The sequence below is a fragment of the Hyperolius riggenbachi genome, chromosome 4 (assembly GCF_040937935.1).
Source record: "Hyperolius riggenbachi isolate aHypRig1 chromosome 4, aHypRig1.pri, whole genome shotgun sequence".
NCBI classification, from domain to species: domain Eukaryota; kingdom Metazoa; phylum Chordata; class Amphibia; order Anura; family Hyperoliidae; genus Hyperolius; species Hyperolius riggenbachi.
Window position 1 is genome coordinate 154,913,627 of NC_090649.1, and position 144,179 is coordinate 155,057,805.

Consider the following 144,179-nt stretch of genomic DNA (forward strand, 5'->3'; position numbering starts at 1 on the left):
GTTACTGAGCATGTGCAAGCAGTCTAACGCGGCTCTGCCGCTTAGAAAGTACTGCATGCAGTATGTTGTCTGGTGGCGCAGCGTTACTATGTAACGCAACGTGGGCACTGTGGACAGCCCATTGATTTTTCATTGCTGTGCGGTGGGGTGCGTTACAGGCTGCTCTAACGTGCGCCTGTAACGTCCCACTGTGAAACCAGCCTAAAGGTCAGGTTTTGGTGCCTAAACTGCCATTCATTTTGCCGCCTTTTTAAGAATTCAACAAACTGCGCCTGGGGCAAGATACCCACTCGCCCACTACCCCCCCCCCCCCCCCCCTAGATCCGTCCCTGCATAGATTTTGAGCACAGTTGATTAATTAGTTACTTTAAATCAAATGTAATTTTTTTACACATGCAAAACCTGTAAAATGTGTTCTGGTAAAATAGAGTAGAAAGTTTTGTAGCCAACAATGTAGATTTTTGTGATCATTTTACAGTGGATTGTATTACAACCTACACACAATAAATGTGTATGGTTAGAATATCAGCAAACTACTACAGTACTAGTTTTTTTTCCATCAAATAACATTTAACAGGCCTGGGATTCTTATAAAAATTAGTTCTCTTATTCCTGGGATTGTCACTAAATAATGGGCAGAATCAGTTCTCATTTTTCTTCCATATGCTTCATCACCTTTCTGGGAAACCTAAAAAATTGCCACAGAGCTAGTGACGAGGAGTTTCGGGCCAGACAATTCCCCACCCCTCGCTCTTCAGCTTGACAGCCTATTACACGTGGATTTTGTAATGACTGGACAGTTCAGCCTCCCGCGGCGGAAGGATACCTAACACAGTAGCAATAGCATAGATTTCTCCGCCTTCTCATTGTAACAAGTGATGCGGCTGCTAAGAGCGACGTGTATCAAGCATTGGCTCCTCCCTCTGCTGAAACGTCATCTGTCCCTTTCCGGTCAAGATGGCGCCTCCCATACCACTGCTGGCAGGTCTGTCTCGCTTGTGTTAGCAAGTTATTCCATGCGTCTGTTGAAGCTGTGCGGCTGTTATATATGACGTTAGAGCCGGGGAAGATGTCTCATAGTGTGAGAGATGCACACGTGGAGCAGTACAATGTTCTCTGTTACAGTTGCAGCATGTTGGGAAATGACAGGCAGCAGCCAGAGCACATGGTCAGCTGCTAGACCACTGCAATAATAAATGCATGGTATGCGGATGCCTTTCATAAGTTCAGAACAATGTAATATAAGAGACTCCCCACAGAGTTCCTGATTAACCAACCCTTCCCTAAAGTTTGACATCAAATGCAGATGAATATAAAGCCAAGTTCCAGTATTTGTTTTTTGAATTGATCAATGAGAAGCGATTGGGAGTTGATGCAACATGCTAAGGTGGGATTTGATTGATACATTCTTAAAGAGGAACTGTAACGACAAAACGGCCCCTGGGGGGTACTCACCTCGGGTGGGGGAAGCCTCAGGATCCTAATGAGGCTTCCCACGCCTTCCTGCGTCCCTCGGGGGTCTCGCTGTAGCCCTCCGTACAGCTGTGACGCAATATTTACCTTCCTGGCTCCTGCGCAGGCGCTCTGATGCCTCTCGGCGCCGAAGTAGGCGGAAATACCCGATCGCCGTTGGGTCTGCTCTACTGCGCAGGCGCAAGTTTCCGGCGCCTGCGCAGTAGAGCGGACCCGACGGAGATCGGGTATTTCCGTCTATTGCCGTGCCGAAAGTCACCACAGCGCCCCCCTGGAGCCAGCAAAGGTAAATATTGAACTGACAGTCGGCACAGTCGCCGGCTGTTCGGAGGGCTGCGGCGAGACCCCCGTGGGACAGAGGACGGCGTGGGAAGCCTCATTAGGATCCGGAGGCTTCCCCCACCCGAGGTGAGTACCCCCCAGGGGAGGTTTTTGTTGTTACAGAGTCTCTTTAAGCTCTCCGCTGCCATCCCGGGCTGCCCGCAGGGTGCAGAGGATGACCTTGAGGTCGTCCTTACTGCGCCTGTGTGAAGTGCCGCTGTCAATCATGGCCACGTTGCGCGGGGAGCCCGGGGCGGGGAGCGGACATCATGGGACAGTCAGCTGCAAGGGGCTGGAGAAAGCCCCAGGTGAGTAAAGCTTTTTTTTTTTTTTTTTTTTTTTTTTTTCTTCTGGGGCTTCTTGCAGCCGTCCTGTGCTCTCACAGTCACTTACGGAGCCTCCGGTTCCCCGCCGTCGGCAAGTTTTGTTTTCGCTGACGGAGTCGGCAGGCTTTTTGCGCAGGCCTGGTCACGCATATCCTTCTTTATGTACCCGTTCTCAATAGCATGCTGCACAGGCACAGGCTATTGCGGATGGGAACGCAAAGAAAATACGTGTGGCTAGGTCTGTCGGGCCTGTCAGCGAAAACGAAACTAGCTGGCGGCGGGCACCGGGGGCTCCGTGAGTGACTGCGAGGAAACGGTATCAGAGCAGTGCTTTTCAGCGCTGCTAGATTTGGGCGCAGCCAGCGCTGCCATAGGCTGTAATGGGAATCAGTCTATAGCGGCGCTCAGTGAGTAACGTCGACTCCATCAGAAGACGGAGCTGAAGTTGCTTAAAAAACACAATAATTCGGCCTCCAGCAATTGCTGGAAGCCGAATTATTTCATTCCCCCACTATCCATGGCGGCCTGGAGGGGGAATAGCAATTAATGCGGGCCGGACTTGTGCAGAAGCAGGATCAGCCATATCTACCAAGACTACCGGCGCCGATTTCAAATGTACACCACGGGATGGCTGCAGGGGGTTGGTAGAAGCCCCGGGAAAGTAAAACTGATTTTTTTTTTTATTCCCGGCTTAAGTGTCCCTTTAAAGGGGAACTGAAGAGAGAGGTATATGGAGGCTGTCATGTTTATTTCCTTTTAGACAATGCCAGTTGCCTGGCAGCCCTGCTGATCCTCTGCCTCTAATACTATTAGCCATAGCCCTGAACAAGCATGCAGCAGATCAGGTGTTTCAGTGGTTCGGACTTATAAGTCTGATCTGACAAGACTAGCTGCATGCTTGTTTCTGGTTTTAATCAGATACTACTGCAGAGAAATAGACCAGCAGGGCTGCCAGGCAACTGGTATTGATTAAAAGGAAATAAGCATGACAGCCTCCATATACCTCTCTCTTCAGTTCCCCTTTAAAGATGCCACTTCCTTTCTCTATTAAAAAAAAAAAAGTTTGCTTTCTTAAAGAGAACCCGAGGTGTGTTTAAAGAATGTTATCTGCACACAGAGGCTGGATCTGCCTATACAGCCCAGCTTCTGTTGCTATCCCAAACCCCACTAAGGTCCCCCTGCACTCTGCAATCCCTCATAAATCACAGTTGTGCTGTGAGGCTGTGTTTACATCTGTAGTGTCACTCAGCTGCTCCCCCGCCTCCTGCATAGCTCCGGTCCCTGCCCCCGTCCCTTCCCTCCAATCAGCAGGGAGGGAAGGGATGCAGGCGGGGACCGGAGTTCTGCAGGAGGCGGGGAGAGCAGCAGACTGACACTATAGAGATAAACACAGCCAGCTCTGACAAGCTGTTTGTCAGCAGCTTGGCTGTGATTTATGAGGGATTGCAGAGTGCAGGGGGACCTTAGGGGGGTTTGGGATAGCAACAGAGGCTGGGCTGTATAGGCAGATCCAACCTCTGTATGCAGATAATATTCTTCAAACCCACCTCGGGTTCTCTTTAAAACAGAAATAATTTGCAATAATTCAGGTTGGAGTGAGCTTGAGATGTCTCCCAGTGCATCACTGCTGAATATATGCAAATTAACCATTGTTGCCCTTAGAAGCTAAACACACCTCCAGAACCGCTGGAATACAATGATGTGTCAGCTTGTTAAAGAGAGTCTGAAGCAAGATTAAAAATTGCTTTTAAGCTTATCTTCAACAGGGGCATGTTTGCCCCTGCTAAAACGCTGCTATCGCGGCAAAACGAGGGGTCTTTACCCCCCAAATACCCCCGGCTACCTCCGGGGAGTGCTTCCTGTATAGGCAGAGCTAAGCCCTGTAGCTGTGCCTCTCAGCGCTGATCGCCGCCTCTCCCCGCCCCTCTCAGTCTTGCTTCACTGAGAGGGGCAGGGAGAGGCGGAGATCCGCCGCTGATAGACTGGGCATGGAGGCAGAGCTGTGACTCATAGCTCTGCCTCCAGGAGCAGCAAAATCGGTTGTGGATTTTGCAGGGGGATTTGGGGGTGAAGACCCCTTGTTCAGCCGCGTAATAGCGGAGTTTTAACTTGGGCAAACAAGCCCATGTGGAATATAAACTTAAAAGTGATTTTTAATCTCCCTTCAGAGTCTCTTTAATTTGTACAGAGCCATAATAATCCAACATGCATACAGACTGTTTCGGATTGTTTGATCCTCCTCAGTGCATGGCATGGATTAATTTGGCTGTATGGAGTAGGGCTTGTAACACCGAGAGGTTCAGACTAACCAGCAAGCTCATGGTCTCTATAAGGGGTGGATTATACGGACGCTGAAAGGGGTTCTGTGGGGGAAACCTGAGGATAAAAACCGCCACTTACCTGGGGCTTCTATCTGCCCCATGTAGCAGTAATGTCCCACGTCGTCTTCCTCCGATCCGCCGTTCCCTGACGCTGGCACGGGGCGTTATTCGTCTGACATAGCCGAATAATGCTCGCTGCCGTTCGTGCCCTCGGAAGCTTACAGCACAGGCGCAGGTTGGAGTTTTCTTGTACTGCGCCTGCGCAGTAAGCTTCCGATGACGCGGGAGCAGGCCATGGCCACGTAGCCGCAGTTAGACGGCGTGCTGCACTAGACTGGGCTGGTGGTGGGGAACGGCGGATCGGAGGAGGACGGCGTGGGACATTACTGGGATGACAGGGGGCTGATAGACGCCCCAGGTAGGTGGTGGTTTTTATCCTCAGACCCACCCTACAGAGATTCTTTAAGGGCAGTAAATGTGATGAAAGCAATGCTTATAGACATCAACCTCCATTTTCATACTAACTGTTTGCATAAACGTTGCAGTAGATCTAGCTTTCTCATCCTGGATGCTACCTGCAGTGATCAGGATTGACGGTTCTGTGTATCCCTGGGGAGATGGAAACACACTGGCAGGAAGTGCTGCTGAAGGTAGCCTAAGGGTCCTTTTCCACTGCAAAATGCAAACGCATGCTTTTTTGACCAATTTTGATGTGCGTTTTTTACAGGGCTGTGGAGTCGGAGCAATTTTGGGCACCCGGAGTCAAAGTTGGAGTTGGAGTCGTGGTTTCATAAACTGAGGAGTCGGAGTCGGGGGATTTTTGTACAAAATCCACACCCCTGTTAAATATTAGACTAAGGAGTCGGAGTCGGGGCCATTTTGGTTACCAAGGAGTCGGAGTTGGAGTCGTGGTTTCATAAACTGAGGAGTCGGAGTTGGAAGATTTTTGTACCGACTCCACAGCCCTGGTTTTTTATGCGTTTGCATTTTTCTGATTGTCAAGTGTTGTCTTGATTTTTGAAAATAGATACTAGTGGTTAAATCAATCCAAAACGCAAAACGCATTTCTAGGCGTTTTTCATGCGTTCCTATACTTTACATTGAAACACATAATCGCACAGACATGCGCGTGCGTTTTTTTTAAAAATCGGAACGCTGCAGTGGAAAAGGCCACCCAAGATTCTTATTTTAAACAGGCTGCAGTTAAGAATCAGAAAACGTACGCGTTTTGCGGTTTTGGCAAAAACACAGCTAGTGGAAAAGGTTCCAGTAGCAGAAATGCATTTGGCATCAGCTAACCCAACTGCTGGTGCACACAGGTGCCCGTATAAGCTGAGCATAAAGATGTGTGGTCTTATAATGGGATGATGAATACTGACAATCCTCATATACTTGAAATGGAATTGGGCTATAAATATTTGCATTTCTTCAAAAGAAATCCATTTGCGTCCTGTTCTGCTGGACGGGTCTTGATAGAGCCATCTCATGTGCTGATGAGGACCTTAACCTCCCTGGCGGTCTATTAGGAATCGCCAGGGGGCAGCGCAACACTATTTTTTAAATATTTTTTTTTTTTTTTAATATATATCATGTAGCGAGCCTAGGGCATCCCCCCGCCTGCTTCGATCGCCTCCGGCGATCTTTGATCAGGAAATCCCGTTCAAAGAACGGGATTTCCTGAAGGGCTTCCCCCGTCGCCATGGCGGGATGACGTCACCGACGTCATGGACGTTGTGACGTCTAAGGGAGAACAGCGGCGATCGAGCGTGGAGCGGTGGCGATCGGAATGCACACGCAGCTAGCAAAGTGCTAGCTGCGCGTTGCAAAAAAAAAAAAGTAAGTAAATCGGCCCAGCAGGGCTTGAGAAATCCTCCTGCAGGGCTCGGGCTTACCGCCAGGGAGGTTAAAGTCCAAATACATGTTGGATTCTGGGCTATAAATATTTGCATTTATTCTTCCAGCATGTCGCTAGCAGGCTGTTTACCTCCGAGCGTCTGCTACCGCTGCTCCCCTGCCTCTATAGCGCCGCTCCCCGCCCGCGCCCCTTCCCTCCCCGCTGTTTGGAGGGAAGGGACGAAGGCGGGGAGTGGCGCTATAGAGGAGGCGGGGGGAGTGGCGGTGACACACTCAGAGGTAAACAACTTGCTAGCGACACGCTGCATGTCGCTAGCATGGCTGTTTTATTTATGGGGACAGCAGAGCGTAAGGGGTGCCTGGGGGGGGGGGGGGGGCACAGTGTAGTAACAGAGGCTGGTCATTGTATGCAGAACCAGCCTCTGTGTCCTAATGACATTCTTAAAACCCACCTCGGGTTCTCTTTAAAGTGAACCTGAACTCTTACACAGCACACAATGAAAAGTCTCTATTCCACATAAAGTTGTTGAAGAAATTCACTTCACTGTGATTGGATTGGTAGTTCTTATCAGCAACTGAGAAAAGACTGTAGGCCAATACAGCTCTCCATATAGTAAACACTAAGGCTTAACCCTTTTAGGGCCTGCAAAAGTGAAACCAAGTAAAACTTCAGATTTTTTTTTTTTTAGAACTTCCATAAATTGTAATTAATTGTTTTTTCCATAAAAGTTATCATGCTGTGGCTAATCTTTTAGAACAGAGAGGAAGTTCTGAGTTTAGTTCCAATGTAAGAATAAATGCAAATATTTATAGCCCAGAATCCAACATGTATTTGGACTTTAAGGTCCTCATCAGCACATGAGATGGCTGTCAATATGAATGCATGGACAGTGCCGGTACCGTTGTTTACTGTCGTTTGCGCAAACGCCGCACTGGATATCAATTTATTTGTGGAAGCTACATGTAGCTTCCAGAATTGCCTAAGATCCACGCTTTCATGTCACCCTGTATGGGTCAAAAGCTATGAACAACGGGAAGCAATACCGAAGGTTGCCAAATGCGTTTCTGCTCGCTAGCGGGACACCATTGTTAAACTGGTTCTATGATTTTAACACTTTAATAACCCTATTTACACATTGTGGATCATTAGCTAGGAACACCGTCACAAACAGGGGTGGATAACTTCCTTGATCAGAAACACTCAAGAACAAGCACATAAAAACTTTGAGCAAAAAACTTGTAATGTTAAGGGTGAGATAAAGGGCCTTTCCACACTGAAAGTTGTGGTGTGCTGCAATCACAAGTATTTCTAGTTAACAGGCGCACGTTTAGTTGTGATTACAATTCCTGGCATAAAAAAAGCTGGGGGAAGCTTTTCTTATGGGATTGCAAAGAAAATCACACAGCACCGCATTTGCTATGCAGTTTGCATGCGCTCCCATTCATTTAACCCAATCACAAACACAGGAAAAGTTGTGATTGGGGTAAACTTGACTATATATCTTACCTAAAGTTTAGATAGTTTACACAGCAAATCTAGCTGCAAACAGCTTCAACAGTTTGATTATTTATTCCTGTGATACAATGAGAGCGGCCATGTTCTGTTTGTCACATTACACTCGGCAAGCTGATAGCATCTCCAGCCCTCAGCCTGTGAAAACTTCACTCCCCTCTCCTCCTCCCTTCTGCCTCTGAAATCTCTGGCTTGTAACCTCCATCTCCTCCTGCCCAGACTGAGCTCCCATAAGCCCTTGATACATGAGTCTGAGCGTGCCAAGGCTCTCTGGTGTAGCTGTGGGCGAGGCTTGTTTCGTTTATAGGGAGTTGGAGTATTAAAATAAAACAAAAAAAGTATTTGGCTTGAGGAATGCCCTATAAACTATAGGAAAGGAACACAATTATGCAATGAGTAAAAGTTTATCTGGGATCCACTTTAAAGGGACACTTAAAGCGGATCCGAGATAAAAAAAAAAAACTATAACAAGTAACTTGTCTATATTATCTTATCTAAAGTGTAGATAGTTTACACAGCAAATCTAATTGCAAACAGTTTTAATAGAATATGATTATTTCTTCCTGTGATACAATGACAGCAGCCATGTTGTTTGTAAACATTTCACAGAGGCAGGCTTATCTGTATCTTGTGCAAAAAAAACTAATCCCCCCTCCTCCTCTCCGCCTCTGAAATCTCTGGCTAGCAATACCTCCCCCTCCTCCTGCCCAGACTGAGCTCCCATGGGCCCTTGCTACTGTCTGAAAGTGGCCTTGGCTCTCTGAAAACCTGTAGGCGTCGCTTAGTTTATAGGGAATTGGAGTATTAAAACAAAAACAAAAAATTATTTGGCTTGAGGAATGCCCTATAAACAATAGGAAAGGAACACAATTATGCAATGTGTAAAAGTTCATCTCGGATCCACTTTAAGGCTGGTTTCACAGTGGGACGTTACAGGCGCACGTTAGAGCAGCCTGTAACGCACCCCACCGCACAGCAATGAAAAATCAATGGGCTGTTCACAGTGCCCACGTTGCGTTACTTAGTAACGCTGCGCCATAAGACAACGTACTGCATGCTGTACCTTATAAGCGGCAGAGCCGCGTTAGACTGCTTGCACATGCTCAGTAATGTTGGGGAGGAGCGGAGAGCGGCCAGGCACATGGCTAATTAATATTCACTGCACTCAGTGACGTGCAGTGTTTACTTCCTGGAGCGGCCGCTCTGTGCGGCGATTGGCCGGGCGGGACCACGTGATGCCGCATGCGCCCAAGAGTACGCATCACGGCATCACAGACGCCAGAGTGAGCTGCACAACGCGGCCCACTCTGACGTCCACATCAGAGAGCACCAGGCGTTGCGTTAGGGGCACGTTATGCGACCATAACTTTCCCTAAAACGCAACGTCCTACTGTTAAACCAGCCTAAGGGTAGAAAAAAAAAAGTATGCTGCTATTGCGGCCAGGAACGCGAAAAATCACTCGCATTCCCACGCCTGTAGGCGCCTGTCGCCGAAAACGGAAGTAGCTGCCGGCGGGGCCAGGAGGATCCGAGCGAGACTGCGTGGGCACCGGACAGCTGCAGGGGGGCTGGTGGAAGCCCCAGGTGGGTAAAACTATTTTTTTTCTACCTTTAAGTGACCCTTTAAAGAGGAATCACACTACTCTGTAGAGGGCAGAGCGATTATGTTAAGGCGGATCCGAGATGAAAAATTAACTAACAAGTAACTTGGCTATATATCTTATCTTAAGTTCAGATATTTTACACAGCAAATCTAGCTGCAGACAGCTTCAAAAGTTTGATTATTTATTCCTGTGATACAATGAGGGCAGCCATGTTCTGTTTGTCACATTGTCACAGGCTGAGGGATGGAGATGCTATCAGCTTGCCTGTGTGTAAATTCAGTCCCCTCTCCTCCTCCCCTCTGCCTCTGAAATCAATGGCTAGTAACCTCCTCCTGCCCAGACTGGGCTCCCATAAGCCCTTGCTACAGTGCTAAGGCACTGTGAAAAAGCTGTGGGCGAGGCTTGTTTAGTTTATAGGGAATTAGAGTATTAAAACAAAAAAAAAGTATTTGGCTTGAGGAATGCTCTATAAACTATATGAAAGGAGCACAATTATGCAATGAGTAAAAGTTTATCTCGGATCCACTTTAATCATGGTGCCCTCGCCATCAGCGGAACACATCCGCTGTGAAAATGTAATTGAAGTGCATGCAGTGTGACGGGACCTAACAATTGGGAACATAGAAAAAAAATATTTGAATCTTAATTTTACTCAGCCTAGCAGAACAAAAACTAAAGAAAAATGTGAATGCCTTTCCAGTGTTCAAGCTGTAATTCTGGGAATAAACGATGCTTTTCTGCTGCAGATAGATGGTTAGATAGATCATTTCCGACATGTCCGATCTCACGTTCGATCGTTTTGCCGCTCAATTTCTGATAGAAGTGAATGGAGAAAGATAAGAGAATCGAGCGGCAGAAACGCTTCGTGTATTCCCAGCATAAGACAAAAAACCCCAAGACTTGTGTCTACATCTCAAAGGACTTTCTGCAAATGCAAAATGATGTGAGCAATACAGTACAGTTGTACAACTGGTCATATCCGTTAATGAGCTTGTGAAGCAAATATACCAGACTAGCTTGAATTACAAGTACTCCCGTCTCTGTATGGAATATGGACTCTAAACATCTAGATAGAAACAGATCTTTTTAGCAATCGTGTGTAATTCATGAAGTGGTACATTTCCATAGCAGTTTTACAGGAGGGTTAGCCCTTTGTACTTGGTTGCAAGTACAGCTTGAGTACATTTTTATATAATAAGCCCTGAGGTTAATCGCTTCCAGGGCTAGCAGTTAACTGTATTTGGCAAAGACTATTCTACAGTCACTAAATGATTATTTACCATATACTATTGTCACCAACAGAACACAGTGAGTTGCATACATAGTTGTTCATGTACTGTATTAAGGAAGCACATCTTTTCTTTACTTTTTTATTTGTTAAACTTTTATTACTGTATAGTAGTAGCTTGTGGTTTTAGGAGATTGATGCACATCATAGGTCATGACAGTTGGGAGCTGAAGCAGAAAACCCCACATTTTAGCCAACAGATTGATATTTATATAAGCATGCCCCAGGTGCAGGAGAACTCTACTTGGCATGACTTTGAGTGGATGATCAGACATGCTGCAAGACGTCGTGATCGATCAGCTGTGCGGCGACGGGGAGTGATATCGAGGTGAGCAACGAAAACCCCTGCGCTGTTTCTCCAGTGTATAAATGTACATGTATGTGTGCATTTATACATTACCTGTCCTGTGTCATGGTGCCCTTCTGTCTTCCAAATCAGCCACTCTTCCATTAACCCTATACATGTCGCCGGCGCATAGCATGTGGTGCGTGTGTGACGTCACTATGCAGCGTGACACAGGAAAGGTAATGTGTCAATGCACACATACATTTACATTTATACACTAGGGCAGGGGTCAGGAACCTTTTTGGCTGAGAGAGCCATAAACGCCACATATTTTAAAAAGTATTTCCGTGAGAGCCATACAATATGTTTCACACTAGCACAGTGCGCATGCGCAGCAGAGCGCTCACGTCCCTGTTGCCATGGTGATGTGCATACAGTGATCCTCTGGGCAGCGGAAGTGTCGGACACGTCTTTAGCTTCTCTTGGGTTTCAGTAACATCAGCAATTTTCCTGAGAGCCAGACAGGAGAAATACCGACTAACAGCATGTACAATTAGCTAGCTCACTTGAGGGTTGATTCACTTTGAAGGACGAGATCCCGCACTTTGGCCCAATTGGGCCAATGAAAGTGCGAGGATTTCGTCCTACAAAGTCATTGGAGCTGACAGGGTCCAGGGTGGGACAATTGGAGCAGCTGTTAGTTTTGGGGGGAGCACAAGTAAGTTAGTAATGCATGCTATAGCAATAGCGTGCCGACTTAGATCATTTTACTTGCGCTGCCACTAAGCTGTGCTGCTTGAGCACTGTAGCTTAGTGAATCAACCCCTACTGATTTGTGAGCCAGATGTAGCCATCAAAAGAGCCACATCTGGCTCCCGAGCCATAGGTTCCTTACCCCTGCACTAGGGGAACAGCAGCGAGATATTTCAGCATGAAATTGATCTTGCTGTGCGTTAGTCTGCGTTGAAACATTTTCTAACGTACGACTTTAACGTCGCACTGTGAAAGAGGCCTGAAAATCAGATTGGGCCCATTGGAAATTATCCGCCCCATCTATCTGTCAGAAGATTCCATTGTGTGCACCTAGCATTACATTGGGAGTTAATGTGATTAGCCCATTTTCCAAATGGCCACCCACTACTATTGTATGGCATGTACTGATAATTTTATAGCAGTGCGATTTGAAAGACGCTCTCCTCGGCTATAAAAAAAATAAACAAGCAAACAGTTTTGCATAACTGTGCATTGAGCATGTCTGCAGCACACACACACTTGGAATACTCCTATTGGGCAGGTTAGGCTTTCACATTCTCTTGTGATGATGAGCCACGGGGACCTGATGAACTGGTACTGCAGCTTTGCATATTGCACAGCTGTCTGCTATGAGGCCACTTTACGTAATTTCTGAATTTTCCTAACTTTGAGTAACACAAGATGAAATATACTCACTACCCTGCAAATGTAATCATGAGGGGGTGTGAGATGCTGTTAAAGAATAACATGGTTTACATTAGCTTGGAGCTTCTAGTTGGATTAAAGACATATTAACAAGCATTTTTGTTTTCAGGAGGTGTGAAATACATCTGTGTGCCACGCATTGACACTTCAGCTTGAGAGTATGTTGCCTTTTTTATTTTATCCTGGGACAAAGAACTCCACTTTTTTGTACAACTATTGTCCCTTCTTGCCTCTCCATAGAACTGCACACTCTACTCATCTGTAGCCAAGCAGCATGTCTATACAGCTCTCATTCTCCAAACTGTCACCATAATGATCAGTGGAAATTGAGTGTTTGTACAAGGCTTTAGGCTCCACCATGACATGGATTTTTATTAATTTGAAGAATAACTCAGTCCTTCTTGGGTATCAAAAATAGAAAATAAACTTTACTAAGGTTGGCATATGTGTGGCAGGACAGCTTAAAAACAATTAAAAATAGCCATATAGAGCGCAACAAAACAATCACTCACCATGCATGCATTACCACTCATTCACCCCTTCTGGTACCGGTACCAATGTCCCTATCTTCAGAGAGGGGGAGAGGATTGCAGCAGCAGTAAGCGTAATTGTTAGTCTTCAGCTTACAAGCACATAACAAAACTTCATGCCGGCATTATATGGTCTCACCACACGTGTGTGCTTCCGTCCAGTCGTCCAGTAATCCGGGCTGTTCCGAGCAGGTCTCCCACAGGTATCAGGACCATCAGCAATCAGCCGGCAAGCCTCCTTAGTTGGTGGTCGGCAAGTCAGCTCAACCTGTTCCGCATACGCCTTAGCAGGGAGTGGACGCCAACCTCCATACGTATCGTTATTGCTGCAGCTGCGTGTGTGCGCTCACAGGCTACGGGATTTGCACCTGCCCATCAACGCATTGCACCCGCCCCTTTGCGAGCTTCGTCAGGATGTGCGTGGCTGGTGATTGGCTGAACTGCCAGCTTTATTCCCATTGGGCCTGCAGGGCGTGGAGTTCCCTTGTATCTGCTTCCTTCCTGCCTGGACCATTCCCATAGCAACCAATGTCAACAGAGCATGTATATTCAGCACATTTAGTTTATTTCTCTTATACCCTCACAGCGGAGGCATCACTGCCCGAGTCATCATTTAGATCTCCATTTATGTGTCTGCGCACATCCCCATGCCAGTCCTACTAGCATCTGGGATGCACATCTCTAGTTCATTCGGATGCACTACCTCAAGGTGAGTTTTTTGTTTAGATATGAGTTTATTACTCATTGTGGTAAGAACGGAGCAAAGTCCAATTCCCTATTCATGCCATCAGGGTTCAAGGCTCCTAATAAGTAGATCCACCTACTCTCTAGTTGTTTCAATCTCCTCAAACGATCTCCCCCTCTCCTATCCACTAGTACTTGAGCGATTCCTATTGCAGTAAGGCCACTTGGATCACCCTTATGTTCAAGGCAGAAGTGCTCTGCTACTGCACTCTTATATTCGCCGTTTTTCTGTAGTCCACTGCATATATTAGAAACATGTTTTATCACTCGAGTTTTCAATTTTCTAGTGGTTAGACCTACATAGAGTTTGTGGCAGGGGCACTCCAATCTATAGATTACATATTCAGTGTTGCAGTTTATAAAGCTTTTTATTCTCCATTCTCTTCTTTTCTGAGAGTCGTGGAAAACCTTTGTAGGTATCATTCTTACACACGCCACACAATTACCACACCGATACATTCCGACCACTTTTCTCTTATTTAACCATGTTGTTTTTTTCTTTTGGAGTAGCATCTGAGTGGACCAGAGCATCTCTCAAGCTTGGTGCCCTTTTGGCAACTAGCATAGGTCTATCTCCCACTATCTGGTTTAATTTTGGGTCAGTTTGTAACACCGGCCAATGTTTTGGACAATATCTTGCGACTCTTTTCCCAGTTGGAATTATATGGGGTTATAAATCGGGGGAGTTTGTTTTCTCTCGCTTGTTTCTGCAACCTCCCTTTTCCCCCACCTCTCAACAGTTCCTCCCTCGGCGCTCTCTAGCTCACCTAAATCCCGAGCACAACACCTCATGTTGATAGCCCCTCTCTCGGAACCGATCATACATTGCCAAAGATTCAGTTTCAAAATCCTGTTCATTAGAACAGTTCCTGCGTAACCTCAGGAACTGGCTATATGGTATTCCGCTTTTAAGATGTCGGGGATGATGGCTGGCTACGTGGAGGACAGTATTGCCTGCAGTTGGCTTCCGGAAGGTTGTGGTTTTCACACCACCTCCCTCCCTCCAGATGTGCAGGTCCAGACCTGCTCGCCACATAAGTGAGCGAAATGTTCCACCATGACATGGAGTCTTGTACAGTCAACGTAAAACATCAGGTTAGAATATTTATGTAAGGCTGATCTTTCACATGTGTAGCTATAAACAAGTGTCAAGTATGATGTTTTTAGTTTTGGATAATGTGGAGAAGAGATACATTCCAGCAGGTGTTTACTGTTGGTGGTGTACCTTGGGGAAATTCCCTCACACTTCCTGTAACAGTCACAGCTCATGCCACGACAGGAAGTGGTTATGTTTGCCACCAGGATATGAGGTGGGTTTGACTGTTGAATCCACCGCTGGTTGCTAGGACCCTCCTCTTCTTTGTGGCCGCGCTCCAGTCTGTGAATGAGTGCTGCTGCACTGTGCAGGCTCACTGTCAACCTGCTCAGTATCACGGAGAAAAGCTGTGGACAAGAGGCTTTGTGCTACTGCGGTGTCTGTGAGAATCTGTTGGACATTCCCTTGTGTGATCGGTTCAGAGGGTCGTAGTGCTGGAACAGCGAGGCCAATGGGGATGAGTGAAACCTCTGGGTTATCCAGCAGCTTCCCTCTACTGAGATAAGTATGGCCTTCAACTTTAGCCATATGATTTTCCTACAGGTACATGTTATTGTATGTTTATGCATAACTTTGTATTATAACTTTTGGTCATTGTATTCCCTTATCATGTAATATCTTTCAATATTTGTATGTAACGTGTAAGATCTTTCATTTGTTTCCTTTTAACAGTCAGAGGATCTGATGGGATCCATTTCATCCAGGGACCTCCAAAGTGTACCAACTTTGATGAATTTCAAAGGTATGTTCATTATCTCATTTTCCAGCAGAAAGATCTTTCTCTTGCTGAAGGCACTTTCCATATTTTTACTAACACAGACTTAAAGAGAACCCGAGGTGTGTTTAAAGAATGTTATCTGCATACAGAGGCTGGATCTGCCTATACAGCCCAGTCTCTGTTGCTATCCCAAACCCCACTAAGGTCCCCCTGCACTCTGCAATCCCTCATAAATCACAGCCATGCTGTGAGGCTGTGTTTACATCTGTAGTGTCAGTCTCAGCTGCTCCGCCGCCTCCTGCATAGCTCCGGTCCCTGCCCCCGTCCCTTCCCTCCAATCAGCAGGGAGAGAAGGGATGCAGGCGGGGACTGGAGTTCTGCAGGAGGCGGGGAGAGCAGCAGACTGACACTATAGAGATAAACACAGCCAGCTCTGACAAGCTGTTTGTCAGCAGCGTGGCTGTGATTTATGAGGGATTGCAGAGTGCAGGGGGACCTTAGGGGGGTTTGGGATAGCAACAGAGGCTGGGCTGTATAGGCAGATCCAGCCTCTGTATGCAGATAATATTCTTCAAACCCACCTCGGGTTCTCTTTAAAAAGTCAACCTGTGCGCAGTTAAACATATCAAACTGGCAAATTAGTTCCAATTTGGCACAGCTCGGTGGTATTTTGTGTCTCTGAGTGGACAGGCATAGTAACAAGAGTATTTACATGTAATGTTTTATAGAGAGAGGCTGAAATTGCAGTATGTAAAGAAGATAGGCACTGCCCCCCCCCCCCCCTGTTTGGTATCATGTGATTCACAATCTCCCCAACCCACAAGCACTTCTGTGTCAGATGTCTCTCCCCACTGTCTTTCTCTGGCTATCCTTATGTTTTCTAATACACACTAATAATTTGTTCTCCCCCTTCTTTCACTGTGACTTACACGGTGCACACTGTCACAGCGTGCAGCAGACTGAGTGGAGCATGGATGAACTGTAAACCTAAAAATGTCCACAGACTGCTTAGCCATTATACCCCTCTCCCAACCCCTAATGCTGGATACACACCATGCATTTCCGCGTTCAATGCGTCCGTCGATACGCGTCGATTCGATTATTTCTGACATGTCCGATTCAAGCTTCGATGGATCGTTAGGTCGATTTGCCATTATTATTATTATTATTATTATTATTTAGTATTTATATAGCGCCGACATATTACGCAGCGCTGTACAGTGTATATATATATATATATATATCTTGTCACTAACTGTCCCTCAAAGGAGCTCACAATCTAATCCCTACCATTGCCATATGTCTATTATTATGTAGTGTAAGTACTGTAGTCTAGGGCCAATTTTTTAGGGGGAGCCAATTAACTTATCCGTTAGGGCTGCACGGTTTTTCGGTTTAAAACCGAAACCGCGGTTCGTGGCAAGACGATCTGCTGATCGTCAGTACCATCGTTTTTTTCGGTCTGCTGTTTAATACTTTGCTTCTGGCCCCGCTGTGCGCGGATTGGCCAGAAGCAGTGAATATGTATGAGAGTTAATGAGCGGGGGGGCGGATCCACTCCAGCGAGCGGCCGGGCACATACAGCATTACCAATCACTGGCTAGCATGGAATGACGGCAGCGGTAGGCGGAGCTGTATGCTCTGTACAGCTCCGCCTACCACTGCCGTCATTCCATCGCTAGCCAGTGATAGGTAATGCTGTATGATGTGCCTGGCCGCTCGCTCTAGTGGATCCGCCCCCCGCTCATTAACGCTCATACATATTCACTGCTTCTGGCCCCGCTGTGCGCGGATTGGCCAGAAGCAGTGAATATGTATGAGTGTTAATGAGCGGGGGGCGAATCCACTAGAGCGAGCGGCCAGGCACATCATACAGCATTACCTATCACTGGCTAGCGATGGAATGACGGCAGTGGTAGGCGGAGCTGTACAGAGCATACAGCTCCGCCTACCGCTGCCGTCATTTAATCGCTAGCCAGTGATTGGTAATGCTGCATGTGCCCGGCCGCTTGCTGGAGTGGATCCGCCCCCCCTTCCCCGCTCATTAACTCTCATACATATTCACTGCTTCTGGCCAATCCGCGCACAGCGGGGCCAGAAGCAAAAATTACGGACAGGACCGGGCAGTGCGGACCAACCTCTCCTTCCCCCCCCCCCCCAGCATTTAAAAAAAAATCGGGGAAAAATCGAAATTGCAATTTCTGAGAGAAAAATCGCAATTTCGATTTTTCCCTAAAATCGTGCAGCCCTATTATCCGTATGTTTTTGGAATGTGGGAGGAAACCGGAGTGCCCGGAGGAAACCCACGCAGACACGGAGAGAACATACAAACTCTTTGCAGATAGTGCCCTGGCTGGGATTCGAACCAGGGACCCAGCGCTGCAAGGCGAGAGAGCTAACCACTACGCCACCGTGCTGCCATACTTTACATGGCAATCGACCTAAAAATCATCGAAATTCGTTCGGAAATGCTCGGAAATAAACGAATTGGCGCGTATCGACGGACGCATTTGACACGGAAACTCATGGTGTGTATCCAGCATAAGACTCACCTCATTTCATGTCCCCAATTTCTCCATGCTTTGGCAATGCCTGTATGTATCTTGGTCATGCCAATAAAGCTATTTTTGATTTGATTTAAGTGAATTGTTTGACAGACCTGATGATTGTTCTGTAATTGTTTAGACGGGTATTTAGTATTTTTTAAATTTGTGTACCATCTGTATATACTGTATAATGGATGTGTGTACTGCACTTTTTTTTATATAAAACCTTCAAGTAAAGGTAAGGGATGTGTTGTACTCAACATAGCATCATGGTGGTTTACATTGTAGTGATGTGTGTTGATCAAAGCAGGTCATAGATAATGCATTCATGCCTTTTCTGATTTTCTGCTTCCTTTAGGGACAACAGCAAAAATTGCAAGGTGTCAACTTTTAGCAAAGATGGGAAGCTGTTCGGATGGTGTAATGGAGAAGCGTAAGTCTTTTATTTCAATAGTGCGTCTTTTAAAAAAAAAAAGTTACCATATATCTTTATCTATGCTTGTGCTCTACAGCTTGTGGAATCTATTGCATTTTTATTTGTGAAGATGTAAATTTAACTTAAACTCTGACTCTGGAAGTCTGTCCCTTAAAATGTTTTGTCCTGTTTCAAAGGCTTCAATTAACAAAGGTCTGAATGTAAAAAAACAAACAAACATAAAACCGCATTTGGTGATTTCATATGAAGTACTTTTATGTCTCGGGTGGAGCGGCTGTAATAGTTAATGCCTTTGAAACAGGCGACCTGGGTTCAAATTTCTGCTCTTCCTATTCAGTTAGCCAGCACCTATTCAGTAAGTAGTCTTTGGACTAGATTTCCTAACTGCTACTGCCTACTGAGTCCGACAGGAGAAAAGCACAATATAAATGTTTTTTGCCTTGTTAATAAGGTAAAATATCCCAATATATTGATTAATTTTACCTAGATTAGTGGGGTATTTACTGTATGCTGCAGTGTAGTACACAGTAACCAACCAGTAATATCGGGAAGTAAGCAGCCGCTTGAGAATTGGCACGGTTACATTTTGGATCTGTGTCTCAGAGCTGGCTGACAGCTGTTACCGTTCCTCTAGAGCTTGCCATAAATCTAAACTAGCATCTAAAAATACAAACAAGGAATCTGAAGGAGCATCCCAGCACACCAAGCTGGGAAGCCATAGGATGAGCATGATAGCCAAGAAAGCCATAGGATGAGCATGATAGCCAGGGAAGCAGTGGATTCCACAACAAATCAGGTTTAGTTGAAAGGGCTTCTTGTAGTCTTTTAGGCCTAGTGCACACCAGAGCGCTTCTGCTGCGGTTTGCGATCCGCTTGCGGGTGCGGATCCGCTAGGGTAATGTATTTCTAAGGGCTGGTGCACACCAGAGCGGGAGGCGTTTTGCAGAAACGCATACTCCCGGGCTGCTGCAGATTTTGGATTGCGGATGTGTTTCTGCCTCAATGTTAAGTATAGGAAAAACGCAAACCGCTCTGAAAAACAGCACTTCAGAACGGTTTGCCAGGCGTTTTTGTTACAGTAGCTGTTCAGTAACAGCTTTACTGTAACAATACATGAAATCTACTACACCAAAAACGCTTCACAAAACCGCAAAATGCTAGCTGAAACGCTACAGAAAAAGAAGAAAAAGCGTTTCAATCTGCTAGCATTTTGCGGATCTGCTAGCGGTTTTTAGTGTGCACCAGGCCATAAAGCAGAATTTAGAGGGCTCAGTTTTAACCACCCTGGCGTTCTATTAAGATCGCCAGGAAGGCTGCGGGAGGGTTTTTTTTTTTATAAAAAAAAAACTATTTCATGCAGCCAACTTTCAGTTGGCTGCATGAAAGCCCACTAGAGGGCGCTCCGGAGGCGATCTTCTGATCGCCTCCGGAGGCCAGAAATAACACGGAAGGCCGCAATGAGCGGCCTTCCGTGTTTCGCTTACCTCGTCGCCATGGCGACGAGCGGAGTGACGTCATGGACGTCAGCCGACGTCCTGACGTCAGCCGCCTCCGATCCAGCCCTTAGCGCTGTCCGGAACTTTTTGTTCCGGCTACGCTGGGCTCAGGCGGCTGGGGGGACCCTCTTTCGCCGCTGCATGCGGCGGATCGCCGCACTGCAGCGGCGATCAGGCAGCACACGCGGCTGGCAAAGTGCCGGCTGCGTGTGCTGCTTTTTATTTGAGCCAAATCGGCCCAGCAGGGCCTGAGCGGCAGGCTCCGGCGGTACCGTCCAGACCGCTCAGCTGGTTACTAAGTAGATTGAAGATAAATAGTATTTAGAGAAAAAAAGATTGATTTCAGCTGAGTCTGCTTCTTGTTCATAAAAACCTGTGCGTGTTCTCAGAACTGTAGTGGACAGATGCAAATAAAATCGCAAAAAAATTGGCAACACTCCTAATCAGGCTGCAACTGAAATTAAACCAACAGAGGTGTACAGCGCCCCCTAGGGACATGAATACAGACCTTGAATACAAATCAGATGCAAACTATGCATTAATAATAATAATATTTGTAAAGCGCTTTTCTGCCATAGGACTCAAAGCGCATAGTTGTGTCTCAGCTTAATACAGGGTTGCAGGCTGAGTTGTGTTACAGAGGAGATAGTCAGATGTTCATGAATGCCAGACTTAAGAGGTAGGTTTTCAGTTTAGACTTAAATGCTTCCAGGGATGGAGTTGTCCTGATTGGGTGTGGCAGGGAGTTCCAAAGTGTAGGGGCAGCATGACAAAAGGCTCTGTCTCCAAAGGTTTTGAGGTGGACTCTGGGGGTGACCAAGGTGTTACATCCTTTTGATCTAAGATTGTGGGGGGGGGGGGGGGGTGATGCAGTTGCAACAAGTCCTTCAGGTATCCAGGGCCCAGATTGTGCAAGGATTTGAATGTCAGTAAGCCAATCTTAAACAGAATTCTCCATTTTATCGGTAGCCAGTGGAGTGAGCACAGGGTTGGCGTTATGTGGCAATGGCGGGGTTGGCTCGTTCACAGCCTTGCGGCGGCATTCTGTACTAATTGCAGGCTGCGTAAGTCTTTGTTATGCAGGCCTGTGTAGAGGACGTTGTAGTAGTCTAACCTTGATGTGACGAAGGCATGAACTAGGGTTGGAACATCCTCTAAAGGAATTAGGTGTTTCATCCTTGCAATATTCCTTAGGTGAAAGAAGGAATGTTTCACAACAGCTGAGATTTGATTCCTGAAGCCTAATTTCCCATCAATCAGTACTCCCAGGCTGCACACACAGTCTGAGTTGTTCAGGTCTGAGCTCCTTATCCTTAGCGGTGTTGGTTGAGACTGGGGCTGCTTTGCTGTTGAGCCCTGGCCCTCGATAACAAGAACCTCAGTTTTGTCAGCATTAAGTTTTAGCCAATTATTCATCCACTCCTGAAGCTCAGCTAAGCATGCGTTTATTTGTGGAGTAGGGTCTGTGACGCCAGGTTTGAATGACAAATATAGCTGGGTGTCATCAGCATAGCAATGATATGTCAGGCCATGTTTTTGTATGATTTCTCCAAGTGGCAACATGTATATGGTGAAAAATAAAGGGGACTCTGAAGCGAGTCTATATCCACGTTTTTAACGTCTATTTATGTTGAGCACTATAAAACGCTGCATCCCCGCGGCAAAACAAGGGGTTTATACCCCCCAAATCCCCTGTGCAAAATCCATTACTTTGTTGGTTGTGGATTTTGCTGCCCATGGAGGCAGAGCTTTGAGCTGCAGCTCTACTTCCATTCTTGTCAATCTGCCCGGAGATCTCTGCCTCTCCCCGCCCCTCTCAGTGAAGAAAGATTGAGAGGGGCGGGGAGAGGCGTCAATCAGCGGGGATTGACACGCGAAGTGGCAGAGCTACAGCCCTAAGTTCTGCCTCAAGCAGAAAGCGCTCCTCAGACTTAGCAGAGTGGATTTGGGGGTATAAACCCTTCGTTTTGTCGTGGGGATGCGGCGGTTTAGAACTAGCTATAGTGCTTAACATAAATAGAAGTTAAAAACGTGGATTTAGACTCACTTCAGAGTCTCTTAAAACCCTGAACTAGATAAATTGAATGCCCCCAGTATATGTAGGCAGGGGTATATGTCCCCAGTATATGTAGCCAGGGGTATATGTCCCCAGTATATGTAGGCAGGTGTATATATTCCCAGTATATGTAGCCAGGGGTATATGTCCTCAGTATATGTAGCCAGGGGTATATGTCCCCAGTATATGTAGCCAGGGGTATATGTCCCCAGTATATGTAGCCAGGGGTATATGTCCCCAGTATATGTAGCCAGAGGTATATATCCCCGGTATATGCCCCAGTATATGCAGCCAGGGGTATATGTCCCCAGTATATGTAGCCAGAGGTATATGTCCACAGTATATGTAGGCAGGGGTATATGTCCCCAGTATATGTAGCCAGGGGTATATGTCCCCAGTATATGTAGCCAGAGGTATATATCCCCGGTATATGTCCCAGTATATGCAGCCAGAGGTATATGTCCACAGTATATGTAGGCTGGGGTATATGTCCCCAGTATATGTAGGCAGGGGTATATGTCCCCAGTATATGTAGACAGGGGTATATGTCCCCAGTATATGTAGGCAGGGGTATATGTCCCCAGTATATGTAGCCAGGGGTATATGTCCCCAGTATATGTAGGCAGGTGTATATATTCCCAGTATATGTAGCCAGGAGTATATGTCCCCAGTATATGTAGCCAGGGGTATATGTCCCCAGTATATGTAGCCAGGGGTATATGTCCCCAATATATGTAGCCAGGGGTATATGTCCCCAGTATATGTATCCAGGGGTATATGTCCCCAGTATATGTAGCCAGGGGTATATGTAGCCAGGGGTATATGTAGCCAGGGGTATATGTAGCCAGGGGTATATGTAGCCAGGGGTATATGTAGCCAGGGGTATATGTAGCCAGGGGTATATGTAGCCAGGGGTATATGTAGCCAGGGGTATATGTCCCCAGTATATGTAGCCAGGGGTATATGTCCCTAGTATATGTAGCCAGGGGTATATGTCCCCAGTATATGTAGCCAGGGGTATATGTCCCCAGTATATGTAGCCAGGGGTATATGTCCCCAGTATATGTAGCCAGGGGTATATGTCCCCAGTATATGTAGCCAGGGGTATATGTCCCCAGTATATGTAGCCAGGGGTATATGTCCCCAGTATATGTAGCCAGGGGTATATGTCCCCAGTATATGCAGCCAGGGGAATATGTCCCCAGTATATGTAGCCAGGGGTATATGTCCCCAGTATATGTAGCCAGGGGTATATGTCTCCAGTATATGCAGCCAGGGGTATATGTCCCCAGTATATGCAGCCAGGGGAATATGTCCCCAGTATATGTAGCCAGGGGAATATGTCCCCAGTATATGTAGCCAGGGGTATATGTCCCCAGTATATGTAGCCAGGGGTATATGTCCCCAGTATATGTAGCCAGGGGTATATGTCCCCAGTATATGTAGCCAGGGGTATATGTCCCCAGTATATGTAGCCAGGGGTATATGTCCCCAGTATATGTAGCCAGGGGTATATGTCCCCAGTATATGTAGCCAGGGGTATATGTCCCCAGTATATGTAGCCAGGGGTATATGTCCCCAGTATATGTAGCCAGGGGTATATGTCCCCAGTATATGTAGCCAGGGGTATATGTCCCCAGTATACTGTATGTAGCCAGGGGTATATGTCCCAGTATATGTAGCCAGGTGTATATGTCCCCAGTATATGTAGCCAGGGGTATATGTTCCCAGTATATGTAGCCAGGGGTATATGTCCCCAGTATATGTAGGCAGGTGTATATGTCCCCAGTATATGTAGCCAGGGGTATATGTCCCCAGTATATGTAGCCAGGGGTATATGTCCCCAGTATATGTAGCCAGGGGTATATGTCCCCAGTATATGTAGCCAGGGGTATATGTCCCAGTATACTGTATGTAGCCAGGGGTATATGTCCCAGTATATGTAGCCAGGTGTATATGTCCCCAGTATATGTAGCCAGGGGTATATGTAGCCAGGGGTGTAGTAGTCCCCAGAATAGGTAGCCAGGTGTCCCCCCAGCAGGAGCGCAGAGAAAAGGGAAAGCGGTGGGCACAGCGGCAAAGGGGGGACATCTCCCTCACCTTGGGGCTCCCCCTCTCTCTCACTCCCCCTGCAGGTATGAGCGGTGGACGGGCGACAGGACACTTACCCTATTCGCGGCGGAGTAGAGCGATCTGTGCTCCGCCACTCTGGTCCAGTGTAGACCAGAGTAGCGAAGCACGGATCTTTCTGTGCGCCGCAAATAGGGTAAGTGTCCTGTCGCCTGCTCACGGCTCATATTTGCAGGGGGAGTGAGAGAGAGAGGGGGAGCCCCAATGTGAGGGAAGGGGGGGAGATGGCCCCCCTTCCCCGCTGTGCCCACTGCTCTCCCTCTTCTCTGCGCTCCCGCCTCCTACTATATATATATATATATATATATATGTAATCTACCCCGCCCACCCCTAGCTACGCCCCTGGCTGCAGGGCAGGCATGTTGTGCATACTGACCAGCTAGGTTTTAAAGGTCATAAAGGTTCTCGTCGGCTTTTACTCCAGTTATGTCGCTAGTAGTGTGTTTGTGCAACTATTGCTTTGTTATATATATCCAGGGCTGTGCAGTCCGAGACGGGCACAAACGGTGCAGGGAAATTTGGCGCACCATGCACCGCTATAAGTCGTAATGTGAATTACGGCTATAGTGGTGCTCAAACAGTTATTTGAGCCGCCGTCAAAAGACGGAATCCAACTTACTATGAAAAGAGGGTAATACAGCTGCCAGCAGTAGCTGGAAGCTGAATTATATATTTCCCGAGTCCAAAGCAGCCTAGAGGGGGAAAAGTAATTCATGCTGCTGGGACTTTTGCAGGAGCAGGGTGAGCAGTTTTTCAGCTCTGCCCTGCGCCCGAATTTCCTGGTGCCTGTACAAAATCACCCGACTCCAACCCCGCCTCCTCAGTTTATGAAACCTCCGACCCCAGGTACCCAAAAATTACTCCAACCCTCGACTCCACAGCCCTGGTTATAACAATACTACATAGATGACTCCATCTTTGGTCATGTTTGTGAATATTCTGTGAAATCTGTGCTGTGCTTGGGATTGTTGTCAGATATGTGTTTGTTGTTTATGTGTACTGATCCATCTACTCTCCATGGTGCTGACTCTGCAGGACCAGCTCTTGGAAGGCTACAGCAGGACTAAATCCAAATAAAGAAAGCAGCCCAGATTATAGCAGGGTCTTTGTAATTACATGTTTAAGGTATTCCCATATCAAATCACAGTGTAATAGGTTTTGTTAGCAGAAATTGGTGTTTTCAGTTTCTCCTTCTCTTGAGGCACAGTGTAAACACGAGCACCATGGAACACAGTGGCCTTATTTGACTAACTAGCAGCAAGCACCCACATCTCAGGGATTCGGAGAGAGGTCATTCAACACCGATCTGTCACTTCAGTAGGCCAGTGTTCAGACACTATGGGGCCAGATTTACTTAGGCATCTTGAGTTCTCTACAACAATATTGTAAATGATGCAGAAAACCTGGCTTGCAGCAATTAAACATTTTGGGTGTGTTTACAGTTTCAGGCAATTACAGTAGCAACTTTTTGTTTTGGTTAATAAATAAATCCAGTTAGTCAGATTTCACTGTGGACTCCAGCATGAGTCTGCAATGACACATGGCAAATTACTTAGTTTTCATCAATCCTCACTGTGTTTTGATATGACCCATGATGGGGCTGCAGTGTTTTATCGCCGTATAGCAGACAGTTTTAAATATCCTTCCACTTACAGTATTCCCAGCAGACCTCCTCAGGAATCACTGGAGATGTCACAGGACTATTATGCTTACAGTATCAGTGGTGCGTACACACATGCGACTATAGTCGTTTGAAACGATCGTTCCCCGATCGTTTCAAACGACGATCGTTTAAAAAAAAGCAACCAACGATCATTAAGTTTAACGACAGACGAGCTAGGTCGTTAAAAACGAACGATCTAGCTTGGCGGATTTTTTCCAACGACGATCGTTTGCAAAAGTAGTACATCGTTGGAAACGGTCGTTCGTACTAGGCTTGACATGCGCATTTCACTATTTCTCCATGGAACTTTTCATTTTTATGCGCAAGCGCAATAGTTGCTTTACGTTATGTAACGTTCGTTCTAACGATCAGATCGTTACACACATTTAAAAACTAACTTTACTTAGGTCGTTCTTTCATCAATTAAAAGTTCGTTCGTCGTTCACAATGAATGATCGTTGTCGCATGTGTGTACGTAGCATAATGGGGCATATGCATTTCTGTTGCATTTTTTGTGGTTAAAAAACTGAAGTGAGCAGAAAATGGAGGCTGACCTATTTATTTTCTTTTAAACAATACCAATTGCCTGGCAGCCCTGCTGTAGTGTCTGAATCATACCAGAAGCAAGCATGCAGCCAATCTCGTCAGATCTGACAATAATGTCAGTAACACCTGATCTGCATATTCAGGGCTCAGGGTCTATGGATAAAAGTATTACGCTGGGTACACACTATGAGATTTTCTGGCCGATTTACTGTCAGATCGATTATTTCCAACATGTCCAATTTGCTTTCCAATCAATTTCCTATTAAAGTGAACGGAAATTGATCGAAAAATGCTCGGAAATTGATCGGAAAGCAACTCTGATATGTTGGAAATATCCCTCTCATTCAGTTGTGCTTTAAAGTGCAGCACAAACAAATTCAATGTATAAGTGTGAATGATACCATCAAAGTCTATGTACAATATTATGGTATTAAAAAAAAAAAAAAAAAACATACAAACTTGTATAGTATGAAAGAACCCTAAAGGGGCCCATACACTGGTCGATTTAATCGATTCTGTCGATCGATTTGCGGCCGATTTTGATGGATTTGATCTACCTGACAGGATGGAGAATCTAGGTCGATCTGCTGGCTGCAGATCGATGGCCCATAGAGTTGCATTGGAACTAATGCTCCAGTGATGCATTTAGATCGATTTCCAATATATTTCATTCTGAAATCTATTGGAAATCTGTTCCTAGTGTTTGGCACACATCAGACTCCTGTCAGATTCGACTTGACAGGCATCTGACAAAAATCTATCTGATGGTTGAATCTTCTGCAAATCTATAAGTGTATGGCCACCTCTGCAAATCTATAAGTGTATGACCATAAGTGTAAAGGGGCCTATACACTCATCGATTTCAGCCATCAAACGATCAATCAATTCTATAGAATCAATCGATAAGAAATCGATTCTAATTCAAATTTTCCATTCGATCGATTTGTGGCTGATTTCGATGGATTTGATCTATCTGACAGGATGGAAAATCTAGGTCGATCTGCTGCTGGCTGCAGATCGATAGCCCATAGAGTTGCATTGGATCTAATGGTCCAGTAATGCATTTAGATCGATTTCCAATAGATTTCATTATGAAATGTATTGGAAATCTGTTCCTAGTGTGTGGCACACATCAGATAGATTTCTGTCTGGTGCGGCTTGACAGGCATCTGCCAGAAATCTATCTAATGGTCGAAACTGCTGCAAATCTATAAGTGTATGGCCACCTTTAGTTCTTATAGGAAACATTTCTTTCAGGATATTATTGACTCGTATACTGTACTTTAATCAACTACAAGGTCTCTTTAACCACTTGCCGACCGCGCACTCAAAACGTGCGTCGGCAAAGTGGCAGCTGCAGGACCAGCGATGCAGTTCTGCGTCGCCGGCTGCAGGCTAATTAATCAGGAAGCAGCCGCTCGCGCGAGTGGCTGCTTCCTGTCAATTCACGGCGGGGGGCTCCCTAACAGTAGCAGCGTTGTACCAGATCAGCGATCCCCGGCCAATCAGCGGCCGGGGATCGCTGTCACATGACAGGCAGGAGCCTGTTAGACGTAGCAAAGAAATGAACAGCGCTACTTAAAAACAGATGAGTGCATCTCTGAGCTGAGGCCCTTCAGAGGCGGCCTGGTAATGCGCTGATCCCACTTTTTTTAGGAGCCTGTTAGAGGCTGCACAGGACAGATCCGTTCCTGTGCAGCCTCTGATCTCTGGGGAAGGGAGGTAGGAGAGGGAGGGGGGGAATGTCGCCGCGGAGGGGGGCTTTGAGGTGCCCCCCCCCCCCCCCTGCAAACCTCAGGCAGGCAGGAGCGATCAGACCCCCCCTGCACATAATCCCCATAGGGGGGAAAAAAGGGGGGCGATCTGGTCGCTCTGCCTGCTACCTGATCTGTGCTGGGGGCTGCAGAGCCCACCCAGCACAGATCACAGAATACAGCGCTGGTCCTTAAGGGGGGGTAAAGCGTGGGTCCTCAAGTGGTTAAAGCTGTCCATCGCCCTCTTCTGTCTGCAAGCTAGCAGTGTATTCTGTGTAGGGAATATGCAAACATGCTCGACAGATTTGTCTGTGTGGCTCTCAAAGGGGTGATTTGGGTTACAGTTATGTACTCTTAGAAAACAAATGTTTTGTGATTTACACACCCATGAGCTGCTGTATTTTCCTTACTGTACCCCACTTTCAGCTTTGAGGACCACCTGATAAGAGATTAGTTAGAAATACAGCATCATCATGCTACAATGTTTTTTTAAGTAGACCGGATCTTTTTAAAGAGGAGCTTTAGCAAAAAGTGGAAAAATAAATAAATACATACATTGCAAAGTGAGAAGGTAAAAAATAGAAGAGAGATCAAGAAATGATTCATATTTGCCATGTAATTTGTTCATGTTTGTTTGATCCACAATGAGCCTGCTAGTCATCTTTACTACTGGCAAGCAAGAAAAAAATAGCACCTACTGCCATTATTTATAACCACACCCACTAACATTGCAATTTTTTTTATAGACATACGTATGCATATAGCAGGGGTAGGGAACTTATGGCTCGGGAGCCAGATGTGGCTCTTTTGATGGCTACATCTGTCTCACATACAAATCAGTAGGGGTTGATTCACTAAGCTACACTGCTCAAGCAGCGCGGCTTAGTTTGGCAATGCAAATAACATTTTCAGAGTAGGCACACTACTGCTGTAGCATGCACTACTAACTTACTCGCGCTACCCAAAAACTAACGGCTGCTCCATTTGTCCCACTCTGGACCCTGTCAGGTCCAGTGACTTTGTAGGACGAGATCCCCGCACTTTGATTGGCCCAATAGTCACCGGACAGGCAGCCTATTGGGCCGAAGCGCAGGGATCACGTCCTAAAAAGTGAATCAGCCACCAAGTCAGCTAGCTAATTGTACATGCTGTTAGGGCTGGAACCCACAGGAGCGCTTTTGGCAGCGTTTTGGCAGCACTGCGATACGCTAGCAGTTTGCCAAAACGCTGGGCTAATGTTAATGGATGGGGCAACTTCCACAGGAGCGTTTGCGTTTCTCAGAAACGCAAACGCAGGACATGCAGCATTTTGGGAGCGTTAGCGCTTCAATGCAAAGTATTGAAACGCTAGCAGAAACGCTCAGCAAAACCTAAACTGAGCGGTTCTGCTAGCGTTTTGCGGTTCAGCACACTGTAACAAAATTAAAAATTATTCACAGGACCAATCAGGATAAAAACGCGAAACGCAAAACGCTACACAACCGCTGAGGAAAAAAATACACTGTTGCAAAACGCGACCGAAAACTCGCATGAATCAGCTTGCAAACCGCTCAGGCAAAACGCTAGCGGTTGCGTTTAGCGTTTGCGGTTTGCAGTGGGTTCCAGGCCTTAGACTGTATTTCTCCTGTCTGGCTCTTAGGGAAATTGCTGATGTTGCTGAAACCCAAGAGAAGCTGAAGACGTGTCTGACACTTCCGATGCCTGGCGGATCAACTGTATACACATCACCATGGCAACAGGGACATGAGCCCTCTGCTACGCATGCGCACTGTCCCAGTTTGAAACATATTGTATGGCTCTCACAGAATTACATTTTAAAATATGTGGCGCTTATGTCTCTCTCAGCCAAAAAGGTTCCTGACCCGTGGCATAGAGGGAGATACTGGTTGCTTGGCAGTTGAAAACAGCTGTATATGCATCAAAGTTTACAGACAGGAAGCTGTCATGACCTAGGTCCTGACATCACACAGTGGTAGGGGTTTCACCCCAATATCAGCCATACAGACCCCCTGATGATCTATTCGTGAAAAGGTAAACATTTCTCATGGGAAAGGGGGTATCAGCTACTGATTGGAATGAAGTTCAGTCCTTGGTACAGTTCCTCTTTAAGTTGTCAGAATATCATGATAGACATAAGTAGCAACCAAACAGCGCAGTGACAGGCTGTAACAGAGCAAACGGTTAAGAGCTGGGGCTGATTAATATGGAACAAATAAGCAGAACTGAGCAGTTTCTGTGCCAAGTGAATTTTAAATGCAGTTGTTTTATGCCCTCGCGTAATGGAGCTATGTTTGTCAGGAAAATATGTGTTGTATCATATTGTAATGGCAATGCACTGGTCCGAGACAAATGAAATTCAGGAAAGTGTTAGAGTTGCCTGTGCAGTTTAATTATTAATCTGAAATCTCAGTAACTTCACATGACCTTCTTGTGCTTTCAGAGTAAATATAGTGAACAGCGCTGACAGCAAACTGCTGCACACCTTTGATCTCCCTAAACTTTTTGGCCTTGAATTCTCTCCAAAGAACACCATTCTAGCAACATGGCAGACCTACACAAGTAAGTAAATATATCAATGTGACCACTGCCCACTAATGACTAATTCAGTAAATGTAATTAAAGGAAAACTGCCCTGAGAGGGATATGGAGGCTGCCATATGTACTTCCTTTTAAACAAAACGCAATGCCTTGCTGTCCTGCTGATCCTCTGCATCTAATACTTTTTTAGTCATAGACCATGAACAAGCATGCAGATCAGATGTTTGACTGCATTTGCTACATACTTGTTTCAGGTGTGTGATTTATTTACTAATGATGCATGAAAGATTATCATGGCTGCCAGGCAACTGACATTGTTTAACCATTTCAGCCCGCGGGTATTTTTTACCTTATGGACGAGAGGAATTTTCCCATTTCAGCGCTCCTCCCTTTCATTCCCCAATAACTTTATCGCTACTTATCACAAAGAAATGATCTATACCATGTTTTTTTCGCCACCAATAAGGCTTTCTTTGGATGGTACATTATGTTAAGAATTATTTTATTGTAAATGCATTTTAACGGGAATAATCAAGAAAAGAAATTGAAAAAAAATCATGATTTCTTCGGCCATTAGTTTTCAAATGCCACATGCTACCGTAATTAAAATCCACACATTTTATTTGCCCATTTGTCCCACTTATTGCAACGTTAAAATTATATTCCTACTATAATGTATGGTGACAATATTTTATTTGGAGATAAAGGTACATTTTTTTCAGTTTTACATCCATCGCTAATTTTTAGCCCATACATTTATAATAATATTCCCTCTTGACCTACATAATATTTTTTTTTTATTATTCCCTAAAGTCAGTAGGTGTAATTTTACTATTTAGCCACAAGATATCCCCGCTCAGCAAATCCTATTAGCATATAAGTACGCTACATAGGAAACAATGTGTAGCTACATTGTAACTAGGGAAGTGACGCAGGGTTCAATAGGAGACTGCGATCACGGTGGCCTGCGGGGAGATTAATGATTGGCGACTTTGTTCCCATTCATAAATCTAACGATCGGCAGAGGAAATCGACGGCGGAAGGAAGCACGGCGGCTCTATTTAAAAATAAACACTGTTTTTGAACAAAAACAGTGTTTATTCTCGGCGGACATCTAAGGATTGGCTCAGGGGACTTTTGTCCCCTGCAGCCAATACCCCCCTGCTACTAGCAACATCGCGATCACGGGCATTTGCCCACACGATCGCCCGTCAAGCACCCCAAACTGCAGGAACGTGACTAGCGCGTCCCTGCAGCTGTAGCAGCTGCCGCTGTGGACATGAGGCTCACGTCTGCGCGACACAAATGGTTAATAAGTATATGTTTTCTAACGACAGTCTAGCGTGTGTACCTAGCTTCACATTTTACATGTCATCAGAAGACAGATCTGAAATCGGTAAACAGACTGAATTGAAAGTAAAACCTTGTACACACACTAGATGGTTCTCAACCAATATTGCCAGTCAGGACACATCTGCTGAGAATCTTGTGTGTGTACAGCTGCTACTAATCTCACTTAATGCATCAGTATGAAATCTAGACTGGTAGATCTCCTCTGCCAGTTCTATGCTGCTCCATTATGAGCAACACCATCAGCCCTCCTCCATAGCAGTGTGTGTAGCTAGCCTGCAAGCTACTGACCGGTACAGATCTCAGCCCCAAACTATTGCCTGAGTCCCCATTGCTGCAGGCGACAGTCCTTGTATGTATGTATGTACGTATGGTATGGTTTGCAAAAGTATTCGGCCCCTTGAAGTTTTCCACATTTTGTCATATTACTGCCACAAACATGAATCCATTTTATTGGAATTCCACTTGAAAGACCAATACAAAGTGGTGTACATGTGAGAAGTGGAACGAAAATCATACATGATTCCAAACAAAAAAAACTGCAAAGTGGGGTGTGCGTAATTATTCAGCCCCCTGAGTCAATACTTTGTAGAACCACCTTTTGCTGCAATTAGAGCTGCCAGTCTTTTAGGGTATGTCTCTACCAGCTTTGCACATCTAGAGACTGAAAACCTTGCCCATTCTTCTTTGCAAAACAGCTCCAGCTCAGTCTAAGATTAGATGGACAGCGTTTGTGAACAGCAGTTTTCAGATCTTGCCACAGATTCTCGATTGGATTTAGATCTGGACATTGACTGGGCCATTCTAACACATGGATATGTTTTGTTTTAAACCATTCCATTGTTGCCCTGGCTTTATGTTTAGGGTCGTTGTCCTGCTGGAAGGTGAACCTCCACCCAGTCTCAAGTCTTTTGCAGACTCCAAGAGGTTTTCTTCCAAGATTGCCCTGTATTTAGCTCCATCCATCTTCCCATCAACTCTGACCAGCTTCCCTGTCCCTGCTGAAGAGAAGCACCCCCAGAGCATGATGCTGCCACCACCATATTTGACAGTGGGGATGGTGTGTTCAGATTGATGTGCAGTGTTAGTTTTCTGCCACACATAGCGTTTTGCATTTGGCCAAAAAGTTCCATTTTGGTCTCATTTGACCAGAGCACCTTCTCTCACATGTTTGCTGTGTCCCCCACATGGCTTGTGGCAAACTGCAAATGGGACTTCTTATGCTTTTCTGTTCACAATGGCTTTCTTCTTGCCACTCTTCCATAAAGGCCAACTTTGTGCAGCGCATGACTAATAGTTGTCCTATGGACAGATTCCCCCACCTGAGCTGTAGATCTCTGCAGCTCGTCCAGAGTCACCATGGGCCTCTTGACTGCATTTCTGATCAGCGCTCTCCTTGTTCGGCCTGTGAGTTTAGGTGGACGGCCTTGTCTTGGTAGGTTTACAGTTGTGCCATACTCCTTCCACTTCTGAATGATCGCTTGCACAGTGCTCTGTGGGATGTTAAAGGCTTTGGAAATCTTTTTGTAGCCTAAGTCTGCTTTAAATTTCTTAATAACTTTATCCCTGACCTGTCTTGTGTGTTCTTTGGACTTCATGGTGTTATTGCACCCAATACTCTCTTAGACAACCTCTGAGGCTGTCACAGAGCAGCTGTATTTGTACTGACATTAGATTACACACAGGTGCACTCTATTTAGTCATTAGCACTCATCAGGCAATGTCTTTGGGCAACTGACTGCACTCAGACCAAAGGGGGCTGAATAATTACGCACACCCCACTTTGCAGTTATTGATTTGTACAAAATGTTTGGAATCATGTATGATTTTCGTTCCACTTCTCACGTGTACACCACTTTGTGTTGGTCTTTCACGTGGAATTCCAATAAAATTGATTTATGTTTAAGGCAGTAATATGACAAAATGTGGAAAACTTCAATACTGTGGAATACTTTTGCAAACCACTGTATGTATATATGAGCCTTGTATAAATGATACACTAAACTCTGCAGAGGTGCCCAGTTTGTTCCGTCTCCCTGATGGGTCGCTGAATGAGGTTCCCCTCCTTACCCTGCCCACTGGGAGCTGCTCTGTCGTGCACCGTACCATTATCCCTGTTCAGCCTCTATAGCAACAGAACACATTGCTCAGCTTGTAGCACAGTGACATGTCTGTACAGCACTAAACCCCAAACTGTCGCTCAGATTCCATTAAATGCAATCAATTCCAGGGCAGCAGGAGAATTTAGGCAGATTAAAGCAAAATTATTAAATGTACATAAAACCAATGAAACGTGACTGCTTCTGCATGACCACCTTTAATTTGCCACAGGAAAATAAAGTGAATAAGAAGGCTGTTTTTGCTGAAGTGTTTATATACTGCATGCTTTCTAAAATACACCTTTTTTTGTTTGTTTGTTTTTTGTGTTCATGGCAGCTGGGAAGGATGGGACAGCAGGTATTCCCAATCTCCAACTGTACGACTTGAAAAATGGAAAGTGTGTGAAATCATTCATCCAGAAAAAGCAACAGAACTGGTAAGTATTTGGTTTAGAAGCACCAATTCTCCATTACTGTTTATAGCCATTCAAGTGCTACACGAAATGCATGAATTATAGAAGGAGTTATGTAGGTAGCATGCACATTGCCAGTAAGCTCATATAATGGCAAGTCTTACTAACCACTATGCCACAGGCAGCACGGTGGCGTTGTGGTTAGCACTCTTGCCTTACAACGCTGGGTCCCCAATTCGAATCCCAATGTTATTCAGTTAGGCTAGTGCACACTTCAATGTGTTTTCCCCATGCAGATGAAAACAGACAGCATTGAAGCACTGCAGGCATTTTCTCTATCAATTACAATATCTTCTGTAATAAAACGGGCATGTTTTCACACATACAGACACACATGGTGTGCAGAAAACGCATACAGAAAACTGACAGACGAGTTTGCTCCCAGCCTCAGCTTCTTATTACTCACTCTGTCCATATCTGATGGAGCAGAACTGGCTCTGCAGACTCCTCCAGCATCACTACAGTACACAGCACTTGGGGAGGGGGTGGAGAGGCTGGGGTCTGGATGTTGTACACAAGTACGGTCTACAAATGTCTACAAAACTTTGTATGGTTCCTTATCAGTGGCTGAGCAGATGCAGTCATTAGAACAATTGTGCAGAGAGCAGAAAGCTTTTTCTCTCCATGCCCAGACTGCTCAAGCATCACTACAGTAGGGGTAGAAAGGCTGGGAGTAGAGCAGCACTGTACACAAGACCCTGCTTAACAGTGAATAGGGACTGTCTAGAAATTTTTGTTTGCAAAACTTTGTGTGATTCCATATCAGTGGCTGAGCAGCTGCAGTCATTAGAACAGTTGTGCTGAGTACAGAAAGTTTTTTTTTTTTCCTCTCCATGCCCTTAGTTGTCAGTCTCTCAGGACAGAGAAAAGAAACTTCTCCCCCTACGGCTTCTGGGCCCCCCTGCTGCTGCATCCTTTGTGGGGTCTATTGTTACGCCCCTAAGGAAAGGCTTCTCAGAATATTTAAAGGCACATGCTGTGCTATTGCTTTTCTAGCACAAGCAGACTGTGTTGCTTGGTCTGAGCACTTACCCTTTCTCCCCCTGTGCAGATTCTGGAAAACACTGTAGAGCAGGAGGCAGTGAATTCCATTTCTCACAGCTATGCTAGGCTATTGCTGATGCAGGAGATGTGCAGGATTTTCTGTAGTGCAGATGCATATATATACCGCCTTTACAGTGTTCGGCCTGCACCTGCTATTGTCCGATTCTGTCCAGTATAACTGATTAGCTATTATGGTCTTTTCCAGGTCTCCTTGCTGGTCCGACGATGAGAAGATATGTGCCAGGAGTGTAAACAATGAAGTGCATTTTTTTGAGGACAACAATTTTGGTACATAAATGATAGAATGTAAAAACCTATTTACCTGTGGCTTAATATCTGTTGAGCATTCTAAGTTTATATTGCACTATGAGTAGTAATTTAAATTGCATGAGAACTGAAAGGCATCTGATGTCTATACTTCTGGTCAGCTGCAAATAATAGTACATCTGCATAACTTGTAGTGGCCTAGAGTTCTCTGTGAGAATATACTCCAATAGCTGGAGGCTTTTGGTTAGGATGGTGGTTTAAACCATAAACCTGGGGCTGTTCTAGTGCTTGTTGTGGCAAGTATGATGCCCTGACACAATATCAGAGCTCAGAAATTAGATGTTCATCACATGGAGAGCCTCAATATAGTGATGAGGAAAAAAAAACTCCCAGCAAGCAGATCTTGTCAGACTCAGGAAAGGAATTCAATGTGGTCAATCGAAGCCTCCAGCAGTTAATCAACTGCAAAGTACATGATCCTCAGCTGTTCACTTTCATAGCATCAATTTCTTAAAGTGTTTGTGGACATTTGTTCTTTGTAAGGCCTCTTGCACACTACATGTAATTTCGATTCAGATTTTTGTTTTTTAATCGATTTTAACATGCGATTTACGATTTTTAATCAATACTACGTGCTGCGTTTTTTTTCCTGCATTTTTCTTTTTGTTAGCATCCAGGAAAAATCTGATTTGCAGTGTGCAGGGGGCCCGAGACTTGTTTTTGCTCTTCACTACACATTACTTATATGTATTGTGTTATTTATAATGTTACAGAACCTGGAGCTCTTCTGACATGATAGGCCGAAAGGGGCAAAAGGGGATGGTGTTTACAAAGCTGCTAGGCACATTCCACCCTGCTCATGCTAAAGCTGCATGCATGCTTAATGTGAAATTACATAGCATAGCATTGCCCAACTAATGTTCCATAATAGTTTCTCATCTGCCTTCATCCAAAAGTAATGTCATCTGTGTAAAATACACAATTCCCCCATATCACAGTACTGCTTATAAACCATTTCAAACACTTTAAACTGATCTTTTCCCTTAGTAGTTATAATAGTGTGGCAAGTCTTTGGAGAAGAAGGAAACTTAAGCTGAGTACACACGTACGATAACGATCGTTCAAAAACGAACGATAACGACAATCGGAACGATAATCGTGCGTTCAAAAAGTGTGAACGATCGTTTTTGTGAACGATAACGATCGTTATCGTTCAATCGGACCGATCCAACCCGGCGGATTTTTTCGAAAGATAATCGTTCAATCGTTGCAGTGTGTACAAAGATCGTCCGATAACGCATGTTCTTATTGCCTGTCATAACGTCACTTCCGTTTGCGCACGCATTTTTTAATCGTTCGTCGTTCAGTACTTTATACTTATATCGTTCACGTGTGTACACAATCGTTCATTACGAACGATCTTTTCAGTCTAATTTGAATATCGTGTAAACGTCACGAATCGTTCGTAACGAACGATCTTTATCGGACGTGTATACGAACCTTTAGACATTAATTCCAGTTCAAACATTTGTTGTCCAAAATCATGGTTTGTGATCTTTTCAAGTGGCAGTTTCCTATACGTTTGTTCATCTCATACAGCAGTTAAGCATCATCATTTCAGAATACTAGCTAAACAATTTCTAGTAATACAGTATAATCTCGTTATAGTAAACTTGCATATAGTAAAACTTTGCGTATAGTAAACTAAATGTCCTAGTCAAGCACAATTATAAGTATATGGGAGTAACACCTGGTATAGTAAACCCGGATATAATAGAACTTCTGTTATAGTAAACCTGTTTTGTGGCCCTTTGATATTCTGTGTCTAGCTGTAGTGGGCAGGCGCATGCTTAAAGAGACCAATGAGCCGTAGTCGATGGGTGGGCTGGCAGACACTTGTAGCTTCCTTGATATTTGCACACTTCTCTGGGCCTATGTGGATTACCTCAAAAGCAAGTCGGTGACACCCATGCTTCCTGTATAAGCTGCTGCCTGATTACTGAGGGAATTGCCTGTCATCGTTGACCTGCTTGTGCATGGCTGTGATGCTACAGTATCAGCCATGCTGCACAGAAATGTGGACAGACAAGCACACTATAAGTACTTTACCTGTATTAACTGGTGAGACCTATGCTTACTGTCATGATGTTGCATCATTATTACATGCAAATCCCTGCATATGGAGCACTGTGCATTTTGATCTAGCTTAGGCACTGTCTATGCTCGCTTGCTGAAGCATTGAAAAGGAAAAAATGACTCCCAATTATTGACTGAATTAAAGGGATACTGTAGGGGGGTCGGGGGAAAATGAGTTGAACTTACCCAGGGCTTCTAATGGTCCCCCGCAGACATCCTGTGCCCACGCAGCCACTGACCGATACTCCGGCCCCGCCTCCGGCTCACTTCTGGAATTTCAAAGTCTGAAAACCACTGCGCCTGCGTTGCAGTGTCCTTGCTACCGCTGATGTCACCAGGAGCGTACTGCGCAGGCCCAGTATGGTCTGTGCCTGCACCGTGCGCTCCTGGTGACATCAGGGCAAGCGAGGACACGGCAACGCAGTCGCAGTGGTTTTCAGACTTTAAAGTCTGAAATTCCAGAAGTGAACTGGAGGCGGGGCCAGAGCATCGGTGAGTGGCTGCGTGGGCACAGGATGTCTGCGGGGGACCGATAGAAGCCCCGGGTAAGTTCAACTCATTTTCCCCCGACCCCCCTCCACCCCCCCACTACAGTATCCCTTTAAAAGACAACTTTAGCAAGAGGGCTATGGAGGCTTCCATATTTATTTCATTTTAAGCAATATCAGTTGCCTGGCATCCTGCTGATCCTCTGCCTCTAAAACTTTTAGCCATAGACCCTGAACAAGCATGAAGCAGATCAGGTGTTTCTGACATTGTCAGATCTGACAAGATTAGCTGCATGCTTGTTTCTGGTGCTATTGAGACACTACAGCATTCAAATAGACCAGCAGGACTGCCTGGCAACTGGTATTGTTTAAACGGAAATAAATATGGCGGCCTCTATATACCTCGTTACAGTTTTCCTTTAAGATACAATATTATGGTATACTTTATGTGCTGGAGTATGACTATTTCTGATATTATAAACTTCTGATATAGTAAACTACTTTGTCCCGTCCCTTGATGTTTACTATAAAGGGATTGTACTGTGACAGGCTGTTTGATTTTAGTTTGGTCGCATGGAGAGCAGTGCTTGCTATTTCTATGGCCACGGATAATTTTTTTTTTTTTTTTTTTTTTTAACCAATACTCACTGTATACTGTAAAGGGTAGTAGGATTCATAATCTTATCCTGAGGATGGGGCCACAGAAACCTGGAATAGAAAGTGGTGGAGGAATGATTGCCAGAGTGGAAGAGCGGATGGAGTAGGGCTGGATTATACTAAATCAGCTGCTGTCAGCTATAATGCAGACTTGGAGAGCAAAGGAATCGGCACTAGTAGCTGACGGCAAACGGAGTGGGGGTTGGTGGATAGATCAATGTGCCTCCAGACAAGGCCAAGTACATCAGGTCAAATGAAAGGGAAGGTAGAATCCGGGCACCATGAGCTGCAGTTACCACACTTTATTACATCCCCAAACACAGACAGATACAGGTGTATAGGGCTGGTCTGACAGCCGTTTCACAAGCAGGCTTGCTTGCTTCCTCAGAGACGGTCTCTGAGGAAGCAAGCAAGCCTGCTTGTGAAACGGCTGTCAGACCAGCCCTATACACCTGTATCTGTCTGTGTTTGGGGATGTAATAAAGTGTGGTAACTGCAGCTCATGGTGCCCGGATTCTACCTTCCTTTTCATTTGGTCAGCTATAATGCAATGGACAACCGGTGATGAGGAATTTTCCATGTTTCCCCATGGGTCAGTTTACATCTATGTGTTGTAACATACAGTATGTAAACTGACCCATAGGGAAAACATGGCAGTTTCCTCCTCCTTCTTCTTATTATTATTATTATTAATAATAATAATAATTTAGAAAGCGCTAAAGTATTCCATGGTGCTGTTCAAAGTAGGAAAACAAACAAGGGATACATAATGATACATACAATGATATACATCAAATATGGACATTAGTACAAAATACAGAACTGGTGATTACAATAGCAGATGTAACATGATAAATAAAATGTATAGCAGTAAGGGGCAAAACTAGAGGCGAGGTTGAAGGGTGCATAAGCTAAGATAGAACATATGCTTGTCGGAAAAGGTGAGTTTTGAGGGAGCGTTTAAAGATTTCAAAGGTGGGAGAGTGGCGGATGTGCTGTGGAAGGGCATTCCAGAGTAGGGGTGAGGCACATGAGAAGTCTTGTACACGTGAATGTGAGGAAGCAATTGTAGAAGAGGATAAAAGAAGCTCATGTGCAGATCTGAGATTGCGGTTGGGTTGGTATCTGGAAACTAGTGAGGAGATGTACAGGGGAAAGAGATTGTAGAGGACTTTGTAGGTTAGGGTTAAGACTTTGAACTGGATCCTCTGGTTAATTGGTAGCCAGTGAAGAACTTGACAGAGAGGAACCACAGAGGAAGACAGAGAAGAGAGATGAATGAGACGAGCAGCAGAGTTCAGATGAGCAGTTCTTATCAGTTCTCCATTGCATTATAGCTGACAGCTACTGGTTCAGTATAAATCCAGCCTAAGAGGTGTATTATTCTCATTACTAGCTTTTAGGAGGATACTTTGCTGGTATTTTACCAGACTCTGATGAGTGGGACAGACTGCAGTGCTGCATGGGCTCAGTTTTGCCATTCAATTCTCTGCTCTTCTGGATTAATTAAGCTACCCAGTAATTTCCTTTTTGACAATTGATCAAGGTCTGGTGTGAAAGGTACTTTAGTAGTCTGGGAAAGGTGTTAATCGGGGTATGCACTGTATTCTTAGGTGGATGCAACTTTAAAAGAACCTTCTTATGACTATCCATGTTATGCCAATATAGTATACAGTAATTAGTATTTTACAATTATATGAAAGTGTTAACAGTGATTGTTTTACCTTGCCAGATACAATTGCCAACAAACTGCACTTACAAAAAGTGAGCGATTTTGAATTGTCACCTGGAGAACACCCTTGCAAGGTACAGTTTTGCCTGTTATACAACTAATTGGTGATAATTCCTATTGATGAATACTGACTACCAGGTATTGGTTTTAGTTTTGGATAAAATGTTACAGGTAGGATATCTGTCAGCTTGTTATGACTGGATAGTGTACTAGATAATCTGAGCGCGCCCAGACTGGTGCTGCTGCTCTCTAAGGCTGCTCCAGACATTACATCTCATTTCTGCTACTTTAAACCTCTTAATGGAAAGACTGGACCGAAATTTTAGTGGATTCTAATGTAGCACTTCTCCAGCAACACCTATAACCTTTCAGAACACCTGGATTACTTGGGATGGCAAAGATTTAAGCTGGATTGGATCTTCCTTGGTATCACACACGGCTGAACACTGCACACCTTCCTTGGAATTGACCTGAGACCTTAAAGACTTTCTGCCTCTTTGTGCCTGACCTCTCCCATCCTGTGAGTAACTTTAATCGATTATCTACAGCATCTATGCTCAATAGACTATATTTTTCTACATATATTATATATTATATCTTCAAATTCCTAAACAAAGGACTGTGTTTTCAAATCCATGCTGTCCATCCATACATCTCTGTGTAAGGACAATTCAGTCTATACAGGCCCTTTGAGCTCTGCAGGACACCAGCCACAGCTGAGAAAGTTCACACCTTGACTCTAAATAGGGCCTTTCTCAGCAGGAGCCCTGAGCTGTCTCTTGTACAGAGGAATCCTATTCATTCAAACGACCCAAAATACAGAGGAATCCTATTCATCACCTCTCTGGCAACAACTACAGCTCATCAGAAATTATGGATCACTTTGGATGGCTGATATTTAAACTGGATTAAAATTGGACTTGGACTGAAAATGCCTAGCCTGCTAGAAGCTGACCTCAAACTTTGAAATTCTTCAACTTTCTTCAACCCTCAGCTCCTGATCCTTCTTACAGCTTGCAAAAGACCCCTTCCCTTTGATCTCAGCAGGATGTCTATCAGCTGTCCAAATGTCACCATTAAAATACTCAGCTGTGATGCTTATCTTTATTGCAACCTCTGTTCCCAAGAAACTCTTTAGATTCTGCTTTGATTACCCCTCTAAAATACTTTGGGATTCTCAAGAAAACAAGGCGGGGTAAGAGGGGAAGACGTGCAGGCACCCATAACTCAAAGCCAAAGCAATCCTCACATATCTATAAATCAGCTGTATCAGTAAAGGACCCAGATAACAGAGACAGCTGCCACACTCCTGATTACAACCCCCAGCCAGGAGCTAGGAACACAGGCCTCAAAGTTAAGGCAAACAACATTAAAGCAGTACTCTGCAATGCCAGGTCCATAAACAACAAAACAGCAGTTATTCATGATCTAATAGAGGCTTCAAATCTAGCTTTAATTACAGATACATGGTAGGATCAGAACTCAGGACCCACTCTTGCGGCTGCGGTACCAGACAATTACTCAGTATTACACTGTGAACGGGAAAACCGCAAGGGAGGAGGATTAGCTTTGTGCTTCAAATCCAGTTTGAATATTAAACCCCTTGCTGTAGACCCCACCCACTCTTTTGAATGTCTGGCAGCCGAACTTTCAGCTGAGAAAAAAATAAACATACTGCTTGTCTACCGACCCCCTAATGGTGGCTCAGCTTTTCTCAAGGAAATAGCAGAACTTGTATCTTGCATAACACAAACACCCTAGGTGGATAATTCTGGGAGACTTTAACGCATGGGTCGAGACACACTCTTCCCAATTTGGAACTGAGCTACTTCTCTCCATGAATGAACTGGGCTTCTCTCAAGCCATCAACCTCCCTACCCACAAAAAAGGACACACTTTGGACCTCATTTTCCATTCAGAACTCCTAATATCCAATGTGGAAATTGATCCAGTAGTTTGGTCAGACCACCACACTGTCCACTTCTCCTTTACAGCACCGGCTACAAAACACCAAGTGAAAGAACTTATAAAATATCGTTCCTTGAAAGGTTTGACACCCCAACACCTGCAGAACAGCCTCAATCTAGGAGGACTGACAGATCACAACTTAGGCCTTGAATCCATTGTCCTTAAATATAACCACGATGTCTCAGCCGCTTTTGACGCCATAGCTCCATTAAAGCTAAAACGTTCCGCACCATTACATCACGCTCGCTGGTTTGACAACTCTATAAAGGAACTAAAGAAACAGGGACGCAGACTGGAACGAAGGTGGCGCAAACACCTGTCCCCTGATGACAAACTTTCCCTAACTGCTCACCTGAAAAATATCAAACGGCAATTAGCAAAAAGAAGTCCTTATTCCTGTCTCACGAAATTGCAAATGCAGCCAACAGACCTGCCCAACTATTCCGCACGTTGGCAGTCTCGGCAATCCATCTTGCAGGAAATCCAGCATCAGACCTTCACAGGAACTGTGCGCAAAATTTGCCCACTTCTTCTCAGACAAAGTCTCCTCCATACGATCTGCCATTCAATTCACAGCCCCAGAAACCCATGCAGAGCCATGAAACAGGTGCAAAAATAGCCTACCACCATGGTCTGATTTTAAAGTAATCACTGAAAAAGACATCTTGGACATCCTCTCAAACCTTCGCCAGACTACCTGCGATCTGGACCCTGGCCCCACTAAGTTCATGTTGAAATGCCCTGATCTATTTACACCGGCATTCCACAAAATAGTCAACGGTTCCTTACAAGAAGGGTGGTTTTTAATAAACTCATGCTTAGCTGAGCTTCAGGAGTGGATGAATATTAATTGGCTAAAACTTAATGCTGACAAAACTGAGGTTCTTGTTATCGAGGGCCAGGGCTCAACAGCAAAGCAGCCCCAGTCTCAACCAACACCGCTAAGGATAGGGAACTCAGACCTGAAAAACTCAGACTGTGTGCGCAGCCTGGGAGTACTGATTGATAGGAAATTAAGCTTCAGGAATCAAATCTCAGCTGTGGTGAAACATTCCTTCTTTCATCTAAGGAATATTGCAAAGTTTAAACACCTAATTCCTTCAGAGGATCTTCCAACCTTAGTCCATGCCTTCGTCACATCAAGGTTAGACTACTGCAACGCCCTCTACACAGGCCTGCATAAGACAGACTTACGCCGCCTGCAATTAGTACAGAATGCCGCCGCAAGGCTGTTAACGAACCAACCCCGCCATTGCCACATTACACCAACCCTGAGCTCACTCCACTGGCTACCGATAAAATGGAGAATTCTGTTTAAGATTGGCTTACTGACATTCAAATCCTTGCACAATCTGGGCCCTGGATACCTGAAGGACTCATTGCAACTGCATCACACCCCCCACAATCTTAGATCAAAAGGACGCAACACCGTGGTCACCCCCAGAGTCCACCTCAAAACCTTTGGAGACAGAGCCTTTTGTCATGCTGCCCCTACACTTTGGAACTCCCTGCCACACCCAATCAGGACAGCTCCATCCCTGGAAGCATTTAAGTCTAAACTGAAAACCTACCTCTCTTCAGTCTGGCATTCATGAACATCTGACTATCTCCTCTGTAACACAACCCAGCCTGCAACCCTGTATTAAGCTGAGACACAACTATGCGCTTTGAGTCCTTTGGGAGAAAAGCGCTTTACAAATGTTATTGTATTGTATTATTGTATATAGATAAGGGCTCTGCCTCTGACACAGGAGACCTGAGCTCAAATCTCGGCACTTCCTGTTCAGTAAGCCAGCACCTATTCAGTAGGAGACCTTGGGCAAGACTCCCTAACACTGCTATGCCTAGAGAGTGCGTGCTAGTGCTTGCAGTTATGGCACTTTGAGTCCGCCAGGAGAAAAGCGCAGTATAAATGTTCTGTGTCTTGTTTTTGCTCTCTGTCTTTACTGGAGACATTTCTCCTTAGTCCCATCTCAGTGACCATCTTTTACTTAAAGAGGATCTGTATGGAAAAAAACGCCCCTGGGGGGTACTCACCTCGGGAGGGGAAGCCTCTGGATCCTATCGAGGCTTACCCTGTCCTCCTCGGCCCCACGGCGGCAGCGATCGAGCTCCCCGAAAGGCGGGGATGTAAATATTCACCTTCCCGCTTCCAGCGCAGGCGCAGTAGCGGCACTCGGCTCGGAAATAGGTAGAAATAGCCGATCCCAGTCAGGTCTGCTCTACTGCGCAGGCGCATTTCTCCTGTGCCTGCGCAGTAGAGCGGACCCGACTGAGATCGGCTATTTCCGAGCGGAGAGCCGCAACAGCTGGAACAGGGAAAGGTTAATATTGCACAGCCTGACAAATTGTCAGTTGTGCATTCAGTGGGCTGCAGCGAGACCAATGTAGGCCACAGGAGGTTGGGGGAAGCCTCAATAGGATACAGAGGCTTCCCCCTACCGAGGTGAGTACCCCCCAGGGGAACTTTTTTTCAATACAGAGTCTCTTTAACAAGTTGTACAGCGTTCGGCATAGACCACAGTGAGAACCTGACCAAGATTCTTTTTTTTTTTTTTTTTTTTGTCTTCTGATAACCAATTGTAAGTATAACCAACAATAATAAAAACATGTCAGATGTTGAATAGCCTGTTCTACCACTTCACATATTACCACCAGCCTGGATTGTTGATACAAGTTAGGCTGGGTCTATGGAGTCCTGCTTCTGAACTTACCATCTGTGTGCCTGAGCAGAACCAGTAATCATCACATCAAGTTTTTTTTTTTTTTTTGCTTCTGCTGTCACATTTCTGTGATGCTATACCTACTGCAGCCTCACTTTTCTGTTCTTGGCTTACAGAAGGGAATTCTTGTATGGTGCTTCCATTCTGAGAATCTTTTTTGTTATCACAGTAGTAAAATGAGTCATGTGAGTTATTGTAGCCTTTCTGTCAGCTCAAACATGTCTGGCCACTCTCATCCATCCTCTCTCAACATGTTCACTTGTTACTTGTCCACACCTGGACTAATCAAGTGACTTGGAAACTCCCATATTGTTAGGAACTCGGACCCTGATTCATCAAACAGCGGTAAGATTGAAATGCTCAGGCACCACCGTTACTGGGATAAGGAACCACATACCTTGTGTTACTATAGCAATGCACGGCATACTTCGTGTTACCATAGCAGTGTGCGTGTAACACACGTAGCACGTACTAGGTTAACAGGCAGTGTCCCCTTCTCCGCTGTTAGGACTGGTAAAAATGCCATGTGCTGCCTGCACATGGCAATCTTACTAATGTTTAGTTAATCAGGGCCCTTGTGATATGTATTTTACGTGCGCCTGTTTTGCTTCTTTAGACAGAAGTAAGCTGAAGTGAAGCTTGTCATTCATCCCTGCAAAATATAGAGCAGCACAAAAGGATTGCCTTTTTTTCAGCAGTAATGTAATTTCACTTAGGCCGGGTTTCCACTGCTGCGAATCCAGGCCGATTCCCTGCCCACGAATTCGGATGGATTTCAGCAGCCTATAGAAGTCTATGAGAGCCATCCGAATTCGTGGCCGAGGAAAAATCTGAGGCCCTGCAGCATAATTTTGTGCGTAGCTGTCCGAATCCCATAGCCGTGCATAGCACGGCTAGAGGGATTCGGCTGCGAGAAGCAACAGCTGTGCCGGCATCGCGTCTCGCAAGACGCATGCCGCCGCACATATGGAAACCTAGCCTTAATGTTCTTCTATAGCACTTTTTATGTAGCTGTTTATATGCTTTAAAGCTTCATGCAAGAAGTCAAGGCTTGTATTTTTCACCTGTCTAGGTTGCAGTATATGTTCCTGGAAGCAAAGGGGCACCATCTTATGTGAGGCTTTACCAGTATCCTAACTTCACTGGCCCTAACTCTGCACTCGCAAACAAGAGTTTCTTCAAATCAGACCGAGTGACCATGCTGTGGAATTCAAAAGGTGATCTCCATAGTTACAATTTTACACCTTATATGCCATGCCTGGAGAAGAAAAGCTTGTTTAATGAATGTTTGTTTAATTTTTAAATCGAATATTTTTTACTTCTTAATTATGTGTTAATAAATAATTTTACTTTTTAAATGACACCCAAGGTGAAAAATAGACAGATGAGATAAACAACTGTATTGTAAGTTCTAGTTCCTCTCTACCGGTGATCTTCATAGAGAAGGCGGTTTGGTGCATAATTTCTTTAGGTCCAGACCTTTGGACCAGAACAACTTCAGCAACAAATTCCAATGCATGGACTTCCAGGAGGAATGCCAGAGTCAATCGTAGTGCAGCGCTTGACGAGTCTTTGCACAGCCTAGCAAAACTAAAGTACAGAGAGATAAGCAGTGGCGTAACTAAGGAGTTTTTGGCCCCAATGCGAGTTCTACATGGGGCCCCAAGAACTCTTGCTATAGAGCCTCAAAACTTACCAAGGACTTCTGCAGTGTCAGGTGCAATAAGTGTAAGAAAAAAGTTGGTTAAGGATTACCACTCTTCAGTGTACATATAGAGGTGTTCATTACCAGCATAGCACCAATGCAAAGCTAATAAGATGGATGAAGGAGGGCCCCTAGTAGGCCCCAGTGCTGTCACAGCCTCTACATCCCCTTTTGCTCTGCCACTGGATGTAAGGTACTAGAGGAGGAAAACCTAGGGGATTGTACTAGACAGGAGCAGGGGAATTGTTTTGTGGCTCTACAGTACGGGTGTAGATTAGTCCTAGTTACCCTCCTGGGAATGTAATTGTTACTAAAGGTAAATCTGGGACTATGCCATTACACGCTCAGTTTTCACAGATATACAATGAAACGGAGATCATTGTCCCAATCTTTACTCATTGGTTTGTAAGCATTCGGGGCTGAAGAGAAAAGCAGAACTGTAAGTTATGCAAAAAACACTGAACTTTGTACCACCCCCAGAGGACTGATTGTGTAAAGGAATCTTTGCTTTGGTTAAGGGCTGGTTACAGAGGTACTGGAGCATACTGGGTCTGCAGGATAAGTCAGTGACTTTACTTGCTCCTTGAGTTAGGAGTATCTCTTCTTGACTGGTGATTTGTAGGTCTAGTATTTGTTGGCCGAGCTTTCCTAATGCATTGTTGCCTCCCATGGCCTCCATTTTGGCTGTGGGATGCTGTTACTATACAATAAGTGATTAGCGACGTGTGTGGAGTCTCAAGAAGCCCCGGGTCTTCGGTAGAGCATCCTGCAAAGGACAAAGAGGTAATGGGCACCAGACCGTTTTCTACCAAAGGTTCCCATGTCACCATAATCATCCCATTGCCAGCTGCTGGGGCTTCAGATTAGGCATAGACGTGGTATCCTTTAGTATCCCTTGTAGTACATGGGGGGTTAGTACTTAGATGCTGTTTGTTCAACATAACATTTGAAATTTTGGACTCTCTCTTTCTCTCTCTCTCTCTCTCTCTCTCTCTCTGTGAGGTGGGTCAACAGGGGCCTCAGCTTGAAAAGTCTGTCGTGGGCAGGGTCGATTATTGGAATACTTTGGGTGTTGTCATTAAAATGTATGAATTTTTTTTTTAAAGATTTTTATTTAATTTTCAAAACAGACAAATAAACATGTATAGCCAATACAGGTGTATGACAATACCAATGTACAAAATATCACATGGGAGCTAAGAACATAACAGCTGTCACATTATAGATAAAGGATTATGAATTACCACCAGCTCATGCACTATAGAGGACCTGACTGTAGTAAAACATGAAGACTTTGCATATTTGGGCCGCAAGCCAGCGCGGCTAATGAAAGTACAGCCAAGCTGTTTGATTTAACTTATATATGTAATAGGTAAACAGATAGGCGCAGGTAGGGGTGCGCCCCTTCCAGATATATTCCACGAACGTCAGCCCTGGGCCCAGTGGGAACATACACCAGGAGCTGCCGCGCTATATTAGAAACACATGGGAGGGGTAGCATATCCCACACCTAATGCCTTTACTCAAAATAACTAAAGTTGCTAGTATTGTATAGGGTGATCCAAATAATCCCTTGGTTTACATAGGTAGCCTGTGGCCTATGTATCTTGAGTAAGAAGAAAGTAAAGATAAAGGGAGGAAAGGAAGGTAGATATTAGAAACATTAGAAGAGAAGATATAGAAGAAGAGTAAGATGTGTCAGGGGACCACCCCAAGTGCGAGCCCTCATCCCCAGAACGCCAAGGGGATAGGGAGTCAAGGCAACAAGATTGTGTTGCAAGGCCAGAGGTGGGCTCCCAGCCCGCTCCATCCCGTTCCCAAGCTGCTCCACCCAGCCTCCAAGTATGTCAAGGCTAATTCCGGTCGTTCATAAGGGACCGGTAACGATCAGACTCCTTGAATTCAAACCAGCCAAACCAAGTTTTCCAGAGTTGTTCATGTTTTCCATGAAGGGTGGCGGTAAGGTCTTCCATATAGCTTATCTGATCTATTTCTTTCAACCACTCCAACACTGTGGGTGGGTCAGAAGATTTCCATTTTCTGGCTATCAAAGCTCTAGCTGCGTTGATTAAGTGTCTTGTAAGGGTTTTTTTATATTTACGGATAGACCAGGTGTTATGGTGCAACAAAAAGAAAGCTGGTGAGTCAGGTGGATGAAAGTCTGTCATTGCATGCATCAAGTCCCTTATGCCAGACCAGTACCCTGTGATCCTACTGCAGGACCAGAATATGTGGAGCATAGTCCCTGTTTCTTGTTCACATCTCCAACAGAGAGGTGAAGTCCCTGGGAACATGAGGTGTAATCTAGACGGAGTGAGGTACCACCTTGTGAAAATTTTATACCCAGACTCTTGAGATTTAGAGGAGATGGAAGATTTGTGAGAGAAAGTTAGGATTTTTCCCCATTGTTTGTCAGAGTAAACCATGCCCAGGTCCTGCTCCCATTTCTCCCTGAGAGGCGAAGTGGGTGCTTCAGGATTATTTAAAAGTGAATACATAAATGTTACCATGCCTCGCATTTGGCCTTCCCCTTGACAAGTTTGCTCAAAGACCGTCAAAGGTCTAGAGTATTTAGCTTTGGGGCCCTGAGATAGAATGTAGTGTCTGAATTGGAGCCAGGACCAGTGATCCAGATTTGGGGAGCTAAGGTCTTGTTTAAGCTGTTGTAAGGAGGTCCATTCTCCCTCTGTAAAAAAGTTCTGCGCTCGTAGATTGGGGCGAGTGCGCCAGAGGGGGTAACTAGCGGAAGGGAGGCCAGGGGGGAAGGTCTTGTTTAATGCGTTCGTGGGAGGGGATAAAGTTGGCTGAGAACAGATCTCCTGGGTTTGGGGTAATCTGAACGCCTAGGTATTTCAATGCTTTGGTGGGCCATTTAAAAGGGAAATTGGACTGCAGTGTCGACTTCAGATCTTTGGGTATTAAGACCCCCAGAGCTTCACTTTTATTGTAATTAATGGACATGTTAGATAGTAATCCGTATCGTTTGAACTCCGCTAATAGATTTGGTAGGGAGATATGTGGGTTAGTGAGATAAAATAGGAGGTCATCTGCGTAAGCAGCTACTTTATGTGTTGAGGATGGGAAAGAGACACCTTTAATATCAGGATTATTGCGGATCATGCAGAGGAATGGCTCCAATGAAAGGGCGAAAATCATAGGGGATAGCGGGCAACCCTGTCTAGTTCCGTTATAGATAGTGAACGTCTCTGACAGCACCCCATTTGCTTTCACTCTAGCATATGGGCAAGAGTAGAGGGCAAGAGTAGAGGGCCAGCATTTTAGTCCCGAGACCCAGATGACCCAGCGTAGATTCAATTAAGTCCCAATCCACCCTATCAAACGCTTTCTCAGCGTCCGTGGATAGTAGCAGTGTTGGGGTGGATCGGGACCTTACCCAGTGAAGGATATCTATGGTACGGATGGTGTTATCCCTCGCCTCCCTCCCCGGTAAATATCCCACCTGATCGGGGTGGACTATTCCGTTTAAAAGCGGGGCGAGGCGGTTGGCTAACATTTTCGCATAATGCTTGAGGTCCACATTTAGCAGCGATATTGGTCTATAGCTTTGACATTGGGAGGGGTCTTTGCCTGGCTTTGGTATGACGGAGATGTGTGATTCCAACATCTGGGCTGGAAACCAACCCTGATCTGCAGGGAGTTCAGTGATAGCATTAAATGCTTTTAGCATGAATGGCATCAGGAGGGGTTGAAATTTTTTATAATATTCAGGTGTGTAGCCGTCTGGGCCGGGGGCCTTGCCTGATGGTATCTGAGACATTGCAATATGTAGTTCATCTTCAGTAAAAGGCTCCTCTAGTTCTTTAGACTGGGTTTCAGATAAAGATGGCATACCCGACTGACGTATGTAGTCCATCATTTTGTCTTTAATTACTGCAGGGGAGGGTTTATCTATGTGTGGGGAGAGATTGTATAGATTAGAGTAATATTCTCGGAAAGCTCCAGAGATTTCTTCATATTTGTGTAAAATTTTAGATTGTTTTTAATTCCCGCTATATAATTGGAAGTCTGTTGGGCCTTGAGGGATCTAGCTAGAATTGAGCTACATTTGTTTCCAAATTCGTAAAAGGTACGACGGCATCTTTCTGCCGCGTATTTAGCTTTATGAAACAATAGACGTTTGAGGGAGTCCCTATGTTTAGTGAGGTCAGATAAGATCTCAGGGGCGCATGACTGTTTATGTTGTATCTCTAGCTTTTTTATAGCGGCAAGGGTGTCTTGTATTTCTTTCTCCCTCTGCCGTTTTCTCCTGGCTCCCTCCCTAATTAACAGGCCACGAGCAAAGCATTTGTGGGTTTCCCATAGTATGAGTGGGGACACGTCGTCTCTATCATTAATCTGAAAAAATTCCTCCATATCTCTTTTAAATTTTTGGTAGAACGTTTTATCTTGGAGCAGAGAGCTATTAAGACGCCACGAGGCATTGCCCCTTCCACATTCCCCCAGAGCCAGGTCCACCGACACCGGGGCATGATCTGATAAAGATATGTTACCAATTGTGGAGGAGGTCGCGATGGAGAGCAGATTATGGGAAATAAAAATATAGTCGATTCTAGAGTAGGAGGAATGTGGAAAAGAGAAAAATGTATAGTCTTTCTGGGAGGGGTTGTGTAGTCTCCAAACATCTAACAGTTGCATATCGTGAAGAAGGGACTTGCACTTGCGGAGGAGCTTTCGAGAGGTCGGGGGTTTTTGAGAGGAGGAATCCAATATGGGGTCTAAAGCTATGTTGAGATCCCCGCCAATAATAATACTACCCTCAGCAAACGTGTTAAGTTTAGATAGAAAGGCTTGGAAAAATGTGACCTGCTGTGTATTAGGGGCGTAAAAAGAGCCAACTGTGATTTTCTGATTATAGACCAGGCCTTTAATTATATTGAAGCGTCCCAGTGGGTCACTATATTCTGCCTGTAGGGAGAAGGGGGTATCTCTGGATACCAGTATGGCTGTTCCTTTTGTTTTGGATTCCTGGGGGGAGCTATAATAAGCCTGTTTATAATACTTATTAAATAACTTGGGAGGCTTGGGGCCTTTGAAATGAGTTTCTTGCAAAAGGATAAAATTGGCTCTATCTTTGTGGCACATATTTAGAATAGAGGCCCTCTTTTCTGGTACATTTAGTCCCCTGGCGTTAAGGGTAAGCAATCTAAGTGACTGCTGGAATGCGAGCCAGCGTAGGATGGACCCCCCGACACACCGTAGAGAAAAGAGCAGGAAAGAGAGACAAATAAGGAATGAGAGATAGACAGGAATACAGAAAGATTAGACATAGAGTCAGACGTGTAAGGAACCACGTCAAAATCAGAGGTAATGTACAGACAGTACAAGATTTACCTGTGCGCCACATGGTGGCGTCAAGAACAGAGTGCATAAACACTTCAAGTGGGAAACTCTGGGTTTCCACTGAAAATGGCGCTAGCCGCGGGGTAATGAAACCCACACCTAAGAGGGGCGAGTATTTCAGAGCCCCCGGAGCACCCGCATGCATGTTAACATAAGCAATAGTAGCGAATAAAACTGTAACAGTCAAAAAGAACCTGATCGAGTTCACTTGGTAACAAGAAGAGTGATGTTTAGCTACTCAACGGCAATGACGTGCAGAGCCGCCTCCCCAGCCACCACCCCCCCCCCCCCCCCCCCCCAGGATCAAACCAAACCGGGGCAGCCCACATTTCTCCACCCAAGCATCCAATATCATTTTTCTTTAGTTCAGGTTTTCATTATTAGTTAGGGTATTTGTAGCGTTGATATTCAGTACTGGCATAATAACCCATTAACCCGATCAAGTCCCGTCCCCCTCGCCCTCCCCCCGGGGCTAGGTGCCGTGTGCCACGCCCCCCAAGCCAGCGGCCCCCCCAGGGCGCAAAAATTTACACCCAGAGGGAACCTGGGTATAAATAAGTTATGATTGTTAGAGCAGGTGAGGGGAGAGGCCCCCGGTGAGGCCCCCAGCGACACAGAGCCACCGCACCAAGTCCCATCCAGGTGGATCATGCCCTAGGATATATCCACTTTCTTAGTGAGAGTAGAAGAGGTCAGGAGATTATTGGAGACTGTGGCGGGCGTCCCCGCAGACCCCACCCAGTGCCCCATCCATGCCCCCCGCCCGCACCCCCCACACCCCCCCCTCCATGCATAGTATTACAACAAACTCCGCGGGGTGGACGGCCGAGCCCCCCCCCCGGCCCCACCGCACGCGAGAGCAAATACCAACGCGTCCAGTGGAAAGAGCGGAGGGAGGACCCCAGCCCCCCCCCCAACCCCAACAAAAACACACGGCCCCCCAGCATCACATATCCAGCACAGCCCATGTCTGAAGTCATATCAGTTGGGGAACACAAGGGCCTGCCGTGTGTAGCACACATGAGTTAAAATACATCACAATCGACTTTGGGTGTTATCACGGTCATCCTGTGGGCGAGGCGGGGAAATTGAAACGAACAGGCTTCTGGCAATAAGCGGGAGCGGGATACTGGGCATATACGGGAGCGGGGCCCTGTCCAAGGGTGTCTACGGAGTGGGCATTTTGACTCGGCGGGGTAGCTGCTGTTCAAGTACAATGGCAAAGATCCAGAGAGTCAGTTCAGAGTTGCCTGATTTGAAGTGTCCCTGCCATTGGCGGGCCGATATAGACCTGGCGCAGCGAACAGCCAGTGTAGAGGGGATATGGGAATAGCGGGGCACATCTGAGTAGGCCGAGATGGCCACGTTCAATGGAGGGACACCCACGTGGGATCTGCCTCAGGCTAAGGGGGTAGAGCGGGGAATGGCCGGGCAGACGGTCCGCATAGGAAGCGGCCCGAAAAATGTATGAATTTTGACAGTAATAATTCATACAGCTGCCAACCCATTTTAGCTGGATAGAGGGGTGCAATATGAAAGATGTCTTTTGACCAGTACATCTATAATTGTGGCTTTTGACTTATGCCCATTCTCAGTGTTAGGCCAAGATGAGTTTTAATTTCGGGCGTGTTGGTGGGCTTCCATTTTGTCACTATGTAGTTTGTGGGGTTTTGCGCCAAAAATTGCTGCAAATACAAATTTGTCTGCTTAAATAAGTGTAGCAACAATTCCTCTGTTATGAACATCTGGAAACATTTAACAGGTGCTAGATTGTCAGTAGGCACCTGACACGCCATTAGCAGCTGTGAAAGGTCGGATGGTGGGCGCAACAAGATTAGGGGGTGACCAGGTGCCATTTAGAATATGATTAGGTACCTCCTGCCTGTGAGGTACTCATTGCCGCACAACCTGTCTGTGCCTGGCTCCCCTCTGACCACTGCTGCTAGCTGCAGCGGTGTTGCCTGCCAAGCCCCCTACTATGGTCTCTGGCTGTCCCTTATCAGCGGACTCAGGATCCCTCCTCAAGCAGCGAAATGGAGGCCCTGCAGACTCTGAACTTTCAGATTCTTATTCGGACTCGGTGGCAGGGAGCCATTCGCTACCTGAATCATCCCCACTGCTGCTCCGCTGGAGGATGGTAGCTGCCTCCTCCGCAGAATACAGCCTCTCTGCCATACTACACAAAGGAGATAGACGGATAGATAGATTTTAGTTTTTTTAGAGAATGGTGAAAAGAATAGAAGAATATAGATAGAAATAGAGAAATAAGTATAGGTAGGGAGGGGCAAAAGTACCAAAAAGTAGTGGAAGTGGGGAGCAGAAAGACCCCAAGGACTAATTGACTAGGGAGAGGAAGGATCAGGGGTTGAAAAGATTTAGTTTTGGGGGCAAAGTTTTTAATTTTAAAAAATTCTGTAAAAGACCTTCCACTTCAGTGTTCTCCGCAGGCTCATTTAGCCGGTTGCTCCACCCGGCTAATTTTGATGAGCACCCGGCTGTCATCAGCTCGCCTCCTCCTATGCTGTAAGCAGAGTTGCGCTCAGAAGCACCTGCCCTGCATTCTCTCATATTACCAATGACTGGCACTAGTGCTGCTTCTTACTTAACTCCCACTGTCACTGTGATATTTATCTGCCACATCGATCACCCAGCCGCAGCCTATGCAAATCGATGGGTTACACAATCACATCGGACAATTGTGGGCCCTCCACCCGGCACACACCATGAGGCCTCCACATGCAAATTATATAGTGCACTTATTCCTGGGGACAGCTAGCTGAACAGTTCAATCTTCTTTCACCATACTTTAGCTTTCAAAGTCCTTAAAGCAATAGATGTAATATCAATGCACATTTGGATGGCCTCTTCCGGGGGGACAGATGCAATACAGTCCAATGTACTCCTACACATGTCGTCTAAGGCAGATCATTCAATCTATTTCGCTTGCCCGGACTCTGGCATTACTCATGGTGCCTCTTATTCACTACAGCAGCTCATCTCCCGCTCTTCCGCCCGTTAGGGCTGCACTAATAAACTTGCATTCAAAATGTGTTTTACTCACAACCTTCACGCAGTACTGCGCTTTTCCGAGGGAGCTCAGCTCAGGGCTCCTGTGGTTCTGGATGCCCGATGCCACCTCCGCATCACCTCTCCGCGTCTCCTGCACTGGCTGCTTGTAAATTTCCTGTAGAGGTTCCTGGCGTGGCCCGGCGTCCCGGGATCTCGTGAGCGCTCACATGTGTCAGTCAGGCCCCGCCTGCTGACGCGTTTCGCCCCGCCCACGGGGCTTTCTCAAAGCGAAATGGGGATCCCCATTTCGCTTTGAGAAAGCCCCGTGGGCGGGGCGAAACGCGTCAGCAGGCGGGGCCTGACTGACACATGTGAGCGCTCACGAGATCCCGGGACGCCGGGCCACGCCAGGAACCTCTACAGGAAATTTACAAGCAGCCAGTGCAGGAGACGCGGAGAGGTGATGCGGAGGTGGCATCGGGCATCCAGAACCACAGGAGCCCTGAGCTGAGCTCCCTCGGAAAAGCGCAGTACTGCGTGAAGGTTGTGAGTAAAACACATTTTGAATGCAAGTTTATTAGTGCAGCCCTAACGGGCGGAAGAGCGGGAGATGAGCTGCTGTAGTGAATAAGAGGCACCATGAGTAATGCCAGAGTCCGGGCAAGCGAAATAGATTGAATGATCTGCCTTAGACGACATGTGTAGGAGTACATTGGACTGTATTGCATCTGTCCCCCCGGAAGAGGCCATCCAAATGTGCATTGATATTACATCTATTGCTTTAAGGACTTTGAAAGCTAAAGTATGGTGAAAGAAGATTGAACTGTTCAGCTAGCTGTCCCCAGGAATAAGTGCACTATATAATTTGCATGTGGAGGCCTCATGGTGTGTGCCGGGTGGAGGGCCCACAATTGTCCGATGTGATTGTGTAACCCATCGATTTGCATAGGCTGCGGCTGGGTGATCGATGTGGCAGATAAATATCACAGTGACAGTGGGAGTTAAGTAAGAAGCAGCACTAGTGCCAGTCATTGGTTTTAGGATGTTTTAATGTTTGTGAGCCACTGTTGTTGTAATGATTTTGCAGGTAACTAAATTAAAGTACATTTAAGCACGCGATGAATCCTGGGTTTGACAAAATATGCAATATTCAGTTAGGGTACCCTGGAGTCTCCTCAATTGAGTAGTGCTATACTTCAAGTTGTGGCCGCCTAGATTAGGTGGTGTGATAGATTCTCTCATATTACCCCACCTGGCTACTTTTTCATGCCACCCGGCTGGAAAAAAATTCTGTGGAGAACACTGCACTTTCCTGAGTCAGTCTATCTCCCAGCTCCTGTCACCACAGAACACTGACAGCAACCTGTGGGGGTAGATGAGCTGGGAGAAAGAAAGAAGCATTTAGTTACAAACGTTTTTAAAGGACAACTGAAGTGAGAGGCAAATGGAAGCTGCCATATTTATTTACTTTTAAGTCATAGCAGTTGCTTAAAAGGAACTAAAATTAATGTCTAGCAGGGTTACCTTAGTAAGAATTTTTAATCTCTTGCGTTTAAAAATGACACTCTCTGTAAATACTGTTTGTAGGATTAAGCTGAACAAAACCAGTGACAGGGAAGTCACAAAGCGTAACTTGTATGCAAGAAATGACTTCAGTTGCAGGCTAATAGGTCAGCAATATAGATAAAGGTTATTCAGCACTGCAGTTCCAGTGGCATATTTTAGAACATTTATTTATAATTAATAGTTAATTTGAACATATTCAGAAATATGATTTTAACATTATTACTGTACCTGATTCTGCGTGCTTTTTCTTATTTGACTTAAGTCTTGCTTTGAAAGGTCAGTCCCCCCAGTTCAGATTTTTGCAGTTTGCATTGAGCTCCCGCAAACACGCACAGGAGCAGAGATGGTAGTTCGCGGTAGCATGGGTTCTCCTGCAGCGAACTTCCATCTCACAATTCCCAGCATGACTGTTAACCTAAAGTCCTCAGGCCACTGGCATTAACAAACCTTGTGTCCTGATGTGAATGCAAGCTCACAAGCATAGTCACCACAGCAAACTCCATCCCTATTGGCCAGCTGTCAAGTCAGAGGTCATGCTGGTTATTTTGGGATGGTAGTTTGGAGACATGAACTAATGTCGCAGCAGACTACCATCTCTACATAGGACAGGGTTTTCCAACCCATGTGCCATGAAACATTCATGTGTCGCGGCAGCCTCCGGTATGTGTTGCCGATTTGCTCTGTCTCCCTCGCACGCTGCAATGCTTTGCCTCTGCTCTGTGTAAAGTTAGAGCAGGGCTACAAGAAAATGGCCAGAAATGCGGACATCGGCGGTCATTTTGTTGTAGCCCTCCTCTAATTATACAGTAAACACTGAAGCGGAGGGAGACAGAGTGGGACCTGAAGAGAGACGTCAGCTCTGGATCCCACAGAGCTGGTGAGTGATCCGAGGCTGCCTGCATATTCTCCTAGGTGCACTTACACCTGACTTTTTATACTGGATGCACCTACACCTGACTTTCTGTGCTGGGGGTCCTACACCTGACTTTCTATACTGGGCACGCCTACACCTGATTTCTTATGCTGGGGGCTCCTACACCTGACTTTCTATATTGAATGCACCTACACCTGACTTTTTATACTCTGCACACCTACACCTGACTTTTTATACTGGGCACACCTACACCTGACTTTTTATACTGGGCACACCTACACCTTATTTCTTATGCTGGGGGCTCCTACACCTGACTTTCTATACTGGGGGCACCTGTGCTTAGCTACTTATACCGAGGGCTTCTACATACCTATACTGAGGGCTTCTACATACCTATACTGAGGGCAGGACACCTACATACTATACTGAGAGCAATACATACCTATACTGAGAGCAATACATACCTATACTGAGAGCATCTACATACTATACTGAGGGCACCTACACATAGCTTCCTATACTGGGGGCACCTATGCCTGGCTACATATACTGAGGGTACCTACACCTGACTACCTTTACTGGGGGCACCTATACTAGGCTGGCTAACTACCTATACTGAGTCTGAGAGTGTTTATTGTATTTACTTCCATTTCGTGGTTATTATTTATTTTCTATTGTATATATGTGATGTGTCACAGAGATCTGAGCATTTGGCGTGAAATGTCATGACTTAGAAAGGTTGGAAACCACTGACATAGGTGCTAAAGAGACCAAGTTATAAACAAATAAAAAACATTTTAGAATTTAAATGTAATTGTTTATGCATCAGCTTCTTATTTACAAATGTCTTGCTAGTTCCACACTAGGTTCGTGACAGATTAGATCCGTTTGAAAGGGATCTAGTTTGTTTTTTGTATTTTCCCCTCCGTTTTTATGTTTTTTTAATGTTTGGAGCATGTTTCCAGTCTGTGGAAATGTATGCCCGGGGGGGATCACCTGGGCCCCTGTCCACGCTACCCCTCCAGCTACATGCACAAAAGTAATTAAAATGTATTTGAGCGGGAAGCTTACCTTCTTTACGCTCGCCACGTCACTACCTGCAATGCCGCCCTCTATACCTCGGAGGGCAGCATTGCAGGTAGTGACGTGGCGAGCGGAGGAAGTAAAGAAGGTAAGCTCGCCGTATACATACATTTTAATTACTTTTGCGCATGTTGCTGGAGGGGCAGCGGGGACAGGGGACCTAGGTGAGGGGGGGGGGCATCCTCCCTTCCCGCCGACCGCTGTCACCCCTGCCCTGGCTGCTTTCCTCTCCAGCATGGCGGCCCCCTCTCATTCCCCATACCCCCCCCCCCCCCCCCTCCAGGCTGGGACACAGAAAACAGATCTGTTTCTGTGTCCAAAACTGCCTGTGTAGAGGGGGATCCGTTTTCCTATTGCCTGCCATTACCCCTCAGTGTATCCATATCCATATGCGTTGCGAGAAAATGCAGCAGATCTGGACCTTCCGCTCAGGTTTTAAAAACGGGTCCCCGCAAACGCAGACGGATCCTTTTTTTGTTTAGGTAAAGACGGCTGCTGTTTGTAACATTGCTATCCGTGGCTCCAGTTTTGATCAGGTTTTAAAAACAGAGCCACGGATACGTTCCCGGACCTAGTGTGAACCTGCTCTTATTAATGCCGGTAAGCATTTTGCTGTGTACTGCAGTTTTATTTCCCTATTTTGCAGATGGCTTTGAATTAGGGTGTAACAGTTTGACAATATGAGAAATAAATGGGGCTGTAAAAGAGAGCTATGCTTCATCATGTCTGCCAGGTGATTTCAGGCTCTATTACTTCCCCTTGTCTCACCTTAAAACATTGTGTTATGTTCTGTTTCCTAACAGCCACTGCAGTACTAGTGACTGCCAGCACTGATGTGGACAAGACAGGAGCCTCCTACTATGGGGAGCAGACACTGCATTACATTGCAGTAAATGGGGAAAGTGCTGTTGTACAATTACGTAAGTATAAAGCTAGAACTAACCTTGTGTTCTAGTATGCAGCTAGAATATCTAACAACAGATTGTTGTGACCTCAAAAAGATGCTTGATGTAGTACAGAAAATAATTCCAGTTGCTTTAGTAGTCATCATTCAAATAATAATTTCCTTTAATACAATTAACACCTACTCTGAAAGTGTACCTGAGATGGGGTATATAAAAAATGTATACATACCTTGGGCTTCCTCCAGCCCCCTCAGGCCAGATCGCTCCCATGCCGCCATCCTCAGTTGCCTGCAGCCTTTGCAACTGGCCCTGGTAAGTCGTTCAGTCGGGGCCAGTCGGGATGTGCGCACTCCCCAGTCTCGCTCCCGTGGCTGGGAGCATTCTGAGCATGCACCGTACTATTGCGCAGGTGCAGAATGCTCCCAGCTATGGGAGCGTGCACAGTCAGCCTGCGTCTGCGCAGTACACCCCAGGCTTTCCCGGGGCAATTTGCAGAGGCTGCAGGCAGTGGGGGATGGCGGCGTGGGATTGATTTTTCCAGAGGGGGGTGGAGGAAGCCCCAGGTATGTATAGGTTACGGCCAGAACCCAAAGTGTGGCCACTTCACGTTCTGGCCGGCCACTTCGGGTTCTGGCAGGTCAATGTGCGAACTGGCTGCTGCGCTGCGGCCAATGTTAGAAATGGAATGTTTCCCTGTGAAGATTAATGTGTTTTCTGGCCTTCTCTGGCCAAATGTAGCAAAAGTTAGTTAACTTAATGAAATGAAGCCGGCGGCTTCCGTTCTCTCTCCTCCCCCTGTCTCCTCTCCTCCCCAATACTAGTAGCCGGATGGGGATGGGGGGGGGGGGGGGGCGTGTCCCCCAGAGTCGTTCGTCGCGGCAGGCAATCCTGCCGTTCCTGCAGAGCGGGTGCTGGCAGAAGCGATGTCTGCAGCCTCCCCACTCTGCTTCCCTGCAGCCACGAACGATGTGTCTAGCTCCCCCCCCCCCCCCCCCCCTGCAGCGCCCATAGGGGAGAGAGAGAGAGGCAGGGGGAGGAGAGATAGCTGAAGCCGGCGGCTTCATCCGTTACATTGCCGCCGGCTTAATTTCATTAAATTAACTAACTTTTGCTACATTTGGACAGAGACGGACAGAAAACACATTAATCTTCACAGGGAAACATTCCATTTCTAACATTGGCCGCAGCGGCCAGTTCGCACATTGACCGTCCAGAACCCGAAGTGGCCGGCCAGAACGCCGGGTTCTGGCCGTAACATATACAGGGAGTGCAGAATTATTAGGCAAATTAGTATTTTGACCACATCATCCTCTTTATGCATGTTGTCTTACTCCAAGCTGTATAGGCTCGAAAGCCTACTACCAATTAAGCATGTTAGGTGATGTGCATCTCTGTAATGAGAAAGGGTGTGGTCTAATGATATCAACACCCTATATCAGGTGTGCATAATTATTAGGCAACTTCCTTTCCTTTGGCAAAATGGGTCAAAAGAAGGACTTGACAGGCTGAGAAAAGTCAAAAATAGTGAGATATCTTGCAGAGGGATGCAGCACTCTTAAAATTGCAAAGCTTCTGAAGCGTGATCATCGAACAATCAAGTGTTTCATTCAAAATAGTCAACAGGGTCGCAAGAAGCATGTGGAAAAACCAAGGCGCAAAATAACTGCCCATGAACTGAGAAAAGTCAAGCGTGCAGCTGCCAAGATGCCACTTGCCACCAGTTTGGACATATTTCAGAGCTGCAACATCACTGGAGTGCCCAAAAGAACAAGGTGTGCAATACTCAGAGACATGGCCAAAGTAAGAAAGGCTGAAAGACAACCACCACTGAACAAGACACACAAGCTGAAACGTCAAGAGTGGGCCAAGAAATATCTCAAGACTGATTTTTCTAAGGTTTTATGGACTGATGAAATGAGAGTGAGTCTTGATGGGCCAGATGGATGGGCCCGTGGCTGGATTGGTAAAGGGCAGAGAGCTCCAGTCCGACTCAGACGCCAGCAAGGTGGAGGTGGAGTACTGGTTTGGGCTGGTATCATCAAAGATGAGCTTGTGGGGCCTTTTCGGGAGCTCAACTCCCAGTCCTACTGGCAGTTTCTGGAAGACACCTTCTTCAAGCAGTGGTACAGGAAGAAGTCTGCATTCTTCAAGAAAAACATGATTTTCATGCAGGACAATGCTCCATCACACGCGTCCAAGTACTTCACAGCGTGGATGGCAAGGAAGGGTATAAAATAAGAAAAACTAATGACATGGCCTCCTTGTTCACCAGATCTGAACCCCATTGAGAACCTGTGGTCCATCATAAAATGTGAGATTTACAAATAGGGAAAACAGTACACCTCTCTGAACAGTGTCTGGGAGGCTGTGGTTGCTGCTGCACGCAATGTTGATGGTGAACAGATCAAAACACTGACAGAATCCATGGATGGCAGGCGTTTGAGTGTCCTTGCAAAGAAAGGTGGCTATATTGGTCACTGATTTGTTTTTGTTTTGTTTTTGAATGTCAGAAATGTATATTTGTGAATGTTGAGATGTTATATTGGTTTCACTGGTAAAAATAAATAATTGAAATGGGTATGTATTTGTTTTTTGTTAAGTTGCCTAATAATTATGCACAGTAAAGGTCCGTACACACGCCGGACTGGAGGCAACAGACTGATACGGCTGTTTCTGAGCAATCCGCCCGGCGGATCGCTCAGAAACAGCCGTATCAGTCCGCCGACAGACTGTACACACGCCGGACTGTCGCTGGAAAACCCACCCAGCGGGAGGTGACGACAGACCCATCGTTGCCTCCAGTCCGGCGTGTGTACGGACCTTTATAGTCACCTGCACACACAGATATCCCCCTAAAATAGCTAAAACTAAAAACTACTTTCAAAAATATTCAGCTTTGATAGTAATGAGTTTTTTGGGTTCATTGAGAACATGGTTGTTGTTCAATAATAAAATTATTCCTCAAAAATACAACTTGCCTAATAATTCTGCACTCCCTGTATATTTTTGATATACCCAGTCTCAGGTTTTCTTTAAGTACTCCTATGCTAGCTACTGTTTGTCAAGATGCTTTGAAATATCTTTTATAAGAGCTGCCAATGATAACTTCATTACTAGACTTGCACTGGTGGAAGGTTAGGTGTACTGCAAACAATCACTGACCCTCATTAACGTTATAAATAAATTAATGAAATAAAGATAGACCTACTCCAAACGAGGACTTTCCTAAAATCCCAGTCTTATTTTGTGTTTAAAAAGCTAAAAATGTAAATTAAATGTTTTCATTGTCTCAGTTAACCACTTGTCTACTTGGTGTCTCTGGCCCCTTAAAGGGGAACTGAAGAGAGAGGTATATGGAGGCTATCATGTTTATTTCCTTTTAGACAATACCAGTTGCCTGGCAGCCCTGCTGATCCTCTGCCTCTAATACTATTAGCCATAGACCCTGAACAAGCATGCAGCAGATCAGGTGTTTCAGTGGTTCAGACTTATAAGTCTGATCTGACAAGACTAGCTGCATGCTTGTTTCTGGTTTTAATCAGATACTACTGCAGAGAAATAGATCAGCAGGGCTGCCAGGCAACTGGTATTGATTAAAAGGAAATAAACATGACAGCCTCCATATACCTCTCTCTTCAGTTCCCCTTTAAGGACCAGAGACTTTTTTTCTTTAAATATGCTGTGATCACTGTGATTGGCTCACAGTGATCATGGCATCAGGAGCCAATGATAGTGCTGAATTCGCTGTAGTGAAGTTGCGTGTCCGAGGCTGCCGCAATGGAGATGTAGTCCAGTAATGTGGTTATATCTCCCACCCGAGATTATGTTGCTGCCCCCTACGGGCTCACTAGGGAGATTAGCAGGTGATTCCCCGCTAATTGCCGAAGCGCTAGCACTTTTTAAAGCGATAGTACAATAGTAATCTAATGGCAGTGATCTCACTACCGCGATTGCCGTCGATCGCTGGCGTTTCGTGATTAATGGCAATCGCAAAACGTGTTACCTGCAGCATTTTGCCACGATTCTTGAGCGATCTCAGTACAGTGCTTAAACAAGTCGGGAATCGCAGGAGTGTACAGTACACGTGGCACGTGCATGTTGCGGCGACTGTCCCCCGTGTGTATGAGTGCGCCCCGAACTGTCGCCGGAGAAAGCTGTCGCCGTGCGATTGGAAAATTCAATCGCATGGCGACTGCTGTCTCCACAACTGTCGTACATACACACGCGGTATGCGTGGCGGACTAGCGACAGCTACCCACAGCCAGAAGGGAGCTTCCGGCTGTGGGACGCAACTATCAACGACAGCTTCCGCGGCATCTTTGTCCCTCTGTGCAGCATGTGTACAGCTGCCGCACAGAGGGACCTGGCGACGAACTGTTGTTTTTTTTTGTTTTGTTTTTTGTCTCTTGTCTGCAGTTGTAAGCAGACATTTGTGCCTCATGTGTATGAGGCTTAAGAGTGGTAGTTTAACCACCCTGGCGTTCTGATTAAATCGCCAGGGTGGCTGCGGGAGGGTTTTTTTTAAATAAAAAAAAAACTATTTCATGCAGCCAACTGAAAGTTGGCTGCATGAAAGCCCACTAGAGGGCGCTCCGGAGGCGATCTTCCGATCGCCTCCGGCGCCCAGAATAAACAAGGAAGGCCGCAATGAGCGGCCTTCCTTGTTTTGCTTATATCGTCGCCATAGCGACGAGCGGAGTGACGTCATCGACGTCAGCCGACGTCCTGACGTCAGCCGCCTCCGATCCAGCCCTTAGCGCTGGCCGGAACTTTTTGTTCCGGCTACGCTGGGCTCAGGCGGCTGGGGGGACCCTCTTTCGCCGCTGCTCGCGGCGAATCGCCGCAGAGCGGCGGCGATCAGGCAGCACACGCGGCTGGCAAAGTGCCGGCTGCGTGTGCTGCTTTTTATTTCATTCAAATCGGCCCAGCAGGGCCTGAGCGGCAGCCGCTGGCGGTGTTGGACGAGCTGAGCTCGTCCAGACCGCTCAGCTGGTTAAAGGAGAACTGTAGTGAGAGGTATATGGAGGCTGCCATATTTGTTTCCATTTAAAAATACCAGTTGCCTGGCTATCCTGCTGATCCTCTGCCTCTAATACTTTCAGCCATAGGCCCTGAACAAGCATGCAGCAGATCAGGTGTTTCTGACAGATATGACAAGATTAGCTGCATGCTTGTTTCTGGTGTGATTCAGATTCTTCCTTAGCCAAATAGACCAGCAGGGCTGCCAGGCAACTGGTATTGCTTAAAAGGAAAGAAATATGGCTGCCTCCATATACCTCTCACTACAGTTCTCCTTTAATGGGCTTTTACTGTTGCCACAGACAAGAGTCGTGTAAAAGTCTTTGCTAAAACATTCAAGTTGGGTGATTGTGTTTACTTGTACTTGGTTTCTTTGCCCAAAAAGAAAAAAAAAACTTTTCAATTTTATCTACTGATATTTATTATTTATTTTTTTTTTTCCCCAGCAAAAAATGGTCCTATTTACGACGTTGTGTGGAACAAAAATGCAACAGAATTCTGCGTTGTTTATGGATTTATGCCAGCCAAAGCCACTGTTTACAACCTAAAATGTGACCCCATATTTGATTTTGGGACTGGCCCTCGGAACGCGGCTTTCTACAGCCCCCAAGGACACATATTGGTGTTAGCTGGCTTTGGTAATCTGAGGGGACAAATGGAAGTGTGGGACGTCAAAAATTACAAACTTGTTTCTAAACCATCAGCTGCAGATGCCACCTATTTTGCGTGGTGCCCAAATGGTGAGCATATAGTTACTGCCACGTGTTCTCCCAGGTTGCGAGTTGGAAATGGTTATAAGATCTGGCACTACACTGGCACTATATTACATAAATATGATGTGCCTGACAACACAGAACTATGGCAGGTATCCTGGCAGCCATTTACAGATGGAGTCTTTCCAACAAAACCCATAGTTTTCCAGCCTGTACCAGGAGAGAAGCCAGCGGAGGAGAGCACACCAGCCCAAGCTTACAGACCACCAGCACTGAGGAACAAGCCTGTCACTTCTTATAAGCTGGTAAGGAGCCATGTACTGTGCAGCTTTCTTGTCTCCCCCCCAACCCCCCCCCCCCCCCACACACACACACACACACACACACACACACACTTATGCTATCTGTAGATAAGCTACATACACGAGCTACATTTTATTGCCTAAACTTGGAGCAATAATTTGTGATCATATTGCATCACAATTAAGGTAAGATAATGTCAGAGACATGCGGCCACCTGTCTTCCTAGTAGTCTGTTCCAAGTCCTGCATGCTGCTATTTTTCTGCATTTTTCTTCTTGTGTTGCTAGCATCCAGTGGAAATCGGAATTGTGATTTGCAGTGTAAAAGAAGCCTCATGAGGGCTTTTAATTCTGTTTAACCACTTGAGGACCCACGGTCTTAAACCCCCCTAGTGACCAGGCTATTTTTTACAATTAAGGTCACTGCAGCTTTAAGGGCTAGCTGCAGGGCCGTACAACTCAGCACACAAGTGAATTCCCCCCCCCCCCCTTTTCTGCCCACCAACAGAGATTTCTGTTGGTGGGCTCTGATCGCTCCCACAATGTTTATTTTTATTTTTTTTTATAAATATTTATTTCTTTATTTTTATAATAAATTTCCCTATTTTTTTTATCTCCCTCCCCTCGCCAGCCAGTAAGCACAATCGGCTGTCATAGGCTTCAGCCTATGACAGCGGATCGCCTTCCTGCCGCCCAGGAGGACAGCCGTGTCACACCGCTGTCCCCAGTGCAGCGCTGCTGTAGATTGCAGCGCTGTACAGAGTAAATAGACGTGGTTTAGCCGTCTTAACAGTCTGCTAGCGGCGATCTCCACTGGGAGACTGATGACTGAGCGGAGCCCCATCATTCGAGCGGTGAAACCCACGCGAGCTCCTGCAAAACCCGCCCCCAGGACTTCACGCCAATTGGCGTTACGCGGACGTCAAGATGTTAGTCAATGGGAACCTTCTTTTAAAAAAAAAAAAAGCCTTCCCTCTCCTCTCCCGGTGCCCGCTTCAGCGCTGGCTCCCCGTAGCAGTATTTGACTAAATTAGTCAAATACTGCTCTCTCCGCCGCTGAAGGGAGGCTTTGGAACTCTTAGGGGAGCCCGAGTGCTCCTGAAGACAGGCCGCTCCCTACTGCGCGTGAGCAAGAGAGGGTGCTCGTGGGTGTGCACTATGGTGCTGCCTTTCTTTGGGAGGACTCTGCTCCTGAAGACTTCCAAAGTCCCCTGCAAGGGGGGGGGGAGGGGCTGGGGTGGTATTTAAACGGAAAAAGCTGCCACTGCAACGAGGGAACCAGGGGAGGAGAGGGAAGGCTTATTAGGACCCAGAGGTAAGTATCTGGTTTCTTTCTTTTTTTTTTTTTAAACAGGCGCCCATTAGCGTTATATCATTCAGTCCCCAAGAGGAACAAGAAGCCAGCATAAGATTCAGGGTGCTAAAATAGCAGTTTTTGACTGAAATAGTGTTAATATTTCGGAGTATGTTTGCACAGGTTCTCTCTTATTCAGGTATAGTATGTTGAAGAGGAATAAAGTTTCAACAGGACTTTTTATTTATTTATATAATCTTGATAATTTGGGCCGTTGTTTAGGAAAAGATACAGTGGGTTGCAAAAGTATTCGGCCCCCTTGAAGTTTTCCACATTTTGTCATACTACTGCCACGAACATGAATCAATTTTATTGGCATTCCACATGAAAGACCAACACAAAGTGGTGTACACATGAGAAGTGGAACGAAAATCATACATGATTCCAAACATTTTTTACAAATAAATACCTGTGGTATGTGCATAATTATTCGGTCCCGTTTGATCTGAGTGCAGTCAGATGCCTATAGACATTGCCTGATAAATGCTAATGACTAAATAGAGTGCACCTGTGTGTAATCTAATGTAAGTACAAATACAGCTGCTCTGTGAGGGCCTCAGAGGTTGTCTAAGAGAATATTGGGAGCAACAACACCGTGAAGTCCAAAGAACACACAAGACAGGTCAGGGATCAAGTTATTGAGAAATTTAAAGCAGGCTTAGGCTACAAAAAGATTTCCAAAGCCTTGAACATCCCACGGAGCACTGTTCAAGCGATCATTCAGAAATGGAAGGAGTATGGCACAACTGTAAACCTACCAAGACAAGGCCATCCACCTAAACTCACAGGCCGAACAAGGAGAGCGCTGATCAGAAATGCAGTCAAGAGGCCCATGGTGACTCTGGACGAGCTGCAGAGATCTACAGCTTAGGTGGGGGAATCTGTCCATAGGACAACTATTAGTCATGCACTGCACAAAGTTGGCCTTTATGGAAGAGTGGCAAGAAGAAAGGCATTGTTAACAGAAAGCATAAGAAATCCCGTTTGCAGTTTGCCACAAGCCATGTGGGGGACACAGCAACCATGTGGAAGAAGGTGCTCTGGTCAGATGAGACCAAAATGGAACTTTTTGGCCAAAATGCAAAACGCTATGTGTGGCGGAAAACTAACACTGCACATCACTCTGAACACACCATCCCCACTGTCAAATATGGTGGTGGCAGTATTATGCACTGGGGGTGCTTCTCTTCAGCAGGGACAGGGAAGCTGGTCAGAGTTGATGGGAAGATGGATGGAGCCAAATACAGGGCAGACTTGGAAGAAAACCTCTTGGAGTCTGCAAAAGACTTGAGACTGGGGCGGAGGTTCACCTTCCAGCAGGACAATTACCCTAAACATAAAGCCAGGGCAACAATGGAATGGTTTAAAACAAAACATATCTGTGTTCGAATGGCCCAGTCAAAGTCCAGATCTAAATCCAATCGAGAATCTGTGGCAAGATCTGAAAACTGCTGTTCACAAACGCTGTCCATCTAATCTGACTGAGCTGGAGCTGTTTTGCAAAGAAGAATGGGCAAGGATTGCAGTCTCTAGATGTGCAAAGCTGGTAGAGACATACCCTAAAAGACTGGCAGCTGTAATTTCAGCAAAAGGTGATTCTACAAAGTATTGACTCAGGGGGCCGCATAATTACGCACACCCCACTTTGCAGTTATTTATTTGTAAAAAATGTTTGGAATCATGTATGATTATCGTTCCACTTCTCACGTGTACACCACTTTGTATTGGAACTTTCACATGGAATTTCAATAAAATTGATGCATGTTTGTGGCAGTAATGTGACAAAATGTGGAAAACTTCAACAGGGACGAATGCTTTTGCAACCCACTGTATATCAAAGAGAATTGTTGAGTCTTAGCCTGCCCATTCTGGCCTATGGAGAGAAGAGGGGGAGAGGGGCAGGAGAGTACCTGCTCAGTTTACTGTAATTAGGATTGATTAACTGGTGAAAATTCGGCCAGTTGCTGTTTCTGAAGGGGGGCTGAAACCCACTAGAGCGAATTATTATTATTTTTTTTGTGTGTGTGTCTAGGGAGCGATTCAAAACGCTAGTGATTTCCTTAAATGCTCAGCTAATGTTAATGGATGGGCCAAATTCCACTTGAGCGATTCGGATTTGCAAAATCGCAAAAGCAGAATATGCAGCATTTTTGAGCATTAGCGTTTCTGCAATGTAAAGTATATAAACCATGGCGTAATCACACATGAATCATTATACAGAGCGATTTTGCTAGCGTTTTTAAATTGCTGCACACTGTAAAAAAAAAATGAAAATTAATTGAAAGGACCAATCAGAATTAAAAACGCTAATCGCAAATCGCTTCACAATCGTTGGCAAAACGCTTTCACTTTTTTAAATCGCTACCAAAATCACCAGAAAACGCTCATGAATTTGCTTACAAAACGCTCATTAAAAACGCTAGCAATTGTGGTTAGCGATAGCGCTTTGTAGTGGGTTCCAGGCCTGAATGTGTTAAGAACAGGAGGTTGGACATGTGTAGATGTTCAGTTGTTGCAGAGTTTGACTGTAAAGTAACAACCACTAAAACTCTTAATTAATATTTTATAGTTTCTAAAAAAAAAAATATTGGTGTTGTTTGATTTAAGAAAATGAAAGTGACAGTGGAGTTGAAATTACAAAGCGTGTATCCATCTGCTGCTGCTGCACTAAGAATTTTTAAACCAAAAAGTCATCTGGCTTATCTGTACTGACTTTGTGAGGTTGTGCTAACTACTAATACTGTAGTACCATACTATTAATCACAAAAGGTGATGATGGACCAGCGCTGAGTAATATGTTGGCACTTTATAAACACAATAAATAAAATAAGTGATGGAGAAATATACCCTTAACAGCTCAACAGCGCAGACATGTGGTAGCAAACAGTATTGCCTAAAATGCCAAAATTGAATACAGCACAGTACTAGTTATTCATCATTTTTGTGCTGTGTGTTAAAACCATAAAAGAAAGATAAAGAATGAAAAATCTCTTTATAATATGAGGTGTGGCATGAACACAATGATGCCCCACAAGTGGGGTGAATTTCAAAAATTAGAAGTATGATTTTTTTTTTTCATTGTCCTCCATGGCTTCACTTCTGCAAAGAACAGTGACATCCACACACTAGCTAATTACATGATTTTAGTAGGTAACTCTAGTATTGCCAGTTTAATACTGGGATTTGGCGGGCTAAGTATCAGTGTAGTGATGTCCAATCAGTTCACTGGGGAAAGATGTCCATAATTTGTTGGAATCCCACCACAGTGCAAAAGCAAAGGGCTTTTTTTTTATTGCTTCACCCTGTGACTTTAACCGGGGGCACAACACTCCTGTATATGTGTGCCCGCCACCAGCAGGGTGGCGCTCACCTTTTGTGGTAGCTGCCCTGACCCACAGTCAGCGCAACAAGCTCAATGCTAGGTTCCACTGGCAACCAGCTACCGGGTCCGGTAGATATTCATTAGTCAGCTGTTCCTCCTAAACATAAATAACATTTAAAACACAGACACAACCTCCTTGTGCAGATGAATGGCAAAAGTACTGTACCATCACCAATTGCCTCCAAGTCTGGGTTCAATAAACTTCCTCTGTGTATATGTCAGTGTGGGGCGACCCACACCACATGTCTGTGCACATCACCTGCAGGGACCACACTCACCTGAACAGGTGGCTGCCCCAGATCATAAACCGCAATAACACTTGAGTGGCCCTGGTATATAGATCTCGATTACCAGATGCAGCCTTGTTCCACAATGACCTCCTGCTTCCGGATGTCCACACACTGTACTAATTTTGCCTGTCAACTAAACCAGACTTCCATGTGTAAAACCAGTTATTTATTTAGATAAAATGAAGTAATACTGCACACAACCGCTGATAAAATCAGCAGCCAGCGATCACTTCCTGCCAAGGCCATGTGGGCAGGAAGTGGCTGATCACTGGCTGCTGAGGAGACGTCCTCATTTTACATGCCTGGTTTTACCAGCGTTTGTGAGTAGTATTACTTCTTTTTATCTAAATACAACTTAATATTATCTGTTACACCTTACGTCTTACGCTGTCTACACAAGATCACTTTATTCACTTAATTGTTTGTCAAACAGAATGAATGGTTTACTATGGTTGTTCTGGATATAAGTACATTAAAAGTGTTAAAATTGGCCAACTCTCTCTCTTCCACATCTATAGTATCAATTTACAGATTTGTATCTATATTATTGCATGTTTGTTTCTTAAATATAGCATGAAGATGAGCCTCCCCAAAGTGTGAAGCCCCAGTCTGCAGACAAACCCTTGTCAAAAACTGCTCTAAAGAACCAGAAGAAGAGAGAAGCAAAAAAAGCAGCCAAACAGGTACAACAATCCATATATTCATAATAGACAGGATATGGGTGTGTGGCCAATAGCAGTTAGACAATGTTGATAAAATATTACTGTATACATGCTTACATTAATTACTTCCCAAGCAAAATAGCAACAGCATAACATTGCAACAACTTTTGGAACATGACCTTTATTGTAAAAGCTTATTCCTAGTCTGGCCCAGGGGTTAAATGCGTACTTTGGAGCCTTTTCTGGTGGCCCCCAAGGCTCTCTTAAGTTAAAGGGGTTCTGTGGAGGCTTTAAAACACAGCTGTAGCTGCGGTGCCACATGCAGGGGCCACCTTTTATTCATCTGTATTCAGCCCCCACTGTAGCCGTAGCAGTCACTATAATGCCACCAGCAGTAACAGTCACTGATTAGCAGCTGCCACTATGCCAGCAGCAGTAACAGCATTTGATTAGCAGCTGCCACTGTGCCAGCAACAGTAACAGCCACTGATTAGCAGCTGCCATTGTGCCAGCAGCAGTAACAGCCACTGATTAGAAGCTGCCCCTGTGCCAGCGGCAGTAGCAGCCACTGATTAGCAGCTGCCACTATGCCAGCAGCAGTAACAGCCACTGATTAGCAGCTGCCACTATGCCAGCAGCAGTAACAGCATTTGATTAGCAGCTGCCACTGTGCCAGCAGCAGTAATAGCCACTGATTAGCAGCTGCCACTATGCCAGCAGCAGTAACAGCCACTGATTAGCAGCTGCCAATGTGTCAGCAGCAGTAACAGCCACTGATTAGCAGCTGCCACTATGCCAGCAGCAGTAACAGCCTTTAATTAACAGCTGCCACTGTGCTAACTGCACACGGTATATGGGTTATTTCCTGTGGAAATATTTTATTTGACAAAATGTCACAGTCATAGTGTACCAAACGGCAATCAGCAAAAATGGTTTAATTTTGCTATATATCGGCCCCGCTAGCTCTCTCCAGAATGGCTATATGGCCCTTGGCTTGTTTGGACACCCCTGGCCTAAGTGGTTGGTGAAATTCTAACTCTACCTTGCAGTAGCCAGATCAGTTAGGATTTTTAAGGTTTTGAGCGAAGCCAGCAGCAAATCTTGGTGAATATGCCATTTGAATTCAGACTAACCTGTAGCTTAAAGGAATACTATCGATTCACATATTTTTTTCAATTGACACAGGAATTGTTTGGGAAGTGCTGCTAAGTACTGGTGTATACATTTCAGTAGCAACTTCTTTGTGTGTTTACTGTTATCAAAATACATTCAAACTTTACTGACGCCAAAACTGAAGGCTGACTGAGCCATGAGGAGAGGGGAAATTCCCCTCACACTTGATCAGTTAACTCTATGGGCTCGATTCACAAAGCGGTGCTAACCCAGTTAGAGACTTTAGGCGTGATAACCATTGCACCACACTGGTGAAAAGCCAGTTTAGGCATGCTAAGTTTAGATAAGTTTAGATCGCGCGCAAAGTCCTGCACGCAAAGCAGCACCATTAAACTCTATGCGAAGTGCACCAGACTTTGCTAGCGCAAAACTTTTAATCAGCTGTGCACTGCGGTGTTAACCCAGTTGGTGCTTAAACTTATCACGCCTAAACTTATCACACCTGAACTTATCATGCCTAAACTGAGTTTAGGCTTGATAAAGGGCTTTTCACCAGCGTGCTAACTGTTAGCACCGCTTTGTGAATCAGGCCCTATGTGTAGCTCTGTGTGTGACAGAGAAGAGAGCTCCCAACAGCTACAGCTCCTGTGTCCTGTGTTTCTGATTGACTTGTCTGAAGAGAGCAGAGGAAATGTAACTAATGTCACAGCTTTTCATACTGTTTTTGCTTTCAGTTTGATATGTTTGATATTTGCTTTCTGTAGTCTGATATGCAACTCTGGCTGTGCATTGAAGCAGACACCCCTTCTGCAATTGATTTGTCCCAATATAGCTAAATCCTACCCTCAATAAATTACAGCTTTTGCCTCTGATATTTAACATGAAACGTAGGAAAATGTTTACACAGCTACTTAGACATTATTTGCACACTGTCATTTTAGAACACTTGGGTATCGATAGTATTCCTTTAAGAGTACAGCACTTTGTACTTAACCCTCCTGGCGGTTTGCAAAAAAATCGCCAGGGGGCAGCAAATCTTTTTTTTAAATTTTTTTTTTTTTTTTTTCATGTAGCGAGACAAAGTCTCGCTACATGATAGCCGCTGCTCAGCGGCATCCCCCCAGCCCCTCCGATCGCCGACGGCGATCGGAGATCCGGAGATCCCGTTGAAAGAACGGGATCTCCTGGAGGGCTTCCCCCGTCGCCATGACGACGGGCGGGATGACGTCACCGACGTCATCGACGTCGTGACGTCAGAGGGGACTCCGATCTGCCCCATAGCGCTGCCTGGCACTGATTGGCCAGGCAGCGCACGGGGTCTGGGGGGGGGGGGGCGGCCGCGGCGAGAGGAATTGCGGCGGATCGGCGGGTAGCGGCGGCGATCGGGCACTGCACGCAGCTAGCAAAGTGCTAGCTGCGCGCAGCAAAAAAAAAATTATGCAAATCGGCCCAGCGGGGCCTGAGCGGTGCCTTCCGGCGGCATAGCCCGAACTCAGTTCGGGCTTACCGCCAGGAAGGTTAAAAGAGAAATCAGGCAAAATGAAAAAAAAATCAGATCTACTTACCTGGAGCTTCCTCCAGTCCCTGGAATCCTGTGTGTCCCTCCCCACAGCACCGATCTAAGCCGTTCTGCTGGGGTCTACTCCGTAGCATCCGCCTCTGCGCAAACGCCGCTCGCGATCGCACTCCCTTAGCCAGGAGCGTTCTGCGCAGATGCAGAGGTACTGTGTCTGTGCAGCATGCTCCCGGTTATGCCCTGGTTGGTCGGCGGCTGCTGCAAAGGGGCCTCCGGAAGAACGGCTTGGAGCAGAGCTGCGGGGAGGGACACATACATTTCCAGGGGCTGGGGGAAGCCCCAGGTAAGTAGATCAGATTTTTTTTCACTTGTGTGAGGTTTCCTTTAAAGGAATACCGAGGTGATGTGACATGATGATAGAAATGTGTATATACAGTGCCTAGCACACAAATGTGTTCCTTTTTTTCCTTTCTCTGCCAGAAAGAGTTAAACATCAGGTATGCAAGTAACCATTTATGTCCGGTCGGGTCCTGGTCTGACTAAATGTAACCCTCACTGATAAGGAATTACAGTCATAAAACTTTTCTGGCAGAGATGACTTCTAAGAGCAGGAAAGAGATAAAAGGAAAGAATAGTTCATAGATTTTAGCTCTGATATACTTCAATGAAGGTGTCAGGCATTTCCAGACTGTAGTACACCTCAGTCCACTGGATCACATACACAGGAGACTGATTGTGCGGTATATTCCTACTGTAGTAAAGGAAAGGTTCACCGCTGCACTGTGAGCTGCCAGAGACAGTGCTGGACCCTTAGCTGCTCAATCCAATCCAAGTGCAAGGTAGTAAGGAAGGTCCGCAACGATGTCTCTTACAATGCTCAATCTTTATTCAGGACATATCCTCAACAGTTAAAAAGCACAGCTGACATGTTTCGGGCCAGACATGCCCTTAATCATAGCTAAAATGGATAGTGTTTACAATTACTCCCAAATTTATTTATTGAGGAGCTAAAATGAGCCTGTAGCTACAACTAAGCTTACAAGGCATTATTACAAATGACAATTCTTTACAGATCTTGACATTATTAAGGGACGACTGAAGTGCGAAGAAAATGGAGGCTGCCATATTTATTTCCTTTTAAACAATAGCAGTTGCCTGGCAGTCCTACTGATATATTTGGCTGCAGTTATGTCTGAATAACACCAGAAACAAGCATGCAGATAATCTTGTCAGATTTGACAATAATGTCAAACACCTGATCTGCTGAGAGCCAGAGGATAGCCAGGCAACTAGTATTGCTAAACTTCTTCCTGGCCGCCTAATGCCTATAGGCGTCGGGAAGGTGGCAGCCCCAGGACCAGCTAACACCAAAAAGACGTCAAGTCCTGGGGCAGAGTTTTTCAGGGGATCCCTGCTTGAATGACAGAGCTCCGCTCCATCATCAGTCTACCAACGGCGAAACTGCCGTACATTGTACAGCACTGCGATCTACAGCGGCGCTGTACTGGGGACATCCGTGACACTCGGCTGTCCCCCAGAGAGAGATTGGCTCTCATAGACTTATGCCGTGCGGCTTCCTGTATAAAGTTCAAGAGCCGCGCCACTGGCGCTCATGATTGGTGCATGGAGTTGACGTCACTGTGTCCACGGGGATCGCCAACCTCCTCACTTCCGCACTTCTCCCCCTAATGACTGGCGCTTGTGCTGATTGCGTCAATATGAAGAAGACTAAAAATAAAAAATGCACTTACCTGGGGCTTCCTCCAGCCCCTGGCAGCATCCTCTGCCCTCGCCACAGCTCCCGTGGCTCCCAGTCCCCTCCGGTGCAGATCCCGACCTGGTGAGGTAGTCCTCTACTTGCGCTCCATCGTGCGGCTCACGGAGTCGCACTGACGTCAACCGGATTGTGCTGCACAGGCACAGAGCTACTACTGCTCCCGCACAGTACAGTCCGACTTGACGTCAGCGGGACTTTGTGAGCCGCACATTGGAGCGCAGTAAGCCTCTTGTACCGGAGAGTACCTCGAGCCACCGGTGGGGAGCAGAGCTGTGTCGAGGGCATAGGATGGCTGCAAGGGACTGGAGGAAGCCCCAGGTCAGTGGATTTTTTATTTTTAGTCTTCCTGGACTTGTCCTTGAAATTGTTTTGTTAATGGGTACAATCGATAAATGCCTTCTGATTAGTTTTGATCAAATCGCGTCAAGATCGAATCTGAGAAAAATTGTACCGTTAATGGGCACTTTTACATGTACCCAGAGTTAGATTGCTTAGGTCCTGATTGATGTTCTTTGTTCCCGTCTGCACCCTCTACATGTATTTTTACCAAGGACTAGTTTTGATTTCTCTTTTAACAGCTAGGTTTAGCATGTATGTGAAAAAAATGTTATTAATGCCTCATTGTTTTTCTTTTCTAGGCTGTTCATTACAGCCAATCAGATTAGTACAAGTCGATCACCCGATAAATCACCTTTCTTGATGAAATTTCTTGCAGGAAAAATGCTGATACGTTTTAATGCTTTTATAGTGTCATACATGTAAAACTTGATAAACCGGAAACTGCTGAGAAACTTCCCAGAATCTTTCAGAGGTTTTCTTAGTTTTTTGCTCACGTGGCTGCTTACAAGAAAGCCATGTACATAAAGAAGAACTTGCACAATGTTCTGCAGTTTGTGATTATCATCTTTTTTTATAGGAAGCCAAAGGAGAGGAACCTGATGAGCAAAGTAACCAAGAGGAACCCGCTTTGCTGAGTAACCAAAATATTGCACCAGCCACTGTGACAACAGGGGACCCTGAAACTGACAAGAAGATCAAGAATCTAAAAAAGGTCAGCCTATTTAAAGTGTACCAGAAGAGAAATTTTTGGGGAAAGTTACTCCTCTTAAAAAAAGAGAAGCCTCTGTGTAGTCCGGAGCCCCCCTCTCCCCCTAAAGCTTGCCGTTGCAGCACTGAGGCTCTCTGAACCTATTTGACAAGGGCTTGTTGAACAGGTTCACCTGGCTGCCCTCCTGGCTGTGACATGACTGTGATCCCTGCATGGATCACTCGAGCTCCCGAAGACATCTGAATCCTACTGCGGTGACAGAGAGCAGTATTTGACCGATCTGTTCAATACTGCTTCCAGGAGTGGCAACGCTGGAACAAGGGATCCGTGAGAGGAGAACGGTAAGGCTCCATAGGACCCAGAGCCTTCCCTCTCCTTAGGTAAATATCTGTTTGGTGGTTTGTTTTTTTAGGGTTCCCATTAACTTTAACCATTTCCAGACTGTGCTAGTTGAAATCTACGTCCAGCTGGTGGCTGTGCGGCTCTGACAGGACGTAGGTTTCAACATCGCAGTCCTGCAGATCGCAACGCTCTGCCCCCTGCCACAACCCACTCACCCTGCTGTCAGTATGATGGCAGAGCTCTGTTAGCCAGTCAGGAGTTGATATGATTGGCTCCTGACCCCGTGATCATTGTGAGCCAATCCCATGGACTTACATTGATGACAGGGTCAGGAGCCAATGAAATCGGCTCCTGACCGGTGCACTGTGCTCTGCCTTCATACCGACAACAGAGAGAGGGGCATATCGGCAGGTATGGGCAGCGAATCGTCGGTAAGCCCCGTATTGCGGTACCAGGGGTCTCTGGTCCTTAAAGATACACTGAAACGGAAAAAAATGATATGATTTGTATGTGTAGTACAGCTAAGAAATAAAACATTAGGAGCAGAGACATAATTCTACTATTGTTTCCAGTACAGGAAGAGTTAAGAAACACCATTTGTTATCTATGCAAAAGAGCCATTGAGCGCCACGACTTTCAAAGTTGCAGAGCGCTCTGTCTTCTGAAGCTTGTTATTTGAGCTGTCAGTCACTGTATTGTTTTTGTTTCTGCAGAGGACAGGTCAAAAGTTCACTAGCCTGCTCTGTAAAATCATTTAGAATGCTGAGTAGTGTATAAACTGCAAATATTAGAGAATGATGACATGTTATAAATAAAAACTATATAACTGAAAATAAAAATATGAAAATATTTTCTTTGCTACGAATGTTCTAGTAATTATCCGTACTACACAACCAATTCATTATATCATAATTTTTTTTTTTGCTTTAGTGTCTCTTTAAGGGGCCAGAGACTGCTGGTACAGAAAAGGTTAAAGGAAAATGAAGGTCTGTCCTACATAAAAGAAAAACAAAGCTGAATACCTGAATTTTACTCTAAACAGCTACACCTTCGACAGGCTCTTCTTTGCAAACTCTTGCCTGCTGTCCACATGCCTAGTAAATTTGTGGTTACAGTATCTCTTATATGTTCATTTACACACTGGTAATCCTATCCTGTAAGACATTTAATGGCTGGTACACACGAGTGACTCTTGTCTCTCAGAGACGAGAGACAAAAAAAAAGGCAGCGACTGTTCCGTCGCCAGGTCCCTCTGTGCAACAGCCGTTCACACGGCGCACAGAGGGACAGAGATGCGGCGGAAGCTGTCGCCGAACGTTCCTCCCCCCGCCGGAAGCTCCCTACATTGTGTATGGGGTTGCTGTCGCTAGTCCGCATACACACGCGGTACGCATGGCGGACTAGCGACAGTTGCGTCGGAGTTGCAGCGACAGCTGTTGCCGGCGATTGGCCGCACCAATCACCTGGCGACAGCTCAGAGTAGCGACGGTTCGGGCGCGCGCGTCATACACACGGGCGACCTGTCGCCGCAACACGCGCGTGCCACGTGGTTGCGGCGACAGTTGTAGCCTGTGTGTATGAGGCTTTAGACACACAGAAGTGTGATCCCCTTACCACAACAGATATCACAGATCCATTGCAGCGTGACAAGTGTGAACGGCTCCTATTTATAAAGTAGGAGCCATTCACTGTTTAGCAATGAGCAGAGAACAAACAAAAAATGTCTCCGCTCAAGTGGGAACAGAGCCTCAGTATTAAAGGGAAGGTTCCGAGGTGTTTAAATATCAACAATCTACTTACCTGGGGCTTCCTCCAACCTCTAGTAGCCATCCTGTGCCCTCGCCACAGCTCCGGTGTCTCCGACTGAGGCCAGGGGTCACCTCTGATGCAAGATGTCTACTGCGCTCCATGTGGCTCACAGAGTCGCACTGACATCATCCGGACTGTACTGCACAGGCGCAGTAGTTCTGAAAGCAATGAACTTCATCACCGGCATGTATTCAGTTGGCGGTGCCATGATTTTACCCAGCAGCTGTGATAGTGAAGTTGTTAGATATTGTTGATGACCTTCAGGCATTTATGGTATGTGTTAATTGTTTGACAGAAACTGAAAGCAATTGAGCAACTGAAAGAGCTGCAGGCATCTGGCAAGACGTTAGAGAAGAACCAGGTAATGTCCTCTTCTTGTATTTGTCAGATTCTAGACATGTTAAAGAGAACCCGAGGTGGGAATTACTTTTACTATTGGGGCACAGAGGCTGGTTGTGCGCACTAAGACCAGCCTCTGTTGCCCCATCGTGTGCCTCCATGTCCCCCCTGCTCGCCGCTATACCCCCCGCATTGCTGGCTGTGTCGCCAGCTCAATGTTTACCTTGCGCTGTCAGTCAGCGCCGCTCCCCCGCCTCCTCCGCATCGGCGCCACCCGCCGCGTCACTTCCCTCCTATCAGCGGGAGGGAAGGGACACGGGCGGGTGCGCCGATGCGGAGGAGGCGGGGGAGCAGCGCTGACTGACAGCGCAAGGTAAACATTGAGCTGGCGACACGCTGCGTGTCGCCAGCAATGCGGGGGGTATAGCGGCGAGCAGGGGGGACATGGAGACACACGATGGGGCAACAGAGGCTGGTCTTAGTGCGCACAACCAGCCTCTGTGCCCCAATAGTAAAAGTAATTCCCACCTCGGGTTCTCTTTAAGTTTTCATTATTACAGCTCACTGCTTCCACATATGATCTGGAACTGCACCAGATTGCCTGACACTCAAAAACCCACAGCTACCTGCTGAAACTTAACCTGTGCACACACGTTAGATGAAACCCGGGCGAGGCTAACGATCAGCCTGGTAGATAGGTTTGGCCAAACGCTGGCTCACTCACCAGGTTCCTGCTTGAAGTCACACCTGTGTCACCCCCCTGCATAAACAAAGAACACTAGCAACACCTCTATATAGCCTTGGCACTGCTTTGTCGGTGGTGGGATCGGATCCCGATCCCCGCCAGCCGACTTGTCTTATACGTGTGTGCAAGGCATGTAGCTGGTAGACTGACTGCGGTGGCATGCTACCTCAGCAAGCATGGCTTCAGAGTTACTGGGAGGAATGGTATGAGCAGGTACTGGATGGAGGTTGCTGAAATGAAATTGATGCTACAAGTATTTTTATTTATTTTATTACCATTCATAATTAATTTAAAATGGAATTCTGGTAAATGGTTATAAATAAACTGTCCCTGAACTGGGGTTTTTGTGACCCAGTAGTGACAGTGAAAGCACTAACCTTAGCACAGTAGAACACTGACTGTGTACTTACAGCCAGTCCTATTTGTTTACGGACCCATTGTTATCAGCATAGTTACCGCATCTAGATGTAGATGTAGTGGCCTCCTCCACCTACATTGTGACAAATCTGCCAGCCCATGTTTTCATGCTGGCAAGGGGAAGGTGGGCAAGAAGTAAAATCTCAATGTCGGCAGAGAGGAGCAGAGGAAACAGGAACACCCAGCTCAAGAAACTCTGGGAATACTGCACCATTCTAGGACGGATCAGTAAACAGGCAAACTCTATGTACATGTGCTACATGTTACTCTTAGTTTATTACTTGCACAGCCCTGGCACAATGCACACACTCGCAGCCCTCCAAAAACAGACACGCGCCTATGAACGCAAATGGAGGTAATCCCGCCTCAACTCCGACTTCTTGGAGTACAAGGCCATCCTGCAGCTGTTCTATTCCGCATTAACTGATGCTAAACAAAAATACTTTGCTGCCCTGATCGGATCCCAAGCCTCCAACCCTCAGCACCTCTTCGCCACCTTCAACTCCCTCCTTAACCCCACCACTCCTCCCCCCACCTCCGCCCTCTCAGCCACTGATCTGTCCACCCACTTTACTGATAAAATAGCCAGCATCCGACGGGAAATCTCATGCCTCCACTCCACCACTTTTTTCTCTCCCACAAATACCTATTCCCCACCCCACCCACCACTCACTGCCGTTACGCCTATCACAGAGGACGAAGTCAGCCGTCTCCTAGCCACTTCTCCTGCCACCTCCAGCCCCCTAGATCCTGTGGCATCCAACTGCCTCCGTCCTCACTTCCCTGTTCTGGCTCCTGTCCTCACCTCTCTGTTTAACCTCTCCCTCTCCACGGCCACCTTCCCCTCTGACTTCAAACAGGCCACTGTACTTCCCCTACTTAAAAAGCCCTCACTAGACCCCTCACTTCATCCAGCTATCGCCCTATCTCCCTACTCCCTTTTGCATCTAAACTCCTGGAGCGTCTAGTCCACCAACGCATGACCCATTACCTTGACTCCAACTCCCTGTTTGACCCCCTACAATCAGGATTTCGGCCAGCCCACTCCACCGAGACTGCCCTCACCAAGGTCGTCAATGACCTCACGCTTGCCAAGGCCGAAGGAAAATACACCATCCTTCTCCTCCTAGACCTCTCATCAGCATTCGACACTGTTGATCACCCCCTGCTACTCCAGTCCCTGCAATCTGTGGGTATCCAAGACCTTGCCCTAGCATGGTTCTCCTCCTACCTCTCAAATCGCTCCTTCAAGACCTCCTTCAATGGTTCCTCCTCAACCTCCATCCCACTTTCAGTTGGGGTCCCCCAAGACTCTGTTCTTGGTCCCCTGCTGTTCTCCATTTACACCGCCTCCATCAGAAAACTCATCTCCTCTCTGGGTTTCAACTATCACCTATATGCAGATGACACCCAGATTTACCTCCATACCACTGACCTCTCCACCACCACCATGGAGAAGGTATCCTCTGGCCTCTCGGCTATTTCATCCTGGATGTCTGCCAGGTTCCTAAAATTAAACCTGGATAAGACTTAACTCCTAATCTTCCCACCCTGTGCTGCCTCACCCCCCACTGACCTCTACGTCACTGTCAATGGCACAATCATTCATCCAACCACACAAGCCCGCTGCCTGGGTGTCACCCTGGACTCTGCCCTCTCCTTCACCTCCCACATCCAAACCGTATCTAGGGCCTGCTATTTCCACTTACGCAACATCTCCAAGATCCGGCCTTTCCTGACCCCAGACACTTCCAAACTCCTTGTCCATGCCCTTATCTCCCGCCTGGACTACTGCAACTCCCTCCTGTCAGGCCTCCCTCAAAACCGCATAGCCCCCCTACAATCCATCATGAACGCAGCAGCCAGACTCATTTACTCCTCCCACCGCTCTGTCTCCACGACTCCCCTATGCAAATCCCCAATTCACTTCAGAATTAGTTTCAAGATCCTATGTTTGGCCTACAAATCTTTGACATACCTGCTCTAGATTGTAAGCCTTTGACAGGGCCCTCTCCCCTTGTGTATCATATTTGACTGTGCACTTTACCCAGAATTTGGAACTTGTAATTTTTACCACTACCACTCCAGTTTATGATCTGGCATTGTACTACTGTCTGCATTGTGTTGTGTATCTTTTTGCTATTACCTGTATTGTTGTATCTATTGTCTATTACCTGTATTGTTCTGTCACCCCTGTTATCATTGTCTATAATCTTATGTATTGTACAGCGCTGCGTAATACGTTGGCACTATATAAATCTAATAAATAATAATAAATAATACTGCCCCTCATGTTAATGTTAAAGTAAATCTGAAGGGAAAATAAACTTATGAGATAATAAATTGTATGTGTAGTACGTATAATAAATATAACATTAGTAACAAAGAAAATAATCTTATATTTTTTCAGTTATATAGTTTTATTTATAACCTTGTATCAGACTGTCACAGTTGCAGTTTAGAATCCAAACTCTGTCTTTTAAGCTGTTAAAAAAAAAGCAGAAGTATTGACCCTTTAAATTTTCTTACAGTAAAACCTTATCACACGGTGTCTCTCACTGTTTATTGGCTGTTAAAGATCTTCAGAAAACAGGATTGAGGTTGGTCGACTAGCTCAAAGAAGCTCTTTTGTATAGATAACCACTCAAGTTTCTTGACTTTTCCTATACTGGAAAACAGAAAAGGACTTCACATATTTTTTTAGTAGGGCTAGTATCTTGTTAATATATTTATCTCATCATGTCACTTCAGATTCACTTTAAGATCTATCTAAACAAGTTCTATTCAGTAAGTGTAAAAAATACAATAGCCATTGCAAGCAATTGGATTTCGTCTTCTATTGACTTCTGACCTAAATGGAATCTAGTTGCTGTGAATAACAGTATTTTACTATATTTAATCATCTTTATGCCTGTAGTCTTCTTTGCTTTCCTTTACCTTGGAGTTGTCATGACTCGAGTCTGTTGCATCACTTGCATAAAATCCATTTCCTTTGTTGCCTTGCTTTTTAACCAACACGCTGTTCTTTCTACAGATTGACAAAATACAGAAAGAGGAAGCACTCCTAAAGGAAATAGAAGATTTAGAACTTGGCGTTTGAATGTATCTAGGCCTAGACATCATAAATAATTATGTTTTACTTCTATAGCTGAATAATGAACAGAGGTTATTCTGATGTGTTTTTTTGGACAACAGCTTTTTTTTTTTTTTTTTTTTACCGAAACATCAAGTATTAGCAGACATTGTTTAAAATGTTATTCACTACAATACAAAAAAAGTCAAATGGTGAATGTATCATGCTGGTCAATAGAACAATATCTCTCATACTTAAAGTGTACCCTTTAAAAATGTATACATACCTGGTGCTTCCTCCAGCCCCCTCCGGGCTGATTGCTCCCTTGTCGTCCTCAGTCGCCTTCTTCACCCGCAACTGGCCCCGCAAAATCCTCTAGCCCAGTTAACACATGTGCAGTCCAGCCAGGCGCACCCCTGTCTCTGCGCCCCTGCAGTACACTCCCGGCGACGTGAATGAGGCGGGAGCTGGCGCGTGGCCAGGCCATGCATGCGCAGTTGGCCCCAGACTGGAGGACTTTCCGGGGCCAATTGCAGGGTGAACAGAGAGGCAGTAGAGGACTGAGTGGGAGCAATCAGGCCGGAGGGGGGTGGAGGAAGCCCCAGGTATGTATACATTTTTTTTTCTAATCCCTAACTTCCCCAGGTTCCCTTTAATGTATAAAATGATTGCTATTACTGCAAGACGCCATTTAAAATTATCTGGCAAAGAAGTTTTAGAGGCCATTTGTAGGTAAGTGGGTGAGTAAACAGTCTTCAGACCTCTTCAGCAAGTTGAAGCCAGCAGTACCCTAAAATAAAGCTGTGTTATGTAAAACAGCAAAAATGCTATTTGGTGTTCTAGGAACAGTACCTATGTATCCTGACAATACAAGCTGAAACACAAGACAGGTTGGGAATACTTGGCCTGTTTCTTTATAGGATACCTGATTGAAAGTTGTTGCTTTTTCTTTATCTTTTTCAAAGCATACTTTGTTTTTGGTAGACTGCCAATGCTGAGTTCCTTTTAAATAGAATTAAAAATGGCCTCCTCCATTTTACTTCAAGCACACCTGAAATGAGAGGGATATGGAGACTGCCATGTTACCGTAATTTCCTTTTAAATGATGCAAATTTCCTGGCTGTCCTGCTGATCCTCTGCCTCTTAGGCCCTGTTCAGTGCTCAGTTGCATTGCAGAATAATTCTGCATGACAACTTACTGCCCATACAGTTCTATAGGCATGTTCACAGTACTGCATTGTAACTGATCATGTTATGCTAACTCGCAGCATGCAGGTTTTGCATTATAGTCTGTCCAGTTTCCATTATAACACGTATGTTATGCAACTGACCACTGTGAATTCAGCCTTATAGTTTTAGCCATAGACCATGGACAAGCATGGAAATCAGATGCTCTGACTGAAGTCTGACTGGTTTAGCTGGAGATAAGCAGGACTGCCAGGCAACTGATATTGTGTAAAAGTAAATAAATACCGCAGCCTCCATATCCCTCTCACTTCAGGTTCCCATTCAGCACTGAATGAATTGCATGATACTCCTTCTGTTTTAGGAAGGTATTGCAGTACTTTTCATTGTTTACAGTGGATGGCATTTTGGTTCTTTAGACTCTCTACAAATATAAAAATATATATTTTCCACTGCTCTCATGCTACAGTCATACCCCCACCCCCTCCCCCAATATTTACTCACCTTCTCTTCTGAATGGTGCCCCCTGTTTCTGCCTGCTTACTCCTTGAGTCCAGATACTCACCAGTGGTGCACAAACTGCAGTTGGCTTCCAGGAATCACACAGCCCTTCTAATGTTTCGTACACACCATGCAATTTCCTGTCAGGTCGAATCGATCATTTCCAATCAGGTTTCCGATCAATTTTCTGAACACTTCTGCACAAAATCGATCGGAAACCTGATCAGACCTGCCATACATTGATTTGACTCTTTGATCTGACGGGAAATTGCATGTTGTGTACCAGCCATAAGGACAGCTGGGTGACAGGAGCAAAGAGAATTGCTGCAGACATTTTGTTCCTATCCTGCCGAGGGCTGAGTAAAGTGCATGTGGCTGTCTGCAGTCATGAGGTAGCAGGAAGAAACTGGGGATGCCAGTTAGAAATTGAGGGGAAAGTGTGTGAATATGGGCCTAAACTCTGCAAATACAGGCCAGACGGCAACTCTACGTGTGCATCTTTTACAAATTTGAGGTTCATACTGGTAACTTGCCATTGTGAAAGTATGACATACATCTCCTTATCAGTTTGCTATGGTTTAAATAGCTTTATCCTTCATTTTTGGCTAAGGGCTTGAAAATTGAAAATGTGAAATATTGAGATCAGTGTGTCAGGGGTTTACCTGTAAGTTTGGTTTTTGGTTTGGGGCTTTCTTACAAAGCTAAATAAACATGTCCTTTGCTCTGAATCTGTGTATATTCAGCCATTTGTGACTATTGAGAAGAAAGCTGTAGGCTCATGCCAGATTTTTCTCAAAAGACAAGTACCACCTGACGGATCTTAACTTTTAAATGTAATTTAATATTACAAATGCTTGCCCTGGGTAGTAACATTGCTTGCAAAATGTATACCTCCACAAAGATCAAGCTTCTTCAATGGAGATACAATAAGTAACCCAGAAAATCTGCACTGGATTAAGAAATAATATTTTTCTCTTACGTAAACCCAAGCTTCGGCTTGGATACCTACCGAATGAGAGGAAAGCCTCAGAATCCTATTGAGGATTCCCTCGGTATTCTAAAGTCCCGTCTCTGAGCGTGTCACTAATCGCATCAGGACCGTGCAGCTCTTCTCCCTGTATCGTGGCTGTGTAGAAGCATGCATGCATGCATGCACAGTAAGCTGGAGTCGAGGGCTCCGTGCTACTCCACATGTGCAGCTGTGCCCGGTTGTCTACTACGTGGCCATGCTGCAAGATCGGAAGGAGTGTGGCCCCGTTCTGGAAGGGAGCTGCGCTCAGCAACCAGGGACATCTGAGTAGTGAGGGAAGCCTCAATAGGATCCTGAGGCTTCCCTCTCTTAAAGAGACTCCGAGAACAACTTAAGACCATCTCTGATACTTACCTGGGGCTTCCTCCCTCCCCATAAACACGACTAAGTCCCACGCCGCCGTCCTATGGTCTGCTGTTCAGCCGCGGTGATCTTTGTTACCAGCGTCAGTCGATTCCAGTCAGGGTCTACTGCACATGCGCAGACCTCCCGCGCAAGCGCAGTGGACCCGGACTGACGTCACTGAGGCTGAGAACGGAGCTCACCACGGCTGAACGGTAGACCACGGGAGGACGGCGTGGGACTTGGTCGTGTTTATGGGGTGGGAGGAAGCCTCGGGTAAGTATCAGAGATGGTCTTAAGTTGATCTCTGAGTCTCTTTAAAGTGTAACTGTCGGGCATAAAATCAAAAATCAGTTCTTTATTTTAATCTGGTAAACAAATAATAGGGATGCTAACCAGGCAATCCAAAAGTTAAAAATCACTATTACTTTACTTCTCCATAAAATATTATTTCCTAGTTTCCCTGGCTCTTATTTGGTACATTTGCCGCACAAAGGAAGTTGCAGGGCATGCTGGGTTTTCTTTTTTTCTTCCTTTCCACTCAGACAAAGCTAATACAGTCTGATTGGCTGAAGCCTCTTTCCCTCCCGGTTTCCCCTCCCACACCTCCGTTCCTCTCTGATTGGCCAATATTTCTCATGCAGAGAAGCTGAGAAAATCACTCAGAGCTGGGTGGGAGTGTTTGAAGACTAGGAGGAGGGTGGGCAATGCATTCATAATCAGGCAGAGGAGATTAAGGTAGGCAATTACATCAAGGTTGTGGCTAGCACTCTTGCCCTGCAGCACTAGAATCTAGCTCTAGCTAGGACACTATCTATATGAACATTGTATGTTTTCCCCTGTGTGTGTATGGGTTTATTCCCACTATCCTGACAAAACGGTATGTTAATTGTAACTCATCTCCTCCAAATTTAGACTACGGATATTAGATTGTGGGACCTAAAGTTAGTGACCTGAATAATTCAGAGTGCTCTGTAAAACTGCTGTGGAAAATGTCACTACTAGTGATGTGCACTACTAGTAGCCACTCCTAATCAAAAGGAGACAGGGCTGCCCGTGGCAGAGGGGGAGTTAACTTACCTTGAGCTAGATCCATCTCTGATCAGAGAGGGATCTGTTGCCTGACCATACACTGCACACTGATTTCCGATACATTTCAGCATGAAATCTATACGAAATTGGCCTAGCGCTGCCACCTGCTTGGCCACCTCCCAAATGTATGTGTCCTGCTAGGCCCATAAAAGCTCACCTCTCTGGTGGCATGACTCCTGGCCTACTCTGGTGCCCACCGTTGCCGCAAGCGCCTGTACCACATAGCACTGGAGCATGTGTGATGTCACAATATGTGCGTGGTCACGTGATACCGTGGCACTCTTGGTAACGGCGGACACCATAGGCTAGGATTTGTGTTGGCGTGACGGGGAGCCTTTACCACCGTACATGTGCATGGGGGAAACAGATGCACTTGAGGGGGACTCTGCCCAGGGGTCCATTATTTACATTGAACATCATAATATTGAACGCCATTACCACTGATCAAGCCCTTGTGATTGATATATTACCGGCATTCTCAATCCATCCTTTTGACAATTTAACCCTGAAATCGATTGAAAAATCGATCGGATCACCATGTCGCAGCATTGATTTTCCGCCAACTCGATAAAATGATTGAATCAGTCAGCCGATTGGCCCACAAAAATCGAGTAGTGTATGGCCACCTTAAAACACCAACCCATGGCCTTATCAGAACAATGTACTTTGTAAAACATTGCACAGGTTGCAGCGTTTGAACATGAGGACTGGTAATTAATGACGGCAGCAGGACCGGGAACGTATCGTCAAAGATAGGCTTGGGTTGAGGTCTTGTTTCCACCAGGGGGGATTTGGAGCAATTCCCTGCACATCCATTGGAAATCAAAGCCTATTGAAATCACCAGTGGCATAGCAATAGGGGTTGCAGAGGTTGCGACCGCATCGGGGCCCTTGGGCAGGAGGGGCCCCGAAGGGCCCTTCCTCAACTACAGTATTAGCTCTCTATTGATCCTGTGCTCATAATCACTTCTATAGATACTTTGAATAGTGGTAATCTTTAACAAACTGTTCCCCATCCCCTTTTTGCACCTCTGACACTGTAGTTGCCATTGGCAGGTTTTGGTGCACCATATCAATTGTTATGTATAGAGTTATTGGGGGGCCCCATTGTAAAACTTGCATCGGGGCCCACAGCTCCTTAGCTACACCACTGGAAATCACAGTCCAACCGGGTAACCACCAACAGCTTGTAGCAACGATACAAACCATAGGCTGGAGCTCCACCTCAAATCACCTTTAAAGAGTAACTGTCAGGCTGCAGAAGCTAATTTAAACCTCTATTCTCCTGTGTTAAACAGTTTAGAAGGAAGCCCAAAAGCAATTAGTGAAGATAAAAATCTCAGTTACCTTTGATGTGTGCTTATCAGCAAGGCTGTTATTCTTAAGAAGACGCAAGCCGCATACCATACTGCAAAGCATTCTGGGGCTCTCCCCTCGGCTGCTAATGAGACGTTACAGCAGCTTGTAATCGCGTAGCACTGATAAATCTCGGGCAGAGTACACTGCAGGAGTCAGCTATTGTTCCTAGCCACATGGCTCATTAACCACCCTGGCGTTCTGATTAAATCGCCAGGGTGGCTGCGGGAGGGTTTTTTTTAAATAAAAAAAAAACTATTTCATGCAGCCAACTGAAAGTTGGCTGCATGAAAGCCCACTAGAGGGCGCTCCGGAGGCGATCTTCCGATCGCCTCCGGCGCCCAGAATAAACAAGGAAGGCCGCAATGAGCGGCCTTCCTTGTTTTGCTTATATCGTCGCCATAGCGACGAGCGGAGTGACGTCATCGACGTCAGCCGACGTCCTGACGTCAGCCGCCTCCGATCCAGCCCTTAGCGCTGGCCGGAACTTTTTGTTCCGGCTACGCTGGGCTCAGGCGGCTAGGGGGGCCCTCTTTCGCCGCTGCTCGCGGCGAATCGCCGCAGAGCGGCGGCGATCAGGCAGCACACGCGGCTGGCAAAGTGCCGGCTGCGTGTGCTGCTTTTTATTTCGTTAAAATCGGCCCAGCAGGGCCTGAGCGGCAGCCGCTGGCGGTGTTGGACGAGCTGAGCTCGTCCAGACCGCTCAGCTGGTTAATATTCACTGCACACTGTGTTGTTCAAGTACGAGCTTATCTGTGATCAGGAAGCAGGCAGGACATGATGACACATTTGACAGAAAAACATGGAGCCTGCCATGAGCTGTCAGGAGCATCTATCTCTGCATATACTATATACAAATTCTGTGAAATCCAAACGTGGACAGTGAAATGCATATGTAATGTAAGTACAGCCAATCTTTAGCTACTGATATATGTGTTTATTTTCTCTGAGACCTTATACCTAACAGCTCCTCTTTAAAGGGAACCTTAACCTCCTGAGCGGTATGGACGAGCTCAGCTCGTACATCACCGCCGGAGGCTGCCGCTCAGGCCCTGCTGGGCCGATTTTCCTCAAATAAAAAGCAGCACACGCAGCCGGCACTTTGCCAGCCGCGTGTGCTGCCTGATCGCCGCCGCTCTGCGGCGATCCGCTGCGAGCAGCGGCGAAAGAGGGTCCCCCCAGCCGCCCGAGCCCTGCGCAGCCGGACCAATCAGTTCCGGCCAGCGCTAAGGGCTGGATCGGAGGCGGCTGACGTCCATGACGTCACTCCGCCTGTCGCCATGGCGACGAGGAAAGCCAAACAAGGAAGGCTGCTCATTGCAGCCTTCCTTGTTACTTATGCTTGCCGGAGGCGATCAGAAGAACGCCTCCGGAGCGCCCTCTAGTGGGCTTTCATGCAGCCAACTTTCAGTTGGCTGCATGAAATAGATTTTTTTTTATTAAAAAAAACCCTCCCGCAGCCTCCCTGGCGATCTCAATAGAACGCCGGGGAGGTTAAAGGAGAACTGTAGTGAGAGGTATATGGAGGCTGCCATATTGATTTCCTTTTAAACCATACCAGTTGCCTGGCAGCCCTGTTGAGCTATTTGCCTGCAGTAGTGTAAATCACACCAGAAACAAGCATGCAGCTAATCTTGTCAGATCTGGCAATACTGTCAGAAACACCTGATCTGCTGCATGCTTGTTCAGGGTCTAGGGCTAAAAGGAAGAGGATCAGCAGGACAGCTAGGCAACTGGTATTGCTTAAAAGGAAATTATTGTCAGCCTCCATATCCCTCTAACTACAGTTCTCCTTTAACTGAGAGGGATATCGATGTTTCCTTTTAAACAATACCAGTTGCTCATTACCAGTTGCTTGTCAGTCCTGCTGATCTCTTTGGCTGCAATAGTGTTTGAATCTCACACCTGAAACAAGCATGCAGTTAATCCAGTCAGACTTCAGTCAGCATACCTGATCTGCATGCTTGTTCAGGGGGCTGTGGCTAAAAGTATTAGAGACACAGGATCAGCAGGAGAATCAGGCAACTGGTATTAGGCTCTTATTCTTTATAAAGATATTCCCTAAAAAGGATTTAAACAATGATGCTGGCCAGCTTTCCTGCTCCCTACACAGTTTTTTGGGAGTTGGACAGAGCAACTAGTACATTTGAAATTGGCCGCCATGGATAGTGGGCGAATGAAATAATTCGGCTTCCAGCGATTGCTGGAGGCGGAATGATTGTGTTTTTTAAGCAACCTCGGCTCCGTCTCCTGACGGAGCCGACATTACTCACTGAGCGCTGCAATAGGAGTGATTCCTATTGTAGTCTATGAAGGCGCCGGCTGCGCCCAAATCTAGCAGCGTGCTTTTGAAAATAAATACATTTCTGAGAATCACCTATGAAGAGATGGTCTAGTCCAAAACCTGTCACTTCTGTCAGCTTTCTACTACCTACTGTAAGTGACAGCAATATAGGAGAAAAGTCATTTGTGGCTCTTTTTACTCTGGAAAAAACGTACTTCTTATCTGTATATGTTTGCACATATTTAAAATTAAAATTTCGCCATAGTGCCCCTTTAAGCAAAAAACGCAAATAAAATATGGAAAAAATCATCTTAGGGGCTGTAATTTCTCACATACATTTGATTTTTATTTCTCTTTTACTCATTTCTCCAGCAATCCTCATTAACAAGAAATTAGCATTGATTCTGACTTTTGAGCATTCATTTGCTCCACAGGAAGTGGAACTCAGCTGGACTGAATCAGAACTTAACTTGGGGCTATTAAGATTTAAAAACTATTACCGTGACAGATTATTATTGGTAATCATTAACTCTCCAACTGAATTTGTCAAGTACTGTACAAGGATATGGTTCAGCCCAGGAGTCTTTCTACTTAATGTGCAGCAGTTCAGAAAATGGGTAACAGCTCTATTCTGCATCATGTCTGCGTCATGCATGTTTGTTTATTCCCATGCTTCATTCTACACTTTTTTTTTTCCAGAAACATCAAAATTGTAAAGTGATAGCACACATTTATAGTAAAAATAGTGTGCGGCTCTTTATACTGTACCGTCTAGTCAGTAAAGGGACAGCAGCAAGCACGCAGTTTGCTCCAGACTAGGGATGTCCAATTGCCGGCTTGCGGGCCCGGACTATTTTTGTGTTGAGTAAAATCCCGCCCTCCCCCCGAAGCCAGAGCATTGCTGCTCTGCCGCCGCTACTAGACACACACCCTGCCCATGAAGTTGGACAGCACTGCTCCAGATCATGCTTTTCAATATTTGGGGAGTGGTAATCTTGAAGGTAAGGCATTAGAGCCACCGCCTCCTTCCCATCTTAAATATCACCCTTTACCCCCAGCCCCCCCCCCCCCCCCCTCCTCTTCCCCCAGTGTTGTGGACAAAGGTCTCGTAACCCCTTCATGTGCTGCGGGAATGATAAAGAGGAAATTATGGTGAAAGTTGCAGGCTAACTTCTGACATAGTCAAATCCTTCCTAATGCCAAAACCTAACCACCCACTGTAATTTAAACCTCCTTTCCCATGCCTAACCATACAATAACAGATCAACACAAGATACATTTTAAATAGTCTTTTATGCTTGCAGTAACACACCAACCAGCATGCATCTGTAAATCACAAATATGCCTGCAGAAAGAGGAATGTCTGTAATAATAGCAACTAGTGCCACACTGAGTACAGATTCCAGACCTGGAAATTAATGCCACTGGGCTGTCCATTTTGGAAATGCATGGCTGACAACAAACTAAAATGAAAAGGTAATTCTTTTTATTGTGAAAAAAAAATTGGAAAGGTAGTTCTCAATAAACCTAAATTGCAAAAACATTTGCTCAGCACTGATACATGCTTAAAACACATTTTTGTTGACAGTGGAATATTACATTTAGGCTCATTTTCACTGGGGCAATTTTACTGCATTTTTCCCACACATGAGAATACAGAACCAAAATGACAACCTATTGAAATCAATAAGCTGCTACCCATTCATGTACAGAAGAAAAAAAAATGTGACCGCAGCACAGGTGGAGACGGACATGGCACTAAGTGTAAAAACGGAGCATTAGGTTCCTTGGGCAGGGGTCACACTTGTCTTTCAGTTTCTACACTTTTCAGAAAACTGAAAGACAAATGTGACCTCTACCTTACAACAGCTAATGTAATTTATAGAGAAAATTGACAAATTGCGCAATATGTCAGTTTTTTTCTGCGTGCGAAATCTAAATTCAAGTGTGACCTAGCTCATTGATTAACATGAGTTCTCAGTTGAAAACAGTTTTTCTGTGCAGAAAACACGCACGAAAGCTGACAAGTGTGACCCCTGCCTTAGAGTCCACTAGCATCATTCCCATTACGTTACCCCACCTTTCTTTTGAAAGGGGGGGGGGGGGTGATGCTGGAAGGTAGGGGGATGCACGCTTGGTATCCTTTTCCTAAACGCACTCTGCATGTCTGATAATGGCTGGGAGAAACATCAAGGGGCGATTCTTCTTTGGGTTTTTTTTATGTACTTTGTCACCTTACATTTTTTAAGTTTAACCAACTCTGGAGAAAGAACTATTGTAGATCAAAGCTTGGGATGCTAATGAACACTCACACTAATCTCTCTATGGGCCATGTTCTATTAACATCTTTCCCGAGTTTTCTCCAAGTAGATAATTTCAAACCTCATCAATAGAACACTTTTGAAGCTCCCACCAAGCAAGACATTACTCAAAATTAGTTTTTAGTTACTATTTAGTACCTTTTCAGATCCTAAGTTCTTCTTTTTTTTCTACAATGAAAAATGATTTCCTTGGAGAAAAGGCTTTATATCTTTCAAGGCATATTGCCAGGAATTACTTATGCTGGGCATACACGGGCCGATGCGCCCTTATCAATCGAGCCGCTGATGGCTCGATTGATAATTTCCGACTGGTCTGATGACCCGCCGGATCGATACCCCGCTCGATCCCTACGGGTGGACAATAGCGGGGAATCGAGCGGAAGATAATGGAGCGCTCTGTGGGGACACGGCGGGAGTCGATCCGGCGGCTAATCGAGCCGCCGGGTCGACTCGTGTATGCCCAGCATTGTGCTGGGAATACACTGCTCGATTCTGAGGAATTTAGATGGCTCGATAGATTATTTCTGACACGTCCGATCTCCCGCCCGATGGTTTCACCGCTTGATTCCGCATTGAGGACAATGCAAAAAGATAAGAAAAACGAACGGAAGATAAGAGAATTGCATGTGGAATCGAGCGGGGAATTGATCGCTGCTATGAAACTGAACGTGGAGAGGAGCTCCGCCATCAGAGCGGGGATGCACCCGCGATTCACTCCTGCAAACCATGCCCCAAGGACCTTATGCTGATCAGTGTTAGGCGGTCTTGGGGCTGCCGCCACGTCCACGTCGGTGTAAAGTATACATTACCTCTCCGCGACCTCCGCTTGTCCCCTGCTGGCTTCCGGGATTCCTTCTGCATACACGTGCACCGCACATGGTTTCCTAATAAGGGTGAGCGTGTGTGATGTCAGACTCGCACTCTTACTAGAAAACCACGTGGGCTGCATGTGTATGTACAGCGAAATGCGCCCGGAGCAGTGGTGGACAAGTAGAGGCCTCGGACTGGTAATGTATACCTTACATTGGGTACAGGGGGGAACATTGTTCATTAGGGAGGACAGTGCCGATGCTTTAATTGCGGTCATTGATCATCGAGAAATTGCACGCTGTTCCTGCTGCGCACCTGATCGAGCAAGTCGGCCCAACATCTTGCAGTATGCGCAATCGACAATGCCACCAATTTTCGGTCTGAAATTGGTTGCATTGTTGGTCGAGCATGTGCTTCGTGGCACTGATTTTTATCCAATTCGATTATAATAATTGAATCAGATGGTCGATCAGCCACCAAGTCGCCCGATGTATGGTCACCTTTACTCTGCTAGCATGGAGGTGTCTGCAGACAGATCTGGTGAAATAGACTCAGGGATTGGAAGGCAACTAATTTGACGCCTGTGCTAATTATCGGTACTTGGGTACCCAGGCAGTGAGTTGGGGACCAGATGCTGTAGCAGCTGGGTGCCATGTAAGTGTATTGTTAAATATCAGTAATTTAAATGATCAATATTTTTATTATGTGAGGTTAGGTATTGAGACATTACACACACAGTGAGGACTCATTCACACCTAAAAAACAAAAACGCAAGAGTTTTGCATTTTTGTGTGCTGTTTTTTCCCCTCCCGGTGCTCCACTGCGCGCTGGTTTTTGAAAAAGCGCTTTTCTAAGCGCATTGCCAGGGCTGTTTTGACATACACTCCCTGACGCAAGTCAGGAAGTGAACTCTTTGACCCGGAAAATAATAAATATAACGTATTTATTTTTAAAAAAGCAAAAGCAAACGCAATCGCTGCACAAAGCGATTTTGTGAGCGTTTAGCACTCTTTCTGTACCTTCCATTAATGTCCCAGAAATGGTACAGGCACCGCTTTGCTGAACGCACAGCACACAAACCGCGCTGATATGAACCTTCTCATAGAGGTTCATCGCACAAGCGTTTTGTGGGTGATTTTAAAAATCGCTTGGGCTTGAAAAAATGTTTACAGGAAGGCGTTCTGTCTTTAACCTGAAGCCTCAGATTCTTGCAGTGCAGTTTTTAACACCCACTATAGCAAAACTTTGGACATTCTACCACACAGGGCTATAATTAGATTACTGATAAAATTACAATACATTTGTACCAACTCAGAAACATGTCATAGACCAGCATTCCTGGTGGTTAGTTATACACCAGAAGGCAGCATTAGTACACCGAACACCTCGCTTACCCAATACCCACAACAAACATGGCTGCTTAGAGCCTCTGCCCCGCCCTACGTGTGTCACGGCTGTGCGCACTGCGCAGTGACGCAAGGCAGGGTTGGAATCCAGGCTTGCAGCAGTAGCGGAGGGCAGGATGGCGGTGCGGAGTGTGCCGTGGCTGCTGTTGCTTGGCGGGGTGTTGGCCAGCGTGCTAAACGGGGCCTCGGCGGACGGGAACGGCTTACCGAGCAAGAAGCTCAGGATGCAGTACACGGCCGGCCCGCTGCTCAAGTTTCAGATCTGGTGAGTGCGGCATGGCCGGCCAGGCCTTCTTCATGTGTGTCCGGTCACCTTCCTCCACAGAGGGGCGCTCAGCTGCCCGGGATTATTAGCAGGCTGGCTGCTGCTGAGTAATGGCTGGGACGGGTGGGGGATGGGCACTGGGCTGCTTTGCTTCCTGCATATGGCCTGCCAATACTAGTGTAGTGAGGCTGATGACACATGGAGTAAAAGCGGTGGGGTGCAGTGACCAGTCTGCCTACCCATCCAGTAGGCTGGTGCCACCTGACTTTATCCAGAACTGGAGTATTGGGTATAATGATTAAGGGGTGGGCGACAGTGACCAGTCTGTTAGTAGGCAGGTGCCATCTGACTTTATTTGTAACTGGGGTATGGTGAATAGTGAGGAAGGGGTGCAGTGACCAATCTGCCTACCCATCCAATTGACAGGTGCCACCTGACTTTATCCGGAAATGGTGTATGGAATATAATTATTATTGAGTATGGGGTGGGGTACAGTGACCAGTCTGCCAGTAGACAGGTGTCATCTGACTTAATCTGTAACTGGAGTATGGGGGTACAATCAGTAAGGAAGGGGTGGGATGTTCAAGATTGATTATACAGCACCAGCATAATCTGTGGCACTTAACTATAAATACATGATACAGTACAAACAGGCAGTGCAGAAAATGCAGTCATACAGCATACCTGAGGTACATGACATCAGGCAATACAAGTGACATGCTCAGCAGTGACCCCTTCATATTGCCTATGAACAGTAAAATCCGTTGTGTTGACTCAATACTTATGGAACTATCTGACCTTGTTGGAACCAGGGCTGTGGAGTCGGAGTCGGGGCAATTTTGGGCACCCGGAGTTGGAGTCGTTGTCCTTGATTTCATAAACTGAGGAGTCGGATGATTTTTGTACAAAATCCACAGCCCTGTTAAGTATTAGGAGTCGAGGAGTCGGGGCAATTTTGGGTACCTGGAGTCGGAGTTTGAGTCGGAGTCGTGGTTTCATAAACTGAGGAGTCGGAAGATTTTTGTACCGACTCCACAGCCCTCGTTGGAACCTTACTGGTCAAGGAGATGCTAATTTTTTTGTTGTAAAACTTATGTTAATTGTATGCAGTTTGGGACAACAGTGGCTGATAAATTTTTGATTGGTCCATTTCCAAGTTACATAAAATTACTGTAACAAAAAGTGCATCAACTCAAAACTATCATCGTATTGGCCATCCTTAATGTTAACCCTTGTTCAGCCTTTTAAACTTGTGGACCATGTGCCTAACAGTAAATCCTGAACACTGAGCACAGTTGACATTTACTTCAACCATGTAAATTAAATGGCCACATTAGATTTATACATTATCTCTCACCATACTTGGGTTCTGGTATTGTGGCTCAATAGCGTGGCATAGTTTACTACAATCTATCTGAAACCTAGCAGTTCGAGGGGGTGCTTTCCACTCAATCATGTTTGCAGAATTTCCATATGAGGTTTCCTTCTGAACTAGGTTAGTGCCCGTATTTGTCAGGGCTGTGGAGTCGAGGGGGAGTCGGGGCAATTTTGGGCAGTCTGAGTTGGAGTCGTTGATTTCATAAACTGAGGAGTCGGGAGTCGGATGATTTTTGTACAAAATCCAAAGCCCTGTTAAGCATTAGACTAAGGAGTCAGAGTCGAGGAGTCAGAGCCATTTTGGGTACCTGGAGTGGGAGTCGTGGTTTCATAAACTGAGGAGTTGGAGTTGAAAGATTTTTGTACCGACTCCACAGCCCTGGTATTTGTACTAACCATACCTCTGTCCAGATCCAGAATATAATTTTATTTTATAATTCTAGTTTACAGCAGGGCTTCTCCAGCTAATGCACCTCGATAACCTCCCAGGGGTGCCCCTGCATTCATTCCCATCTTTTGTGCATCAGGTAATGCAACCACACATTGATATAAATGGGATGGGTCAGGGACCACTTGGAGGGGGCTGCCCAATGGGGGGTCACTGACTACTTGAAGGGGGAATGTGGCCTAATAAGCATCACCAGCTATTTTATTTTTTTTTGGGGGGGGGGGGGGATTGGTTGCTGCCTATTAAAAAATGTCATAATGACATTTCAGTAGTTGTTTTTACCCAGTGGTGCCTTGAAGAAAATTCAAAGCGCCTTCACTCCAAAAAGAACCATTGACAGCATTGCTGATTTAGGAAACTGATATCTTGGATTTTGGTGTGAGGCCTGGTTTACAGTAAATGTACTGCATCAGTGCTTCAGTTGCCACCCAGATGTGGCGCCATTACAATGTAATGGAAATGCGTCTTTAGCAGCACGCAAGGATGCATGTTCAGCTGTTTCTTTTAGAAAGGCATGCACCTGCGTGAGCACGGCCATGCATGAGCAGCTCCGGTATCCTGTGCAGGTGTGGCCGCACTCATGCCCGAAGACGTGGGCCCGAGCTTCTTACTGTAAAGTTCTTGTCAGTTTTCTTTGGGGAAGGGGGGGGGGGGGGTCATGCTCGGAATCGGGGGACTGGAGGACAGCAGTGAGTCCAGCATATGTATGGGGGCTTTAGTCTACTGTTTCATTCAGTTTATGCCTCTTGATTACAAAATCGGCTGCAGTGAATGCATCAATTAGTATTTTGCTAAGTAATCTCTGTAATATCGAAGGAACATGTATATCTGAAAGTTCCCAAATGAGGCTGGACAGCTACATTTGAATCCCAGCCTGCATGCTTCTTCAATCTAGATCATTTGTCTCATTTAGGCTCCTTTTTACACTAGGACACCTTGTTTTTTTGCGTTGCACCCAGAAGTTTCCAAATCACTGCAAAGTTAACAGCGTGCTACCGTCGGACTTCCACAGCAATGCAATGCATGGAAGTCTATGGGCGATGCAGTAATTTTAGATAAATTGCGGCGAGCATGTGCGGAGCGACGTAATTATGATGGGGAAGCTGGGAATCCCAGTGACATACTTCCTGTCCAGCAAGGAGTACGTCACTGGGCAAAGAGCGTGGGGGAGGTCGGCTATATGCATATGACTCTGTTGGTGCACTCTGCTGCAGGGTCATATGAATATATTTTGTTGTGATACGAGGGGGGCGGAGCACTGCAGTGCTCTCGCCAGTTGTACAACCGACCTCAAAATCACAGAATGAGCATGACTGCAAGAAAAGCCAGCCTAATAGGATTCTAGATGTCTGTGTGTGCCATGACTGAACTGCACTGGGGGAGGAGGCATAGCTGGAAGCAGGCATGTGCACATGAATCGGCACAAGGCACTGTAATACTAGCGCCATTGTTAAACAGGCTTGGTGGCTGGGCTAATAAGGCAAACAGTGGTAGCCAGCATATTGTCATAGGCTTCAACGCTGTTTATCAACTCTACATATCGGTGCCGTCTAATATGGGGGGTCCTGCTACACTATAATGTATGGGTTTATAATTTAAAGTGGACCTGAACTTAGAACTTCCTCTGCCCTAAAAGATAAACAACAACATAATCTTTAAACGAAAAACATTTCTTTGTTACAGCTGATACAAATCCTAAAATCTGCAGTGTCTACTTCCTGCTTTCATGGAAGCAGACATATTGTTAACCTGCCATAAGCAGGCAGTCATGTGACACAGTGGAGAGATCAAATTACATTTTGGGATTAGACTCAAATGAGGGGAATTAAAAGGCTAAACTCTAAATGCATACAGGGTGCATTTCTCTGTTTTCCTTCTGTCCTGTGCAAGAATTCAGGTCCACTTTAAAAAGTGTCAGATTCTAAGTAAATTTCTGTAGTAGTTTGGTTTTGTACAGATTAACTGCCATATATGAAGTAAAAACAAAAAAAAATGGATATCGCTGGTTTACATGAGACTAAACGTAGAGTGGATTACAAATGCACAAATCTGTTTCCCACAAGTAGCACGACCTAATCCACAGCTGCTGTACAAAGACTTCTGATTCCTTGTAAGATCACGCAAAGGAAATGCCAACAGGAATCTGGTTACTGTGATCAAGACACACCTCACAGATAATGATCTGCGAGGTTTAGATCATAAACTTATTTTAACTTTTCTCAGTTTGTTTTGCTTCTTGCAAGTGGTTGGAATAAAGCTGACATGTATAGCTTGTCATTTCTAGCACTGCAGTGCTTCTCTTCCCCAAACAAGCAGTTTGTTTTGTTGTTGGCATAGTAAACACAGGTGGAGATGTGGCTCCCCAAGGTTAATGTTGAAGCTCAAGTATTGACCATGTTGCTTAGAGATATTTGTTGTCTTAATTATATTTAAAGCATTGAATAAGAAGCAGAAAAACATGTTAGCAAAATATACGGTATATTGCTTTTTCTTTTATGGAGCAGAGCACACAGAGACCGGCATGCTGTCTAATGCTAGGTACACACCATCAGGCATGGGCTCACAAGTCCAGAAGGACTCGAATTTGGTATTCAAATGAAGTCTGACTTCACCTGTGACCACAGGCAACGGGGGTTTAACTTACCCAGAAGTCTTCTGTCCCGTCAGTACGTGTCAGGTGTAATGAAAGCCGCGTTTCAGGACTCATTAACGCGCTTCAATTTTTCCGGCTTGAAAAAGGATGCGCAGTAGTGAGTCTTGGACGCGTAATGAAACGCAGACGGGACCGAAGACTTCTGGGTAAGTTAATACCCTATTGTCTGTGGTTACAGGTGAAGTAATTAGACTTAATTTGAATACCGAGCTAAAGTCCTTTTGGACTTGTGAGCCCATGCCTGCACACCATACAATTTTATGTTAGATTTACCAGCCTGACATGTTTTTCCCAACATGTTTAAGTCAATCGAAACTATACATAGAATCTTCTTATTACTGCAGATATTAATCTATTAATATTAGATTCTGATGGCTATGGTCACCAGTTTTGATTTATATCTGTGCCTACTTGGCTGTAAATAAGTATACCTGATGTTGTTGAACTTTTTCACTGAGCCTCTGTGAAAGCAAAATGTGTCGTGAAACGTGCGTCAGGCATTGGTTATGTAATGAACAATGAAATTAGCCAAGCTTTTTATGAAGAAAATGCTCAGTACAATTTGAAGTGTAATGTACAGATACATTTGTGTGGCACGCACATTTCCTTTTAAGTTTAATCCTTAAGGGGTTACCATTACTTTTAACTCTCAGTTCTGCAGCTGTTATTAGGTGTACTGATGTATATTTGCTTTTTTGCAGCATCTCCTGAGGTTACCGGCGGGTGTTTGAAGAGTACATGCGGGTTATAAGCCAGCGGTACCCAGACATCCGCATCGAAGGAGAGAATTTCCTTCCCCACCCCTTTTATAGGTGAGTAATTTTCCACATTCTCAATGTTGATTATGTTAGAGATTGCTCTGAAAAAGAATAAGCCACAGGCTTATGCAAGATATTTCTTTTTTTTTTTTTTAAAACATACATTTGAAAAACAGGGTGACTTTCTTTAGTTTGGCTGCATTTCTGTATCAAGACTTTCATCGTTAAGCTTTGTATGCACACTACAGGGTTCTCAGCCAAGGCAGTCAATTGAGGATGGCTCTGTCTAGAATAGTGTGTGTACAGCCCCAGCAATGCTATTGCTGAGAGATCTCGAGTACCGGATCATCTCGGCTGAATGCATTGTTCCCCTCCGTACTCCTGTTGGTAGCCTTTCTTGTGCTACATCGTCACCCCACTTTCATAGCCTCAGAATGTGCTACATCTATACGGTACTCAATGCTGAACTTTCATTTGAGGGATCGAGACTCAATCCCTGTGGTTGAGATCCTTCCTGCTTGTGTAGACACCTCTGGGTAGCCATTGGAAGATAATGTACAACATATACAGCTGTTTGCCTCAGCAAACACATCCGGCACTGTCCCTGGTAGGGATTTGGACTCGCTCTCGGGTGATTGTGCAGGACCAAAGCTGTAGAGATGTTACTAGCCTTCATGCAAAGTGAAAGTACACATGAACTCAAAATTTGAGGTGGCCGTACTTGGGGTCTTTAGTGTCTGCATAACTGTATGTCTCCACCCCCAGCTTTGTCTGCCTCCTCTCCATGTTGGAGCTATGCCCCCAATTAAAGATCTGACTGGACCCAGCAGAGTATTGTGTATGTTGTGTCCACTCCTTATGCTATCTTTGATTGGGGCAGTGCGGTGGCGTAGTAGTTGGTGCTCTCCCCTTGCAGCGCTGGGTCCCTGGTTCAGATCCCAGCCAGGGCAACAGCTGCAAGGAGCTTGTATGTTCTCCCTGTGTCTGTGTGGGTTTCCTCTGGGTACTCCTGTAGGTTTTTGGGGTGTGGGAGGAAACCGATCAGTTAATTGGCTTTCCCCTAAATTAGCCCTAGACTTCGTTGCATACACTACACAATACATACAGACTTAGGACTATGGTAGAGACTAGATTGTGAGCCCACCTGAGGGACAGTTCAGTGACAAGACAATCTATATTCTGTAAGATGTCGGAGCTATATAAATACTAAATAACTGTGCTCACAAACAGCTGTGCACAGTAGCCATTGCCGGGAGCATTCTGGGTATCCATGGTTTGGAAACATTTGCAAGCCGCACATGCCCAGGATGGTCCCAGCAGAGGCTCCAGCACACAGCCAAGGCGAGCACGCACAAAGAATGTCTGTGTGACGTGTGGAGCATACACCCTTCATTTGGGGGCATTGCTCCAATATTAAGGGAAAGTTAGCAAAGCTGAGTGCCCACACAGTTTATAGAGAAGGCCCGGTTATGGCTACCTCTTACATTTTGATTGTGTTTAGGTGTGCGTTACGTGGCTGAAACCAGAATAATTAACATAAAAGTGGATCTCCTGAATGATTTACTACACTCTGTGACTTTAGTGCCCCTTTAATCAGATACAGATATTCTGTCACCCAGCAGTACTGATTGTGTGCTCGTCTTTCAGGCATGTAGAGAAATAATTTGTATATCCACTCACTGGCCTAAAATTACGCATTATTGGAGTAGAGCCTAAAGCCTTGTGCACACGATAGATTAAACTCCGCCAAGGCCTATAATGACCGCCTCTGCTGAGAATTTAGTCCGTCCCCTGACGCCTTGGCCAGCGGTCAGCCTGGTGCATCTATTCGACTGATCACAGGCAAAGGAGTCTTTTCCCCACTCCACCCAGCCACCGCGTGACATTTAGTGGCTGGATAGTGTACTGGTTAAGGGCATTGCCTTAGACGTGGGAGACCAGGGTTCAAATCTTGGCTAGAGTCAGTACATATTCAGCGAGTTCAAGGCAAGACTCCCTAATGGTGGCCACTAATGATCCAATCTTTTTCATCCAATCTTACCAAATCTATGTAGTAGAAGAATAAAATGAGTGAATCTAATGAATGGATACTATAGGCAGTCCCTTATATTACATAGAAATGGTAAGATTGGATGAAAATGATTGGAACATTAGTGGCCACCATAACACTGTAGGGTGGCCTCTGGAGCACACCCTTAGTAGCTGCAGCTCTTGAATGTTGAATCCAACAGGAGAAAAGCGCTATGCAAATGTTAGGATTACTTATTGGTTTATAGTCACTGACAGTCATTTTTAAGTCTTGCATGCAGCTAGTAATAGTCAGTCCAGGTGGTCAGGAGATGCAATTGCATACAGTTTACATGCAAACTTGAAAAAATTATTACCTTATTGGTCTGATGTAAATGTTCAGATGATGTGTACTTGCTTTCAAGCAATCTGTTTGTTGTGTTCGTGTGTCAGCAGGATATTGGCTAAATACTTGTAGCAAAGTTGCAAGCTAACGGGCATTGCTGCTTATTTGATTAGTGATTTAACTCTATGCAAACTTAAAAAGGAACTTTGGAAATCTTCAGTGAGTTCCTTTATTTGTGTTCTGTTAAAATTGACACTGACTGGAACGCAAAACAAAAGGATAAAACCTTTTTCCTTTTACTTGTTTCTTTTCTTTTTTTAATGACCGTGTGATGTACATGTGAATAGCCCTTAGCATTGGTATTTACTGCCATGTGAGTAGTATTTTCTCAGTTGCTGCACTGTAGAAAGTGAGGAAATCTTGCGGGTACACGGTAATCAAAATCTAGGCACACGTTTGCTACACTACGTGTCGCACCCTACATTTGTATTCAGTTGAGGTGATCTTTACTTGTTTGACCAGTATCTAGTGTATGTACAGCAGCCACCCGGCATCACTAAAAGACATCAGGTGGCCACTGTACACTTAGCTAGATACAATAAAGACCACCTCGTTGTGAGCCGCACAGCCTCCCTATAGTGAAACCTGTTGCCCTAGTAAAAGATTTCTGCAGGACAACAGTCCTGGTACATCTGTACAAGGCTAGTATGGAATTAGAATAGAGAGGCCTATTAAGCAACCCAGTCAACATTCTTTTGCATTTATGACCATTTTGTTGACTTGCCTAGATTCTTTAACAGCATGTACCTTTTTTTTTCTTTTTAGACATATTGCCTCATTCCTGTCTATATTCAAGCTAGTATTAATAGGATTCATAATTGTGGGAAAAGATCCATTTGCATTTTTTGGCATGCAAGCCCCAAGTCTTTGGCAGTGGGGACAAGAAAATAAGGTAAGATCATGGTAATATTTGCTTAGAAAATATTGCATGAAGCATATTGCCAAATGGGTTAAACTTCTCTAATCTCCTTTCCAAACCTTACAAGTGTTTTTTCTCTGTCACAACTAGCTCTTCAATGCCTTTTATTATCTAATAATTCTGTTACTAGATGTTACATCATCTTTCCTTGTGCATCCAAGTAACAGGCAGTTGTGCTCTGAGACCAAACACTGCAATGCTAAGACAGGGCACAGTGCACAGCAACAAGGCATACACATTATAGCAACTGTTGCAGAAGGTATCTTGGGCTTTTGTTACAGTACTGTATACTTGTCTTGTGAGAAATTCTACTGCCATTAAAAACCTTGAAAGATGGCTTTCGCCTGGCTGTAATATAAAATATTTATTGCTGGTTAAAGGCTGCAAATCAGACGTTCTATTGACATGTCCAGTCTTCTTACTTCTTCCAGGTGAGAATCCAGAAAAACTACCAAATAGAAGATAACATTTTTAAAGTCAAATAAGCAGTTGCAGCTTTCACATGTCTCATGACTGGTATTCTTAAAGAGAACCTGTAACAAAAATAAAATTCCCCTGGGGGGTACTCACCTCGGTAGGGGGAAGCCTCAGGGTCCCAATGAGGCTTTCCCCTCCGCTGTAGCTGCAGGCAACCCAGCGCTGGCTCCCCCGAAGTCTCCTGCAATCCTCCCTTGACAAGCCTGACAAGCGCTCCAATCAGCCGGAGGGAAGGGTAGCGCCGATACAGAGGAGGCGGGGTAGCGGCGCTGACAGTCACAGGTAAACAGCCTGCTGGCGACACGCTGTGTCGCTAGCACGGCGCTGGGGATAGCAGAGCGCAGGGGGGTCCTGGGGGCACACCATAGGGCAACAGAGGCTGGTGATAGTGGGGCACACAGGGCCGGCGCTACCATAGAGGCAAAGGAGGCAGCTGCCCCAGGGCCCCAGAGCTTGTAGGGGCCCCCAGTGGCTACAAGAGGAAAAAAAAATTCAAATCGACCTTATAGTTTTTGAGAAAATCGATTTTAAAGTTTCAAAGGAAAAAAAATACACATTTAAAAACCAGCCGACTTTAATGGTTAATAGCAAATCCACCTTAAATTCTAGAAACCCTAAATTTGCAGGATATGTTAAGGAGATCATTGGGAATAAGAGGAAAAAACTATTTTTCAAAAAGACCTTATAGTTTTTGAGAAAATCGATTTTAACGTTTAGAAGGAAAAAAGTATACTTTTAAATACGGTAAATGTCACTTTTAGTACCTAACGGTAGTGTAATTTTACATGTATCAAAAGAAAGAGCAATACATTTCCTGACGGGGTTTCCAGGGGGTCCATACGCAGCCGCAGCGCTTTGGCCAGGGATCGCTATACAGCCGCAATATGGCTGTATGAAGATCCCTGGCATTTTTTTCCTATTTTCCCAATTTTTTTTTTTTATGTTTAGAGTGTGGGAATTTTTTTTTTTTTTTTAACCTGCTGAGCGGTCTGGACGAGCTCAGCTCGTCCAGTACCGCCGGAGCCTGCCGATCAGGCCCTGCTGGGCCGATTTGGCTCAAATAAAAAGCAGCACACGCAGCCGGCACTTTGCCAGCCGCGTGTGCTACCTGATCGCCGCTGCATGCAGCGGCGAAAGAGGGTCCCCCCAGCCGCCTGAGCCCAGCGTAGCCGGAACAAAAAGTTCCGGCCAGCGCTAAGGGCTGGATTGGAGGCGGCTGACGTCAGGACGTCGGCTGACGTCCATGACGTCACTCCGCTCATCGCCATGGCGACGAGGTAAGCGAAACACGGAAGGCCGCTCATTGCCTAGCATTAGTGGTTCAGAAGAACGCCTCCGGAGCGCCCTCTAGTGGGCTTTCATGCAGCCAACTTTCAGTTGGCTGCATGAAATAGTTTTTTTTTTATTAAAAAAAAACCCTCCCGCAGCCTCCCTGGCGATCTTAATAGAACGCCAGGCAGGTTAAATTATGTGGGGTCCCCCCTCCTGAAACTTTTTAACCCCTTGTCCCCCATGCAGGCTGGGGTAGCCAGAATGTGGAGCTCCGACCGATTGGGGCTTCAAACCCTGACTATACCAGCTGCAAAAAAGGTCCCTTAATGCCAATTTTTGCTCTAGGGTATCTGTTGGGGGCCGGGCAGGTTTATTTTGCCCTGGGGCCCCATTGTTGCTTAAACAGGCCCTGGGGGCACAGAGGCTGGTTGTGCACACTAACATCATTAAATCCCACCTCGGGTTCTCTTTGAGGGCTCGTTCCCACTCTAGCGAATCTGCATGCAGGCACTGCATGCGGATTCGCATAGGCAATACAAGTGGATGAGATTGTTTCCACTTGTGCGGGTGCGTTTTGGTGTGCGGGGGAAATCTGCACAGCAGAGCCATCAGATTTCGCGTGCGGCTGGAATGCTTTTAATAGGGAAATCGCATGCGGCTTTGTCATGCGGTTTTCCCCGCGATTTCGCGTGCGATTTCACATGTAATGTTACGGAAATTTACACATGCAGTGACATGGTTAAATTCGCCTGCTTCTTAGCCATGCGAAATTGGATGCAAAATCGCGGGGAAACATCCACATGCGCTTTCAACCGTGGTGGAATCCAGGTGAATCCGCACCGCAACAGTGGAAACGAGCCCTAAAGGCAGTATCTCTCAAGTACCTCAAGGTCTGAAGTTCGCCACACATGATAAAGTAAAAAGAATCCATTTTACAGCAATTTGAAAAAAAATATCAATTGTATAGGGAAATCAAAATGTATTTTTTATTGGTATGTTAAATAGGAGTGACAGAGTTTTCTGATTTTTTTTTTTTTTATTTTTTTTTTTTTTCTTTGAAAGTTTAATGGTGTAAATTGGCAATGTTCTTAATTTATAGGCCCAAGCATAATTGGGTAAAAATAGAACATACAGGTGTGATACATTGGTCAAATATTTCAACTGTTACAATCAATCAGAGAATCTATTTGTATTTTTCAAATTGAAATGAAAAATAGATAGTGGAAAGCCTGCTGCTCCACACACTTCTAATTTACTGTTTTCGCAAACCAATTATATTCCCATTGCAATACCATATTGCATCCTACAGAGACTGGATGGGGGATTAGCTAAGTGAGGCATGTTGCCATTCACTGCAGGCGCTTCACTCATTAGTAGGTGGACAATTAGGACAACATTGTGTGGGATCAGTTATACACACATCTAGTGGATTCAAAAGTGGTAGTTCTTGTTCATAGCCTCACACATGCTTAATGTGGATCTGAATGTAAAACGTCCTCTCTGCTCTAAAAGATGAGCAACAGCATAATAACCTTTAAAGAAAAACATTTGTTGCAGCTTACAGAACGCCTGCAATAAATCTGCAGTGTCTACTTCCTGCATAAAGCTTTAAAAAGTCTGATTCATGCTGAAACATGTTTGTGGATATATATTTTTTTTAAATTGGTCCTTAAAGGGGAACTTCCGCCTAAACAAATATACTGTCATTAAGTAACATAAGTTATGTTAATTAAAATAGATAGGTAATATAATCCCTTACCCACTTTGTTTTAAAAGAACAGGCAAATGTTTGATTTCATGGGGGCAGCCATCTTTTCATGGGGGCAGCCGTCTTTTTGGTTGAAAGGAGGTGACAGGGAGCATGAGACACAGTTCTAAATGTCCGGTATCCTGATCACCCCTCCCTGCTGTGCACACTAGGCTTCAAATCTCAAATTCAAAATTTGGAGAAAAAAAAAATTGCACCAAAACAGCAGAACGAGAACATCATCAGAAATCCCATCATGCTTTGCACAGCATTAGGGAAAAAATGCCCGGGTAGTTTTCTTCTGTGCAGCTAAAAATTAGGCTAGGATAAGAAAAACTAAGTTCTGATGCTGTGAAACTGTTAAAGAAACACAAAGCCTTTTCAGTGCTGCTGAGTAGGTTTTTAGTCTGGAGGTTCACTTTTACCACTTAATTCTATCTGGACGGATATTTCCGTCCAGATAGCCTGCACTGCTGGCGCTGCCTGAGATTGTGCGTGCTCCCGCTGCCTTCTGTTGGCCTGGAGATCAACGAATGGCAACAAAGTTCCCATTCATTGATCTAAGTCCCCGTATGAAAGACCAACACCGTCAAAGAGACTGCTCCGTCTTTCACAAATCCCCTTCTGTCCCATATTTGCATTACTTCCGCTTTGCATAGTAATGCTATGCATGCAGAAGTGAGCCGTGAGGGCAACTTGTGGCCAAATAGTAAAATTACATCTGGAAATGAAAATTTCCAGCTAATGACATTTTTTACTTTCAAAGTTTGTCCCTTACCTCCCACACTGCCCAATAGCTACATAACATTTTATTTTGTAAAAAAAAAAAGTTACCTTAGGGACTAAACTTTTTTTGTTTGTTTGTTTGTTTTTTTTTTTTTTATGTCTGTGGCAAGATATATCACTGTTATTTTTTTAAATGATGGGCTTGTAATAAGTGATGGACGCAAAACTTAAAAATGCACCTTTATTTCCAAATAAAATATCGGCGCCATACATTGTGATAGGGACATGATTTAAGCAGTGGAATAACCGGGACAAATGGGCAAATAAAATACATGGGTTTTAATTACAGTAGCTTGTATTATTTTAAATCTATAATAGCCGAAAACTGAGGAAAAAAATCATTTTTTTTCTTAATCTTCCTGTTAACATGGATTTAGAATAAAATAATTCTTGGCAAAATGTACCACCCAAAGAAAGCCTAAATGGTGGTGGAAAAAACAAGATATAGATCATTTCAGTGTGAGAAGTAGTAATAGTTATTGGCGAATGGGAGGTGAAAGTTGCTTGGATGCATAAGGTGTAACGACACTGAAGGCTGAAGTGGTTAAAGGAAACCAGAGCTGATGAGTAAAAGTTTTATACATACCTGGGGCATCCTCCAGTCCCATAAGCTCGGATTGCTCCCATGCCGCCATCCTCTGCTGCCCGCAGCTCCGGTACCGGGTCCCCGCTTTTCTTACACACTGGCTGAAGTGAACGGCGTGGGAGCAATCCGAGCTTATGGGGCTGGAGGAAACCCCAGGTATATATAAAACTTTTACCTTTCATTAGCTCTGGTACACTCTAAATCCCAACAGCTTTGTAGCTATCTAGATAGTAGCACAGCTTAAATTAAAAAAAAAAATGGACTGGTTCAGTAATTTCTTACTTGCCAGACCTGCTATTTTCCATTTGGTGGGACATGTGCCCCCCTTCCTCTCCCTGGTTCCCTGACAAATATGCAGGGCTGTGGAGTCTGTAAAAAAATAAAAAAATATGGCTCCAATGTTTATGAAACCTCCGACTTGAGGTACTCAAAATTGCTCCAATTCCTTGACTCTGACTCAGCAGCCCTGCAAATCTGACTGCAGCTCTTCTGTACCTTCTGCCAGTCAGAGATCCCGTCCACTAATGCTAGGCAACACATGCCATCTAGTGCTCATATAGAGGAAGTAGGAGATAACTCGAACATGTCAGATTGCTGCCTTGGAGGTGAGGAGGCCACATATACTCTACACTGTAGAAAACTAGTTTAAATCACACCATCAGGCAAATGACCAATTTCAGTGTGAACATTGCATATCCAGCTGTGAAGTAGTTTTTAGATCTCTTGGTGTACTTGGACAAAGTTAGCTGTCAGCACTAGGACTTGCATGGACCTGCAGTGTGGAAGGTTGGAAAACTGTCAAAGCTTTACTTTGGGCTGAAAGTGTGTGTTCTGTTCCCCATTAGGTCTATGCCTGCATGATGGTTTTCTTCCTGAGCAACATGATTGAGAACCAGTGCATGTCCACCGGAGCCTTTGAGATCACTTTGAATGGTAAATGTTTCTGTGTATTTTCTAGTTTTCCTTAGCTGTCAAGCAATTTGCATCTGGACAATTTTCATAAGTCTATGTAAACTCAGTCCACCGGTTTTAATCTTTTAGCTTGCATGTTTTATGCTGCTTCATTTGTTTGGGAAATGTGCATTGTAGCACAGACAAGATTTGATCAGAGGGATGTGTATCACGGTGAAATAGCTCTTCCTATATTATAGTGTGTCCTTATAGGTAAAGAATGTAGATCAAGGGCTGATAAATACAGTGCAGGTGCTTATAATCTTTTTAACCTTTTGCTGACATGAAACACATTGTTTGCACTGCAGAACCAAAGCATCTGAAGGGCTTCAAAGTATCATGTCATTGTTAGCAAGAAGGCAAAAAGGGGGGACCCGCAACATCCACACACAGATGAGCCAGGAACCTATAAAGCTCAGCAACCAGCAGGAAAAGAAAGTTCCGCTACACCAATGGCTGGGTGAAAAAATTCTCCATTTATTGACACATCAGTGAGTACAAAAAGTAAAAAAAAGCTCGCGCGTATCGTAGCTCATGGCTCCTTAATCATACCGTAGCTACGATTAAGCTATCATAAGCTATGATTAAGGGGCCATGAGCTCCGATACGCGTGAGCTTTTTTTAACTTTTTGTACTCACTGATGTGACAGTAAATGGAGAATTTTTTCACCCAGCCATTGGTGTAGCGGAACTTTCTTTTCCTGCTATCATGTCATTGTCCTCAGAAGTTTACAATATAATCTTTACCATAGTTTAAAGTAAGTTTTTGGGAGAACCAGTTAGCGTCTAAAGGGGCCCATACACTGGTCGATTACAGCCATGGATCAATTAAATGGAATCGATCGAACAGACATTGGTTCTATCAAATCGATCGATCGATTTGTGTCCCATAGAGTTGCATTGCATCTCAATCTCTTTCTCCACTCCTGTGTCCTATTTGTCCACTGTGATCAATGGAATTTATTTTTCGTCCTCCATTTTAAAAATGGCCATTACCCCATAACAGCTTACTGGTCAGCACACTGTTAAACTGTAATATCGCCCACTTGAACCATAAGGAATCATGGACATTACCTTGCACATTCAGTTGTAACCGACAGCTGCTGATATATAACTGGCAGCAACTGGTATATTTCAGTTCTGACAAAATATTGTCAGAACTGGAAGGGTTTGTTGTCAGAAGAAAGTAGTGAGCTTCTGAGAGGAATTGACGGTGAAGTTAGTATGCAATATTAATTTGCAGTTATGTCATGTGTTTATTTTAAATAATGTTACTCGCTTTAAGTATATGTTTGGCTTTTAGAGCCACAAGTTATGAACTAGCATGCTTTTAGCATGCATCAAGAAAATAATCCTTGCTTAGATTCATACTTTGTTTGCACTAGAGTTTTACATGATCTAACCCATACATGTCAAACTAGAACCATTAAATTTGTCCCTTTAGTGGTTTCCTCACTTTGCATTATGTTTGGCCCAGACCACCAGGGAAGCTATATTGGAGGTGAAGCCCTAGAACACCAGGGAAGCCATTTGGGGGAGGTAGAGGGAAAGCTCTAAACACTAGGAACTGTAGAGAGGTCGGGTTAAAGTGGAACTGAAGAGAGAGGTATATGGAGGCTGACCTGTATTTCCTTTTAACCTGCTGGGCGGTCTGGACGAGCTCCGCTCGTCCAGTACCGCCGGAGCCTGCCGCTCGGGCCCTGCTGGGCCGATTTGGCTCAAATAAAAAGCAGCACACGCAGCCGGCACTTTGCCAGCCGCGTGTGCTACCTGATCGCCACTGCAGCGCGGCGATCCGCCGCATGCAGCGGCGAAAGATGGTCCCCCCAGCCGCCTGAGCCCAGCGTAGCCGGAACAAAAAGTTCCGGCCAGCGCTAAGGGCTGGATCGGAGGCGGCTGACGTCCATGACGTCACTCCGCTCGTCGCCATGGCGACAAGGTAAGCGAAACTGTTACTTCTGGTCGCCGGAAGCGATCAGAAGAACGCATCCGGAGCGCCCTCTAGTGGGCTTTCATGCAGCCAACTTTCAGTTGGCTGTATGAAATAGTTTTTGTTTTTTTTTATTAAAAAAAAACCTCCCGCAGCCTCCCTGGCGATCTTAATAGAACGCCAGGGAGGTTAATCAATACGAGTTGCCTGGCAGTCCTGCTGATCCTCTGCCTCTAATACTATTAGCCATAGCCCCTAAACAAGCATGCAGCAGATCAGGTGTTTCAGGCTTTAAAATCAGATCTGACAAGACTAGCTGCATGCTTGTTTCTGGTGTTATTCAGATACTACTGCAGAGAAATAGACCAGCAGGGCCACCAGGCAACTGGTATTGATTAAAAGGAAATAAATATGGCAGCCTCCGTATACCTCTGACTTCAGTTCCCCTTTAAGGCAACTAATAATAATAATAATAATTAATAATAATGGCAGTATTTGTATAGCGCCTTTCTCCTGTCGGACTCAAAGCGCTTGCGAGGCAGCCACTAGAGCGCAATCAGTAGGCAGTAGCAATGTTAAGGAGACTTGCCCAAGAAACTCCTTACTGAATAGGTATTGGCTTACTGAACAGGCAGAGCTGAGATTTGAACCCTGGTCTCCTGTGTCAGAGGCAGAGCCGTTAACCATTACACTATCCAGCCACTGCTAGACACCATGGAACTGTATAGGGGAGGGAGGAGGACCACTACATGCCAGGGAGTTGTATAGGGGTTGGAGGGGAGCCATTATGCCTAGTACACACCATACAATTTTCTGTTATATTTTCTGTAATTAGATTATTTTCTGTAAAGTACTGGTAGAGACTGGTCATTATCTTTGATGCATTGTCTTCTGGTTATCTCCTGCTGAGTAGAGCAATGCTTAATTGCTAGGCAGATAGTTAATTTCCAACATATTGGTAGGCAGGTAAATCTTGTATGGTGTGCACTAGGCATGAGGCCCCGTTCACATCTAAAATCGCAAAACGCCGGCTTGCGGGAGTCATTTTCTTGCGGCGGTTTTGGCGTGATTGCGATTAGCGGTGCTATGCATGCTGATCACGAATCGCCGGCAAACCACTGCATGTAACACAATTGCGTGTTTAACACTGCCATGTGTTGCATGCTGCAGCGGTTTTTAAAAAAAACGCTCGCGGTTTGCCTTGAGCGGGAACCGCGCGATTCCCGCTCAAGTGTGAATGGGCCCTGAGGGAACTTTTATAAGGGAAGCCAGTAGACATTGAGGTTGGCCCGTGACTAGGCCCACTTTGTGTTTGAGTTTGACACCCCTGATTCTAACCCCATCTAATGCTGTAGTCTATGCAGATCATTTAACTTTGGAATGATAGACAGAATTTTTTTTCTTCCTTATTCCTCCTCCAATATATTACAGCACAGCTCACTAAATAACTTCAAAAGGCAGTTTCTGGTGGCTTTATGACTGTATGACTTTATTAGTCCATTTGTAGTCAGTCATTGCTGAGTCACACAGGTCATCAGGTCATATTTTCTATATTACAAGTAGGTCCTAAGCCCATTTAAAAAACGGGCTTTAGGTTTCTCTCACCGCCGCCACGGCTGCATGTCAGAGCGCACGCGCCCACCTCCGTCCAACCGCACCCACTGGCCCCATCCTCCTACACATGCGCAGTAGCCAAAACACATGGGGCACAGGGACGGGAGGATGACGCAGGGACAGTTAGGGTTTAATTACATAGGATTCCATGAACGGACGGTGTCAACCCGCCAATGTAATAGTCAGATGATACAGCACCAGGTCTTGGGTGTTTTAATGAATATCTGCAAACTCGCTAGTCTTAAATATACAATGATTTTTTGTTGCTGGGAGTAAGATTTGATTTTAAGGTTCAGAACTGAAAAATATTTTAAAGGGGTTTTTTCTATTAATTATAAGCAGGGGCAGAAAAACAAATACAAGGCGTGGGCTCCCTCTGTGGCTGCTTTGTTGTCTTCTGATATCCTTTGGTAATGTGGCCGGCCGTGCTCTTATGCGCAGTTCAGCCGCCCTATAGATCGGGTTAGTATTTTCCCATGCAAATAAAGCTTTTATGGTAAACTAAAAACAACCAAGGTTGTACATTGGAAAAACTTTAATGTAAACCTCTTTGTAAGTGGCCATGTGACGAAACTCACCCATACTCCCGTATTTTGAAACGCCACAGACTCAGAAACCTTTAGGACAAAAAACAGAAGGTTTTAATAATGACAGTGGGCGGAGATTCAAAATACAAATTACGGGCGAGAGGTGAGTTACTTCGCCTGACACTCACCGATACTGGTATTGCAGTCAGAATGTTATTAAACTTGTTTTTACTGGAGGTCCTCTTTAAAGGCTCATAACTGTGTCTCTTCCACAGATGTTCCTGTGTGGTCCAAGCTAGAATCTGGACATATCCCATCAGTGCAGCAGTTAGTCCAAATAATCGACAATGAAATGAAGTTAAATGTTCACATGGATGCGATCCCACATCACCACCGCTCCTAGCCACATTTTCCAGCACCAGATTTATTTTGTAAGCATGGTGTTTGAACATTTCTATTTTTATGTGACTTTCACATCTGTCTTGTTTTACAAAAAGTAACAATGTAGACATGAGTAGATTTATCCTCTAGAGGGCAGTTGGGTGGCAGGCAGTTTATGTAAAAAAAAAGTCTTTCTTTTGAGATGGGTATGTTGGCTGCATATGCATTTCCAGTGACTTGGTTCTATATTTAACCACTACCCCTCTGCCGGGACGAGTAACTACGCCCCTGCAAAGTGCCACAACTCTGTGCAGGGGCGTGGCTACTACGTCCCTCCCGCCGTGGGAGTCCCATTAAGACTGAGTTAGAATGAAATTCTTAGCAAAAAGTACCCCCCAAAGAAAGTCTAATCAGTGGTGAAAAAAACAAGATATAGATTGTTTCGTTGTGATGTGTAGTAATAAAGTTATAGGTGAATAAATGGAAGGAGCGCTGATGGGTGAAAATATATCTGTTTTTTTTTTTTAACCTCCTGAGCGTTACACCACTCAGGAGGGTTTGCAGCCCTCTATGGGGAGGATCGAACATGACGTCGGCGACGTCATACGCAGACCCGATCCTCCCCATAGAGCGGATCGGAGATGTGCAGGGAGGCTGCGTCGATCGCTGGATCCAGGGGGAGTAATGAATTTGACGGGCGATCGGGGGGGGGGGGATCAAAAGTAATCGGGGGATGCCGGCTACCACTGCTAGCTAGCCTAGTGCTAACTGAAGCTATTACAGCTATACAATCTCTAAAAATTATACTGGGGACAGCCGGCGGTATGCCCGACACAGTGTCGGGCATACCGCTAAGGAGGTTAAGGGGAAAGACCCTTCGTGTTGAAGTGGTTAAAGTATAACGAGTGTTCACATTACAGCATCATAATTCAGTTGTGCTATAGCTGTCTCACCTGTATGGAAGTCTAGGATGTGTGACCTCCCCTTTAATCAGTGGTGTAGCTAGAGGTCATGGGGCCATCAGATGCAGGCACTCTTAAAGAGACTCCGTAACAAAAATTACATCCTGTTTTTTATCATCCTACAAGTTCCAAAAGCTATTCTAATGTGTTCTGGCTTACTGCAGCACGTTCTACTATCACCATCTCTGTAATAAATCAACTTATCTCTCTCTTGTCAGACTTGTCAGCCTGTGTCTGGAAGGCTGCCAAGTTTTTCAGTGTTGTGGTTCTGTGATGCATCTCCCCCCTCCTGGCCCCTCTATGCACACTGCCTGTGTATAATGATCTCTTGAGATACAAAAGGAAGGATGTATACAGCCTGCTTGTGTATGGATATATTTTCTATGTGTGAACATACTGTACATCAACCTACCTCCTGTTTTGGTGGCCATTTTGTTTGTTTATAAACAAACTTTTAAAAACTGTTTTTAACCACTTTTAATGCGGCGAGGAGCGGCGAAATTGTGACAGAGGGTAATAGGAGATGTCCCCTAACGCACTGGTATGTTTACTTTTCTGCGATTTTAACAATACAGATTCTCTTTAAAGGACCACTGTAGTGAGGTATATGGAGGCTGCCATATTGATTTCCTTTTTAAGCAATACCAGTTGCTTGGCAGCCCTGCTGCTCTATTTGGCTGCAGACGTGTCTCTGAATCACACCAGAAACAAGCATGCAGATCTGTCAGATCTGACAAAAATGTCAAACATCTGATCTGCTGCATTCTTGTTCAGGGTCTATGGCTAAAAGTATTGGAGGCAGAGGATCAGCAGGGCTGCCAGGCAACTGGTATTGCTTAAAAAAAGATAAATATGGCAGCCTCCATATACTTCTCACTACAATTGTCCTTTTAAAGGGAAGGTCCGAGCAACCTAAAATTAAAAAATCCACTTGCCTCTGGCTTCCTCCAGCCCCTGCATCCATCCTGTGCTTTCGCCGCAGCTCCAGTGGCTCCTGGGTCTCCTCCGGTGCAGATGCAGACCTCGCCGGGTCGGCTTCTGTGCTACAGCATGTGGCTCACTGGTCGGCTGACGTCATCCGGACTGTACTACGCTGGTGCAGAACTACTGCGCCTGTGCAGTACAGTCCGGATGATGTCAATGCGGATCTGAGAGCAACACGTTGGAGCGCAGTAGACATCTTGCACCAGAGGGGACCCTGGGCCTCCGGCAGGGACACCGGAGCTGCGGTGAGGGCACAGGACAGCTGCCAGGGGCTGGAGGAAGCCCCACGTAAGAGTAAGTAGATTGTTGATATTTAACCACTTAACGACCAGCTAACGCCGATAGTCGGCGGCTGGTCGTTTGTGGTTTTGCATGGAAACTGCCGCTTAATGCCATGCCACTTCACGGAGGGTGTCTCCATGAACAGTGTGCGAGCCGCCGACCGCGGCTCGCATGCGTAATGTAAACACGCTGTTTACATCAATACGGCGCTGGGGGGGGGGAGAGAGAGAGAGTCTTTTTGCCCTGCTGTAATCACGATCTGTGCTGCGGGCTGGAAAGCCCACGCAGCACAGATACTGCAGAGTGAGCCCGGTTCTTAAGTGGTTAAACACCTCAGAACCTTCCCTTTAACACTGAGGCTCTGTTCCCATTTGAGTGGAGAACAGGCATTTTTTGTTCGTTCTCCGCTCATTGCTAAACAGTGAATGATGGCTCCTCTTTTATAAATGGGCGTTCACACTGGTCACGCTGCAACTGATCCGTGGCACCCTATGGATATGAGTTAATTGGGCAATTTACATTCGTACGCAATCAACATTGCACATAGTTCATGGGCACTGAGACATAGTCAGAGGGTGGAGCAACATAAGAAAGTGAGTGGTGGGCCCCCTATGCTCCAGAGTCCCATAGCAGCTGCTATTGCTATGCCAATGCCTTTTTTTTGATTATCAAATGTCATTTTCTTTGTTCTCTCCCCATCAGGCATGACGTGGACTTTTAACAAGGTGTCAGCGGGGCTGGTCCTTATGAAGGCCTGTTCTGAAGACAGTTCCTGTTAGTGCAGGCTGGATGTCCCTCTGCCGACTCGTTGTGCCTTTCGAAGTCCTAAATGCAAGATTTTCTGTGTGCTGCCCTCCTGTGGAATTTTACAGACAGTGCAATGATATACTGTAGTTTCATCCCAGATTTTCTTTAAGCCATTCTTTCACTGTTCCATAATTCACATAATGCTGGCATTAAAACCTTTCTTTTTTTATGCATAATTTACAGTATTTAGGTTATGTAATTTATGTTTCCACTTAAGACATATTTTTTGTCTTTGATATCTAATTTTTATAAGAATCTGTTCCTTTTTATAGTTTAAAGTGATGCTCTAAATGACCCAGATGACCCGCAGCTGTCAGTCCTAGATGTATAACTTCTATTAATGTTCTATCTTTAATGAAATTATATTGCAGATCACTAAGTTATTCTAAATTATAAACAAGATGTTGGCAATGTAATTGCAACTATATTGGTGGCTGTGCATATTGAACCTCCAGCTGTTTGATGTATTCAACTTGATGTAGAGTTTTTAAACTGAGCCTTTATACCGATCCTCTTTACAGAAGATGCAAATTAAGTTAAATAAACCTATCATTACAGTAATATTCTTTTTGTGTTGTCTTTGTTTTTGCTCTGAGTTTAGAAGCGCAAGCTCACATTCCCAGCAAGTTGCAGCCAAAAGTATCCCTCTATGGGGAATTTTATCTGGCCAATGTGTGGACAGTGAAAGGATTCTGTTCAAGTTAGAGGCAGTAAGATTCATTGACTTTAACAGGAGGGGATGGCAGGAAAGGCCTTAAATAGGAACTGTAGTGAAAATAACAATTTATGAAATTGCTAGTTTTTTTTTTATTTACAATATTCATTTAGTTAGCGTTTGCCCATTGTAAAAAATTTTCTCTCCCAGATTTACATTGTGAAAGTTTTCCAGGTGCTGACAATTTTTACTGCTGGCAGGTGCAGCTCTGTAGTAAGGCTGTTTTGGGGTATTCCGAAGCCAGTACAAAATATACTGCTCTGGGAGGAGATTTCTGCATAGCTAAACAGCTTAGGCTAAGCAACACTAGTAGGGTTTGATTACATACCAATATATAGCTATAGGAAGTGTTTCTGATGCTGAAACTAGGATAATTAACAAGTGTGTATTCAGAAAATGTACTGGATTCTGTGTGTCACTATGGTGCCTCTTCAAGCAGGGCACATTAGTATAATCTTGAATTGCCCCCTACAGCTGCCCTATGCCAGTACTGAACTATCCTCCGATCCCCCGCCACGGCTTGATTATGATTCTGGCAGTCGATGGCCGCTCCATCTCTGTGGTCCTGGCCGGGCACGTCCTTGTTCACACTCCTGTAACCCGGGAGGGTCCTGCGCAGGCGTAGAGATTTTCTCATACTGCACAAGACACTCCCGGTGATGGGAGTGCGAACGAGGACGTGCCCGGCCGGGACCGCACAGTAACTGTCAACTTGCAAGTCGGCGGTAACAAAACTTACACCGGAAGATCATTCCAGGGGGCTGGCAGAAGCCTCAGGTAAGTGAAACTTTTTTGTTTTATGTTCTCTTTAAATGGGGTCCAGTTTGCTCAAACCTGAATGGGGGAGCAAGAAATATATAATACAGTACAACATGCATCTGCTGGTGGAAAAATGTTGTAGGTAAGAAGATCTATTTGGAGGATAAGGCTTAATTGGTTGCTATCAGGCACTTGTAGCTTGGTAACTGTATAGGTGCACTAAATCTGCAGAGTTTGTAGGCCCACTTTTAAAATGCTTACCAGAAACCAATATCTGAGCTTGGCTATGCCTGGCTCCCTCCCCCAGGTTTTGTTAATAATTGGTCCAACCCTGTCAGATCGAATGAAATGGTAAGCTGTATACTAACAAATCACTATTACTAAAGCTCCCTCAATGAACAAAACCTGTATGAAAGCAATTTCTAATATCAGTAAAATCTACATATTATTAAACGGGGGGGGGGGGGGGGGAAGCTGCATCCCAGCCATAAGGTGCCATCATTTTGGACTTCTGCAGGACTTTTTTTTTTTTTTTCTTTTTTTTTTTTAGCAAAGACCCTCCAGACAATGGCTTGGAGCGCCTTTGTGTCTTTTGGTGCCACTACACTGATTAATGTGCAGATTGTCTGCAGCAGCTTCCTCCATTTCAACTTCTTTCAAAGCCCTGTTTGCCACATTCCCTAAACTCCGGCAAGTGCCTGGCTTACAAAGGTCCGTGACATGTACCAGCATTTGGAAACACCGCATCAGTAAGAGGCGGCCTGGAATTAAGCAGCAGTGGGCAAAGGGGGTACATTTGGGTGGAGGATGTGCTTGGGAGCAATTTCATATGCGGAACTGATTGACAGCAGGAAATAGGTGCACCTCAGTGAGATAGCACAGTAGGTATCCCTGCAGCATTTTAAAAATCATTGCAGCGCTTTGTGCAGCAATTCCTAGGATTATGCGTGCATTTCCCGGTGATTAGAAGTGCTTAGCATTTTTTTTTTTTTTAAATCAATAAATGTAATTATTCTTACCTGGTGTCCGGCTTCCGTCCAGAGTCCTGCCCGTTATAGGAGAAAATGAAAGGTTATATGTGCTTTTCTAGGACAGAGAAGTGCTTATGATCTCTTCTGCTTGGGGAATAGAAATACATATATCCAGGCACATCGCCTCTAGTTAGGACATTAAATAAATTATTAGGGAAAGGGAGGTGCTGAAGGGGGTGTGGCTAGAAAACAGCAAAAATCAATTAACCCTTCGCACTCTCACATGCAAATGTTCAAACAAATGCATTCACAGATTCACTCATCCAGGCACAACTGTTATCCCTACAGCTAAATTAAAAGCCAGGGTTTTAGTTCACAGAAGAATGCATTCTTATGCTTAGTCACCTATACTGCGCAGAAGTACCCAGGTAAACATAGGTGTCCTAACTCTGGCCCTGTAACATGCATAGTGCAGACATGCAAACAGATTCATTGCATCAAACCTATCAATGGATTAGGAGCACACATCCTAATCCATTGTGGATGTGTGCTCCTAATCCATTGATAGGTTTGATGCAATGAATCTGTTTGCATGTCTGCACTATGCATGTTACAGGGCCAGAGTTAGGACACCTATGTTTACCTGGGTACTTCTGCGCAGTATAGGTGACTAAGCATAAGAATGCATTCTTCTGTGAACTAAAACCCTGGCTTTTAATTTAGCTGTAGGGATAACAGTTGTGCCTGGATGAGTGAATCTGTGAATGCATTTGTTTGAACATTTGCATGTGAGAGTGCGAAGGGTTAATTGATTATTTCTTCTGCTTGGGGGTGGGGCTATGGACGGAAGCTGGTCAACCCTGTCAGTATAAATCTATTTAAATTTACAATCGCTCGCCTCCTAAATTGCTGCAAAATCCCTCTTAAAAGGCGATTTTGCAGCGCTAATATACACAGCATTGAGCGCTCAAAACGCTGCATGTCCTGTGATTACTCCTAATCGCAATCGCACTAGTGGGTTCAGCCCCATTTAGAAACATTGGCAAAGCCTTTTGTGAATCGCCAGCGATTGTTGGCAATCCCAGAACTACTAAAACGCCCTATAGGGTCCCAGCACTAAGATGTGAAGTGGTAAGAGATGTTTGCATATTTTTCAATTGAATTGTATACAATTGGTACATTATCTGTATGTCACAGACACAATGTAGTGGCCTACATCAGAGCTTTTGTACATTGACTGCTGCAGACAAGTTAAAATTTAAACAAGAGACTAAAACAGTAACTATATTAAAACAGATTAAAAAATTGAGACCAATCTTAATGTTGCTGTATTGCCAGTAGAGTTCATCAACTGCAAACAGAAAATAATTTAGCTTGAAGAAATGCAGGCTAAAGAGTGCTGATGAGGTGGCAAAACTTCCACTTTCTCCTCTGCCTTTCCTGTACATGAACTCTTTCAGGTATAAGGATGAGATAATAGCAATAGTGTCCCATTATCACAAAGTTTTGGTTGGAAATGGAAGCCTTCTGTTATTGGCGGGTTAAAAATATTTGTAAGTTTTCGGAACAAGTTGTAATTTTTGGGATCAGAGAGAATGAGATTGAAGGGTTTGACTCGGATTTGACAATACCTGTGGCAATAGTAGCCAAGAGATTAATAGCCCAAAAATGGAAAAACTCAGACACCAGTTTTATATGAATGATTGCAAGAGATGGGAAACTTCCTGGAATTGGAAGAATGGGAACTTGATGAGCAATACCCTAATAAGACTCTGGACAAATGGCGGTCAAAGTGGCTTGAGATAATGAAGTAGAAACGGCAGTGGATATTATATTGTAAGGCAATTGTTATCAGGTTGAAAGACAGGGCAGGAAGTCGGGGGAAGCCCGGGGCAGACTTGAGAATCTTGGAGAGTGGTTGAGTTATATAGATGAATTTGGTAGGATGTCTGTAGATTTGATTGCGTATGTAAGCATTATATTGTTTGTTTTCTATATAAGATAGTATCCTCTATAATGAAAAAAACTCCTGTGTAGCTTGGTTCGTGCTTTTTGCTACTGCGCTTGTGCGCAGCACGGACCCAGCCTCACAGAGACAGGAGGATGGGGCCAGGGAGCCGGGCGGCAGGTGTGCGCGGCAGGTGCGCACGCAGGGTAACATGCTGTGGTGAGAAACACCCTAGAGCCCATTTTTAAACGGGCTTGAGTCTACTCGTAATATATATAAAGGACTGCAAAGACAATGATGAGTACAGCTCAATGCAGGAGCACGGCAATGAAGCAATGTATTCTATTTGTTGAGGTTAATAACTTAAAAAAAGACGATAAAAGCATACTACTTGTTCACAAATGTGCAAAATGAGCACACCACATATCATCTTGCATGTATATTTTGTAAAGCAAAGATATCCAACGTTGAATGGCCAATTTTTCCACCTCCATATAATCTGTTTACCTAAAAAAATCTGTTAGCCCTCATAACACTTGGAATCAGAGAAACTGACCAATCATTGGCCAATCAAAATTTGGTGTATGTACGCATCCTTAATCCGACACTTTGAACTAAAAGGGCAAACACTGTGCCGGACCACATCTCGCAACCGCGCCCCTAGTGGCAGCCGTGTTTTTCTCTGTCACGCCATGTCTCACACACGATTATCTGGATTGGAAAGTGTTTGTTGACACCAACAGTAGTTTCTTGAAGGGTTATGGTAGCCCTCCAAAGTGCATCCCTTTGTCAGCTCAACAAGCATACAAATTCAACTTCTAAATTTTTACATAAGGACAGATTTTGCCTCTTTAACCTTCCTGGCGGTAAGCCCGAGCTGAGCTCGGGCTATGCCGCCGGAAGGCACCGCTCAGGCCCCGCTGGGCCGATTTGCATAATTTTTTTTTTTTGCTGCACGCAGCTAGCACTTTGCTAGCTGCGAGCAGTGCCCGATCGCCGCTATCCGTCGCGCCGCAGCCGCCCCCCCCCCCCCAGACCCCGTGCGCTGCCTGGCCAATCAGTGCCAGGCAGCTCTATGGGGTGGATCGGAATCCCCTATGACGTCACGACGTCGGTGACGTCATCCCGCCCCGTCGCCATGGCGACGGGGGAAGCCCTCCAGGAGATCCCGTTCTTTGAACGGGATCTCCTGATCGCCGGCGGCGGTCGGAGGGGCTGGGGGGATGCCGCTGAGCAGCGGCTATCATGTAGCGAGACTTTGTCTCGCTACATGAAAAAAAAAAAAAAAAAAAATTTGCTGCCCCCTGGCGCTTTTTTTAGCAAACCGCCAGGAGGGATGAATTGCAGGAAAAAAACAGGTTGTCAACAGGAACACAAGAAAATTGCATAGCAAATAGTACTGTGTGTTTTTTGTGATCTTGCGTGACATCCATGACATTACCCCCCGAAGAATTGTAATCACAATGCGACCATTGATGATGAATGCACAAAAAATTGGACCACTCTGCTCGAAAAATTGTGTTTATTAGGTGCAAATCACAATCAAATCAGAGTGTTTGTGATCGTGATCACAGTTTGCAGTGGAAAACAGCCCTTTCTATTTGAGCTGATAGCATTGAATACTGCATCTCCCTAGCATCCTTGAGAAGTTATACTGGCCTGGTATTATCAACCTCAGCAATGACTTTTATTATTTATTCTATCCATCGCTGTATCTTAGTGTTTATCTTAGTAACCTTTGCTACCTAAGATAAAAGTATTAGTGCTGCAATCACAAAATGGAATTGTATTAGTAAATATTATTCCTCTGTTTTATTAGCATATTGCATTAATCTTCCCATGGCTTGCTTTCAGCATTTGGATCCTCCGGATATTGTGCTGTGCGTTATTCATTTATCATGTGGCATCAGAGGAGACTATGATGCTAATATCCATGCGTGAGACAGGCCACAGGTAATCACATTTTTATTGCTCTCTGAATCCTTTGGGAGGTTGCTGGGTTATAAATCTTTATCGACTGCTTCCATATGAAGAATGAAATTTGTGACATTTATGGGATGATAGTCACTGTCAATAGATAGTTCCACATTAACGTAAAAAAAAAATCCACGAGAGAAAAACATTATTTTCTGATTTGTGTAAAGGAGACGTATCTTCTGTCAGAGATCAGAAACATAGCAACAGTGGTTAGCCATCTCCATGCAGTATGTAATATGTATTCACATGCAAGTAAAAGAAAAGGTGGGTGATGAGATTGTATGAGACTTGCATGATGTGTGTTTTGTGGTGTGTTCACAGCTGCATTTGTGGCCGCTCTTTAACCACCTTACGACCGCCTAACTCCTATTAGTGGCCACAAGGTGGCTCCCTCAGGACGGCCTAACGCCCATTGGCATCAAGTCCTAGGGGAGTGTTTTGCAGGGGATCGCGCACCCCTGCTTGAGTGACGGAGCACCGCTCTGTCATCAGTCTACCAGCGGCAATCGCCGCTAGCAGACTGTTAGACGGCAAAACCGCCGTCTATTTACATTGTACAACAATGCGATCGAATGGAGCGCTGTACTTGGGGACAGCCATGTCACTCGGCTGTCCGCTGAAGAGGATCCAAACGTGTTCCCCTCTCATAGGCTGATGCTTATGAGTAAAAAAAACAACCTAAAATTAATGGTTAAAAAAAAGCCTGCAGCAGCGATCAAAGATCAGATCAGAAAGCTCTGTTAGTGGGCAGAAAAGGGATGGGGAGGGTCGGGTTCTGTGCTGGGTTGTATGGCTCTGCAGCAAGCTATTAAAGCTGCAGAGAACTGAACTGTAAAAAAAAATAGCCTGGTCACTAGGGGGTGTAAGCCTATGGTCCTTAGCAGGTTAATAGTAGAACAATAATGTAAAATGAACCCTTGGAAGCCAGCCTGTAAGAGGATGAGAGGTGAAATATTTCTGAATTTCAAGTTATATTTTAAAGTGTTCTTGAGACAGGAGGATATAAAACAAACTATTCATACCTGGGGCTTCCTCCAGCCCCCTCCAGGCTGATCGCTCTTTCGCCATCGTCCTGGGCCACCTGGATCCTCCGCAAAGTCCTTGAGTCCCCCATTGCATTCCTGTGGTCGGGAGCTTCTGCACAGAACACTCCCACCAATGGAGCCGATGGGGGTTTGCAGCTGGGCTGCGCATGCACAGTACTACCTAGACCAGAGGACTTTCTGGGCTGAATTGCAGAGGATCCAGGCATGCAGAAGGACAGCGAGGGAGTGGTCAGCCTGGAGGGGCTGGAGGAGGCCCCAGGTATTTATACATTTTTTTAATATCTCCCTTGTCTAAGGTTCCCTTTAGGTAACATTAAATTACCTGTTTGGGAACAATGTTTCAAATTTTAACCTCCCCAAGACCGCCTCACGCCAATGGGCGTGGCCGCGGCGGCAGCCAAAGGCCCCCAGGACCGCCTAACGATGATTGGCATCAAGTCTTGGGGCTGCATTGTGCAGGAGATCGCGCACAGGGTGCGCGCGCATCTCCTGCTCGGGGGGCGGAGCTCCACCCTGCCTTCAGTCTCCAAGCGGCTGATGCCGCTGTTAGATGGCGAAACTGCCATCTTTACTGTTAGTACAGCGCTGCGATCAGCAGCAGCGCTGTACTGGGGACAGCCGTGTGACACGGCTGTCCCCTGGGGGATGAGAGAGCAATCGGCTCTCATAGGCAGAAGCCTATGACAGCCGATCGCCATGATTGGCCGGCTGGGGGGGGGGGGGATTGGAGAATAATTAAATAAAAAAAATAGTGAAAATCAGAAAGGAAAAAAAAACATGAATATTTATAAAAAAAATAAATAAACTGGAGTGCGATCAGACCGAGCTCTGTTGGTGGCGGGAAAAGGGGGGGAATCACTTGTGTGCTGTGTTGTGCGGCCCTGCAGCTTGGCCTTAAAGCTGCAGTGGCCATGTTAGTAAAAATGTGCCTGGTCTTTAGGGGAGTTTACCACTGTGGTCCTCAAGTGGTTAAAGTGAAACTTCCTTGTAGTTTAACAGCCCCTGATGAGTCCTGGTGACGAAACGCGTAGGGCGGAACCAGTACGCCTGACGTAGGTCACGTGGGTCGGAACGCGGAAGTCCGGAGGTGCGGGAGCCGGGAGAGCAGGACGCCGCGAACGGCTGGTGGAGACTAAGCGTACCTGATGCCGGAGGGTCTTGCCGCTGTGACACGCTAATTCCTATTCCTATTGGGATCTTGTAAGTTACCTAAGTGCGCGAGAGGCGCTGTGTGGTTTAGTATTGGACTGACATGCTGCATGATGATGTTGTTTTATATTTTTTACTGAGATTGGATATGGTCACTGATGTCCTGAGTGATACATATGTATTGATGCGAGATTGCCACCTGAGTTACGGTGGTCTACATCTGGTGAGCCTTTTTGATCTCTAGGGCAGTGGGGATCACGTGTGCACACAACATCACTTGCACTTGCACTGGGGAGTATATTAACATAGCTGGTCATACAGTATTACGCTATGTAGAGATGTTTCACTTAGGTTTGTGGAGGAGCGTGCAGTGGAGTGCATAGCACCAGAAGGACATAACATTGGTTGTAGTTGGCAGTACAACATTAGTTGTAGTTGGCAGTGGGTGGCAGGTAGTGACGGGTACTGGCAGATAGTAGGTAATGATAGTGACAGATGTATTGTGAAAAAAATCGTATAGCAGTGATTGCTATGTGATTTTCCTGCTCTCCTATACTTTCTATAGGAACTCAAGCACATGAAAAATGCAACAGGCACAATGCTTCGGATTAGGAAAAATTGTATTGCAAACGCAGTGCACTAATGGAAACATACCTGTGCAGTTGCCATCAGTTTGTAGAGTACTCAGTGTTTTGCGATTGCCCCCACCTTTAATTCCTTCAAACGAGCCCCCAAAACATACCTTTTCATGCTCACCTACCCCCGGCATCAGTAATATAATAAGTTCTGCTAAACACCTTCTCAACAGACGCACCTAGTGTGTCTCTACCCCCACCTTTTAGATTGTAAGCTAAGGATGTCCCTTCCCCTCGAGGCTTGCCTACACGCTCCTTGTCACTACAATCCAAGGGGGCTGCAGGGTGCAGGGGACACGGAGATGTGCATGGAAGGGACACAGAGGCATGTCCTTTAGATGGGAACATGCCTCTGTGTCCCATTTGTGCCAACTTCTGATGTGAAGTTAAAAATCTATTTTTTACTCACCTGGGGCTTCTTCCAGCTCCTCGCAGCCGTCCGATTCCCTCACCGCAGCCCTGGTCCTCCGCATTATCCCGCTAGCCACCCGTAATGTTTGCGGCTCTGCCATTGGGTCGCAGTCACTGTGCGCAGGCTCAGTAAGCACCAGATGAGGTGGATGTGTGGGCACGAATGCTCGCGCAGGTGAAGAAGACCCAACATGCCAGCGGGGTCATGATCATCAGAGGCAGCCAGCAGGACAACGCGGGGGAACAGGGCTGCAGCGAGGGCTACTTTGGGCTGAAAGAAGCCCATGGTGAGCAAAAAATGTACAGTATTTGTAACTTCACATCGGAAGTCCTTTAAGGAACAAAAGACTCTACCTATGAGAACATGCTTATCTTTGTTAGCACAGTACAGAAACACCTTCCAGCATTTAAACTGTGCTTAGAACACAGTGAGGTTGATGCATGAAATTGCGGTAATATTGCCATGTATAGACAGCCCACAGCAATATTACCCTGACTACCAGCACTGTAAACTATGAGTTACACTATTAGCACGACCCATGGTACTCAACGCGACTATTGCTATGGTAACGAGCATTACTAATGAGTGTTACTTGTAGTTTTACACGTTTCTGTAGCAACAGGAGACATTAGCAGCGCTACCAAACAGAGGCTGCACCCAAATTGGCTACCTGCAATAGATGTGCAGAGCTCCACAATGTGGACTAAAATACACAACTTGCATTCAAAACAGGTACAGCAAGGGAGGACATTAGCTTCAATATAAATAATATGTGCCCAAATGATTCCCTACTAGACGGCGATGATGGGTCCTCTCGGTGAAGACCTACCGCTAGTCTAACGATAAAAACATGATTTTTTTCCTGGTGCTGCTAATCATAAAATGGTATACACATTTAGGGAATAATTTATGCACATTATTTATACTGAAGCTAATTTCCTCCTTTTCTGTACCTGTTTTGAATGCAAGTTGTGTATTTTAGTCCACATTGTGGAGCTCTGCACATCTATTGCAGGTAGTCAATTTGGGTGCAGCCTCTGTTTGGAAGCTCTGCCAATGTCTCCTGCTGTACAAAATTCATGTAAGTATACGTATGGCTAGCTGCATCCATGTGCTTCAATTTGCAATCAAATTATAGATTAGGACTAGTACATGATTTGCATTCAAGGCATTTATTTAGCCCTTGTGGAGCTCTGCATGCCTCTGTTGGTCTACAATTCAGTTGCAGCCCATGAGCGCTGTCATTTGTTTGATGTCAGTTTGAAGAAATGTGTATACCATTTTATGATTAGCAGCACTAGGAAAAAATCATGTTTTATCGTTAGACTAGCGGTAGGTCTTCCCCGAGAGGACCCGTCATCGCCGTGGGGAAATCTAGTAGGGAATAATTTGTGCACATATTATTTATGCTGAAGCTAATGTTCTCCTTTGCTGTACCTGTTTTGAATGCAAGTTGTGCATTTTAGTCCACATTGTGGAGCTCTGCACATCTATTGCAGGTAGTCAATTCGGGTGCAGCCTCTGTTTGGAAGCGCTGCCAATGTCTCCTGCTGTACAAAACTCATGTAAGTATACCTATGGCTAGCTGCATCCATTTGCTTCAATTTGCATTCAAATTATAGATTAGGACATGATTTGCATCTGATTTGCATTCAAGGCATGTATTTAGCCCTTGTGGGGCTCTGCATGCCTCTGTTGGTCTACAATTCAGTTGCAGCCCATGAGCGCTGTCATTTGTTTGATGTCTGTTACTGCAGCAACGGTCACGCTAGCCGAGTCCCATGGGTCGCGATTATAGGGTAACTTGCGGTACAGAGTGCTGATAGTAAGGATAATGTTGCCATGCTCTGTGCATAGCAATAATACCGCAATTTTCTGCTTCAGGCACATAGACTTTTCAGGGGCAGAAAATAGCATAGTAAGCAATCTTCCAAAGTGAATTACAGAGGGTCCCGAGATAACAAACAGGTCCCAGGAGATTGTAAGTTGAATTTGTTTTTTAGTTGAGTTCTGTTAAATTATAAATGATTTACTTTTGGACAGCTCTGGATTTGGCCATGTAGTATAAACTATGTTTTTGGGTTGTTTTTTTAAGGTGTTTTTAAAAGTATTTTCAACTACTTATAACAGTGAATACAATACTGTAACATTTAACAACAAAATACATAATAAAAAACTAGCATATCATTTGTATGTGATGACAACTTTGTATCTTTGAAACATTGTAACTTGAATCGTTTGTAAGTAGGGGACTGTCTGTATAAGCAAAAGAAAAAAAAAGTATAAAAATGAACTGCAGTAATTGATAGAACTTGGAAAATACTTATATTTAATGCTTTATTTTACAGTATATGTTATGCAACAAGAGATTCAATGAAATGGTCGCGCATCTAACCAAGATGCATCTGACAAACACTCACTGCATAGGGCTAATACGCCTCACAAAGGCACAACTGTGCTCATTGCAGTAGAACAGGTGCATTAAGATCTAATGCATCTCACAATACAAATAATGGAAGCAAACCTACGCATTACACATTATTCAACTTATTTTAGGGGACCTTACCCTTCTCCTATTGAGAGAGACATCGGTTCCACTTTACAGTATATGTTGTTTGTGGTCCACCTGCCTATGCATTTTTTCTGCCATATTGGAGGAGGACACCTAAGAAAGCTGCACAAGGTATAAGTCAGCCAGGGCTGGGTGTGTTGTTGATGTGACAGGAAGTTGTGACAGGAAGTCTAGCCAGAGATCCACTTTATATTCATCAGTATTCAGCCAGTCTAGCCTGCTGTACAGTATTGCCAAATTCTGTGTGCCTGACATCTCCTCAGGGTCGGCGCTACCATAGAGGCAAAGGAGGCAGCTGCCCCAGGGCCCCAGAGCTTGTAGGGGCCCCCAGTGGCTACAAGAGGAAAAAAAAAATTTTCAAATCAGCCTTAGGCCTCTTGCACACTGCAAGTGATTGCGATTCAGATTCCGCTTTTTAATCAGTTTTTACCTCCGATTCAGATTCAGATTTGCAGTGTGCAAGGAGCAAACTGCAAATCTGAATCGGAAGTAAAAACAGATTAAAAAGCGGAATCTGAATCTGAATTGCTTGCAGTGTGCAAGAGGCCTAAAAGTTTCAAAGGAAAAAAAATACACATTTAAAAACCTGCTGACTTTAATGGTTAATAGCAAATCCACCTTAAATGCTAGAAACCCTAAATTTGCAGGATATGTTAAGGAGATCATTAGGAATAAGAGGAAAAAACAATTTTTCAAAAAGACCTTATAGTTTTTGAGAAAATCGATTTTAACGTTTCGAAGGAAAAAAGTATACTTTTAAATGCGGTAAATGTCACTTTTAATAGCAAACCCAGCGGTAGTGTAGTTTTACATGCATCAAACAAAAGCGCAATAAATTTCCTGACAGGGTTTCCAGGGGGTCTATACGCAGCCGCAGAGCTTTGGCCAGGGATCGCTATACAGCCGCAATATGGCTGTATGAAGATCCCTGGCATTTTTTCCTATTTTCCCAATTTTTTTTTTATGTTTAGAGTGTGGGAATTTTTTTTTAAAAAATTGTGGGGTCCCCCCTCCTGAAACTTTTTAACCCCTTGTCCCCCATGCAGGCTGGGATAGCCAGAATGTGGAGCTCTGACCGATTGGGACTTCACACCCTGACTATACCAGCTGCAAAAAAGGTCCCCTAATGCCGATTTTTGTTCCGGGGTATATGTTGGGGGGGGGGCCAACATATACCCCCAACAGGGTTATTTTGCCCTGGGGCCCCATTGTTGCTTAAACCGGCCCTGCATCTCCTACTATGCTAGCCCTCTAAAGGTGGCTACACACCATACAATAAAATTATACCATTTTACAGCAATTCGATAAAAACGATGGGTTGTCCTGAAAAATGGAAAGCTTTTCCTCATTCGGTCGAGAAATCTGATCACATTTCCCGTTTTTATGCAATAAAAGAAGATTTGGAATGTTGTTCTTTTTCTGATGAATTTTTATGAAAATTGAATGGTGTAGGGTAGATTGTCAATGACTTGATGTACAAGCCCAAGGATTTGTTTCTGAGTTTTCAATCATTTTTGTTTTAATAATTGGGGAAAAATTGAACATAGGGGTGTGGTCAGATTTTTGAATTGTTACAATCAGTCAGAACAATTTATTGCAATTCTTGAATTGAAAAGATATTTTAAAAATTGTATAGTATGTGGTCATCTTTAGGCTATGTTCCCACTTGACAGTAAAACTCATTTTTGTCCGTTTTACTGCATAGCAAAACTGATAGTGAATAGCTCATATTTTATACAGTATATAGGAGCAGTTCACACTTGCAATGGATCCATTGGATCCACTGGATCCACTTCTGTGAAGTCTCCAATAATCCTAGGCACGCCGATGCGTTCCCCATATAGCCTATGGGTGTAATGCATCTGCCCTGGGCTCCAGCTGGAACACATTGGAGCAGACACACTACAGTGTCCACTCCTGCTGGCCGCTTGTGGCCCAGCAGAAGCTTTGGTTGGGAACCAAGCCTGCCTCCTAAACCTTTTAACCACTTTAGGAATACAGGCTTACATCCCCCTAGTGACCAGGCCATTTTTTTCCAAATCAGTGCTGTGCAGCTTTGACAGCTTGCTGCACAGCTAAACAACTTAGCACACAGATGAGTCTTACCTCCTTTTCTTGTCCTAAACAGTGTAGGTAAAAAAAAACCTCCGGCGTGCACTGCACATAGTTACAGACACATTGTCCGTACAAAATGGCAATGCTAGCCTAATGGCCGCGTACGAGAGAATTTGCCACTGGGAGACTTGGGCGCAGGATACAGCCAATATATGGCTTATCCTGCTGCTGCACAAGTCCCGGCGTCGTTAATTACTATCCCCCCTCTAGGTCCATGTGGATGGTGGGAATGATGTAATTCGGCTTCCAGCTATTGCTGGAGGCCGGATTACAGTGTTTTAAAAGTAACTTCAGCTCCGTCTTCTGAGGGTGCCAAAGTTACTCACTGTGCGCCGCTATAGCCATAATTCCTATTATGGTCTATGGTGGTGCCGGCTGCGCCCAAGTCTCCTGCGCTGGATTCGTAGTGTTCGTTCAGGGGAGGTTGAGGGACCACTGTTGTGTTGCTAGAGACAAACTGACCACTGCTTTGCATGTCACCAGAGGCCTAATCTATCTAAAAACAACAGACTTTTGTTGCTTAAAGCGGAATATAACCCTGCATTTCAACTTTGCTCTAAAACATTATTTACAGTATATTATATGCAACCAGCATTTTTTTTTTTACTAGACCAGCATTGGAAGGGTTACACAGGGCTTTAAAGTCCCTTGAGATTTCTGCAGACGCATCCGAACCTGCAATTAGATACATTTTGTTTACATACATGTATCTAATTCTTGAATGTGACTCATCTCTCTCACTGAGAAGGAGCTTGGAGGACTGCCAAAGAGTGTGTAACTATTTATCATTAGATACATCTAACTAAATACAATGTAACAATCTGAACTTCTGCAGTTCTCCACGGAACTTGAAACGTCTGTGTTTAACCCTTCCAATGCTGGTCTAGTAAAAAAAAAAATGCTGGTTGCATATAATATGCTGTAAATAATGTTTTAGAGCAAAGTTAAAATGCAGGGTTATATTCCGCTTTAATATAATATAACTGATAATTATTATGGTTGACAGTCTGTACAGGTATCCCCCTAATGTTGGCCATCTTATGTTCATAAATCCACCATGTTGGATCATGTCAGCTAATGCTATTATGTATTCATGCAGTGTTTTGCATCAAGGCCCCTTCAGCTTATCTTTCACTTCCCCTCTCCACAGGACAGTTTTTGCTGCTCAGCAGAGAGCTAAGCCTTCATGTCCATGCTAGGTTCATAGGAAAACCGCCACTTGAAATAACCATAAAAAAAATTTGGGGGCAAATTTTAAATTTCCTAAGAGACTGAGTGATCTTCTGATGTGTCTCAGTGACCTAGAGCAGTGTTTTTCAACCGCTGTTCCGCGGCTCACTAGTGTGCCGCGAGATGTTGCCTGGTGTGCCGTACGGCAGGGGTCCCCAACCACCGGGCTGCGGCAGGTCTGGCCTCTCACTCCTCCCCTCCCCGCGGCCGCCGCTCCTGTTACCTTATCATGAGCGGGCGGCCACTTGTCCGATTAGATTCCCCTGTAGCCGCTCTCCTCAGTGGCATCTCCTGTTACAGCAGCGTGCTCAGCGGCTGCTGTGATGAGCAGGAAGCAATACAGCGGTTCCCATGGTAACGGCGATGCATATCACATATGAAAGTGTGAGGATGGCAGCAGTCTGAATTTCCTCATCGAAAGTCACTATATAAAGTAGTAAATGTGATTTTATGCTGGACAACTTTTTTCAAACTTTAATGACCAACTTGACATTTCTCCAATGAAAGCCAATGAGTAAAATATAAACAGCTATTGATGGCTCCACCCACTTTTTCACATCCACCAAATGTCCCCAGTTTCTCCAGCGTTAGCACATGACTGTAAATCGAGGTTGGTGAGTTTAGACTGTTCAAGTGGCGGCAGTTTGAAAATCTGCCCAATGGAAGTAAATGAGAAAATTGGGGTCCCTAGTGGGGCATCACTTGAAGATGGAAGGTAGAAATGCTTATAAAAATGCAAACGCACTCCACCGCTTTGTAATGAAGAATTGTGCAAATAGTTTTACACCTTAAACTGTAGAAGTAAAAGCATTTAAGAAGAATTTAGATGGTGTAGCTTGTGAACAAACTTCATGTTAGCTTGAAAAAGCTAGCTATATAAACTGCATTCACTCCGGGGCTATGTATATGTTACGGCCAGAACCCGAAGTTTGGCCACTTTGCGTTCTGGCCGGCCACTTCGGGTTCTGGCCGGCCAATGTGCGAACTGGCTGCTGCGCTGCGGCCAATGTGAGGAATGAAATGATTGCAGTAAAGATTAATGTGTGTTCTGGCCGTCTCGCTGCGGCCAAATGTGTCAAAAGTGCATTCATTCATTTAATGAAATTAAGCCGGAGGCTTTCTCTCCTCCCCCCCCCCCCCCCCCCCCGCCTCTCTCTCTCTCGGTCAGCCGGCGGGGACGCGCGTGTCCCCGAGATTCGTTCGTCGCGCCAGGGCAGCAGAGCGGGGAGGCTGCAGACATTTCTTCTGCCAGCACCCGCTCTGCAGAAACGAACAGCAGGATTCCCTGCTGCGACGAACGACTCCGGGGGGACACGCATGTCCCCGCCGGATGCCAGGAGAGAGAGGCAGGGGGGAGGAGAGAAAGCCGGCGGCTTCATTTGCTACATTGCCGCCGGCTTAATTTCATTAAATGAATGAACGCATTTTTGACACATTTGGCCGCAGCGAGACGGCCAGAACACACATTAATCTTTACTGCAATCATTTCATTCCTCACATTGGCCGCAGCGCAGCGGCCAGTTCGCACATTGACCGGCCAGAACCCGAAGTGGCCGGCCAGAACGCAAAGTGGCCAAACTTCGGGTTCTGGCCGTAACATATACAAATGTCAGGGGACAAAGCCAACAAAAGTGGGAGATTTGCAGCAGTTGAAATTGGCCCTTGAGAGAAATCTGATTGGATATTTACTGCTCCACCCACTTTTCCTAACCTTGAACCACAGTGCTGCATTGACCAGCTTTGTAAAGTTTGATGAGCTTGGCCTTCAAAGTGTAAAGCCCAGGGGCGTTTCTAGGGTCCTTGGAGATCGGGGGCACCTGTGGGCAACAGGCGGGGAGGTATATGCGGTGCGCGCAGCGCGCCGTGGCAAAAATGGGCGTGGCCTTGCAGTGAGTGGGCGTGGCCATGGGTGGGGTCAAATGTACATGAACTTAGCAGCGGTGTAAGCTACAGATAACGGGCCTGCCCATTGAAATATTGGATGGAGCCCCCTGCCCTTTATTTGGATAATTTACAATCAGTATAGGCATAGATCAAAGATGTATACGCACATACAATTTTGATTGGTCAATCACTGACCCCCAATTTTACCACCCCCGTGCAGTAAGTGGGCCAACAGACAATTAATTTTATGAACAGAGCTAAAATTGGCTAATTAAAATTGTATGTGTGTACCAAGCTTTACAGCTAATACTGTACATACTGAAAGTAGCAGGGATCAGCATACAATATAGCTGGTTTACAATCAGTAAAGGCACAGAGTAACACCTTACACTGTACACACTGGAGGTAAATCAGCACACAGTGCAGGCACTAGAGAACAGCGTATACTGTACATACTGTACGCAGCAGAATTCAGCACACTGCTGCTAGCGTGCCAAAAATAAGAGGATCACGTTGTGCGGCGTGCTTATCGTGCCGCACCGAAAAATGGGTGGGCCATGGACCAGAATATAGGTGTGGTAACGGCCGGGTGGAGACAAATTTACATGAACCTAGCAATGGTGGGACATTAGATTATGACAGTGGTGGCGAACCTTTTAGGGGCCGAGTGCCCAAACTGCAACCCAAAAGTCACTTATCTATCGCAAAGTGACAACCGCAATTTAAACTAAATACTGTACAAATGTTTTAACTCATACATGAACATTATGAAAAATACAAGTTGAAAATAAACTGTGAAGATAAACAATTTCATCCATCCTACTCCTGAAAAATGTATTCAATTTTTTAGAACCTCCCAGTTTTATTTTCTGTTTTAAAAAGCTAAAAAAATTAGGTTTAATGCTATTGTCTCATATGATAAGGATTCAGCTTTTCCCATAGTCTCGCAGTTAGCAATCATGTGACTCCCAACAAGACAAATTCAGCAATCATGAGGCCCCCAACAAATCATGAGGCCCCCAACAAGACAAATTCAGCAATCATGAGGCCCCCAACAAGACAAATTCAGCAATCTTGAGGCCCCCAACAAATCATAAGGCTCCCAACAAGGCAAATTCAGCAGTCATGAGGCACTTAAATAGACAGCATTTCACATAAATAGGCAGAATGCCCCCTTAATACGGTAGCCCCCCAAGTTAGGCAGTGAGTGACCGGGACCCCCAGGTTAGCTAGTGAATGACAGGCGCCTCCAGTTAGGTAGTGAGTGACAGGGACCCCGATAGTGAGTGACAGGGAGCCCCTTTAGGTAGTGAGTGAGTGCCAGGGAGCCCCTTTAGGTAGTGAGTGAGTGCCAGGGAGCTCCTTCAGGCAGTAAGTGAGTGCCAGGGAGCCCCTTCAGGCAGTAAGTGAGTGCCAGGGAGCCCCTTTAGGCAGTGAGTGAGTGCCAGGGAGCCCCTTTAGGCAGTGAGTGAGTGCCAGGGAGCCCCTTTAGGCAGTGAGTGAGTGCCAGGGAGCCCCTTCAGACAGTGAGTGAGTGCCAGGGAGCACCTTCAGGCAGAGAGTGAGTGCCAGGAAGCCCCTTTAGGCAGTTAGTGAGTGCCAGGGAGCCCCTTTAGGCAGTGAGTGAGTGCCAGGGAGCCCCTTCAGGCAGTGAGTGAGTGCCAGGGAGCCCCTTCAGGCAGTGAGTGAGTGCCAGGGAGCCCCTTCAGGCAGTGAGTGAGTGCCAGGGAGCCCCTTTAGGCAGTGAGTGAGTGACAGGGAGGCCCTTTAGGTAGTGAGTGAGTGCCAGGGAGCCCCTTCAGGCAGTGAGTGAGTGACAGGGAGCCCTTTAGGTAGTGAGTGAGTGCCAGGGAGCCCCTTCAGGCAGTGAGTGAGTGACAGGGAGCCCTTTAGGCAGTGAGTGAGTGACATTTAGGGAGTGAGTGAGTGCGAGGGAGCCCCTTTAGGGAGTGAGTGAGTGCCAGGGAGCCCCTTTAGGGAGTGAGTGAGTGCCAGGGAGCCCCTTTAGGGAGTAAGTGAGTGAGTGAGTGACAGGGAGGCCCTTTAGGGAGTGAGTGAGTGAGTGACAGGGAGGCCCTTTAGGGAGTGAGTGAGTGACAGGGAGGCCCTTTAGGGAGTGAGTGAGTGACAGGGAGGCCCTTTAGGGAGTGAGTGCCAGAGAGCCCCTTTAGGGAGTGAGTGAGTGCCAGGGAGCCCCTTTAGGGAGTGAGTGAGTGACAGGGAGGCCCTTTAGGGAGTGAGTGAGTGCCAGGGAGCACCTTTAGGGAGTGAGTGAGTGACAGGGAGCCCCTTTAGGGAGTGAGTGAGTGAGTGAGTGAGTGCCAGGGAGCCCCTTTAGGGAGTGAGTGAGTGCCAGGGAGCCCCTTTAGGGAACGAGTGAGTGCCAGGGAGCCCCTTCAGGGAGTGAGTGAGTGCCAGGGAGCCCCTTTAGGGAGTGAGTGAGTGCCAGGGAGCCCCTTTAGGGAGTGAGTGATCGCCAGGGAGCCCCTTTAGGGAGTGAGTGAGTGCCAGGGAGGCCCCCCCTACAGCCGCCGCCGCCGCTCCCCCCACCCCCCTTACCTCGTAGCAGACCTCAGGATCAGCGGCGACCCGACCAGTAAGAGCGGGCGCCAGACGCACCCGCTCGATATGCGGAAGTGATGTCACTTCCGCATATCAGTGCGGGCGCTGGGTCCTAGCGCCCGCACAATTGGTCGCCGGCTCGCCGCCTGATCCTGAGGTCTGAGTGACGCGGCGGCTGGAGGGAGCTGCTGCCAGAGGGGGCGACCGGGCGGAGATCCGTGGCACCCCAGGACAGATTGGGGGCCAAAATAGGGCTAGCGACGCCCTGGTAAAGCCCAATCTACACGATACGATTCTTTGTGCGATTCGATTACGATTTTATTTACGATTCGATTAAATCCGACATGTCCGATCGGAATTCCATTCAATTCGATTTGCCATTGCAAAACAACGGCGAATTGAATCGAATCGAATCCCGATCGGACATGTTAATCGGATCGTAAATAGAATCGTAATCAAATAACACAAAGAATCGTATCGTGTAGATGGGGCTTATATGTGCACGTACAGCTGCGATTAAGTGCAGTTTCCACTAGTGCGATGCGATTCCGTTGCAGAAAACATGAAAACGAATTTGCATGCGGATGCGTTGGTATGCAAATTTTAACGCGAAAACGTGTTAAAATTTGCATCTGTTAGTAGGTATGCGAATTTAACCACTGCCTGTGTGCTTTTACATTGATTCTAAGCGAAACCGTACGCGAATTCACATGGAAAATTCGCATACTGAAAAATTCATGCAAATTTACTATTAAATATATCACAGGCGAATCACACACTAGCCTTGCGGTGTGTGAATTCTGATGGCTCTGATGTGCGTATTTCTTCTGCGCAGTCCACCGACACCGCAAAGACTTTCTGAAAAGTGGAAACAGGGCCATTGATTTATATTGGTTATGCGAATCTGCATGCAAAAAATGCATGCAGATTCATTCTAGTGGAAACGGGTCTTTAGGGTTGCCACACAACTACAATATATTGTGTCTATGGAGCTGGGAGTAGGGACGGCTCATGCGCTTGCGTGAGATGATCTGGCACTTTGGCTCTTTCAGTCATATGTCAGGGGGATGACCTGCTAGATTCTCAGTCCCAAATTATTGCCAAAGCTGACTTCCGTGTGGTGTGTGTGCGAGGCTTAACTACTTACCGCACGCCGTGCAGTACATTCCCAGCCTGGAAACGGTCGCCGGGTGCACCAGCAGGGGCGTAGCAATAGGGGGTGCAGAGGTTGCGACCGCATCGGGGCCCTGTAGGGCCCTCCCTCAACCACAGTATTAGCTCTCTATTGGTCCTGTGCTCATAATAATCACTTGTGTAGATACTTTGAATAGTGGTAATCCTTAACAAACTGTCCCTCATCCCCTTCTTGCACCTCTGACACTGTAGTTGCCAGGTTTAGGAGCACCGTATCAATTGTTATGTATAGATGAGGCTTGGAGGGCCCCAACGTAAAACTTGCATCGGGGCCCACAGCTCCTTAGCTACATTACCGCCAGTTAGAGGGGAGATGAATGAATGGGAACGCAGTTCCCATTCATTAATCTAAGTCCCCGATTCGATGAATACCGGAGTCTATGAGACGCCTGCATTCATTGTATATTTCCTGTTGTTAAGTGCCAAGCATTACTTCTGATTCACATGCTTACATACCTGAATCGGAAATGATGACTGAGGACATCTTGTGGCCAAATAGTAAATTACACCAAAATTAATTTTTATTTAAAGGAGAACTGTAGTGAGAGGTATATGGAGGCTGCCATATTTATTTCCTTTTAAGCAATACCAGTTGCCTGGCAGCCCTGCTGATCTATTTGGCTGAAGAAGTGTCTGAATCACACCAGAAACAAGCATGCAGCTAATCTTGTGATATCTGTCAAAATTGTCAAAAACACCTGATCTGCAGCATGCTTGTTCAGGGTCTATGGCTGAAAATATTAGAGGCAGAGGATCAGCATGATAGCCAGGTAACTGGTATAGCTTAAAGAGAATCTGTACTCTAATATTCTTACAATAAAAAGCATACCATTCTATTCATTATTTTCTCCTGTGCCCCTCTGTGCTGTTTCTGCCACTCTCTGCTGCAATCCTGGCTTGTAATTAACAGTTTTAGGCAGTGTTTACAAACAAACTATCCAGCTTCTAATAGGCTCAGCTAAGCATAGTGTGTGAGTCATTCACAGTGTGCAGGGGGCCTGCAGAGGGTGTGTATCGCTTCTACCAATCACAAGCAGCCCTGCACATTCCACACAATCAATCCTTAGCCCGACAAACAGGACAGAGGAAAGATACATTGATTTATTACAGAGACAGTGCAGTTAGGAAAGACTGCAGTAAGCCAGAGCAGATTAGAACAGGCATAGGAACTTATAGGATAGAAGAACTAAGGCTGAAAAATTTGTTACAGAGTCTCTTTAACCACTTGCCGACCGCGCACTCATAACGCGCGTCGGCAAGGTGGCAGCTGCAGGACCAGCGACGCAGACTTGCGTCGCCGGCTGCAGCCTAATTAACGAGCGATCGCGCGGCTGTAGCCGCGCGATCGCTACGTCATACTATTCGGCCCCCATGTGACTTCAGCCCGCCGGCCAATCAGCAGCGCCGGCGGGCTGTAAAAATTCAAAACCACCAATAGAACGCGTATAATACAGTTTGTTTAGGTAACAAACTGTATTATACTGCCTGCCTCCCGCTGGTGGTCACACTTAGCGATCGACCACCAGCGAGGAGTGCAGGCATAGTATCAGCACACACACACACACACATTAGGAGCCCCACAGACCCCCCGATCACCCGCAGCACCCATCAGACACCCCCCTGTACCCCCCTGCAGTACGCAGATCAGACCTAACCAACCCCCATATCACCCATCAATCAATCCCTGTCACCACCTGTCACTCCTATTGATCAGATCAGACCCCTAACTACCCCTTAGGGTTATCTGATCACCCCCCACCCCTTCAGATCTCCCCCCCGCCCCCCCCCCCCCCTGTATACTGAACCTATCTATCTCCCCTGCATCTGTCTATCTCCCCAGTGATCAGCTGCCAATCACCTATCAGTCACCTGTCAATCATCCCTTGTCACCACCTGTCACTGCCCCCCATTAGATCAGACCCCCCAACTGCCCCTTAGGGGTATCTGATCACCCCCCACCCCTTCAGATCTCCCCCCCCCCCCCCGTATACTGCATCTATCTATCTTCCCTGTAATTGCCCGCTGATCAGCTGTCAATCACCTATCCGTCACCTGTCAATCATCCCTTGTCACCACCTGCCACTGCCCCCCATCAGATCAGACCCCCAACTGCCCATTAGGGGCTTCTGATCACCCACCCACCCTTTCAGATCCCGCCGAGACACCCCCCCTGATCACATCAGCAGTCCATTGTTTACATCTGTTTTTCCCTGTAAACACCCACTTATCACCTGTCAATAACCCATCTATCACCCCCTGTCACCACCTGTCACTCCTATCCATCAGATTAGACCCCCAACTACCCCTTAGGGGTATCTGATCACCCCCCCACCCCTTCCGATCCTCCCCACACCGTCCTAGTTCATTGATTGCGTATATTCTCCCCCCTGCCATTGTGTATCTTATCTCCTGTCTGTAAGGCTTGATTGTGCTTTGTTTGGCTACAATTGTCTCAATTGCACTGTGATTGGCATCGATTGTCGTGTGATTGGCTTCGATTGTCACGTAATTGGGCTTCGATTGTCACGTAATTGGGCTTCGATTGTCGCGTGATTGGCTTCAATTGTGCCAATTGCCCACTGATTGGCTGTTTTGCCCTGTGATTAGCATCGATTGTCGTGTGATTGGCTTCAATTGTCACGTAATTGGTTTTTGATTGTCACGTTATTGGATTCAATTGGTCCGTGATTGGCTTTGATTGCGCCGATTGCTGTAATTGTGTTGTAATTGTCTCGTGATTGTTTTTGATTATTTGTGATTGCTCTCTGATCCCCAACCCCCCCCCCTCACTATCACTATCCTAGTGATCTAAAAACTTTTTTAGTATCACTAGTGGTAACAAACAGTTAGGCCAGTTAGCTAAGCAAAAGGGTTGTTAGTGTCAGTTAGTGCTCAGCCCACTGCACCACAGTCACTAATTAGCGTCATCACTGTCGCTAATCAGCATTGGTACTATATAGTATCTGTAAGTGATTATTAGTGATCACAGTCAGATCTATATTAGGGTCTCTAGGATCCACAAAAAAACGCAGTGTTTGCCCGATCAGACCTGATCGTTCGCCTGCACTGCGTTCAGCCCGCCCCACCGCAGTGACCGAAATTTCTTTTTTCTGATCACTGCAAAAAACACTGTACACAAGCTGTGGCACTGTAAACATCAGTTTTGATTTTTTTTATCTAAACTCAGTGACCACAGCTTTCTACCTCTCAAGTACTCCCTTTCGCTAGGTAGGTGCTCTTTTCCTGGGTAGTCTCAGAGGAATACCTCCTAAATTTAGCAGGCCACCATGGCAAAAAAGAGGTTTTCCAATGAAGACATCTACAGGTACATGGACCAGTCGGATGAGGATGATTGGGTCGACTTATTCGACGAATCTTCGGGTTCAGAGTACGATCCTGTAGACAGCAGTGGCTCTCTGACCGATAGTTCCGATGACGAGGTTGAGGTCCCGGCTAGAGCCAGGCGTACCACACCCCATGTCACTGGACTGCAGGTGGCGGAAGATCAGTCTCAAGGGCAGCAGAGTGGCGTTGATCTGATTTTTCTTGGTGAGGCATGCACCAGCAGCGCAGCATCTCCTGGACCTATCAACACCAGTACTTCCGCAGAAGACCCTGATGAAGTGGCGGACACCATCCTGGAAGTAGAAACTGGTTCGGTGGTACGTGAATTAAGATCCGATCCGCAGCCACCAAGTAGACGGGCCCGTACTCCCATTGGTTTTCCAGAGGTGCTGGCAAACCCTGATTGGCATTCCCCTGATCCCGCCGCACCCATACTGCCCCCTTTCACCGCCCAGTCTGGAGTCCAGGTGGAGACAGTTGAACTAGGATCGGCCGTAGACTTTTTTGAACTGTTCCTCACCCAGGATCTCCTTGACTTAATTGTGGCTGAGACCAACCTATATGCCACACAATTTATAACCGCCCATCCGGAAAGCTGCCACGCCCAGCCTTTTCGGTGGAAACCACTCCAAGTTTCCGAACTTAAAATTTTTTTGGGCCTTCTCCTCAACATGGGTATTACTAAAAAAAATGTATTGCGCTCTTATTGGTCTACACGCCAAATACATAACATGCCCGTGTTCTCTGCTGCCATGTCCAGGACGCGATTTGAGATCATCCTGCGCTTCCTGCATTTCAATGACAACGACACCTGTCATGAAAGAGACCACCCAGCTTATGACCGGCTCCACAAAATTCGGCCCCTCATAGACCACCTGTCATCCACATTTGCAGATGCTTATACCCCTGAACAGAACATCTGTGTAGATGAGTCCCTCGTACATTTTACCGGGCGCCTTGGCATCAAACAGTACATCCCAAGCAAGCGCGCCCGGTATGGGGTGAAACTGTATAAGCTCTGTGATAGGGCCACAGGCTATACATCTCGTTTTAGGGTCTATGAGGGAAAAGACTCAAAATTGGAGCCGGTCGGATGTCCTGACTACCTGGGGAGCAGTGGAAAGATTGTGTGGGACTTGGTGTCACCCTTGTTCCAGAAGGG

At 45.6% G+C, this 144,179-nt stretch overlaps 2 protein-coding genes across 2 annotated transcripts; both read left to right on the plus strand.

The window, feature by feature from the left end:
• The first annotated feature begins 939 nt into the window (after positions 1–939).
• EIF2A (eukaryotic translation initiation factor 2A) lies at positions 940–86,451 on the plus strand. Its single transcript, XM_068280804.1, has 14 exons — positions 940–985; positions 15,487–15,556; positions 18,437–18,511; positions 30,600–30,718; positions 34,484–34,583; positions 35,869–35,951; positions 40,944–41,017; positions 46,707–46,851; positions 60,036–60,152; positions 65,603–66,174; positions 71,769–71,879; positions 77,181–77,315; positions 79,759–79,824; positions 83,999–86,451. Exons 1-14 carry the CDS (start codon positions 958–960, stop codon positions 84,062–84,064), a joined length of 1,761 nt encoding a protein of 586 aa, XP_068136905.1. The 5' UTR covers positions 940–957; the 3' UTR covers positions 84,065–86,451.
• A 9,982-nt stretch (positions 86,452–96,433) lies between these two features.
• On the plus strand, positions 96,434–119,064 carry SELENOT (selenoprotein T). The gene is made up of 6 exons (XM_068279259.1): positions 96,434–96,629; positions 101,809–101,919; positions 105,044–105,170; positions 110,911–110,998; positions 115,363–115,518; positions 118,399–119,064. The coding sequence occupies exons 1-5, from the start codon at positions 96,481–96,483 to the stop codon at positions 115,488–115,490; spliced, it is 603 nt and encodes a 200-aa protein (XP_068135360.1). The 5' UTR covers positions 96,434–96,480; the 3' UTR covers positions 115,491–115,518; positions 118,399–119,064.
• The last annotated feature ends 25,115 nt before the right edge of the window (positions 119,065–144,179 follow it).

Coding starts and splice junctions, on each gene's coding strand:
- EIF2A (XM_068280804.1), top strand. CDS start 958: ATGGCGCCTCCCATACCACTGCTGGCAG. Junction 41,018..46,706: donor CTGGAGAACACCCTTGCAAG/GTACAGTTTTGC, acceptor TCACCTGTCTAG/GTTGCAGTATATGTTCCTGG. Junction 71,880..77,180: donor CAAAAAAAGCAGCCAAACAG/GTACAACAATCC, acceptor CTTTTTTTATAG/GAAGCCAAAGGAGAGGAACC.